This window comes from Rhizophagus irregularis, chromosome 10 (genome assembly GCF_026210795.1).
Source record: "Rhizophagus irregularis chromosome 10, complete sequence".
Taxonomy (NCBI): Eukaryota; Fungi; Glomeromycota; class Glomeromycetes; order Glomerales; family Glomeraceae; genus Rhizophagus; species Rhizophagus irregularis.
The window spans coordinates 1,346,589-1,455,668 of NC_089438.1; the positions used below are offsets into that span (position 1 = coordinate 1,346,589).

Genomic DNA, 109,080 nt, shown 5'->3' on the forward strand with positions numbered 1-109,080 from the left:
TAATTAAAGTAATTTCTAAAATGGCTAACAATGCGTTGTTCCTCCCCCCGCTCCTAGTATTGCATTGATTTGAGGCAACAACCTCTTTAAAAATGGAACAGTCCAAATTTTCCATTTCTTCACTTAGTGCATTCACAGTTCCAAGAAAGACCTCATGACTCTGAATATTGACTTTTAACTGCTTCCGAATGTTTTCTATTGAGTCTAGGACAAAGGAATTCTCTAGTTAATCAATAATCTCAATTTTATCACTCTTCAATCAATCTTTTGTCATTTTCGCGGTATGGATGGTTGCATTATCTTGCTGAGAAATTGCATCCCTTCTTGTTAACTCATGAGCTGTATGCTGAAATGAATATTAATAAGAGATGTGAATTTAAGATTTTAATTTAAATGTTTGAACTAATTATTTATTTCCTTCTTTATTTTCATCACATTAAATTAATAATTCTTTTGACCCTTCTGTAAAACATCCCCAAACTGTAACTGATTTTTATCCACTTTGAAAGGTAGGTGTCATCAACGTTAAATATCTCCCCGGTGTGTCTCCAAACTCTTATTTGTCATGACTGTTTTCCAATTTCAACACTTGATCTATCAGAGAAAATAATTTGTGCTCAATCTTTCTTTATATTCCTCACACCAACTAACACGAGCTGATACATGCTTTTTTGATATAAAGGGTTTTTTGCAGTAACATTGGAATGAATCCCATCATCATATAGTGTACAATTCAAATCCAAGTTATTAATAACTTCATGTAGAGGTTCACATCAGTTCTTTGTAGTTTTGTTTATAAGTGCATTTTATTGAGAGCAAGTAGTCTTCCTGATCATAGTAAATTTTCAGTTTTTCGTGTTTGTTAATAAATCTGCATGTTGTGAATGGATCATCTTGCTATTTGTGCAGAATTAAAAATTTCCATATATGCTAGTATGTTTCCTTTCTCTTGGGAAGATAACCCAGTATAATGTGACATTATTTTTTTTAACCGTGCAACGCGTTTGTCAGGTTATAAATTATGAGAAATCCATTCAAATATTGATTAATCGACGTGTAACGTAACACAATGCAAGAATCGGGCGTCCTTCCAACACGTGTATGTATGTACTGTTAATGTTTATTAAAATGGATAAATTATTTTATTTTTAGAATTATTATTCTTTACATTTTGTTCAGCCTACCGAAATTTTTTTTTAAAAAAAAAATTGTAAGGCTTAAAAAAAATTAATTTGACCCTTTTCATAATAAAGTTTATCAAATTAGAAAACAAATAACAATATTTCTCATTAACCTCAGTGCATAACGCAAACCCTGTACTTTGTTTTGAACCATCTCCTTGAGCCCAATGGGCTAAAGCTAAAGGGGTACAAATGCACATAACATGCAAGTCACATTCACATGCAAAATAATAAACATATATATACATATTATATTCCGATCACTTTTTAATATTTTCTTTTTCTCAAGTAACGAAAAAGAAATTAAAAAATAAATTTTTTTTTTTTTATTATTATCATTATTCTTCGTTGATTTTGTAAGATGGAAAAAGAAACTTATCAAATTATAAAAAGTCCAGGTATTGGTAATAAAGGAGAACCGATAAAAATTCGAGCAAACTTCTTTGAAGTTACTAAGATACCGAAAATGAGAATTACACATTATGATATAACGATAAGTCCTGAGGTACCCCCGCGATTAAATAGGAAAGTATTTGAACGTTTTTCGAAGGATAACCAAGATGCACTTGGGGGTGTAAAACCAGTATACGATGGTACGTATTCGATAAAAAAAACCAATATATTTCGTAACAAATAACCAAATATTGAATATAACAAAATGAATGTAATTAGTGATACCAAAATTGTATTACGTAATTCTTTTTTTAGAATTATCAATGCTATATGATGTCTAATTATATGCTTGTATTTTAAAGAGGGAAATGGATATTACTAACTAATAGCAAATGTTTGTAGGAAGATTCAATATGTTTACACACAAGCAATTGCCATTTGAAAGCAAAAGTTTTGAAGTAAATATCTTGTTTATTTTTTACTTTTTTTTGACTTGAAATTATTAAGTTTAATTATCATAATTAGGTGAAATTAGATAAAGGTAGCGCGCCCGTGTCTAAAACCCGGCCACCTGAAATATTTAAAATTGCAATAAAAAAAGCTAGAGATATTGACATGAATGACCTATTCCAATTTTTAAACGCAAAAGGCAAGATGACCAACAATTGCAAAATGGGTAAGCTTTTTCTTTTCTTTTCTTTCTTTAATAAAATGAATCTCATAATGAATTATAATCATATTTATGTAATAAGCAATAAACGCAATGGACATCATTATCAGTCACGAGGTTTCTGCAAAATATCCTACTGTACGTAATTCATTTTATACTTCACATGAGGCTGCATCCCTCCGTGGGGGTATAGAAGCTTGGCAGGGGTATTACCAATCAGCACGTCCTACAAGGGGCAAGATGATGATAAACATAGACTTAAGTTCTACCGCTTTCTATGAAGGTGGTCCACTTATTCAGATGGTTGCAAGAATATTGGGTCTTAGATCTCCCAATGATCTACGTAGAGGATTATCAGATAAGGACCATCAAAAAGTTGAGAGGAGAATAAAAAATCTTAGAATAAGTGATAATCATAGACCGGAATATAGACGAAAATTTAAGATTTTGAAATTATCTCAAAATTCAGCTTCTGACACTACGTTTGATGGAGATAACGGTAATAAGATCGATGTGAAAACCTATTTTCAAAATAAATACAAGAAGCGTTTATTATACCCATTTCTTCCTTGTGTTGTTGTAAGGAATGATAATAATCTTCCGATAGAAGTTTGTGATGTAATCCCGGTAACTATATATTCATCTAATGATATCATATAATTATAAGGAATTTTTTTACTAAAAAAATTATTATTTTGTACAACAGGAACAACGATATATGCGGAAATTGGACAAGGATCTAACAGAAGACATGATGAACTTTGCTCGTCAGAATCCGAATGTTCGGGCAAATAAGATCCATGCTGGTCTCAATATATTAAATTATAAAAACAACGCATACCTTAAACAATTCGGGATGGAAATATCAAACGAAATGACTGTGGTAAGTTTGAAATATTATTATCGCATCATAGGAATGTATCTTTAATAACGCAAGTTTATAGGTGAACGCTAGGATTCTCCCCACTCCAACAATTCAATACCATCAGTCGTCAAGGGAGAATCGTGTCCGGCCGAATGGTGGATCGTGGAATTTACGAGATAAAAAAGTAATAAATGGTGCCACTCTCAGCTCATGGTCAATTTTGTCCTTTTTAAATTCTAGATTCTTGCCTGATCAAGTTATTAGACTTTTCGTTAGAGAATTAATTATTACATGTAAAGATACGGGAATGGTAAGTTAAATGATATTAACCCTTTTTCGTATGAATCATTCAAGTTTCTAATCATCTATAACAGACTATCACAGAGCATGAACCTCCTATATGTCGCGAAAATCCTATAGGAGATACTGAGGGATCATTAAAAAAAGCTTGGGTGATGGCTAGAGATAAGGCGAGGGGAGTTAAGCCACAGCTTATTCTTTGTATTCTCCCAAGTAATGGAATAGATTTATATGCCAAAATTAAACTTGTTAGTGACACAATTATTGGTGTCGCAACACAGTGTGTCCAAAGTACACATGCGAGAAAACCGAAAAAACAATATTGTGCGAACGTTTGCCTAAAGATTAATGTTAAACTTGGAGGAGAGAATTCATTCCTCGTTCCCGAACATATTCAATTCTTGGCAGATGAGCCTACTATTTTGATGGGCGCAGATGTTACTCATCCTTCGCCTGGTAAATTGTAATTTTTTCTTTTTTTCACATAAATTATTTTTTTACTGATATATTATTCATGTTTCTCGCATCTCTTCAGGTGATACCGAAAGTCCATCTTATGCCGCTCTATGTGGTTCTTTGAATGTTAAGGCATCACGTTATGCAGCGTCACTTAGAGTTCAACGCGGCGGTACTGAAATAATAACAGATTTGGAAAATATGGTTAAGGAATTATTGAAGGCATTTTATCAAACTTGTGGTAAAAAGCCCAAAAAAATTTTATTTTACAGAGATGGAGTTTCAGAGAGTCAATTTATGGAAGTGCTAGATAGTGAACTAACCGCGATTAAAGGTAATTGAAACATATTATTCTTAGATTTATTCATGCTTTTCGTTAATCTATTTAATTATTACAGCCGCGTGTCATAGCCTTGAGGCAAATTATAAACCCACTATCACGTTTGTTGTGGTACAGAAGAGACACCACACACGTTTTTTCCCAATTCAAGGCGCCGATAGAACGGGAAATTGTTTTCCTGGTACCGTCGTGGATAGGGACATTACACATCCATTTGAATTTGATTTTTGTAAGTAATCAAATTGTTACATTGACATAAATTTTGTAGCATTTCTAAATGGCTTTAAATTCTTATCAGATTTATTAAGTCATGCTGGACTACTGGGGACGTCTCGGCCAACCCATTATCATGTTTTATATGATCAAAACGGATTTGATGCAAATAAGCAAGTTAATTTAATCTAATTTAAATAATTAATTGATATACGTAACTAATATATAATTAACAATTTAGATTACAGATGTTATCTTATAACCTTTGTTATGTATTTGCGCGTTGTACGCGTGCAGTATCTTTGGTAAGATTTTTTAAAATTACATTTGTTATTATTAAATACAGTAAATGATAAATATCGTTATTTAAACAGGTACCTCCGGTATATTACGCCCACTTAGCTGCCTTTAGGGCAAGACTTCACTCACCCCGTAGTACTGATACAGAATCATCCGAAGCATCTGAAGGCGGAAGAAGTGCCGCGACCACATTTGGAGCGGTAAGGGAAGATCTACGAAAGGTAAATTAAAGATATCTCAAATGTGAATTATTCTCAATTATCTTCATTTCATTAATAAAACTCCTCCTTTTAGGTGATGTACTTTGTGTAGCAACTTCGTAATAAAGTTATCAGGAATGAAAATTTTTTTCCTTTATAAGAATATATAAATCATATTTAATCCAATTTAGGCCAAAAAAAAATATATATATTGGAGATTGGCTTTATAGAATATAATTGCTAACTAGCAACAGTGTAATTACACCTACAAAGCTCGTGATATAAAACTATTTTTTATACTTTTTATTCTAGCCTTAATGATGGCGCTCTTTAACCACCATGTATTTAACAATAGAGAAGGAAGAGACTAAATTAAAAAGAGCGGTTCTTCAGTAACTTTTGATAGAACAAAATATATAACCTTTTTTTATTTTTTTTATTTTTTTTAAAAAATTATCTCTTTACACATAAAATAACAAATAAAATAAATAAAATATACAGAAAAAATGAAATATGAATTGTAATAAGTTTTTTTTTTTTAAAATAATTTTTTTTTTTATTTTGTAAGAAAGAAAAGATATATTAAATATATTAATATATTTTCCTTTCTTTTCGTTTCCTATAACTTTGTTTCACATAAGTGAATTTGCTACATAAAGTACATAACCTAAAAAAAGAGGAGTTTATTAGAACATGAGATACTTGGGAACAATACATATTCAATTTGAGATTGATTTATTTATTTATAATTTACCTTTTGTAGCTCTTGTTTTACCACGCCGAATGCGGACGCGGCACCACCTTCGGAAGATTCCGATTCATGCCAACGAGTATGAAATTTTGCTCTTGTTGTAACTAAATGAGCATAATATACTGGGGGTACCTATTTAAATGTAAAACAATTATTAACATTTACGAAATACAATAATAACAAGCGCAATTTAAAAATCTTACCAGAGAAACTGTACGTGTACAACGCGCATATATATGGCATAAATTATAACTTAAAGTCTGTAAGCTAAATTATTAAATAAATAAATTAGTACGTATATTAGTTATATTATTAAATTCAATTAAATTAAATTAAAATTAACTTACGAATCTGCGTTAAACCCGTTTTCGTCAAATAAAACATGGTAATGGGTTGGTCGAGACGTTCCTTGTATTCCAGCATGGCTCTGCAGATCTGATAAGGATTTAAAGTCATTTAGAAATTCCACAAAATTTATTATGTCAACGTAAATTTATTACTTACAGAAATCAAATTCGAATGGGTGTGTAATGCCCGTTTCGACAACGGTACCAGGAAGACAATTTCCTGACCTATCGGAATCACGCTTATCCAACGGGAAAAATCTTGTATGATGTCTTTTTTGCACCACAACGAACGTGATCGTGGGTCTATAAGATGCCTCAAGGGCTTGACATGCGGCTGTAGTAATTAAAAATTGGGCAAGGCAAATCAATTAAAATTAACAAAAGTATGAATAAATAAATAAAAATCCTGGAATGATAAATAATAAGTACGTACCTCTAACCGCGTTTATTTCACTTTGTAGTACATGTTTGAATTGGCCTTCCGAAACTCCGTCTCGATAAAACAAAACCCTTTCAGGCTTTCTTCCGCAAGTCTGATAAAATGTTTTTAACAAATCCTTGACCATATTTGCCAAGTCCGCAATAATTTCGAAACGACCGGTTTGAACTCTTATAGTAGCCGCATAACGTGATGCCTTAGCATCCATAGAACCACAAAGGGCAGCGATGGACGGTTTATCGTCTTCACCTTAAAGAGATGCAAGAAACAAAATATATTAAACATAAAAATAATACTATACCTATGTAAAAAATATTTCATGTAAAAAAAAAATAATAATAATTTACCAGGTCCATGATGAGTAACATCTGCGCCTATCAAAATAGTAGGCCTATCCGTTATAAACGGAATCTGAGCGGGATCAAGGAATGAATTCATTCCTCCAAGTTTTACATTTACCTTTAAGCAAACGTTCGCACAGTACTGCTTTTTCGCTTGTTGTACGTGTCTACTCTGTACACATTGTGTTGCAACGCCGATAACTGTGTCGCTAACACGTTTAATTTCGGCATATAATGGTGTTCCTTTATTTGGAAGAATGCAGACTATTAATTGTGGTTGAGCTTTCGCTGTATTACCGGCTCTTAACCATGCTTCTTTCAATGCCTCCTCTATATTTCCTATAGGATTCGCATGTAATATAGGGGGGGTCCTATTTGGAATATTCTGTTAAAAATAGAAGAATATTAGAAGCTTGAATAAATAAAAAAAAAAAGAGTTTATATCATTTAAATTACCATTCCACTATCTTGACACGTATTAACAAATTCTCTAACGAACGGATTAATAGCTTGATCTGGTAATTCGTTTTGATTTAAAAAGGCCAAAACTGACCACGAACCAAGGGTGGCACCAGTAGCTAATTTTTTATCTTTTAAACTCCAAGCTCCACCATTAGGCCGGACATCATGCTCCTTTGATGTAGGGTGATACTTTATTGTTGGAATCGGAAGAACCCTAGCGTTTACCTGTAAAATTAAGTTCGAATTATTAAAGATATAACTATAATCAAAGATAATTTATTACTATGATGTAATAATAATATTTCAAACCTACCACCATCATATCGTTCGATATCCTCATGCCGAACTCTCGAAGGAATTCATTATTTCGAAAATCTAGTATTTCGAGACCGGCTTGGATTTTATTAGCCCGTGCGTTTGGAGGTTGACAAGTAAATTTAATCATGTCAGCTGTTTGCCTTTCATCTAATTTCCGCATGTGTCGTTGCCCCTATAAAAAATAAATATGATAAGAAAAAAAAAATTCTTATGATATTGATAGATAAATTATATAATTTACCGGTATAACGTCACAAACTTCTATTGGAAGATAAACGTTTTTCCTTACGATAACACAAGGAAGATTTGGATATAATAGACGTTTATTGTATTGACGTTGAAAGTATGTTACCACATCGGTTTGGCCACCGTCTCCTAGATCAAACATTGTGCGAGAAGCTTGTGTAGGAGTTAATTTCTCGATCTTAAATTTTCTTCTATTGCCTGCCCTATGATTATCCCTGATTCTAAGATTTTTAATACTCCTCTCGACTCTTTGACGCTCCCTATCGTTCATTCCTCTATATAGATCATTGGGAGTTCTACGATCCAATAATTTTACGACCATTTGAGTAAGAGGACCGCCTTCATAGAATGCGGTCGCACTTAAGTCAACATTTATTAACATTTGTCCCCTCGTGGGGCGCGCTGATTGATAATATCCTTGCCAAACCTCTGCACCTCCATAGATAAGACGATTTCCTTGCGGAGTAAAAAAAGACCTTCCCACAGTTATATGATCTGAGGAAGGCTTGTGACGTATAATTACGTCCATCGCCATTATTGCTATATGATGATATACATTATGAGATCATTTTATTAAAAATAAGGAGAAGAAAAAAAAAAACTTACCCATTTGACAATTATTTGTCAAAGTTCCTCTTGCATGTAAAAACTGCATGAGCTCTTCCATAACAATATCTTGGCCAACTCGTCTTAATTTAATTGCAAATGTTCGTGGTGGACGTCTTCTCGCCGTGGCCGCCGCGTCGTCTTCTTCCAAATCCACCTAATTTTATTAAATAAATTTTAATATAATATATATATATGTATTTTTTTTTAAAAAAAGTAAATAAAATAAAATAAAAATATTTACGTCAAAAGTACCAGCTTGTCCAAAAGGTAACAACTTAGGTGCAAACATATTTCTACGTCCTACAAATAATTTAATTTATTAGTTAGTATCCATTTCTCTCTTTTAAATACAAGCTTATATTTAATATTCTAAAAAAAAAAGTAATATAATTTTGATTTTTATTTAAGGCTATATCGTAAAAGAGTAAAGTAACCTTTCGTTTTGTTTTGTTCAATATTTAGATATATGTAACTAAAAATATATATATATATATATATATATATATATTTTGTTATTCAATACGTACCATCGAACACCGGCCTTACATTCCCAAGAGCTCTTCCTTGGTGTTGTTCTACAAAACGATCAAATACTCTCCTATTCAAACGCTGAGGAACCTCAGGAGTTATTGTTACATCGTAATGTATAATGTTCATTTGCGGAATATCGTTAATAACAAAATAATTTGTTCTAACTCTTATGTTTCTTCCATCACGACCAGTACCTGGCCTTCTCACGAACTGAGTGATTTGAAATGCTGCCTCTTCCATATTATAAAGTCAACAATAATAATAAAAATATCTCTTGGAAGCTTGTTTGGCGTATAAAATAAAAAAGATTTTTTTTTTTTTTTTTTTAGGGTAGCTTTTAGGCATGATAATCTTTTTATATTTTTTTGTTTGGTTGTTGATCGTCATACATAAAATTATATTTTGTACGTCACGTACCGTTTATATATTTTTATTATTATTATACAAGTTTTTTGTGTGAAAAAAAAAACTAACAAACTAAATTATATTGAGTTTAGATCAAGTGCATTTGCATGAGACTTTTGCTATTGTTTTCTAATTTGGTAAAAAATTTTATACATAAATAGACAACATTTTACCGACCTAATATAAAAATATGTAATTGTGTACCCATTTTATTAATAAATTTGGTAAGATTAAATAAATTCTATGAATATAATTTTTTCAAATTTATCTATTTTTAATATAAAAATTACTACAAATAATAATAACAAATACAACAAATACAAAAGTAAGTAATATAATAAGTCATCCAATAATTTTAATAATTTGACAATAACAATAACAAAAAAAAAACCGTACCTGATTCCGGATTTCCGATAATATTTTTTTTTTTATTATGATAAATTAGGAAATTTCGGGGTATGATCACTTAATGATCATTTTCTTAATGAACCCCCTTATTTTCCTTATATGTATATGATTTTCTAATATGACCTGGATGGCAGGTTATCCCTTACTAAATGATTTACATAAAAAAAAATAAAAAAAAAAATATTCCCAACATCCCAACAATTTTTCGTAACTGTGCTAGTAGATAGTGTATATTTACCCTGCGTAACGTAATTACCTCGTACAATCGTAATATCATTTTTTAAGTGTAAGTACAAAAAAATAATAAACACAAATTAAGCTAATCCAAAGATATGAAAGAACCGATTTTCGAACTACTAGTCATGACTTGTACAGTATTTTATTGAGGAATGTTCGCGATACGCCCCTATAAATATGTTTCTATTATTAGTGGGTATTTTTAAGTCGAGTATCTTGTATAATTCCATTTATGGTTCTATCTTTTAAGAAAATAACTACCGTTGAATATTTGGCGGCTTCCTCCACCTCATTAAGTAAAAGTTAACTGATGAAAATGGCAGAAAATTCATATGAAAAAGCATTTCCGCTATCTTTTACATAATTTACTTGTGATATTTCAAAGAAAAAAATTTTATAATATTATGAAGAAATTAAACAAAGAACGGAGTCGATGACAATCCAGTATTTGTTATCTATCAGTCCGGCAACAATGCATATAATTAATGTTGGGTAAAAATCCGATTGGGTTGGTAACATACCTTTTAAAATTATTTTTTATCCGGTAATTCTACTCAGCCAAGTTTTAATTTTGATAAAAATTGGTGTAGAAAGTTTAGTAACAATAGTTTAAATTACATAATTGGGAGAGATATTACGTAAAAAAAAATTATATCAAAATACATTAGCAGATCTTCTTATCTTTTCACGTTTTTTTAATTTTAATTATATACTGTTCTCCATTTTAATAATTACGTAATTTATGTAATAAATTACGAGATAATCAAAATAAAGGATTTACCTATTATTACGTCACGTTGTTATAGTTGTTATAGTATATTTTATGTATAACATTAAACTTTGTACATGAAAAGTTTAAAAAAAATAATAAAAAATTTTTTTAGTTTGTACTCCGAAAAATACAAACTTAGATTAAGGGGAAGGGAAAGAGTTTTTAGATGCATAAAATACATATGCATTGTAACATTTGGCTGAGAAACTTTATTGTAAATTCGGGGTTGTCCTGAAATATGGTGAAAATGTGATAGCAGATAAACTGAAGCTTCACAAAAAAAGGTTTATTTAAGTAGTTTTTGTTATCAACCAAGGTCTGGAACATTTTTTGGACATTTTTAAGTAACGTTTTCGGCCTTAACAGGTGAATTTTGTGTGTATATACTATATATGTATATATGAAACATATGATACTTGAGTTAAGTACAGTGGTCCAAAATTCGCACCATTGTCACGTGATTAATGATTGACATTGCAGAACATGTCGAGCATGTCACACAAATTAAATTTAAATACAAATCCGACAAATCCTAATTTCGAAATTCAAAATTCCGACACTCATTATCCCGACACTTATTTATTATATTTATATTATATATTTTACAATATCTTTGAGAATTAAGCATGTAGAAGAGAGATATTTTTTTGAGAGAGAATTTTATGATTTTATAGTAATAGGATATTAATGTGTTCGTAAATTATATATTGAGATAATTTATTCGTGTCTGATTGAACATAATTTTATATCATTTATCTTTATTAAAATAAATCTCTCTTGATTTACAATTAAATAAATTTTGATAAACTAAACAGAGATCGGAGTACTATCTTCAGATTTACCATACTTAAAACGTGTCATTTTACTCAACTTTACATTACATGTAAAATGTCACAAATTACCTTTTTTTTTAAAACAATTTATTAAAGTATAATTGATTTAACAATAATAGAATTTCATTGAAATCTAAAGATGGAAAACCGCTATATTATAAATAGAAAATAATTTGACGTTAAAGTAACATTTTTATTGTGACCATACGAACCAATCAAAAATTGTTTAAAAATATGTTTTAAAAATTTAAATTTTTCTCATCATAATAAAAATTGGTTTAATTATTATTTCTTTATACACTTTTAATAGTCAAAATGAATAAATATTGACTTACCTATTAAAAAAAATTATTTATTTTTTTTTTTATATTTATTTATTCAATAAATTTTATTTTTTTATTTATATGTTTCATCAGCTGACTTTCTCATGAAACGTACTAAATAATTGATGAAATTGATGGGCCTGTTACTTTAGTTAAAATTTGATATCAACAAAGATGCATGATAGTATAAATTATATAAACTAACGACTATCAATGTACAGTAATATGCACTATAACGATATTGAAACCAAATTTATATTTTACAATGAAAAGACTACATTAGATAAATAAATAAATATATATATTATATATATGATAATTGTAATTATTTACAGCAATGTATCATATCAGGGAACATCCACTGTAGCCCTGAATATATTTTCATTTTATTTTGTGATGTAATGTGATTGTAGTAAATTCAAATCTAAAAAACGAAGTGTCATGTGTCCAAAATATTTCAAATACTTATTGGAGTAACATTACACATAAATTATATTATAATTAATAGTTAACTATATTAGGAATAGTAACTAAAACAAAAATTTAACTAAATGGGTTTTTATTTTCTTCGACATCCGACAAATGCAGGAGTATAATGATAAATGATAAACATGACGCATTATGATAACATACTCCGCAGTCAAACACATGATGCGTAAAAACCATTTCATATATTTTCATATTTTCATGCATTTTCACGGTATTGATTTCCTATATGATTTTCAAGCCTCAAAAGTACGCCAAATCAAATTGATGTATATATAAAAAAAAATGTATTTGGGTGATCGATCTAAATGTAAAAAAAAACAGAAAAAAGGAAAAGGGAATCTCTATTTTGTGCTCATTCATCGTTAGTAGTTGATTATTTATTTATTTATTTTAATTTTTTCATAAAAAAAAAAAAAAATTAATACTGTATTACTGTATTATATAAATTAAATTTCTGTTTAATAAATGATGGGCTTATATTCATAATTTCGAAAGTCTCTATAATTAATTATCGTTATGTTTTATCTAATTTTTAAAAAATAAATAATTTATCTGTGGATTTGTATATATATAGTCAATTCGTCAATTAAGAAGGTTGATCGGTATAATTTAAACCTTAAATTGGAATATTTCTTTTAATCCACTCACAATTATAATTTTTTTTTGTAAACTTTGTTAAGAGATATCACTTCGCATTACCAGTGCCCATCCAGTCGATGAAAACGCCGAATATCCATGTTGGAAACGTACGCAAGTTCAAAGATAAAGCTAATGCCGAATTTTTTAAATAATAATTATGAATTATCTCCATAATATATTCAACTTTGAGGATGTTTCAGAATTACCAAAAGAGGATCGATTTTGATACGAAAAATGATAAATAGCCAATTGCGTAACTCATATTACTCAATCTGTGTGATAATCGATTTCTCATATATACGCCCTATTTATGGGGAAGAATTCAAAAGTTCATTTTTGGAAGAGAGTAAGTAAAATATTATATGAATATATATTTTATATTTTGTATTAATTAATTAATTGATTATTTATTTTTTAGAAACGAGCTCACGAAATTAATGAACAGACGACATCCCTTCATATTTAAAGGAAGTAAAGCTGCTTTCAAAGTTAAAGTTGGATCTTTTCGATCTCATTGTCAGGCAGAAGAAAAGAACAACTTTGTCAGTATTGACGCTGGCACACTGTTAAGATTCAATAAAAATCCTGACTTGTAATTCTGCTTATTGACAAAAACTGACCAAAAAACACATTCACATTTTATAAAAACAGTCTATTGTCATTGGTGAGTCCTAATAAATTTATGCAACCTGGATTGATTTTCTTCCAGGATAATATCAACTATTTCATTTTAACACTTCTTATAATGTCAAACACTCTTGTAGTTAAATTACCTGATGTGACATATGCAGAAAAACTTAATCTTAAAATGAAAAGTGGAAGTGCATCGCTCTATTCACCATATAGTATAAAACTGTAAATTCCGCTTACGGTGTGGCAGATTGAAGCGTTTATAGTGTGGCTGGTACTTTCAATCCAGAGCACATTGATTCGTGCAAGCTCTAAATCTGGCGAAAGCATAGATGAAACATATTATAACTTACCTACTATTCGAGGTCCAGACTCTTCCATTGTTTTCTTAAAAAGGTTTCTCATTATAATTATTATAATTGGTTTACATGTATGTTTTTATATTTTACATATTTGCACCATTTTTAACTTTTTCATACATATCAGGTGGAATACATTAACACATTCATTAGGCGATTCTAAAGAATATTGTCACGAAAAAAGAAACAAAAAATAAAAAATAAAAATATGTTTATGAATGCAGATGTTGAAGTAAATGACTAATGTTTATTTATTGATTATATTTATTGTTGATAGTATTAATTATTATGGTTTTCAGGAGGGCATTTTAATTGACCCAATTAACTATTTCAGTTACAGAATCCATGGAAGTTGTATTGTATAGGAATTGCGAAGAAATTCATACCTTTACCTCTCAAATCCTTGACGGCCTTGATGGCGAACTTAGAGGGTATTATTTGAAAGTTAATTAGTAACATGTATTCTATATCACAGAAAATAATGTAAATTCAATTCGAAAAAAGGTTAATTTTTTGCTCTACTTTTCTCAATTCTGCTCTTAAGATCAGCTTTAGCTTTGAATCTTCACTGCAGTTGTTAAAGAAGAAAAATTCCCCTCACTCAAATTGAAAAATTTACCGGAAAGTAGGCCCTGGAATTGACAGTTCAATTATTAAAGTTCACGAAAATTCTCAGTTTATTTCTTACCCAAGTGGTACTATAGATCCTTTTCCATATTTCATGAAAAGATTTTCTTAATATAAATGTTTATTATTTTCGAAAATAAAAAATAAATAAAGACGAAAAATAATGTAAATTCAAGTTGAGAATTGAAGGTTAATTGCTTTTCTCCCAACTTTTTGATTTAACTTTTAAGCTTAGCTTTCAGTAAGTTTTTGGGTGGTGTATTTAATAGTGATTCTAAAAAAGGAAAAAAAACAAGGAGTTTTCATAATCTTGTACTGTATATAGTATAAATGAATTTATTGCATTGTTTATTAAATTATTAATAAAAAAATTTTGTATTATACAAATCAACTAACACATACACAGTTAACACTTGTTTAACATTTAGGGTTGGTTTTCTAGTCAAAGTGTCAAACAACGCTTGACATTAGTACCGTATACTTCCGATATTAAGCACCCCCGAAAATAAGCACCCTGACCAGAATTATGAAAATTTTGGCCTACGTTATGCTGTTGCTGGCCAGCATTACGGTCAAAAAAGGGGTGCTTAATTTCGGAAGTATACTGTATATCGTCTTTATCTATATTTTCAGGAGAAATAGTAGTTGATTTTACAGGTAAAATCCTTTTAATTACCGTAAAACAATTAAAATGGTAAAATGAAAATGATTAATTACTTATTTTAAATTAGCAACAAGCTTCATATCTCATGCATCAATAGTATCAGAATCTATCTTTGGAGATAGATATTCTTCATCAATTATTATTTCTAAAATTGCTTGTGTCCAATTTCATTTTTTTTATGTGTGTTCCTCTTTAGTAAAAGTTTCAGATTCGGAATCGTTCACAGAATATAATAAATCTTTATATGCTTTATCATTATATATGTGTTCCTTATAGTTTATCACATCTAGAAATTTCAATTAATATTATTACATACTGTATGTACGTTTTTGAGAAATTAATGCAAATTAATTAAAATCGGGTGTCCGCTACTTTTGTCCAAAGTGTAATAGTGATTGGAATTATGTATTAACAGTTATTCGAATAAGCTTGGTGGTTATTTAGCCAGGTTAAAATCTTTTTTAAATCCTTAAATTTGACTGAATTAAATCATAATTCCGGCCAAACTTATGTTAATTAAAAGGAAATTTATCTTACTCGAGTAATATTCGAATACAACTTTATAAATTTAAATGAAGACTCCTTTTTTAGTAGATGAGTTATTTCTGACTGTATAGCCATTATAATTAACCGCACTCTATAAATGTAGCAATGGGAAGAGTTAATAATCGGACCCTTTTATATTCACCTTATAATTGGATCGGAAATATTGAAAGATTGAAGAAATAAATAATAAAAGCTCAAAAAAAAAAAAGATATTACTCCACGGTTTTGTGATCAACTAGAAAATAAGGCGAAAGATTTAATGCTAAGTATTAGCATTTTTGTGTTTATTGTGTAATTCCCGTTATAGAAGCTGGAAAGATGGTTTTAAATAATAAGAGGAAAATCTCCAATGTGAAAGGGCTGTGTGAATGCCCAACAAAACGCAAATTTTTAAAGATCAAATAATAATAATAATATAAATAAATCATGAAATTTTTTTTTTTATTTTATACACATATGAATGAAAAAATTCTGTCACTACTATTACTAAGCCTAATTAATTACCAAAAACTTTTTATATTACTCCTAGTGTTCATCAAATACGCAAAATGCATACAACGAAATGGGTCTTGCTAAAGATCACCATAAGGATGACTGACAAGTTTCATGGTGGTCACGATATAAAAAATTACATATATAAAATTATATGGTGATAATGATCACCACTGGTGAGGTTTAGCTTTCCTAACGAAGTATTCTAATTATCGGAACTTAAGTTATTTATATAACTTCACAACTTGACAAGCAAAGGTCTTCATCTCCTGTCTCTTGTGAATTGAAATTATTTGGTTCAATACTATTGAGTTCGGAAATTACTTGGCGAATTTCTGGTCGTTCATCTGGTTCTTGTTTCCAACATACTATTTAAATATATTAAAATTATATTTTGTTTCAAAATCAATTGCGAACCGATATTCCTAAGTTATATTTACCTTTATAAAGCGCAACGAATTTATTATTTGTATTTGGAATAGGGTTTTCTCTTGTACCTTTAAGAATTTCTGACTTAATTAGACATCTTGCAAGACCATCAAAAGGTGATGAGCAGCTTGTTAATTCCCACAATATTACTCCTAAACTATATATGTCTGATTTTTCGGTTAAATCATAACTTTCGGGATTACCAAGAATTTTAGGATCCATGTAAGGTATTATTCCACGTGGACGTGGTTTAGTATAATATTCATTTCCTCGTAGACGCGAACATCCAAAATCCGCCAATTTTATTGTGTTTTGATGTATTAGTATTAAGATATTATTGGGATGCTAAAAAGAGATATGCAAATATAAAAATATAAAATTATGCTTTATGGAAGCCATTTAAAATAGTATAATTTATTATACTTACAAGATCTCCGTGAATAATTGCGTTGCCATGTAGCCATAAAATCGCGGCAGCAATTTCTTTAGCAAACTTTAATTGGCTTTCCCATTTAATTTTAGCATTGTTCCTTAAATGGTTTTTTAATGTTCCTCCGTCCGCATATTCAAGAACGAGCGAATAATGTGGTTTGTCTAAGAAAAATAGGAATGAAAAAAAAAATATGTAAACGAAATACTTTGAAGAAAATAAAAGTATCATACATTAATCATATGACTATTATTTTACCTTTAAATTTCGTAATTCCACAAAATTGAATAATAGATGGGTGCGAAGCTACTACTCTCATTATCTTAATCTTGAAAAAATAAAGAATTATATAAATATCTACTGTATATCGAAAAGAATATTATAGTTGTAAAAACAAGAACATAATGTAACGCACTTCATTAATGATATCATCTTCCTTAGAATTTTCGTTAAAGTTTTTAATCGCAAACTTTTTTATTGTATTTTTCCAATACACAACGTGAACCAAAGAGAATCCTCCAGAAGCAATATTAGTAAGATTTTCAAAATCATGAGAATTAAAAATATGAATTACTTGGGATCCCACGTCATCCAAGTAATTCTTTAGTCTTTTGGTATTAGTGGTAGTAATAGTATATGGAATAATGAAAATTTTCATCCATAGTAGTAATATAACAAATAAACTTAGTTTACTTATACTATATAATTCTAAACTTAGTTTAGAAATAACCAAACTTAGTTTACTTATACTATATAATTCTAAACTTAGTTTATCAATAACATTTCTGAATAATATATGAAGTATAGCCTCCAAAGCTATTAATTTCTCAACGTATTAGTGCCTCTTAAGGCTTTATTGTCAACAGATATTGTTGATAGTATAGATAGTGTCTTGAATTTTATCTTGTTTTTGGTATGTGAACAAACGACACGTAAGTTTTTTTTTACGCTAAAATTGTATGTCAATTTTATCGACTCATAAGTCAAAAAACTTACGGGCCATTGCAGACAATTAAAACTAAAAAGTTCAGCCCTATTTATACAAAGTTCGGAGTTTAAACTTGTGTAAAGGAATTTTATAATAAATCATCTAAAAATCTTGCGTTTTGCGTTGTAACGTTGAACAGGAGCAAGCCTGTGTAATTTCAGGTAGTTTAGTAGTATATTATGTCGTGACCTGAATCTAATTAGGTTAGGGGTATTCCACAAAATAATTAGTCTGTTTTTGTAATATCATTAACAGCCGTGTGTAACTTCATATTTATGTAAACTATATCTGATATTATTTGAATCACATAATAACTTTTGCACATGTTGTTTGTGATATGAACTTTTTTATAGAAAAGAGAATTTTAAAAAATTTTTTTGAAGAATTTTCTAAACGGAGAAAGAATGTTTCTGTGAGTATGTTCTTATTTGGTCGATCAGTAAACAATTACGAGGATTATTTATTTTGCATATGATTGATATGTCAGTGTAACCGAAATGAATGGGCCTACTTTTATACATATACAAAAAATTTTATAATTCTAATATATGCTAAATGGTATTATTCAGTCAATAATGTCAAATTTAAGCCATTTTTTATTTATATTATAAAGCGCAACAAGGTTCTTAATACATCGTAAATTAAACATTAAATCACCGCTGTGACATACAATACTGAAGCTTGAAATAAAATGAGCATTTTAATTCAACGGAATCCTGTCTTCGTGTAACAAAGATACCACAAAATCATCAAACATGGTGCCGATATGTGGGATAAAAAAATAATAATGGCGAACTGATATATCAAAAACTAATTCACTTAAACATTGACCCGAGAATACAAAATTATATTATATAAATTTATATTTTAGTAGTTTCTATATGCAACTCAAAAATCTGCATTTTTAACTTGTTTCTTGTGACTAACTAAACTAACCAAAGTTGTAGAGCTCATAAGAAACGAATCCAGTCACGTTTAATAAATTTGGAATATCTTGGCAATCATAATCTATCCAATGAATTGAATCTTTATTTAGAATATCTTTTATTTGATTGACCAATTCAATAGATTTTTGATATTCATAAATCATTTTTTTAATTTTTTATAAGGTCCGTAGTTGAAAATTTTAATAAATCCATTACACATGACGCTGGCCGAAACGTATTTTTATTACAACTTTCATTATTTGAATATGTATATTCAAATTTTAAAATTATATATGATTGACTAATTTAAATAAGCAGTATGAAAAAATTTTGCGCAAACTTTTCTTAAAAACTCTATTTTAAATCGATATTTAATCATTATTGTATTCTTATCTGAAAAAGTATTATCAGTTAATACTAAGACTTTATCCCTAATTCTAAAGTTAAAATATATATACATTTTTTTTTATTTGAAATTTAAGTTCTAGCTCTTTCTTTGAAATGGATGAATCTATTTATTATTTTATTTTAGTTAATTTTCTAATAAAATTACTAACTATCATTAATCACATTTCATAAAAAATATATGATAGATGAAATATTTTTCATTGTTAATAGTATATTGTTCATTTCATCGTGATAATTATATCATTTTAATGTGAGTTCTACAAAATTATTTTTGTTTTTTACTTTAGTTTTTAAAATGAATTTGAATTTCATGTTTTGTAAAATATGAAGTTATAGATGCGGATGAGTCGATAGTCGATACTCTAACAGACTCTCGATAATAATTAGACCAAAGTTAAATATAAGATCGATCGTTTATTTTCTATTTTTCTATGTTATTTATTTTATTGTAATTTATATTGGCAGGTACTGATAATTGGACAGAATTTGATGTTTTAGATGTTCCTAATGACGCGCAAAGAATTGCTTATTAACTGGCTAGCCTCTTCAAATAAAAGGTTAATTCTATTACAGTTACTATATTTATTCTACTACTATTTTAGGTGATGGTTCTTAACTGATCCCATACCTAAAATTCCAGAACAATCCGATCATCCAATAAATCTCTCCTAAACTTGAAGCTATAGTGCATTTTCCAATTCCATAAAATAATGAAGACCGAATCTAAAAAAATAATCTTATTAGTTACTAATAGAAAAAATTTTTTTTATATTAAAGATTTACAAGATTCACCTCAGTCGATCGATATATTCGCTCGTCTGTTCTGAAACTGAACCTAGGGTAAAAAAGTCATAAAAGTCAGATCCATGGATGGATGTCCACATAGAGATACAGATGTCCAGATCGAGTAGTAGTTTCAGGTGATATATAAGAAATCATGGATATATTCGTTCCAACTTATACAAAAATATAAAAATTAGGCATGGCAATCTGTGGCAAAATCTCAAGCTTCTGATTTCAAGCCTATCACTTATGACGCCAAACCTGATCCAGAATTAATTATCAAACCCGTCTTAGAGCATTTCACATACCTGAAATTCCGAAATAGTTTTAGGGGAATTAATAATTATAACTTTGCATTTGCTCAGCCGTGGAACTCGCCATGCCCTATTTGTGATAGAATTATGGATTACATGGAGTGAATGGTATAGAAATGGAACAGAATATTGTCTTACCTGCGACAATTCAAGCAGTAAATTCAAGTTTGCGATCGTAGCATAGGCGTCATGTCATGTGAGAAGTGGCTTATGCAAAAAATTCTACCGCAGTGTATTCAGCTATACGCAGTAAGGTTTCCAGCAATGATGATCAGCTCGGAAGAATGTGATAAAATAAGTGAGAAAGGAGAATTTTTTATCTAGCTTTATATATATATCTCATGCCCAAAAATCGGGTCAATAATACACTTTCTTATAGGCAGAATTACTTTGAGAAATGGCATATCTTTAGGAGATGGAATCACGGATGTAAAGCTTGTGAAGAATGCAAATTATGCAATCATCACTCACATTTATACTGCAAAAGGTGTAAAAAAGGAGCAGAAGGAATATATAAGCGGTGTGATCGTGTGAATGTCTTCGAGTACAATTCGTGTCAAAAAAAACGCCCTTGCGATTAGATAGTAGGTTTTATACCATTACACCACAGTAAATATTCGCATTAGGATTAGCATCAGATCTTGCAGACGTGGATAAGAAATTTACTATTCTAGAACAATATTATTAACTTCGAAATTACAGAATTCCAAAAGGTTTCATTAGCAGACTATCTTGTAAAAGGAGAATAAACTGAATAGATTAGTTTAGGATGGCGTTATCATGTACACTGTAGCAGGCTACGACCTGTATTTTATAATTTACCAGACATTACAGTATATTTTTTTCGCGTGGTGTTGGTTGAGGGATCGAGGGAATTGTGTATGCTAAAATTTCTCTAACAAGTTTTATTATAACAAAACTATTAATTTAATCCGGAGCGCAATAACGTTAGATTTTAGTATAGGCGACATCATGTATCACGGGAATAAGTAATTTATTCTCGAACTTTCCCGTATATATTCAAAGCTTTACGCATAACAAAAAAGACCTTGTTGATCTTTATATATGGGTAGCATCAAAGTTTTTTTATTATAATTTTAAGTGGATCCGTTGATCAGATTTTATCATATTAACGTAATTTCCCCCAAAAGTGTATAACAAAATTGATCCTGCGAATTATATAAAAAGGTAATGGCTCAGTTAGTGAACCCTTTCATCTGCTGTCTTGCGCAAATAAAGCAAAAATCAAACGAAAAATAAAACCTACCATTATTCACATCATCGAAATCAACAATCAAACGAACTCACATTTTCCGCAAAGTAATATAAGATAGGTTGTATTATCGTTTGATTAGCTTCTTGAAACACATCAGCACGACGTTAATCAATTTTCTGGTTCTATAGATATTCCAAAATAAACCGGACATATTACTTTCTTGTTTTATATCGGCATTTTGATCTTTGCCGAGAAAATTTTTGACAATCATCACGCGTATCATAGACGCAGTATCACAAAAATAATTCCCGTGATGGGATATTATCTTATCTAATCAAACTTCACATGCAACAAAATTTTTGATACTTGGCGCAGTATCGTAAAAAAATTAAGCGTCAAATTTTCTAAAAACGAAGTGGATTGGAATGTTATGAAAATTAGACAGCGGTAAGCATGAATCGATGACATTATATTGCTGTTTGTTTTTAACTTGCTAATCTCCTGATTTATATTGTAGATTCGAAATTATTAATCTCGTGAAAGTTCTCTTGCGGAACTTAACACTTTATATGATCTGTGTAGTGGGAGTGATATTAATAAATGTAGATATGGGTGGGACTATTTATTTCGAAAATCTAGTGTAGTTGAGACCGAGAATCTCGTAGTTAGCAATAATGATATGAAAAAAAACAATTATTATAGAAATTTATAAGCCTGAAAGAACAAAAAAATAACTTGATGCTGGGACTCGCATTAAATGGCCTAGGATCCGCGTACTCCCTAGCATCATATATTTCGCTTGCTTCTTTAGAATTTCTTTATATTTCTCTTATGTATCTGAAAAATTAATGAAATATCGCTGTACACCAAAAAATAAATCATTTTTCTTGCAGGATAAGCACATCATGTTCATTGCATCACGATTTGATCACATCGGACACGACACGATATGGCTCTATAACAAAGTTTAATCTATCCTACTAAAATCAACAACAAAAACGAAATAAATAAAAAGAACAAACCTATCCCTAACTATCCCTAAACTCTCTCTTTAAACCTAAACGCTTTATTCGGACTTTTATAAAATTTGATAATAATGAGTATAAAAAAGCTTGAATCATGATATTATATAAATATGATAGATTAAATAATTTTATAGTTATCCAATAGTATTTTATATGCAATATTAAATATGAAATTTATTTTATTATTATTTATACGTGCAATAAAATAATATTTATATACATTATCAATTTTTAAGCTAATTAATGTGGAAAATTAAAAGTGCAGTTATTATAGGAAGAAAATAGGGGATAATTGTTAGACTATTTAGACTATTGGTAAGCTATTTATAAATGATCATAGAGGCCTCTCGGATATTAAATAGAAAATATTTTTACTTATTACATTGGCTGAATAAGCCACTTCGTGGCCTATTTTCAGCCAATCATTTTTTTTTTAATTGTAACTTTATTAATATTGTAATATTTACGCTCTGTAATTTATTGCAATGTAGACGTTACTGGAACATCCGTTAAATAAAGTATCTATCTAATAAAAGAACCACCTAACGCTAAAAACATAATTGAAATATACATAAAAAGAAAAAGAAAGCCTAATTCATCCAATCATTTACCCTCCATAAGTAAAAATAATGTTATTCACTTTTTTCCATCGGATAATTATATAATTTCTGTCTTTCCTTTTTTTTCTTACTTTTATCTATCTTCTTTCAAAATGCCTAATTTTGAAATTATCGGTACACGAAAAACACTCTGGTGCATTACTAGAAAGAATAAATTTATTTTCAAAGAGTAGACAATGATATTTTCGATCTTAAAGAAATTATTGCAGAAAAAGTTCCTAACGTAAATGCTATATGTCTTGTGCTTTGGAGAACTAATCTCGAAAATAATAGAAATATTTCTCTTGATGAAAGTTTGGACGAAGAATTAAAAAACGAAACAGAAAAGGTTGGAAATGTTTTTACTGATGACGCGGGAAGCAATATTCGAATTATATTTGGATTATCAGTTAACACCGGTAAGCCTTTGCATGGTCATAACGCGTAACATGTTTTGTCCAGTAACTAACTATGTCTTTTTGGTCTCCTAGATGAATATCAAGGTAAGCCTTTTCGTCGTAATAATTGGTCAACACAAACATGACACTTGACTGACTCTTTTTTTTGTTCTTTATCAGGTACCTTTGAATTTCATTTGCATAACATTTATTGTTTCTGCACACTGATCTTAATATTCTCAATTATTTAACCTTTTTCTATGTACAAAAGTATAATGATGAAAGGAAACTTTTAGACGGATTTGAAGAATATTCGATACGTGACCAAAATGATTTTAGTTCCAGAGTGGAGGCAAGGTCGAGAATCCATTGATGCTTCTGATAAAATTCCAATGGTAATCACGTCATTAGGAGATATTAGTACCAAGAATTACTATAGAATCAATGCCTCTCACCTTACATATATTAGAAAGGGAATAACTTGGTCACAAATAGAAGATCAAGCAATGGAGAAGGAAATTTTACTAGGGTAGAAAAGGTTCTCCATGAAAATATACGGGCGCCTTCTTTAAAAATCTTCAATAAACAATTATTGTTTGATTCAAAAAAAAAATACCAATATTTGAATTTGATGGAATTATCATTTGTGATGACAAGGTATTTTTAATCGAGTGTAAACATAATATGTTAGAACTTCATTTATTTTTATAAATCTACCATGAATTTGTTGGTTGGCAAATTTAGCATTCTTAGAAACACAGAGAAAGTTTTACCAAAAAGATTAGGCGAATTTCCGGAAAAACTTATTAAGAATTTTTAAAATTATCGGGAAAATCTTACGTTGGGGTTGTTTGCGGCACAAAATTCCCTGAGGAATTGAGAGGTTTGTCAAAGACTAAGGATTTATAGTTGTATTTCCAGGTGGTGACCGTTACAAGGTAGAAATTCCTAAAGAATTATCTAAAATACGAAAATGTAGTTAAATATATTATAATCTAGTTGCTTTTTTAATGTTACTTTTCCACTTTGTTATTATTTTCAAGCCATGTAAATTCTTTCTTTAATGTTTCAAGTTGGTTCATATCAAATAATTCTCGTTGATGTAAATTTAGCATAATATAAGATTGTATATATCGGATAAATGAATGATCATTAACCCGAATAATTTTTTTTCATGAAAATTTTATTAAGGAATAATCAAGCTGTAAGGCACTTGTTTATTAGCGTATACTCGGGAAGCTATTATTGTATTAATAAAATTTTTATTTTCTTTTGTATAATCCTTATCGTGAATTTTATTCACGGTTTATTTATGCTAACAAACAAACTTTTGAATATTTAACGTGATGCTGGCTATGCCACGAGACTTAATACCTTCAAAGGAACCTGCCATAATAATTTGGCAGAATTTCATCTGAATTCAATGCCTCTATCGAAGCTTTCCGAAATGAGAGTTCACGGATTAGTATGGATAGCCGCGAATCAAAAAGAAAAAAATATTTGGTTATTAATAATAAAATATTTTTGGGGATGGATTTACCGGATTCTCCCAACGGTGTACAAATTGAAATTGGATCTAGTAGAAAGAAATCCGCAATTTATCTGCATATCTGCGGATAATCCTAAAAAAATTTTTCATACACATTCTTTTTTAAAAAAAATTTAACAATTCAAATTCAAAAGAATCTTGGTTATTATTATTAAATTTTGATAGATTAAAGAAAAAGTATTTTACAAAGTTGTATGAGAAAATATTTAATTCAAAGTTAGCACGATCATATGATGCAATAAAATTTCCAGTTTTAGTTTTTGGATTTTTAAAGTTAAAGATGTAAATCTATCAAAATAAATTATAATCATATCATAATAGTTTATTATTTATAAAAAGGAAAAACTGTTGATTTATTTATATAGGACGAGAATTTGGATAAGTAGGTGTGATGAAGTGGCGGAAATAGAGAAAGAAAAAGGTATAGATAATAAGGATAAGAGGAAAAGGAAAAAAAGAAAAGAAGATAATGACGATGGAGATGGTACTAAAAAAATAAAAAAAAATGAAAAAACAAATAAAAATAGTTTAAATGAAAAACACTGAAAAATTAATAAAATTAGTAACAAGGTTTATTAGGCGATTAAAGATAGTTGGGGAACGAGAGTTAAATTATAGTATTTAGATAGATCGGTTAGTTATAAAGGATAATATAATTTATTTATATTATTTTCTAGGTGTTTGTTATGTAATATTTTTGTCTAAAAATGTATATAACCTTAATTAATAAACGCGTCACTAATTTTTTTTTTTAAAAAAAACTGTTTATTTATTTAATTTTGATTTAATTGCTCTATATTAGGCCGGGCAAAAAAAAATTTAGATTCTCGTGACCCGACCGGGTCAGTTTGAAAAATGGAATTTTTTTTTTTTTTTTTTTATAGTTATCACGTGATTTTAAGTTTTTTGGCCGATGTGCGTATAATAATTTTACATATGAAAAAATTTTACATATATAAAAAAAAATGCCGACCGATCGGGTCATTTTTAAAATTTTATGTCACGAGAATCCAAAAATTTTTTTTGCTCGGCCTTAGACCTTTTTTTTAATAATTATTATGATATTAAGGTTTATATAGCATAACCAAGTGTTTGCATAATTATGAAAACAATGAAATCAATAGTCTTTAATAATTTTTTGATTAATTTAATTTTATTGAAGTAATAGAAAAACTGTGAAATGGTTTAAATTATTTTTTTAGAAATGATCCTGTGATTATGCAAAGATTTTTATTGACTTTACTAATTTTACCCCATAATTTTTCATTGAGGAATCATCTTTGGTAAGTCATACATGGATGATCGGCATTCCAGGAATTATTGGCTGAATTATTTTTAATTGTTTATTAAAAGCCTCCTGTTACGTCGGCGTCTCCAGCCGTCTCAATATAAATAAATATAAGAATTAATTAAAAGATCTTTAATAATTACCGGTTAAAATTTCCTTTTTTTTTCTATGCCGATCAATAGCGTAACATTCATTAATTAGAATTTTTATTTCAAATTTTTGAATGTTACACATGTTGCACAAGGGCTTATTTGTATATAAATTGTATGAACTCCGTAATTTTAAAAAATTTTTTACGCTTCATTTTATTATATAGCTAACATTATCTTTGAATTTGATAATTAAATTGTAATCTACATATTTACAATCCAAATTAATTTATTATGGAAATATCAAAAATGAACCCTAAAGAAAATAAAAGAAATTTATGGGAGATTGTTTCCACTCGTGAATATCAGGTAACATTATTGAATTTTTAATTTAAATAATAATGTTTTTTTAATCATTTATCTTTAAAAGAAACATGTTACAATTTCTACTATTGGTTCAACTCCTGAATCAGCAGAAGAGATAGATGATAAAATAGTTTATATGGAAGATTTAGAAAAAAGAAAACAAGCATATGGAATATGTGGAGAATGTAATGAACCTGGCACAGGAGAAGATTGGTGTCAACCTTGTAATGCTAAAAGATTTAAGAATAACTTTAAAAATTGGACTAGTGGAAATAAAGATATTGATGAATTTATACAACAATCACAACTTAATGCTGTGTACTATAAAAAATATCTTGAATGGATGCCTTTTGAAAATTTTAAAGATATTACATATATTACCAGAGGTGGATTTGGTAAAATCTATTCAGCTGAATGGCCTGAAGGATATATTGATTCTTGGGATATTGAAAATCAAAAATGGAAAAGGTATAGCAGAAAAGCTGCATTAAAAAGTTTGGATAATTCATCATGTATAAGTGCAGAATTTTTAAATGAGGTAATTAAAATAAGAAAGGCAATCTGTTTACTTTTATTTGTATTATTTATATATTATTAAAAATTTCACTTTCAATATTTTCATTAGATTAAAACTCATCTTCAGATTTATCTTTGGGATGTTATTCAATGTTATGGAATAACTCAAGATCCAAATACCAAAGATTATATGAAGGTTTTATTTAGAATATTGTGAAGATGGAAATTTGAGAAACTACTATCTCAATAATAAATCAGATTATAATTCATAAATTAGAAATTTAATGCAAATTGCAAGAGGACTTTTAGACATTCATAATGCTGGAAAAATTCATAAAGACTTTCATTCAGGTAATATATTACATCATGATGGTTCATATATAAGTGATTTAGGAATGTGCCAACCAGCAAATAATGAAGAGCAATCGGCTAAACAAGAAGGAATTTATGGAGTATTACCTTATATGGCACCAGAAGTTTTACGTGGATATCAATATACAAAAGCATCTGATATTTATTCATTTGGAATAATTATGAATGAATATATATCTGAAGAAACTCCTTATAATAATATTCCTCATAATGATGCTTTAGCTATTAAAATATGTGAAGGACTTAGACCAAATATTTTTAAATATACACCAAAATTACTTGCAGATTTGATTACTAAATGTTGGGATGCTAAAGTAGAAAATAGACCAATTACTAAAGAATTATATCAAGAACTTGAAAAATTGTATTATAAACAATCTAAATATCGTTCTCAAATAAATGAATATGGTGACAAAATCAAATTAAACAGAACAAGTGAAAAAAGATCTAATAACATTCAAACACATCCACAAGCAATCTATACTAGTAGACTTTTAAATTTCAAAAATCTTCCAGAACCAGTAAATTCAGGTAATTTAGTTTAACTTACACTTTGATAACCAAAAAAATGGTTACATTACTAATAACTTTATTTTTTAGTAGACGTTATTAAAACAACATTACGTAAGTAATTATTTCTATTGGCAATCAATATAATTAATAGATTTTTATATAGTTTTTAATATTATGTTAATTAATTTATAGATTCAGAATATTTAGATTGTCAATTAGACGAATTAGGTAAGATATTTATTCTTTAGTTCTTTATTTTGCTTAATATTTATTAATTTCAGTTACTTATTTTGTAGATCTTAATGAAATCAATCAAGATGAAGAAAATAATATTGAATGATTTTTTTTATAAGAATCAAAGAATTTAGTTTAATCAAAATAATATTATTAAATTATTTCTTTTATACTAGTTATTATTTATGGTTTTGTATGTAATATTTTGGTTTAATAAAAATAAATTATAAATTGGTTAGCTATTGATTGTCCATTAATTGACGTAAAAGATTTAATATACAGTACATAATGTAATGTCAGATTAAATTATCACTTTTTTAATAAATTTATTATTAGTTTTTTTTTGCTTAATTATGTTTAAACGAAAAATAATTTCGAAATTTTTACAAAAATGTTTTAAAAGATTTTAATTATTGAATTGTAAAATGGAGAATTATAATAAATTACTTGAAATACAAATTATCTTAAAAACTAATGAAAAACCCGAAAAAAAAAACATTAATGAAAGGATTATTAAATTAAACAAAGGATAACAAATGAAACAAGTCAAAACAAAAAAAAAGATAAAGGAAAATCAAGAGTGAAACAATGAATAATAAAAGAATCAAATGATAAAGTTGAATCGACAAAAAAGGAAACTAAGTGAAAATATAATTGAAAAAGATTTTCTTTGTGCAAAAATTTGTAAAAGAATTCTTTTATTAAATATATTAAATAGTCAAACAAATACTAAAATAAGAAATAATTTTAATGGAGCATAAACCTTACAGGATTTATCATCTCTCAAGAAAAAATTTAATTAGGATTTCGTTGACAATCTAAATACACAGCGAAATTCGATAAACCGGATTTGGGCTTTTTTGCTGGAACCAAATCACGTATATTATAATAATAGTTTCGATAGACTGGAGTTTACTAGTAAATACTTGATATTTGCTATAACAGATCAATTCTAACCAGCAATAGTAGAAATGATTCGATAAACCATATCACGTGATTACTAACCAATAAAATAACCTGGGTAAATTTTGAACGTATTTCGGAAGCTTCTAAGAAACGATTTTGCTAACAGTTTGTTTCTTTTTTCTATAACAGATAGATTATGACCTCTGATATATGGTTAATGATGAAAATGGTGATTGATAATGGATATCAAATTACATTACTTTTTGTATGTCGGAAAGTAAGTTTCTTTGCAAACTTACTTTTAATATTTTATTTGGAGAAACGTTAATTTTATACTAATATTTTATTCATTAATCTGTTTATAAGGGTTCTCATTGAGATATTGATCACGTGGCTTATCGCTCTGGACTCAACAACGGTTACCGTTTCCCTAGTTAATAATTCCTAAATAAGAAAAATTAAAAGTAAAAAATGTAGTTCTACTTCTCAATCTTCTACTAATTCTCATCCACCAACATTATTTTACAATATGGTTTCCAAATTTCTTTATTAATATTTAAATAAATATTATTAATAAATACAAATGAAATCTATTGATATTTTTGTTTTTAATAAAGAAATTAATATTTGTAAATAATGAAAGGAGAACTATTATCAGTATTGTGATATGTCCCCTAGTAATTTAAGGCAAATGCTATTAAAATCAAATTGTAAGTAATATCTCAGCCAATAATGACTGAATCCATATTCATGTTCTAATAGTCATTAGATTTGTTTAAGCAGAATGAATCTAATGAGCTATAAATTTTCTGTTTTTTATAAAATAGCATTAACAATATTTCAATTGATATTTAATTATAAATATAATAAAATTTTAACATTTGATTTGATTTAACCAGATGAATATAATAAGCCAAAGATCAATGAAATCGATAGTGAGATAATGTGCTTAAAATTTTTATATGTAACTGAAATAAAAATATTTAATTTCACATATAATATAACATTACATTCATATCATAATATTTAAATATCCTATTTTTTTAAAAAAAATCAATTTTTAACATTGTTACAGAAGTAGTTTTAAATAATATTTGATAAAAATAAATATTTTCATGATGCAATAAAATTATTTTCTCTATATAGACTCAATAAATAGCATTCTAAATCTACTTTTTAAGATTAAATAAAGTTATATTCCTAATAAAATTATACATAATACTAAATTTTATATATTAAACAATAAATGAATAAGTCTCACACCTTAATTCTGTGCTTAATTTTAACAATTTTAACAGTTTATCTGTGTACAACTTAAAAATGGTATTTTTTTTTTAGGATTTATAGCCTGATAAAATTACATATAATATCAAATTTATAAAGTTATACAATAAATGAATAACTGATAAATTTCATGCCCTAATTTCATACTTAATTTAATGATTTTAACAGTTCATTTGTGTATGTCTTAAAAATAGCATTCTAAATCTATTTTTAAGATTAAGTAAATTTGTAGTCCTAATAAAATTACATATAATTCTTAAATTTGAGATCTCTTTAATTAGTAGTAGTTCCAGAAATATTAAAAAAGTTTAGAAATGGAAAAAGTTTTATATTATACAAAACAAATGTTATTACTTATAGATTGATATCATAATTCATTTTTGATTTTAATATGAAAAATGGCATTTACATCACTTTTGCTTATATGTTCACTATATATTTTTGTAATAAATCATCTTATAATTTTATCATAAAAGATACAGCATAATGGAAGTTCTATTTTGACCTATTATTATTACACAAACTATTTATACAGTGTATACAACAGTATACATATATGATTTACGATTAACCACTTGAAGAACTTAACCAATTACTCTGATAAAATATGAATATAAAGTATAACTACCAGCTATCTATCCTGTTGATATAAACAACCAATTAAACATGATTTGTTGTAGAATGCTTGTTTACATATGTAGGATTACTTATCTGAAGCCACATGATCTCAAATAGCAATAGTTTTAAATAATCTCAGTTATAAGTAAATTAAATTATTTTGTAGCACAATCATTTTAAAATACATAAATACAGAATATAATTGTATTATTTAATGAAAGCACCTGCATTAGTGCAAACAGCCATATTGTGGTATAAAACTTTTTACATTAAATTTCTTTGGATTTTTGTATATAATTTATCCAATTATCCAAGAGCCCATTTTCATTTAAAAAAGAATTCCAATCATTTATGGTAATTTCATCCCAATAGCTAGGTGCAACATCGCATTCTTCCCATGACTTATCTTTAATTTGTGAAGCAATAAAAAGAAACGGGGAGTAATTACTGTTACATTATAATAATGATAAATTAAATCTTTCCTATATTGTCCTATTTTGACTAGTGTATACTTATAAACTACTACTTCCTTGGTGCTTATTTGATATTTCTTCTGCCGACTGAAGTTTTTATTTTGAAATTTTGATTTTTCTCCAGATATACTGTATTTTGCAATGTTGATGAATAATAGACAAATATTCCAAAAAATGTGTGTAGATAATAATGGGTAATTTACAATAAGACAAGAATCCTCATAAAAAAAATATTGAAGAAATCTTTATTTTGCTAATAAATAAATATTTCATCATTGTTAAAATCCATATCCAGCCAAAAAGTTTTAGGAATTCTTGTTCTTTCTTCTTTAAATAAAAGCAGGGGATCTATCTTTACTTTTTTGGCAAGTAAAATCTCTATACATTTGTTGAATCTCTGCACTATGCAGGTCATCACTAATTTTGCCATATAATAGAAACATTAGATTAAATTAAAAAAATTTCCTCTAGGAATTCTACTTAGTATTAGGTGTCTTTGTGAAGGTGTAAGGTGATGATTTATGGTCATCACCCCAGTGGTGATTATTAATCATCTTGGTAGTGTTGTATCAGTTCTTTACGCTTAAAATTATTAAGCAATTTATGTGGTTAGGTAGCAGAAGGTTTATTAGTGTATAATTAGACAATGTATTAAACAATATATCAAAATTATCCGATCAGATGTGTTGTATAGCTCTGTACGTCGGCATATACTTCCAAACATGAATAAAGGATTTCACTTGATAAAAACCTATCAATTTATAACTTTAAATAAAACTTTATTTATTCCCTTAACATTACAACAAGAAAATTGACCTATATTTATAATTAATTATACATATACTAATAAATTTAACATATTCAATATATTTACTATGTATAATATGACTAACATGTTCAATATGTTGATCATGTCCAACATGTTAGTTAGGTTCGTCATGTTAATTATGTTCGGCATATTAATTATGTTCGACATGTTAATCATGTTAAACATTTGCAACATCGATCAATTCCGGAATGGCACATGATGATCACATGACAGTAGTAATAGTGATCGGTTAGGTAACCTGATAACCTGATCTGAAAAATTCCTAATCGCTTTAATGAATTAGGCGGTGGTGTCATATTGAAAATTGAAATATATGAAAATTACAGTGTGAGGTGATGATATGTCATATGATTAGTAGTGCATGTGCTCTATCCACAACTCCTAAAAAGCTCAAAAATATATTCCAAAAATCATTTTTTAGCGGCTATCATCCCTATATGGTTCATCTTTTTTTTACATTTTCATGATTTGAAATAAAATTAATAGGAATATTCCTATGATATACTATCTTTTCTAAAATAAATTCCACTTCAATATGAAATTCTTTATTTATAGTTAAATTTATTATTTTAATAATGTAAGTTCCTTCTTGATTAAAATAATGTTTTAAAATTTCTTGAGCAATTATAGGATTTTTGATGTTTTATTAATATTAATATTAATGTTTATTGTTGATATTATTGTTAAAATTTCAGAATTTAAAATTTAAAATTTTATGAATTTTGACTATTATCACTGCTATATATCAATATTTGTAATACCAACACACTTTTTAATATTTGGATATATTGAAAGGAGCCTAGGTTAATTTGTCAACTTTGTGTTTCAATTTGGTTATTTTTTTTTGTAAATGTAACTTTTACTATTTTAAAAAGATTTTATTTAAATTGAATTACTGATTATTGAATAAATTACTAGAACAAATTGAATGCAAATCAATTTATCTTATCATTATATATATCAATATAGTAATTTTTGCAAAAGTATTTGAATTATAAAATCTTACATTATGATCAATCAATTTGAAGATAAAGGTTTTTGCATTAATCAGTAAATCCAATTATATTGTTTTCAAGAACACATCTTATATCTAAATACTGTAATTTAAACAGTATTTCAGTATAAACTTGCTGAGACTCTTTAAATATCATAGTGTGATGATTAATAGAGAAGTAGAATCATGTTTCATTAAGTAGCCAGCATCAATTTGGGTGTATATTTTTCTATCTATTGAATAGTACATCAACTACAAAAAATTTGTATACTCTTTGTTATAGATATAGTGATTGCAAAACTATGAGATATTGAGTGTTTATAAATATATATGGAAAGATCAAATCTAGTAGTTAACTCAAGATTTAATTTTTTAGCACTTCTTTATTTAGACACTACCTTAGTGGTGGTATGCTAGTATTTTTGTCTGTTTAGTCGTCCCTCTTTTGTATTATGCCAAAGTTGGTAATATGCCAATCAATCTATAGTTCTAAATTTAATAGTATTATATATAGAAAATTATTAAAAATTTTGGCTTGGATAAAGTGACTAATTTTCCTTAACTAATCATTTTTGGTCTTTTTATTTTCTTCCAATCTCTCTTCTCTGTGTTTCCTTTTTGCATTCTTCATAAATAAGATCTTCTAATATATTTTAACCTGTTATAGTTTAGGTTTTATTAATCTCAATTTTTATACTAAGTTTAATTGATGTTGTAATAGGACATTTTCTGATGTTTTGATTAATAATATGGATGTGTTTCTATACTATGAATCCTAAAGTTACTTATAAAATATAAAAAAAATTCATTCACACCAAGGCTCTTGCTTTATCATGTCCAGCAATTAATGCAATATCCTTTATAATTTAGGAGTATATTAGGGCAAGTATGGAGCTAATAATACTTCCTATTACAATAATAACAAGAAGCTCTTATAAACTAAAAAGTAAAAATTTAGGATTGAGTGTTATGAAATCTTGTAACATTCTTATTTTGAAAGCAAATTAGTGATGTTATTATTTTTATCACCTAAGTGAGCTTTGGCCTTGGGTAAGGATAGTAGTCTTCTTTTTACTGTATTATTGAAAAGATGCTTATTCTAATACCAAGCATATAGAAGATTTAATGATACTAAATTAGCAATACTAGTTGAAACTAATTTTGTATAATGAAGAGTGTAGAAAATTGTAAAAATATTTTTATAATTCATTTATGATTGATTTTCTTGTAGCTGTGTATTAATTTTAATATCTAATTATAATACTAATAGTTTATAATTATAATGATTTTAAGAATATTATTGTCTGTAATAATATATGTCCAAGTGTGGACTATTTATATGCATCCATGTGTTAATTTAATGTCAATATATTTTTTAGCAATTATGACCCTAACCTTTTCCTCTCCATGATACTTTAAAACTTTCTTGAACAAATATAACCAATTCTTCTAAACTACTAATTGGTTTAATGTATGTTGGTTAACTACTGCCAAGTTGAAAACTTTGCAATAACTATTAATACAATCGATATTTAACCCCTTCAAAAATTATTTATTTAACAGATTTTTTACTACTCAAAAGACAGCTTCACTAAGAACTATAGTAATTTATCTATATTATTTAGTGAAGCATGGACTTTGTTTTTGAAGACAAAAGAATCTTTTATAATAATATTATATATATGTGTTGTTAAGAACATCGTAACCAATTAAACCACATCTGACATCAGCAGGGGACTTTCTTGCCATGAATAAATTTCGTCAGTCTTGCACCAACGGGACCAATTAATTCTATCACCTAAACATACCAACCATTCTCTAGAAGAAGTAAGTATTAAAATTCTACTTAAAGCAATTTAACTCAAGAACTAAAAACAATTCAAATATGGATTTTCTATCTTTTACTCAAAAAGTATTCACTATGAAATTTGCCCTAATGTTTAGAAAGTATTACATTTTAATAATATTGGATGATAAATCACTTATTGAATGTGCCTGGTCCTGTGTTATCTTTGACAAATTTGCTAATGCTTTGAATGTGTCTGTGGTAAATTCGTATAAATGCTTAACTGAATAGAATACTAATCATGACAACAAGGATCTCTTCTTTTACCTATATTATTATTAAATAAAATTAAAATAATAAATTATTACTTTATATCAAAAAAAGAATAACAATTCATTATTGATATATGCTTTTTCATATATTTATAGAAGAATATTTATAAAAGGAATATTATATTTTAGCCTTTCATTTTATATTTTAGCCTTTCCTAATGAAAGATCCAGCAATTTTAGATGAAAGAATATAAAAAGCTTCAATATCAGCACTTGATTATACTGTAAATATTGGTAGAATAAAACTATTTTCTTTACACCAATTATTTGAATTTTTCATTATAATTTCTCAGATTAATAAATAAATAATTCCAATATTAAAATATGATTGAAGAATATCAAATGCTGCATAATGGTATGAAGAAGAGGGTGAGGGTAATTCTTGACTTTATGTATGTCTTTATATGCTACATTATACTCAAGGTGATAATCAGCACATATTCGCATTCAATTGGAAATCTTTTTGGTATTCCCGACTTACTCTTTCAAGTATTTTACTACTATTTACAAATAATTTCTATATCAAGTATAGTTATAAAAATTTTTCATATGCTTGTGAATATTTTTCTAGAATTAATAAGATGCTATCTAATTGTTCTTAAACTAATCTTAGAAAAATAAGAACTAAGCCAGTAATTTTGGAAAAGAGCTTCAAATCGGTACTTGATTATACTGTAAATATTGGTAAAATATGACTATTTTCTCTATACCAATTATTGAATTTTTCATTATAAATAATTTCTTGAATTAATAAATAAATAAATATTCCAATATTAAATATGATTGCAGAATATTAAATGCTGTATAATGGTGTAAAGAAGAGGTAAGAGTAACTCTTAAATTTAATTGGAAATCTTTTTGGATATTTTCAACTCTCAAAAAATAACTCCAATCCTTTTGTGGTAAAATTCTAATTGTTATCTATCCAAATGAAATTTTTAGAATTATAAGAAAATATAAGAATTAATATAATGTAACACATCCTTCATTTAGATCAATCTATTTAAACTTTATTAACAGTACTCGGCCCAAATTTTATTATGTGCTTCGACGTCAAGATTTTTATGACTTTAACACTGCTAATTTTATACTATAAGGATAAAGAAATTGCCATCTCTGAAGTCAAGTTGATTTATTTGATTTTGTTTTTCTTTCCTTATTATTTTCATGTTATTTTCAGACCTTTTTGGAGAAATATCCCAATATTAAATATGATTGCAGAATATTAAATTCTGTGTAATGAGGCAAGGGTAACTCTTAAATTTAATTGGAAATCTTTTTGTATTTTCAACTCTCGAAAAATAACCCCAACCCTTCTGTTGTGGTGAAATTTTCATATAGTAAATATAAGAATTAATATAATGCAACACAACCTTCATTTAAATCAATCTACTTATTAAACTTATTATTAACAGTACATATGTCTTTAATACTGCTTTTTTTCTATCTTCAAAAACATTGCTCACTAATATGATTCATACTTTTTATCATATTTAATTTGTTGATAGCTCATAAAAGATCAAAAGTAGATTCAATAGTTAATCCAGTGAATTAGAAACCTATTAAAATATTATTTGATAAAAAGATATTTGATAAACAATTTGTTAAAATGTTTATCATTGTCTTTCTTTGGAATGTTCAATAATATTATATGTCTAGTATTTTGAAGTTGATAAAGAATATAACAATTAGTATCACTTTCTTTTTCAAGCATTTTACTACTATAATTATAGAAAGAATATTCCTACAATATGATAGTCTTGAGATTTAAGAAGTCTTACAATTCTCAATTTGTTTTCAACTTACACTAAGATTTCTTGTTTGATAACTGTAGAAATAGAGTTTGTAAGAAACAATTCTAAGTAAAGTCTATCTATTGAAAGATAAAAATTATAACATTATGATATTTTTTTTCTTCAGATCTTTTTTTTTCAATTCAAAATTTCTTAATTACTTATGTCTTAAGTATTTTTCTCTGTAAAGTTAGTTTTTTTTTTTTTTTGTAATTCTATTTTTTTTTCTTTCCAACTTTTCTAATACTAAGTAATTATTAATTAAGTATTATTAAAGTATTATAGAAATAATATTATTAATTTTTTTTACCAGAATCATGGGTTTAATAATTTATTATAACATAATTTAACAAATTTCTTCTTTTTTCCAATTAACAATTCATTGCTTGTGATGCATTTAATATTATTTGGAAAAATATCTATAAAATATGTTTTAAATAATTTTTGAGTTCCATTACTTTCCCATTAAAAAATTATAATAAATATTTAAGTCTTATAAGTCTTATATATTTCAAGTTATGGACTTGATTTTTTAAATAATAAGCAGAGTATGAGCAGAACTTGATTATTAATTTAATAATTCATTTATCATCAACTATATATGCTTCATGGTATTTTTGCTTTATAGTATTCCTGATTTTCAAGATATTCTATCGTCTTATCTTCTAGTTGTTAAATAATGAATAAAAGATTGTGAATCTTTTGAAAATTAATTATCTTATTATTAATTAATATCCGATAGTAATATTTAGAATCAATTAATTTAAATATTATATTTAATTTATAAATTATTTATAATCTAACTTTTTACAGCTTATTGCTGTTTCGGGCTTTAAATTTCTGTGAGATATAATTAAATATAATTATTATATTTCGCCTATTTTACGAAGCAATATGATCACATAGGATCATCACTGAAATGATTTGAGCTAAGATATGCAAAAATCACTGCATACTTTCTGCATAAACAGCAAGTTGTATTAGATTTTTGTATACTTTGTGTAAGGCTTTGCCTATTACTTTTTTGAGAATATCAACAAACACTTTTTTCCTATGATTGGTATTGGGAATTTCCATTTCATTTTTCATATGAGTTTTCTTGTAAATTTTAAAAGTTTTATGAATTTTTAAAAGTTTTCTTGATATATGTTAAAGTAATAATTAAATATTAAAAAGGGATAAGGAGGAATAATTATGAATTGATTAGATATTCTTGTGCAAAAAGAATAATTTGTATGTTTTGATTGTTTCATATGATATATTAGATTCCAGATCAATTTTTCCCTTTTCAAAATATTTTTTTTTGGACCTGCGCACTACTAGAGCTTTCATTGGTGAAGAAGAAATAAGAAGCTACTAAGCCAATACCAGTTGTAGATAAAATTTTATTTCTAAAAAGAGACTATGCTATCCTGTATCAGTTTACTTTTGTGTGTAACATCATTGATAACAATGAAAAAGAAAAGAAAGAAAACTTAATTCTTTCTTACGGAATATTGAAGTCGAATTAGTGAAAAAAAAATATGATAAAAATCATATTAATGACCATAATAAACGAATTTCCCAGATTTTCGTATATTTTTACTATATTATCTATATTATTAGTATTCAATCACTGAATTGAATCCAATTACTACCTTGTTTTGATGTCATCCATAGTAGTATTCATCAATAATGGTAATAATGGTATAAATTGTTTTTAATATTAAATTGTAAGTTCTTGAATTGTCTGTTTACTTAATTATATTTAAAAAAATGTATAAATTCATAATAGTATTATTTTAAATTGATAATAAGTTGAAATTAATTCCTATTAAGCATATGTTAAGAGGAATGTTTGCTAAATCTGGTTGAAAGAATATTAAATTATTTTAATCTTTAGTGTCCTTCCATGATATTCTTTATTTTGTCTATAATACTAGTGTAATAGTAAAATACCTTTAATAAATTAAATGGTTTTAAATACTCTATTATAAGGATTGATAGTATTATAAAAATTTTTGATATGAAAAAAGTTAAAATAAAGTTCATCGAACGACATTGGCCAACAAACAAAAGTATTTAAACTGGGTAAGCAGCTCTAATGCCATTTTAGTTAACAGTTATATCTGCTATATTTCTTTTTGTAGTGTAATAATTATACTTTTACTTGGACCTCTAGTTGAATATTGTAAAGTTATTCCCTAGTTTACGAGTCCTTCCAATTTCAGTTTTATTTCTGAATTCATCCATCCATTAAATGCAGTAATATCATCAATCACAGCTTTGCATATCAATAATTGATTTGGTTAATTGATTTACTGATTTTGAAAATATTATTTACTTAATGGATTATGATATTAATGAATTACTCTAAATTTACGAATTTCTTTATGTGATGCAATAAAAACTTGCCATTCTAACCTTGGAAGTACTATTAATAGTCAATTTTTATTTTAATAAATTATTAAATATATTTTATATAAAATAAATAAAATAATAAATTTTACTATCAATTCCAAATAGTGAAGACATATTCCTATTTACTTCGGGTCTACTCAAAGTATAAACAATAATATCAAAAAGTTTAAATTATTCTATTATAAAGGGATCATTATAAATAATGTATTTATTAACACATTTTGTTGTTATATTCCTTAAAATATGTATTAATTAATAAAAATTATGGAGAGCACTTATTATAATAAATGAGAAAAGTGCACTCAAAATTGAATGAAATGCACTTCTAAAAAATGACTTGACTAAGTTTCTATTATGGCTTGAAAGAAAGGCACTTGTAAGTAGTTACTTTAACTAATAGTGCCTAAATATATTATAGTATTATAAAATTATTTGTATTAAATGTTTCTGGTAAATAATCATATAGGTATTTTGAATTTTAATTTCAGGGTAGTTACTTATTATTGTAATAGAATAATGAATTAGACTAATAATCCTACAATAAATATGAAGAATTTATCAGGAGAGCTTATGTAATTTCGTATATATCCGCGGATTTAGCAGATGCACCATTTAAATCCACAACATCCTCACTCTCCAAATTAATTATTTTATTATCATATTTGTTTGTCAATTTTTTGCTTTCCGGAAATTGCTCATTAGCCTCGCATACATTAAGCTTTCTCAGTTTTATCTCTAAGCAAGCTTTCTCTGCATAAGCACCAAGGTATAACTCATCAAAATTTATCAAAGATTTTCCCATTTTGATGACAAGATTTGTTATGAAATGCCTTATGATATAATACGAACAACTCCCATTGTTGCCAAAGCATATAATTGATACTTGAAAGATATTATCTGTAATCTCTAAATCAATGGATATTATTTCTTAATACTGTATTTTCAGACTGTACAGTAGGTCTTTGTATACGTTGATAAGAATTACGATATACAAGATTCATCAAATCCTTGATATTCAAAAAAACCATAGTGATTTTTAAAATATCATTATATATAAACAAATAAAAAGAATGGCATGTACATAAGAAATGAACCAGGGCGTTTACGTCCAACACGCTCCAGGTCTTTTATTTTTATATTTTCCAGATTGTCCATAGATTTAACAGGAATCCTCTTAATATTATAACATAAAATCTTTGTAGCAAGTTCCATATTATTTAGCACGTATTGCCTAATATTATATTTTCTATTGAGTTCAAAATTAATTCTACCAAAGATATTGTTAAAAGTTTATAGTCTTTTAGTTTTTCAAAGAATTAATTTTTAGATCAAAAGCATTTCATAAAGAGTTGTAAAATTGTATAATATAGTTTAATTCAAAATAATTATTAAACAGGTATAAATCTTTTGTTATTTGTTAATTAGAAAGGTTTAAAAAAAATCTACTAAAGTTTTTCCAAATGAATTTTCAGAAATTTGTAGATTGCAAATATAATAATAACCTTTAATTTCAACTTTAATATAGTTTCTTCAGAGAGTCTTTTGGATATTGTCTAAAGTATATTCTTGAATATAATTATTATCATTTAGTAATTGATTTTGAACTTTAGCAATTTGATATGTATGATTCACTTCTAATTATAAAGTTCATATTAATATAGTATAAATTTAATTCTAATCCAAATTGTCTGGGTAGTCGATTAAATTTTTATTCTATTATATGATTTGGTTAGGTCTTGTAAAAACATCATTATATTTAGTAAAGTTTATAATATAATATTTTGATTGGTTCATCTTTTTATTCTTCATAATGAATAATATGAATATCCGCGTCTCTTTTTGTGGTTTTTTCCAGAAATCGTATGTGATCCCACTTTGGACGTGTCAAAGGTAAAGAAAACATCTGCTGAGTATGTTGATGTTTTTCGTGGTAAGCTAGAATTTCCATATCGGGAAAAGGATCCGCGTATTAAATATTACATTGAGGATTTAATGTATTGGAAAAATGTTGTCTAATCTATTTTTAATGGTTTAATCAATGTAATTAATTGAAGTTTCATGACCCATTGGGCCAATATTTCATTTGGAATAATGTAGAATGATCAGTAATCTTTTATCATATATATAATCATAAAACTTTCCTATAACCCATACTACAGTTAAGCATTCTAACTCTGTGGCAGTGCAGCTGGTAACAATGAACTGCTTGCATAATAAGTCTAACCAATCTTTAGGTATTGGAAATTTCATTTTACTTCTATCAAGTTTTTACAAGCTCCATCACCAAAAATGGATTTGTTTTTGGCAAGTGTTAATGTTTAGACCATGTTCATAAGTCTTTATATATTTCTCTTGGAAGTATATCTACATTTTCTAATTTAGAAAAATTAATTTGATATAGGATATATGCATTAAGGAATTTAATTAATTGTTCCTTGAAGTTAACACTAAGTTATTTTGTAATTGAGAACATCAAAAGAAATAAAATAAGTAATGTACCTTAAATTATTTCATATCTGAAGAAATATAATTTAAAGTTAAGTAAATTTTTGGTAGTACGTGAAATTGATAATATTTTATATAAATTTATAAATTATTGTCAAAGATTCTTTCACTTAAAAAAGATGGGTTTAAATGAGTCTAACCAGTCCTAATAATATTATGTTGTTTTTCAATAATAATTTTCCTTTATTATTTAATACAGAAAATTTACAAGATATTGTTATACATAATTCTCTTCAAAGTATAAAATAGTTTTGGCTATATAAAATTTAATAAAAAAAATAAAAAACAGATAAAAAGGGGAAAAGGAAAAAAAAGGGTAATCAAAGATCAAAGATGAAAAGATGAACATATTTATATATATTTTAAATTATGATTATCTGAGAACTTTGCCACATATTTGTCAAAGCCTAAAACATAGCCACTAACTGTTTGACAGAAATGTGATATCATATGTCAAATCAAAAAAAAAAAAATTGGCTTATTTAAAACAATAATATAAGATAACAATAGATTTTTAAAAGAATGGGGAAAATATAAAATGTAATTATTTATAGTAAGTGTTTGTATTATAAACTTTTACTTTTTAAGTTAGAATGAATATTAACATAAACCAACAGAAATTCTGGGTTAAGATATAAAATATATTGAAATGCTACGGTAAAAAGATGATCCCAATTAATTAATAACAATTATCGCAGGAATGTTTTGAAGTTTCATTTGTACAAGTCATTATTAAAATAAATATCGTTACTATACATTATTTTTTTTTACAATGAAATGGATGAAATTGTTAAAGTAAGAGCAGGAAAAAATTTAAATCTGTGCTTCTTTAATACTAATTTATTATGAACGAAAAACAATCAAAAAGTATGGATGTGTATAATCATATTATTTAAAGTCTGATTGGTCAGTTTAAAACATCCTTCATTGTGATGATATCCGGTTTACAAATAATTTTACCTAATTGAAGGTATAAATTTTTTGCCATCTCCATAAAAATATTCGAGAGTGGTAACTCTTTTCCAATAGTATTAAATAACTTTGAATTGTTTATTTAATATCTATATTTAAAAAAGTTTTTTTTACAGTCAGTATTTCAAGCTTAAAAACAAAATAAAACAAGTGAATAAAAGTTGGATATTATTTTTGATCCTATTGATTCAATGATATTAATCAAACACATGAAGTAGTTTATTTCATAATGTTTCATGAAAAAATAATTTTGTGATAAAGTTTTTTCATTAATCACAGATGTATATATAGTAATATAGCATGAAGTTTTCATATACTTTATTATAACAATTAAAAATTTGAAATCAGGAAATTTGTGAAATCTTATAAATTCGGTAAATCAGGAATGATCAGCATTTACAGTCGACTACATGAGTAAATTTCTTTTAATTATTATCTGGGCAGTGCATCAGTGCATGGCCACAGCCTGATTTCTCATTTTATTTTTTTTATTTCAAAACAGGCATTAATTTATTTTATTTTAGAATTAAATTTCATGTCAAATCTTAATAACCTTTTTTTTTTTAATAATATATTAATTATTTCACTTAATTTTTGCCAATATCAGGTTACAGGTGGATAGTGTTAAAAATTCTCTCAAATTAAAAAACATAAAGTGGCTCTTTAGGGACAATAAGATGATGTTCAATAATAAATATTTTGTAGTATACGGCTTATACCCATGGCTTAGTTATGACCAAATTTTGATTACTCACTTTTTAAAACTGGACTTTAAAAGAACTAAAATTTTTTACACATATTATTTGTTTGCGATTTCAAGAGATAAGCTTGTGATCTTTTAGCAAATGTTATGATACGTTAAAAATAATCTGTTATTATATTGTACTAGGAAACGGATACTGTTATCAAGTCCGAAGCGCAGTTATCATTGCCACATATCACGTGCTGGACGGATAACAGAACATTTGTGAAACCGATACGAATAGTATATAGTCCTTCGTTATTATACTTCAGACAAAGGTCATCATAGGGGGGAATAATTATTAAATTTGTTTCACAAAAATGCGAATCTGTGGGCCTTTTTTTATTTGGCTATACGACCTATACGTGTACAATAGTTATTTGTTTTTTTTTAAAAAAAAAGTTTCATATCAATATAATATGAACAAACATTACCAAGGATTTCATCGTATTTAATTTGTAGAAATATTCAAGGTTTTGGTAAATGACTTTAAATTAATAGTTTTTACCAAATTTCGATGAATTAAACAATTATTATAGCTAAACATTTAATATAGTGAACGATGCAAAGCTCCAAATTACTCTGGGATTATACAATTTGACTATACAAAGCTGCTGTCACGTTATAATTGACGCTTATTATAAAATAGTTTTTTTCATAATCATATTTTTTAGATTAAACTTTTTTAAGCTTTCTATATTTGAATATTTGAAATAATAATATTATTATTTTCTTTATAATTTATATGATTGCTCAACTAAATAATATATATAACTGATAAAATTTTTAAAAAAAAAATATTATTAAAAAGAATAAAGTATAAGCGATGGACTCCAATATTCAAATATCAAAATCAATTTCATGTGTAATATATCTTATATTTTTAATTTAAAGAAATTAGTGTTATTAAGATCATACAAATTATGTAAAATTTTAATATTTTACTTACTTTTATTAATGATACATTTTTCAGAATTTATATCAATATCCAACTCAAATTGTTTCGTAATATAATCTAAATAATGAAAACAAAATAATTAAATTAAACATAAATTATTTTTATTGTAAATACGCAAAAGATTTTACCATTATTTTCATTTTCGGTTAATTTAATCTTTTTAATAATTTTGTCTAGAAATATTTTATTTAATTAGTAAATAGTGAATGATGTTTATATTAATCCCCTGTTGCACTAAGTATACTAGTTAGCTGAGTTTATTAAGAACTATATAATTTTTACGATTTTTTCCATTATTCTACCTAGTCATTTTTGGGTCATCAATCCAAATAACCTTATAAATTTTATTAAACCTCCTTCAGGAATAAACTTTACATTTGTGACCAGCTAATTTATTACCACTAATTAATGTATGTTTGATAAAATCATCAATAACTTTGTCCCCACTTGTATATATACTGATTTCGCTTTATAACAAACGCAACAAATCTGATGATTTTTATTTAAATATTTCTGCATAACGATTTTGTTTAATTGTGGTTTGTTTTGGCAGGCTTAAAGATGTGTTGCCTTATAATAAAAATCAATTGTGTGTTTATAATTTGTTAATTGTTCCATCATTAATTTTTTTTAAAAAAATATCTCTTTTGCTTGAGATAAAAACTCTAAATATATATGTTTTATTTTAAGCAAGGACGAACTTAGAAAATTCTATAATAATATAATATTCGTAGAAGTTTCTAATTATAAAGATCGGCTGGGTAGCTAATCTAGAACTGTAACATGAAAAAGATTTTTCGAATGGATTTTTAATAAGAATTCCAACAAAGAATTCTATAGAAGCGTTACATGCTGTAAGAGGATGGCTAGAATTGACCGTTATTTAATTAGAATTTTATAGAAGCGTTACAGGCTGCGAGGGATTTAATTATTAGGATTTTTGACTTCATGTCATACTCCTTTTTAAATTTTTCAAATGGGAAATGTGTAACGTCATCTATAGACTCAAAGAATTTTTATTACTTAAAACAGTTTATATGGCGTTCATATAACTTTCGTAATACAATGTTAAATTTGTTACCATTTTATTTTGATTTCTTACAAAGTGAAAAGGTAGTGAACAAATCATCAGAAATCTATCATTAGGAGTGCTGCTATTATTGTGATTTTATTTAATAAAATAACAAGTATTCTCGGACATTCGTATTAAATTCTTTATTTGAAATATAAATCGAATTCTTCTTAATATCAAATAATGGAAGTCCCTCGAATTTAATTTATTGAAAATCTATTATACTGAATTTTTAAAAAAATTTCATTCTAATAAAACTAATATACACTATAATTTAATTTTTTCATTTTAGTTTTAAGTCATAGAGGTCATTAAAATATTTTTAATTGAACATATAAGACTTCAGCCGGAATTAAGATTTTTATAATTCTGGCCAAAATTAAGATTTACCGCATCACGTTACTTAAATTTTATTGGTTAATGACCGGGATCCGGTTTATCGAATCATTTTTACTATAGCTAGTTAGAAAATTGATCCAATATCAATCTTTTACTAGTAAACTCTGGTATATCAAAACTATTTTAATAAACGTGATTTGGTTTCAGCAAAACGTCCGGTTTAGGCCCAAATCCGGTTTATCGAAGATCCGGTGTAACACCTGAGCCCATAGAGAATTACCTCAGGTATTAACAAAATGACTCTTTATTAATAATATAAATATATACAATAATATGCTTGGTTTAATAACATTAAATAACAAAATAAATAATTCATAACAAAATTCGTCTAATTTTCTCCCAAAAGGTGATCTTCACGCCCTTTTATGTTTGTTTTTGTGTAACTAAATTCATAATTTCAATTCATGGATTTAAATTATTAAAGTATTTCCATTGTTTTAAAGTATTTCCATTATCTTAATTTTGTATCCATTTGATCATCATAAACTCCTGAATTATGATTTATAATATTAACGTAGTGATCAACAAATTACTCACTTGACATCTCAGATCACTTGATTTCATTCAATTTAGTATCTTTCGGATCTTCATTTATCCTTAAATCTCGTGACTAATAGTTTAAGGTCATCACGGACCAATTACCTTAATCCATGTGATTATTAGTTTAACGACTTCTCGGTCCAATTAAAATAAAAATAAAAATAAGTTAAAATTTTATACACTAAGACTAAATGTAATACTGCGCCTCACAATTAATAAATTTACTAGATATACTACGGCATTACAACTATCCCCCGCATAAAAATTTAATGCCCACATTAAATTTATTCTAAAAATCGAACTCGTGTCTCGAAGTGGTAGGTGCGAATTATACCACTAAATCAAACATGCATTGTCACTTGACTCAGCTGCGTTTTAAATATTCCTTTTTGCTGCGTCTATATCTGCGGTTTATCATGTGTTTGTTAAGTCTACGGTTTTCCTGTACCGGATTTCACTTCGGTCTTTCTTAGGAAATTTTCATTAGTTTTTCCTATTTTCGAAAATTATTTTTATGTCATGTGATTTTATTTCACATGATTATAAATTATCTTTATTTTTCTAAGTCCATTGATGATAGTTATCATTTACTCATCGGTGTATGGTAAGTCTTTAATAATTCTCCATTTACAGGTATCTTCTTGATGACACCTTTAATATTTTTAATTCTATAAGCTCCATTCGGTAGTATTTCATGAATGTAAAATGGTCCTAACCATTTTGATTCTAATTTTCCAGATAGTTGTTGTGCTTTGGCTTTATCATAGAGTAGTATTTTATCTCCAATTCCAAAGGTGTGTTCTTTGCTTATTTTTCTGTCATGATACTCTTTTTGTTTTATTTGAGATTTCAGTATTTGTTCTTTGGCTTCATGTCGGATTTTTGGTAGTTCTTCTAATAATCCAACTATTCTATCACTTAGGTTAATTTCTTTGATATTTTCATCCATTATTGTCCGTACATTTCTTCCGTATGTTAAGTAAAATGGTCGAATTCTTGTTGAACTATGCTTTTTATTTCGGTAAGCAAATAATATGGGTGCTATCCTTTGATCCCAATCATCTTTGGTTGATAATTTTGCTAATGCTTGACCTAATGTTCGGTTGAATCTTTCAACAAGTCCGTTTGTCTCTGGATGATAACTTGTAGAAAAATTCCATTTAATTTTGAATTTTTCCATTAATTCCTTAATCATTTCATTATTGAAATGACTTCCTCTATCACTCAATATTTTCATTGGACATCCATGTCTACAAATGATGTCTTCATAAATAAATTTTGATACTTCTTTGGCAGTTGCTTCTTTTACTGCTTTGGCTTCTGGCCATTTTGTAAAATAATCCATTGCTACTATGATGTATTTATTACCATTTGTTGTTGTGTTCAATGGTCCAACAAAGTCAATCCCGATTTGATACCATGGTTCTACTACTTTAATTGGGTGTAATTCATTTTTCCCTTGTGGTTTTCCTCTTCTTTGACATTCATCACATGTCCTTACATATCTTTCAACATCATTCAGCATATTTTCCCAATAATATTTATCTTTTAAATTATCATAAGTACTTTTGATTCCCATATGTGCCGATAATTCATGACTGTGAGCTAAATATAGTGCTCCCATCTTTTCAAAGTCTTCTATTATTCTGATGTTTTTACCATTTTTCTCAATATGCTTTTTACCATCAGTTACTCTGATGTTATCCTTAATCTCAACATTTTTAACCTCTATTGGTGGTTTATCTCCATCTAATTCTATTATTTTATTATATACTCTTTCCCAATCTGTGTCATTATTTGATATTTTAATATTAGCATATTTTTCTCTTTCGTAAATATCTTGACATTCTTTAAATGATTTCACCATCTCCATATATCTTTCTTCATCTAATAATGGGTATGATGTTTTATGTCCTTGATCCTTTTTCGAATATTCTCTACCTTTGTAATTTTCCCAACATTTTTCATTTTCTAAAAATATCACTATTGATTCATCAATTATCCTTTTGTTCCTAAATACTTCCTTTTCTAATAGGTGATTCTCATATCTTGTTATGTATCCTCTGTCGAATGATGGTGTTTGTTGATAAAAGTACTCACTATAGGGACTTTTATCTAATATTAACCAATCCTCATTATCATGTTCTTCCATTCTCCTGTTGATTTGTTCGACAACTTCCTTCCTGAATTCCCATTCTATACCTTTCTTTGGTATTTTATACTTATCATTGTCCTCTCTTCTCCTTTTAAAGGTGTTAAACCTCACACTTTGTCCTACTTTTTCAAATTCTTTTATAAGTTCATTTACAATGAATGTTTTCCCAGTACCATCAACTCCACATATGATTATTATTTTAGGTCCCATTTTTATATAATTCTGATAATTTTAGCTCGTTTACCTTACTTAATATTACCTCTATTTGTAATATTTCCTCTTGAGTTTCCAATATTAATGGTCTTTCTTCACTATCTTCAAAATTTTTGGTTTTGAATTTATAGTTATAATTTATCCTGTTTAATTCCTTTGTTATACCTTCTAAATTTTTGATTATATCCTTTATTTTGTGATTTGTATTTCTTACCACTTGTTCCATTTTTATTTTTGAAAAGTAACTCTTTTACCCATCTATTTATATTATTCTTGATAAGGCATCTGCATTTTTATTTTCTTTTCCTACAATTTCCACATACTAAAAAGTCCTCTGTTAATATCAATTCTATCCTTATCCTTAGGTCCCACATTCTTCGTATATCTTTGTCGGTGAACCTTCCACCCATTTCTTCAATTTTTCTTTTTAATGATTCCACTGTCCATTCGACATTATCCTCTATTTTTATTTCATAATGTATACTACCATCACTGTCCTCTAATTCATAACTTTCAGGACTAGCACTTTCTGGGTCCTCAGGTTCCCTTGTAAATTGTTTGGTATCAATAAATCTTTGTCTTACTTTTGATACATATCTTATCCATGCATCACCTCCTTCTTGCGTGTCTGTCTCACATCTATTCTGATATTCTATCTGGAGTAATAATTCAATTACCTCTTCTTTCCTCAACAGATCTTCTGTTTCTTCATATAATAGATCCCTGAATAACTTCATTGCTAACTTCTTAACATGTATTGCTTTCATTTCATTTTCCAATATCGTGTTATACCAATCCCAAAATTTTTGAAATCTATTTTCAACATCCCAATCTTCTAAAATGTATCCATGTTTCATTATTTCTGGACATCCTATTAATCGATCAAATACTTCATTTTCCAAGTTTCCTTCAATACAATCCCTTACAATTACTACAATTATTATTCTCAATCCTTTTTCCTTCATTTTTGGTTGTTGTCTGTACCCTATTGATTCAATTATTCTATCTACTATATTCCTACATTTTCCCTTATGTATTGTATCCTCCCTTTCTCTATTGTCCATACTTAATAAATTCAATAATTCTTTATGTGTTACATTATTGTACATTAGTATTGTATCCTCGAATTTAAATAAAGCATCCCAAAATTTCTTGAATGCCGCTGATACTTCTCTTTCTATTGGGTTACATATTTCACATGCTAAACATTCCTCTGGTTCTATCACTCCTAGGTCATGTTCTTGTTTATGGTTTATATATTCAGCGTTCCAAACATGGTACCATTCCATTTTTAATAAAATTTTATTTACGGTTTATTTTATTTTGATCACTTTTTAATTTATACTTTTAAGACGATAACCTTTATTTATATTTTATCCTTTAATATTTACATGTTTCCTCATTTTACATGATTTTCAAACATATCTTTTGATAAATTATCCTTATTCTGTCATTTTACTCCATTATTTTAATTCCTAAAATGTCCGATTATCTCCTTCTTTTCTGATTCTGTAAATTTTATTATTGTTGTCACAAATGTTTCCTTTATTCTATTTATTTTGTCTTGTCCGATTTCAATAAATAATTCATATATTTTTACAGCTCCTTGCATCCTTTCCTTTAATGCTCCCCTTACTCTAAGTTTTTCTTCAGCATCTTCATCCCCTTTTACTAGTAGTCCCATCATTTCATTGTACAAATCTCTCCTGGCTGTTTGTTCTGATTTCTTCTTCCTTCCTTGATTCTTCATTTCCTCCACCTTTCGTTCAAAATCTCGTCCGAGAAAATACCATTTTTGAATTGCTCTGGAGTTTATATCTCCTAAGTCAAGATATTTTTCCACTAACTTTTCTATATCATTAATTTCCTCATTCTGATTGTCAATTCCAGTGAATTGACTTTCTAACGTCATTCCCTCATTTCCTTTAATTGGTGTGCTCACTTCTTTGATAAATTTTTCCACTTTATCTTCTTTTTTATTTTTCTTTATCTCAGCATTTTCTTCACAGACTCCACAACTTTTTCTTTTCCCTCCATTATTAGTTGTCTTTTTAGCTAGGATTTTCTTTTCAATTATGACCTCATTTTTATCATGTATTTCTATTTTAATCTGTTCTTCACCTCGTAAGTATTTTCCCAATTCTTCTTCAGTTAAATTGATTTTATGTACAATCATTTTAATTTCTTGTTATAATTATTATTATTTTATTATTATCGTTATTTTGTTATATTTTGAAATAATAAGTGGGAGATCCAAATCTCCCTCCTATATTTATATTTTTCCTTGGTCATGTGATTTTTGTCAATCTTCCTATTTTTATTACTTATTACATCATTCATCTTGATGTTAATTTCATTCCATTTTATTTTTTCAACATTCTTTTCACATCCATTTTATTTTATAAATTTCAAATTTTCCAGAGTATCCATATTAATTCGATTTCAGAAATTCATTTTGTACATTCTTAATACAAAATCCACTTTACATTTTCTGAACTTCATAAATTTTATTGTTCATCTCATCCATCATTTTTTTTTTTTTTTTTTTATGTTCAAAATTCCCTTTACTATAATAAAATTCTTCTGTAGAAATTTTCCTTTATTTTTCCTTCACGCCATTTATTCTCCACACAATTTATTTTTCCCATCTTTTCTTGGAAATCTAATTATCATTTTATCCTCTTTTAGTAATTATTACTTCTATTGGTCCATTTAATTTTAATTTATCCTTTACTCCTTATTATGGTAACTTTTAATCTTATCGGTTCTCCTTTTCTTTTATTTATTTTATTTTGTGTAATAAATTACATCATTATATAATTACACGATTAATTGATCTACATAACTTACTGTACTATTTGTATTACCTCATGTGATTTGACTTGTCTTACCTACATTTATTACACTTACTGCACCATCTTGTGTTACCTCAAAAATATACAAATAGTACCGCCTTTCCTTTTATCTCTCACCTTTTCGTATTTTCTTCAATTATTTTCTTTTGGTAAGTTTTACTGTGCCTTGTGTAATATTTATTAGTCACCTGACTTGTGTAATACATGTGATTCATATCTCTCACATGTCTTGTACTACTCACATGATCTTGTGTATTATTTTACTGCACCATTCATTTAATAAGTGGGAGATTCAAATCTCCCTCTTTCATATACTCTTACTACGCCTCAAATTCTATTATATCCTAAAATTTACTGTGCTTTGATAATCTTTAATTAATAATCTCGACACCTGTGTTGACATTTTATATAATTTTACTGCGCTACAAAATCTCTTATCATTTATATCCTTCTTTTATATTTTATTTGACCTATACTGGGCTTGCCTTTACCTCATTTGTTCATTACTGAGTATGGTAGTTTACAGGTTTGTACAAATAAATTTATATTCCATAAAATTTTCCAACCTAAGGTTGGGATGTGTTTCCATATTTGATTTATCTCTTTCCTGTAATTTTCATATTTGTCCAGCAAATATTATTTTAATTTTTGTTAACGTTAATCATGATTTTTCTTGGGTACCCTCACACAGAATTGTTTTTGAAAGTTCACACAGAACTATTCTCAATTGATCACACAGAATACCTCAATTGAGTTCACACAGAAAAAGCTCACACAGAACTATTCTCAATTGATCACACAGAAAACCTCAATTGAGTTCACACAGAATTATTCTCAATTGATCACACAGAAAACCTCAATTGAGTTCACACAGAATTACCCTACCATCGTATTTATAGTGTCAGTTTTTGGGTACACTTTTTATCCTTAACTTAACCTCAATTATTTATAAAAATTATTTTTAATCCTTAATTCATGGAACTTATTTACAATATTCTATTAAAACCCCTTCTAACTTGATTAGCCTCGCATTTCCCTTGATAATCAATTACTACCATACATATTTGGTTCATATGTATGAAAATTATTGCAATAATAATTTTTCATTGACCAAATTAATACCTTTTACATTGGTAACCATTATTTTCACGTATCCTTTAAAATATTTGACTTTATTTTATTAACATTTGTCATTAATACACCTTAAATTCTTTTTTAACCAAGACTTAGAACTTTTAATTTTATAATTCCTTAACTTCGTCGATCCTTTATTCGTAACTTCTAATGATCACGTGGGGGTGATCATTTTCTTTTCTCAGAGATCCTGTACTTATAACCTGTAGTGATCATGTGAGGATGATCACTTTTCCTTTCTCGGAGCATGCACCACTTGTAACACCTGAGCCCATAGAGAATTATGTTTGCCACCTCAGGTATTAACAAAATGACTCTTTATTAATAATATAAATATATACAATAATATGCTTGGTTTAATAACATTAAATAACAAAATAAATAATTCATAACAAAATTCGTCTAATTTTCTCCCAAAAGGTGATCTTCACGCCCTTTTATGTTTGTTTTTGTGTAACTAAATTCATAATTTCAATTCATGGATTTAAATTATTAAAGTATTTCCATTGTTTTAAAGTATTTCCATTATCTTAATTTTGTATCCATTTGATCATCATAAACTCCTGAATTATGATTTATAATATTAACGTAGTGATCAACAAATTACTCACTTGACATCTCAGATCACTTGATTTCATTCAATTTAGTATCTTTCGGATCTTCATTTATCCTTAAATCTCGTGACTAATAGTTTAAGGTCATCACGGACCAATTACCTTAATCCATGTGATTATTAGTTTAACGACTTCTCGGTCCAATTAAAATAAAAATAAAAATAAGTTAAAATTTTATACACTAAGACTAAATGTAATACTGCGCCTCACAATTAATAAATTTACTAGATATACTACGGCATTACACCGGTTTGTCGAATTTCACCGTAGTCCAAAATTAACATAAATTTCTTCCAATCTTTTCGTTTTTTGAAAATATCGATCCAAATACTTGATAATTTTCACCATTATTTAAATCTTTTTAAATCTTTCAAATCGGTAATTCCTGTCATTATCATCTTTCAATATATCTTTGTTGTTCGACTCCAAGGATCTTATAAAAAGGAATAATATTATCAGATTTAATAATTTCCAGATTATTGTCAGTGTTTCGAATCCAATTATGTAAGTCATTTTTTTCAATAATCCTTTTGACCTTCTCCCCTTTTAATAAGTAACGTGTTTCTTTATTAACAATCAAAATCTAAAATATAGATTATATGAAAATTTTGAAACACCTAAGACATTTGTCCAGACACAAATGCCAATCATTTATCTAATCTAACTATCTATCTAATGAAATCTATACTATTCTAACAACTAAAACAAAAAAATATTATATCGAAAAAAAAAGAAAAAAAGAAAGGAATTAACACTTTTTTTGCAAAAAAAAATTTACTATTATTTAGCAATAACTGAAGTCCTAGCAACAAAACTTTTTGTGCAGCGTGTCCTTCTTCATACATCATTTGCTAAACATAGACAATAGTATTAATAAAAAATTTAAAATTTACCAACTTGAAAAATTCCTACACTCTCTAATTTAGTGGAATTCTCGAAACTTGAATTATCTATTATTAGAAGATGTTTGGCCATTTGTCCACGTATCTGACATATCTAATACTCTCCCCAAATAAATATTCAAGGTCCAACTTGAAATGATCATCAGGTGATGCAGAGCATAAACTTTTTATTCAATTAATAACTTATATAATCTGCAAAATCACCTCACCTACTAACATCCCTATTGGTTCATTTCTTCTCCAAAATTTTCTTTTTTTGACCAGAAAACGGGATGAAATCTTTCTGAGCCCTCCGAAGCCGAAAAATTCCGAGAGAAACAAAAAAAAACCAAGTGCGTATTTTATAAAAATGTGAAGATTATATCTACGGGTAGGTAAAAGAGTGACAAACGAGTTGGACGTAAGAAACGTGTTAAAATGAGAACTTTATATATATACTAAAATCTTCCAAGTCTTTTTTCTCCTCGTAAAAAATTTTTGTCGAGGGATCGACAGGAGAGTTTTTTTTTTCGACCTTTCCCTTTTAGTTAATAAATATGAAATATTTAAATTATCAATATTTTATTATAATCAAAAGTTGTACTAAGTGCTGATAAAATACGATCAATAAACATTAATTATTTCTTAAAATTATAATAAATGATATTTTAATACCCTTGTTATTATTCACCCATATTATTTTATTTTTGCATAACTTTTTTTCTTTTAACTCCGTTAATTACAATATATTATCCTATTTAATTAATCATAATAATATATGATTGAAACAAGTTTTTTATAATATTTATAATATTATTCAAACAAAAAACATTTACTAATCATCACCATCACGCCATTGTGTTAAAAATCATAAGATTATTTGATTGAACAATTAGTAATTTTATTCGATTAGAGTGGCCAAAGAGCTAAGTAACAATATAAACAATACTGTAACAATAAAAAAGAATATTTTAATTTTTTTTTATTTTTGTAATTGTTGTTTTCCAAATTTAGATGAATGTTTAAAAATCTTATCAGCAATCTAGCCGATTAATGCACGTAATGCTAAATAATTTTAATTATCGACTAAGAGCTAAAAATGTTTAAGTTTGAATTTAACATCTGCAGGAGCATGTGTCGATCGTTTCATTTATTTTTAGTTTTTTTACATAGCCCACCATTCTTTTTTATAATATTTAAGTAAACCCCTTACATATTGAAAAGTATCCAAGATTGTATTTATGTAATCGGCCTAGTCGAATGGAATTTTTTTTTTTTGTCTTTCTTATGAGGCCAATGAATTTCGTGGAATACGGGTTCAAATTAAAACGAAATATGATTCCTTACATGTAATATACGTTAACAAAAATAATTTTTTTTAAAAAAAATAAAGAATAATTATGAATTATGAAAGTGATTCTTCAAGATGTAGAAAAGTTTATTATATTATATAATTAGAAAATACTAATAATTAAATTTAAAAATAATAGTAGTTTCACAAAAACAAAAGTTGCTAAATCAATTATCATTTTATTCTATCTGAATATTTTCGAACGGTACTAGAATTTCTAACTTCTATTAAATTCTTGGTTCTTGGCTGAGGCTAAATACTAAGTTTTTACTTGGCTCTAATTGCGATCTTTGTTAAATTCGGCCAAGATTTTATGATCTGCAAAACACAGATGTGCGACTTGCTTCGGAATAAATTTTTAGATCTTTTGGATTTTTGTGCGTGTAACCATATCATATATACGATTTGAAAGATTTGATATCAAATTTTCACACACACGAGCCAAGAGAGAGAATTATGTAAAAGTAAAAGATAAGGAGATAAAGAAATGAAAAAGGGGAATCGCGTTTACTTTGACGCGAAAAACAATCGCGATATGATTGAGTAATTATGAATAAACAAATCTTTCTTTCTTTATTTTATTCGTTCGCAAGCAATTAAAATTCCTTGAAAAAAAAAAATAAAAACATTACATACGCCAAGGATATATCCAGATAATTTATTGGTTATCATTGAAAGGTTTTTTTACCTTAATTTCGAATGCACTAATAATTATATATTTATTTATAATCAAAATTTCAAATTATGCAAAGGACTTTACCGATTTGTTAACATACGAGTTTTAATTATTTGGTAAATTTTATCTATTTTTAAATTAAAGATTATATTGATGAATTTTTATATAAATATGATGCTTCTTTTCTTTCAGTTTTTTTCAAGTCAGCTTAATATCTTGAAAAGAAAAAAACAAAGTTACATATAATAACTGTCTTACTATAAAACAAAAAAATAGAGATATATTATCCCAATACCCTTTAGAAATTTTCGCTCAAAACCTCGTAAAATGAAGCTCTCTTACACTCTAATTTTGGCTATAAATTTAGCCCTTTTCGCTACTAGTTCCATTGCCACACCAATTGGAAACATAGAAAATGGTGTTATTAATAAAAGAGGCGATAAGGATAAACATAAACCAAAAATTCCTCCTCCTCCTCCTGGTAAATTTCCTGATAGCCTCAAAGGTGGAGATTTTGATGGTCCAAAAGGTCCAAAGGGTGAAGATTTCGATGGTCCAAAAGGCCCAAAGGGTGAAGATTTCGATGGTCCAAAAGATCACAAGGGTAAAGATTTTGATGGCCCAAAAGGCCCAAAAGGTAAAGATTTCGATGGTCCAAAAGTTCTCAAGAGTAGAGACTTAGATGGTCCAAAAGGCCCAAAAGGTCCAAAGGGTAAATATTTCGATGGTCCAAAAGGCCCAAAGAGTGAAGATTTCGATGGTCCAAAAGATCACAAGGGTAAAGATTTCGATGGCCCAAAAGGCCCAAAAGGTAAAGATTTCGATGGTCTTAAAGATCCCAAGGGTAAAGATTTCGATGGCCCAAAAGGCCCAAAAGGTAAAGATTTCGATGGTCCAAAAGGTCTAAAGAGTAGAGACTTAGATGGTCCAAAAGGCCCAAAAGGCCCAAAGGGTAAAGATTTCGATGGCTCAAAAGGCCCAAAGGGTGAAGATTTCGATGGTCCAAAAGATCCCAAGGGTAAAGATTTCGATGGTCCAAAGGTCCCGGTCCTAAGGATGGACCAAAATTTCCCCCTAAAGCAAAATAAATAAAATTTTAATCTAAAAAGATATTATAACTTACAAGTTTATAGTACTTATGCCATTAATTAGTTTAGAGATATGATTAATTTACATTATAATTCCTTAAATTCGCTGTATCGTATTCTATTAATTTTTATTTTTTCTATGAATAAATGATAAGTAAAATCGTATATTTATTTCAAATTAAATTTTCATGATACATGGTTTTACCAACTCGTAATCAATTTACAGAGTTAGGCTAATAAGTAACTAAATGAAATTAATAATTTCTTTCAAATCGTATTAATCAATATTGCCATTAATCTAATTGCTGAAAGTAATTATCTAATTGTGAGCCATCTGTATTAATTACGTTTATTAACCAACTACTTGTTCTAATTAATAAAATCATTCCAATATAAATTTTTTCGTAATCTTCAGGATAGGAATATGAGTAAAATAATATTATATACTCCTACAATAAAAGATTGAAATCTCTCATAGAAAAATACCAATAATGTATACATAATTTTTGAAACCATTATACCAACAAATTCAAATATGTTTGAAGTTTTGAACTATCATGTACATGCTTCGAAGAGTACCAATTGCTGTAGCAAATAATGGGTCTGGATCATTTCACCGACAGTTTTGAAATCCTAAATTTCTAATCCACTTCCCCTTATCCTAACCCTAATCCTTTACCTAGCCTAATCCTAACTCTAATTTTCTTACCTAACCCTAACTTTAATCTAAATTCCCTTGTCGGTGAGATGATTGTTGACGAAACGTCTGTCGGTGAGATAATTATTTCTTGCGGCGAAGTCTTAAGTATTTCCAAGGTAATTTCGCAGTATGTGAACTGTCTATTTCGGACTGTAGTTTCAATTGAGATAACGTCTCGTAAACTTCATTTATTTACAGGCCTCCAACTTGGATAAAGTTGTAGATATTCTGAAGAACTGGTTCCATTTTTTTATATGATCTAAATCAAATGCCTTTTGCATATGTCCGCTTGATAACTCCCATAAAAGAACACTAAGCTATAAATATCAGATTTCATATTTCGCTCATAACTTGGATTGCAAAGATACCATAAACTATTTTTTCAGATGTAACCTTGTTTGAGTATTCTTAAGTACTATAATAACTAAGATGTTGCGCGTATGCTTAATGATTGAACAATAATAAATATTAACTTAGATAAATCAAAGAAAAAAAATAATTTAATTTTTTAATAATTAAAATTAATATAATTCATACCTTGCAACAAATTTTATAAATTTTCGATTCTCCCAATTAGCTTTTTAAATATTTTATCAATACTTTCTAGATTACTAAATTTATTAAATCTGAAAAATCAATGGTATCTTACCCATTAATCTTTTCATATACCCATCATTTCAAATTTTAATTATGAACAATATCTGTGATCTGTATCTGACTATCCGTATGTCAAGCCGTTCAGGTCAAAAGTCCGCCGCTATTGTAGCAGGTACCTGCTCATGCTAAAAGTTCATCATGATCATGCCCAAAGATCATGCCTAAAGTTGATCATGATCATGTTCATGCACATGCACATGATGAAACTTTTCTGTGCCTACGGCGCCTCATATCTTCCGTGAATCCAGTAGGTATCTGCTGTGAAAACTACAGGTACCTGCCACAAGCACCCGCTGTAATAGCGGCGGCCATATACTCGATTGGTCTCATTCAACATTTAAAATATTTTTTTTAGGTTAATGATCAGATATACCTAACCAACCCCAAACTTTATTTGCCGTACACAATTATTAAAAAAAAAAATTTATATCTTAATATTTTCCTACCAATAAAAAAAATATTTTCCTTTATCTCAAGTCACAAAAAAAAAATAAAAAATATTTTTTTTTATTATCATTATTCTCTTCGTTAATTTTATAATGTCAAAAGAAACTTTTCAAATTATGAAAAGACCAGGTTTCGGTAATAAAGGAGTACCGATAAAAATTCAAACAAACTTCTTTGAAGTTACTAATAAGATACCGAAAATGAAAATTACACATTATGATGTAACGATATTTCCTGAGGTCCCTCCGCGATTAAATATTAATAGGAAAGTATTTAACCATTTTTCAGAGGAAAACCAAGTAGACCTTGGGGGCGTAAAACCAGTATTCGATGGTACATATTTGAAAAAAAAAAGATATATATTTTTCGTTACAAATGTCCAAATATTGAATAATGCAAAACGAATAAAACGAATGTAATTTTATAATATAGAGAGATACCAAAATTGTGTTATGTAATTCTTTTTTTAAAATTATTAATGCTATATGATGTTTAAATATATGCTTGTATTTAAAGAAGGAAATAGATACTTACTAACTAATAACAAATGTTTGTAGGAATAAAAAATATGTTTACACACAAGCCATTGCCATTTAAAGACAGAAGTTTTTATGTAAAAAACGTAAAATATCTTGAATTTTATTTTTTACTTTTTTTTGACTTTTTAAATTATTTAAGTTTAATTATCATAATTAGGTAGAATTAGAGGAGGACAACATGCCCATGGGTAGTAAACGTCCATTTCGAAGATTTACAATTAGGATAAGAAAAACTAGAGATTTTTTCATGGAAGACCTATTCCGATTTTTACACGCAAAAGGCAAGATGACCTGGAATTGCAAAATGGGTAAGTTTTTTTTTCTTTATTTCTTTAATAAGAATGAATCTCATAATGGATTATAATAATATTTATGTTATAAGCAATAACGGCAATGGGCGTCATTATCAGTCATGAGATTTTTACAAACCATCCTACTATACGTAATTTATTTTATACTTCGCAGGGAGCTATACCCCTCTTTGGGGGTATAGAGGCTTGGCCAGGGTATTACCAATTAGTACGTCCCACAATGGGAAAAATGATGATAAACATAGATTCAAGTGCTACCACTTTCTATGAAGGTGGTCCACTTATTCAGATGATTGTAAAAATATTGGGTCTTAGATCTCCCAATGATCTACGTAAAGGATTATCAGATAGTAAGGACCGTCGAAAAGTTGAAAAGATAATAAAAAATCTTAGGATAAGTGATAATCATATACCGGAAAATAGACGAAATTTTAAGATTGAAAAATTAACTCGAAGTTCAGCTTCAGACACTACGATTAATAGAAATAAGATCGATGTGGAAACCTATTTTCAAAAAAAATACAAAAAACGTTTATTATACCCATTTCTCCCTTGTGTTGTTGTAGGAAAAAATTATTATCTTCCGATAGAAGTTTGTGACGTAATTCCGGTAATTATATTTTTATCTAGTGACATAATATAAGAATTTTTTTTTATCATATTTATTTTGTATAGGGGCAACAACACATACGGAAATTGAATGAAATACAAACAGCTGACATGATTAAATTTACTTGCCAACCTCCGAGTGCTCGGGCAAATAAGATCCTGGCTAGTCTCAATATATTAGATTATCAAAATAACGAATACCTTAAACAATTCGGGATGGAAATATCAAACGATATGACTGTGGTAAGTTTGAAATATTATTATTGCATCATAGGAATGTATCATCAATAACGCGAATTTACAGGTAAACGCTAGGATTCTTCCCACTCCAATAATTCAGTACCACCAAACATCAAAGGAGAATCGTATCGAACCGAAAGGTGGAGAATGGAATTTACGAGATAAAAGAGTAGCAACAGGTGCTACCCTTGGTTCATGGTCAGTTTTGGCCTTTTTAAATGAAAAGGAATTACCTGATAATATTATTATTGCATTCTTGAGAAAATTTTTTATTACATGTCAAGATACGGGAATGGTAAGTTAAAACCCATTTCAGTATTATTCATTCAAGTTTCTAACTAATATTATTTAATCATTTATCTTTAATAGAATATTCTAAATAGATTTCCTCCTATATGTCGCGAAAATGGAAATACTGAAGAATCATTAAGAAAAGCCTGGTTGAGGGCTGGCAATAATGCGAAAGTTAAACCTCAGCTTATTCTATGTATTCTCCCACATAGATCAGTTTTGTATGGCGAAATTAAACGTGTTAGTGACACAGTTATTGGTGTCGCAACACAGTGTGTCCTAAGTAAAAAAGCGAAAACCCTGAAAAAACAATATCTTGCAAACATTTGCCTAAAGATAAACGTTAAACTTGGAGGAGAGAATTCATTTCTTATTCCCGAACATATTCAATTTGTGGCAGATGAACCTACTATTTTGATGGGCGCAGACATTACTCATCCTTCGCTTGGTAAATTGTATATTTTTTTTTTTCGTATGAATTATTTTACTAATATATTTATGTTTCTCGCATATCTCTTCAGGTGGTTACATAAGTCCATCTTATGCTGCCTTATGTGGTTCTATGAATGCTAGGGCGTCACGTTATGTAGCATCACTTAGGGTTCAAACCGGTCATACTGAAATAATAAAAGATTTAAAAGATATGGTTAAAGAATTGTTAAAAACATTTTATCAAACTCATAGGTTAAAACCTAAAAAAATTTTATTTTACCGAAATGGAGTTTCAAAGAGTCGATATATTGATGTGCTAGGGAGTGAACTAACCGCGATTAAAGGTAATTAATACATATTATTCTTAGATTTATTCACACTTTTCGTTAATCTATTTAATTATTACAGGCGCGTGTAAAAGTCTTGAGACTAATTATGAACCCACTATCACGTTTGTTTTGGTAAAGAAGAGACGCCACACACGTTTTTTCCCAATGGAAAGTAAATATACTGATAGAACGGGAAATTGTCTTCCTGGTACCGTTGTTGAAACGGACATTACACATCCATTTGAATTTGATTTTTGTAAGTAATTAAATTTAAATTGATGTATAAATTTTGTAGCATTTCTAAATGACTTTAAATTCTTACCAGATTTATTAAGTCATGCTGGAATAACGGGGACGTCTCGGCCAACTCATTATCAAGTTTTATATGACGAAAATGGATTTGATGCAGATGGGTTAAGTAATTTAATCTAATTTAATAATTAATTGTTATACGTAACTAATATATAATTAATAATTTAGGTTACAAACGTTATCTTATAATCTCTGTCATACTTATGCGCGTTGTACGCGTGCAGTATCTTTGGTAAGATTTTAAATTGCATTTGTTATCATTGTATGCAGTAAATGATAAATATCGTATTATATTTAAATAATTTAAATAGGTACCTCCGGTATATTACGCCCACTTAGCTGCCACCAGGGCAAAATTTTACTCATCCTATGACTTCGATACGGGAGAAACCACATTTGAAGCGGTAAAGGAAGCACTACGAAAGGTAAATTAAGGATATCTCAAATGGGAATTATTCTCAATTATCTCATTTCTATAATTAACTCCACCTTTTAGGTTATGTACTTTATATAAAAACACCGTTTTCGTAAAATAAAGTTATTAGAAATGAAAATTTTTACCTTTCTTTATTTTATAAGAAGTATGGAATCGTGTATTTAAACCAAAAAAAAATCTATTTTAAATTTTAAATTTTATCAATTGAATTATTTCGGGTTAAAAATATTTGTAAATGGTATTTAAACTAAAAAAAAAAAAATTTTTGTATTTATATCGGAGATTGGCTTTATAAAATATAATTGCCAACTGTTACAATAGTGTTGTGTACTTGTGTTAATAGGGAGATTTAAACTTTGTTTTATTTCTATGCATTTCTTAAATGTGCTTTAAAGCACTAACTTAAACGGTTAACAAAGAAATGCGTGTTACCTAAAAAAAACTAATAAAGATTTAGACACACTATATACAACCCAACCTTTGTAGACTCGGAACGTATTACAAATTTTTATTTTTATTTTTATTTTTTTTTTTTAACGGTAAAAGCAATACGTACTATCTTTTTTTTTAATTTCTTTATTTGACTTTTTAGGGACTATTCAGATCTTAGAAATGTAGGCTTTCCGTACATGGGTAGATTCTTTTTGATCTTTTTATCTCTTTAACATTTGCTAATTATCCATTTTCTTTCTTTTTTAAAAAGATAAGATATATCTTTGAAGGCCGCCATGATTATGAGCACCATAAAAGACTGTGGTCCTACGTGATCCTTTTACATGGCATGTAAGAGACTGATAATCATTATCTTTAGTTATTTATACTTCCAAAAATAATATTAAAAATATTATCTAAATGAGAAAAATCTATTGTATATTGCTGTTATATGATTTAGTTGCACCTAAAAAGTATGGTGTGATAGCGTGATGCACGAGATCTATGATAAGCAAAATAATTGAAAAAAATAAAATAATAAAAAAAAAGAAAAAAAACTTTGATAGTTTTTCACATAATCCAAACTTTTAAAATCAATTAAATTTCTTCAAAATTCCTAACAAAACAAATCAGTTCGAAGTTATCCATTCCATCTATCGTAACAGCTAAACCCACTGAAAAAACAGATTGAACCAGTTAAAGGTTCTATTTGTATATAAACCGTGTAATAAAATAAAAAGGTTTACATATTATCATAGGATCTGATTGGAAATTAAAAATAATGTGTAATATTGAGAAAAATGATCAATTATCGAGTTTTTCTCAGAAAATTTTTTATAGAGTAAATTATGTAAACATTTGGTTATTCCTTCAAATGCATTGTCAAATATTGATGACAACTTAAATTTATTTATTTGTAATACAAAAATTTTAATACATTGTTCCCAAATTTCATTAGTTTACTTGTGTGGATATATTTTGCTAAAAAGAAAAATAATAGTGAAACTAAAAATTGATAATAAATAGTTAATTCGCTTGGAGTTCCATGTGTATAAAAATGTAATCACGTGATTCATGATGGAAAAAAAAAGCTCGTTATTCTATATCTTAAATCCTGACTTCATTGATAATCCGGTTACTTTGTTAAACATGCATAACCACAATCATCTATTCTTCTTTAACCATATGATAAAGTATATTAAATAGCCGTAAATAGTTGCAGCAAGAATTCAGGCGATGAGAGAGGCGACGTTGAGAGAAAGAGGAAAGAAAAGACAGAAGGCGGAAGGAAAGGAGAGAACAAAAATGAATGGGTTGCATCCTGCAGTCGAAGTCACGTGATTCACGTAAAAAATTTTCCGATAACAAATTTACGCGGGGTGCGGCGAGGCAGCAGAATGAGACAATGAGTGACCGGATTTTGGACTGACGGCCCCTCCCAAACCAACCGTACCATTAGGTCGAATTGCTTTTAGCTTAGTGTTTAACATAGGGGTTTTTGATTAGTTTAGAATTCACAAACTTACTAACTTGTTTTTTGTAGGGAACCGTGGGGAAGAGGAGGGATAAAATTGGGCGAGATGCTGTTTTTTTTAGTTTATTTTAGGTTTTTTGGGGGATTTCTTCACGTTAGGTATGAGACGAGGTTTTTATTTATTAATTGTGTGTTCGTGCAACTGCATATTTTAGTGCATATGTCTACTGTGTGCTCCTGGTAATGTATTTAGATAGGTCTTTTTGCTATAGAGCTGCCAACTATCTGGTTGGCTTCTCTAAGTATTTCTAAATATTATATATGTACTCGTACTAAATTTAATAAAGAAATGCGTTGCAAGAAAAAAAAAAAAGTCGTACATAGTTCCAAAAAAAATAATTAAAATGCGTTTATGCAATAAAGCACTACATCCACTATATCCTATAATTTATCATATATGCGGTCTTTATACATAATTTTTATTAAACTAAGGTCTAGCTATAAGCTATAGCAAGTAGCAACTATACATTAATTATATGATCTATCTCTAATAACTTATAGCGCAGCCCATACAGTAGTTTCTACATGATCAACCGTAAAATACTGCGTAAACCCTCGTATTCTCACGTGAATCCTTGTAGATCTGGACTTTTGTGTCCCACACTACGGGAACACATCCTCTGCAAGTTTATGCCATCATCAAAGCCATCAATTGCCTCATCATTCTCTTCAACCATTGGTTCTTCAAACCTCTTAAACCTTCCATTTTTAGTCACCATATGCGATAACATCTGCATGATTGTGTAATAGTTTATTTTTCTCGGAACAATTAGTATACTGAATTTAAATATAAATATGGTGAAAAATGATGCAACCCTTAAAAAAATAATTTTATCATCATGTACTATTTGTTATCCTCAACCTTAAGTAATTACATACACTGTTCTTGTTTATATATTAAAAAAGTCATGAAATATCAAAGTGAAAGAAAACTTTTTAAGGTAAATTTTGAAGTTTGTTAAATAAAGTTTATGTTTATAAAATTTTAATTTTAATTTTAATTTTTAATTTTTTTTTTAGATTGAGGAAATAATAATAAATTATAAAAGAAAAACATTTGTCCAATATTATTGGGTAAGTTTATTAGCTTGAAAAAAATTATACCTTACAACAAATTGTTTTAATGTGAATTATTTTTACTCATATTATTATCATTCCAATTAGGATTGAAGATATGGTACAACTTTCATATCTGGAGATGAATGAATGAAATTAGTTTATAAAATACGAAGAATGGATTCCATATATTCTAATGATAACTCAAAGAAAATTTATTAGAATATGAAATTTATAAATTAATTTTTGAAAATTGTAAGTTGTAAAAATGTAAAGCATTTTTATTTAAATACTTTGAAATGGTTTGGATGAAATTTACAATTTAATTTTTAAAAAATTTATAAAAATGTAAAATATTATACTTAATTTTATAACTTATGAATAGTATGTTTACCTAGTGTAATGATGTTAGAATCTTTCTTTGTATGAAATTTATAAATTAATTTTTTTAGTTATTGTGAAAATGTAAAATATTTTTATTTGTATACTTAATTTTATAACTTATAATAAAATAGTGTGTTTACCTAGTGTAATGATGTTAATGAAAAAGAAATATATCTTCAAATATTTCATGGAAACTTAATAAAAGAAAAATTTTGGGAAATTACACATCCAAAACAATTTAAAACATTTGGAATACAAGAAAAAAAAAACAAACAAACAATTCACATAATTGTAAATTACCAATAAAATATTTATTCTTTTATAACAAATCAATCAAACATGTTAATAAAGTTATCACCAACTTTGGTCAATGTATTTATTATATAACAATCATTTTTGCCATTGATAAAGATTTAAATTTTACAAAACCAATTTATTTATTCAATAAAAAAAAAAACAAAAACTAAATTCAATTAATTTATAGTACAAAAGCTTTATATAATAATAAAAAATTTTATCTTATACAATTTGAAATACTTCACTTCTTTCACAATAAATTTATTTTCAGTTGTTCTATCGATTTTTCATAGAAATTTTTTTTTTACTACAATAATAACTACAAAATTAATAGTAAGGGTCGTCCTCAATATAGTAAAATCATTGTACGAAATAATGGACCGTTAAAAATCCCATTAAATGTAGCATAATATTCATTCATTATAGGACTTAAAATATAACTCTCAATTCTATCATCGTTATTAAAAAGAGAATATAAATTTAACTACCATCAGATATCGATTATATCCCCTGAGAATTTCGCTACTATCTTTTACTTTAATAACGATATTGATTATCCCAAATTTCATGAAATTTATCGCTTGAAAATTCATTACGAGACCCGCAAATAATAATTTGAAATCATAAGAAGAAGTTAACATTTCTGTCTGTCAATCCATTTTGAGATTAATAATTTTGGAATCAACAGTTCTTAGTTATACGATGTTTTGATTTATCACAAGGGGTAATACCGTATAGCACTGCCTAAGAGACCCCCCTATCTGCGTACCCCACTATAATATACCCGGGTATGATATGTGGTTAAAAAATCTTAATTCTAGTAAGAATTCGGCTAATTCTGGCCAATTTTTCCATATTCCATACAAGATACCCCCGGGTATAATTCAATTTTTAAGTTGGTGAAATTGATATATACCCGGGGTATTTTAGGCAGTGCTATACGGTACTTTAAAAAAATATTATACGGAAATGTATAGAGGTTAAATCGTAAAATTTAATAAGGTAATAGAATTTATTTCTTTGAATAACTTGTTGTTCAGATGAATAATTCTGGATTTTGAGTAAAGTCCCATTTAATTATATGTTCTCAAACCTCGACTTCACTCATTTGAAGATTATCATTTGAATAATTGAAATTATAAGTTTTACGAAGTTGGAAAAGAAATTTGGTGATTTAAAATCCTTATTAAATCAGTACACTATTTTGAAGTTCCCATGAAAAAAAAATCAAAACCTGTTTGATAAATGAAAATGAAATTTTGTTCCATTTGTTTTTGATCAAAAGTTGATTGTAGTCATTATGATTAATTCCTGAAGATTAAGTTCTCTGGATTTTAATTATCTGAAGTATCATATTCTTTCATAAGAAAGACTCCCACTATAAATGTATCTAAAATATAAAATTATATACATTTTTTTTTTAAAAAAAAAAATTATAAAGTTATTAGAGTCCATCATTTAATATTATTTTTTTTTTATTTTTTAAAAAAAAGTTTTATCAGTTTAATATATATTAATTAATTGAACATTATGTAAACTATATATTGATATTTTAAATATAGCAAAGCTTAAAAAAAGTTCAATACAGAAATTATGATAAAAAAAAACTATCTTATAACGAGCGTCAATTATAAAGTGGTAGCAGCTTTGAAAAGTAACGCCTACGGTTAAGCAAAATGATAATTTGGATATCTCATCGTCACTCGAATATATTTTAAGTTTGGGTGATAACGATTCTATGTCTTTTCGACAACTGATGGTTAAGACTGCTTTTTTAGTAGCATTAGTAACGGCTAGCCGCCCTTCTGATATAGTTAGAAATCTTTACACTCCAGTTAGCGAGTAGATTACCTTTTTGTGAATGACCATAGGAGCAAGCGAGTGAGCGAGCAGAGCGAGTGAGCGTAGTAATCCACACCTCTAACATAAAAGTAAACTTGTCACTCTGACACATTCTCAAACACACGAGTACGTGTAAAATTGTATAATCAATCCAGCGTAATTTTAGAAGATTTGTTTAGAATTCTGTACATGCAAGTTAATATAAGACGTGATCACAAAAAATCAATGTAAATTTCACCTTACCAGAATAACTTAAAGCTTGAAGGCATCTACGTCACGTGATATTTATTAACGTTGCCTCGGGAAGCAGATTCATTTTAATAGTTAACGAACGAAAATTTGTATAATAAGACGTCAGTATGAGTGAAAAATTACGTGTATAAGCTTTTTATTTGCGGATATGTTTGTAATTTTGGTTATTCGAGTATATTAAACGAAAAAACACGTGTATGTGTGTACATGGTTATCAATATTTATAAGTTATCAACGATTAATATCACGATTATTAACCAATTATAGCAGATGATTGTAAAGATTTGGTCACGTAGTGATCAAATCTGTCCAATCAGAATGCTAGAATTGGTTAATAATAGTATATTTATCAACGCAAAGCACAATAACGATATACGATATTATCGTGCCCATTGACTTTAGCTTAATTATAGCTTAACGTTAATTATAGCTTATTTTTGATTTTTTAAAAATAACAAAATTATCGGCAATTATATTTAATTTATGGAGCACGATAATAGTATATAATATCATTATCTTTTTCTAATTCTTTATATCGATCAACCAATGAAAATTATTAAAGCGATATTGGAAATTCATTAAAAAAATTTTTTTGTGATATCTTTATTTTATTAGTTAAATGGGGGACAGGAATAATCTTGATATTTACTAATTTATATAAAGTAATTTTTCTTATACCATTTTATAGTTTTTATTTATTTTATCGTTAAGATAAGTGCTAAGATATAATATTGGAGAAAATCTTTTACTGAAATTGAATTAAACCCTTATGAATTTATCCAAATATTTGAATAATCTATTTATAACTAGGAAAACGGAAAACGTTAAAGCCCATCGCGTTTATTTACTCAGTATCTTTTTTTATTAAAACATAACAGACAAAAAAAATTGATTACGAAAAATAGCACAGGTAGGTAAATAAAACTAGGAAACGGGAACTGTTGGAGTGTCCGAAGCATTATAATTACATGATCATCAATAATTGTAATATTAAAAAAAAAATTGTAACAGTTAGTGTGCATACTCCCGAAGATGCTCCTAAACACTTAATCTATTGATATTCTAACAATGCAGTCATAATTAATATAGACTATGAAAATGTAGCTTAGATACCTGTTCCAAGGAAGATTATTTCGGTAACTTTATTTGAAGACATAAAAATGATTCAGTTTGATCAAATTTCTGATCATATTAAAAATTCTTGTAATATTCGTCTAAGATATCTCACTAAAAACTTTTGTTCTAAGCCACAATATAATCAGTTTTCACCCTTAATATAATTTTCAACAGTACTTCTTCTATCAAAATAAGTAAAAGTTTAACCCTTTCTGCTTAAAGTTTTACTCATTTATTTATTAAAGTTTTGTTGATATCACGGAGTTACGCGTTTGTATATTATTTTTTAGCTATGCAAAATCAATATCAATATAACAGCTAAATTTGTATATATGTAACACGAAATTTTATTCGTCGACCAGGCTATAGTACAGAACGACATTGCATTTGAAATGCGTAGAAGTAGAATGTCCTCATACTTCGGACAATAAGCAATTACAAAATCATCAGTTACAAGGTATAATCAAAAAAGGAAAAAGCAAGGGCTAAAATGTAAGGTGACGTCAGCGGATGGAAGGAAGGAAAATTGCATGGGTTACCACAAAATCGTCTAATGCAGTACAGTAGAATGTCCTTCGCTAACTTCGCTAACGCTCCGGACAATTAACGCGCATAGAAATCATGATAACAAAAAACAATTTTTTTTTTTTGCTTTGCTATAATGTAAACAAATATACGGGTAAAGTTACAAAGAAGAAACCTAATGCTCGCTTCATTGAGTGTAATTATGTAAATCCTAACTAACTATCCTCTTATTCTATGTTAAATTTAATAACAAAAGTATTGTTCATTTTACAATAAACAATGATACAATATATCGTCAAATTGTCAGTTTGTCTTATTTTTATGGAGGATATGTAACAGATGAATTGTTTTGTGCTTGGCCGAATATCACTACTAATCTCAATAATAATATGAGTGAAAACATTATTTCATAATTTTAGTGATCTTTTTTGTAACTCTCATACTATTCCTAATAATTTACTGTCGTGACGGCAAGCCTAAATTAATTTTCAATAATTATATGTGAAGAACCGATCATATGAAGATAATTATGGAAGTTTAGAATATAAATTGGAATTAAAACCAAAACTAGTAGAACAACTACTCAATCCAATGAAGTTCGTCTTAAAGTTTTTTTCACATATATTTTCAAGACGATGGCATGTGCCATGACTATTACATTGTATAGTTTGCGAGATTTGCTAAATTTAGAACAACAAGAATATATAAATAATTGGAGATTAATAAATTTCACAAATTTCTTTATTTTTAGAATGCAAAAACGTGATGAATATGTATTTTTTTTAATCTTTATATTAAAAGGGGTTTAGCACAAAAATATAATTTTTCTTGCATAAATTGTAGAAAAAGTTTAAAAAGACATTTTGCAAGAAAAAATATGTTTCATCTGCTGGTGTTCCATTAATTGAAAAAGTTAACAAAAGATCTGAAGAATCTGGAAGGGTTCAAATTTTGGAAACTTTATTACGAGATTATCATTTAAGTTATTATTTGAAGAAAGTTAAAGATGTTAAAACTAAACATAAAAAACTCGTTAAAAAATATGATGAAAGTAACAGGCAAGACAAAAAAAATACAGAAAATACAAAACTTAATGCTATTATAGTTTTTATAGTTTGAATAATACAATCAGCCCTCAATACAGCGAGCCCTTCAAGTTTTCACCTCAAATTCGTTATAAGATTATAATAATTTAATTGGATGTTATCACGTGTCGAGAAAATATAGTTAGTTATTATGATAATAGTATCAATACAACAGATTAGTGAAGATTTACTTAATTAAAGAATTTGATTCTTTAAATGTAAAATAATTTATTATGTTTAATGTACACTTCAATCGATTAACTTGTTCATTGTTCGGCAATAAATACTTGTTATTCCATGGGTATCAATGAATAACTGAAATATTCACCGATGCCTTGGGGCCCCCCGAAGGGAGGGGAGCATCGGTGTATATGGAGTATTTACTAGATACCCATGGAATAACAGGTTTATCTCATTGTGTATGGCGTATACACCAATGGATTTTATACTTTTTTATACTTTTTCTATACCGGTGGAATAATTTGCAAAAAAATCCATCGGTGTATACATAGTACCGATGGGATAATAATAATCATTCATTCGAGCTAATCTTTCATGAAACGACTTTATGATTCAAGAATATAGATTTCTTTAAAGAAGGATTCTCATAGGAAAGTTCTGGGATAAAAATCGTTAATTGTCTTTGTGACTTAAATGGCTAAGCGCCTAAGCCTTTTTTAGATATCTTATATGGTATTAAAAAAGATTAATTTAAAATATATAAACTTTTAAGTTCAAGATATGTGCCGTACACATATACGCATCAATACATAATTTTGCCTGTTAATATGATTTGATAAAAAGATGATGTGACAATTGCCATATCGTAAATATTATTATGATTGTTGATTCTGTTTATAATAAAGTCTGTCGTGCTTTAATTATAAAGAAATTATACATATTTTGGATAAATTCATAAGATTTTAATTTAAAATGTCATGAATTTTAAAAAAGGTTGTCTCTAATATTATATCTCTCTTTTATGATAAAATAAAACAAAAATAAAAAAAATAAAAAAATAAAAAATAAACAAATAAATAAATAATCAATTAATTCATAAATTTAACATTCTTGATATATTCTACTAATAAAATAGAAGTTTTTTTAATAAATTTCCAATATCGATTTAATTTCTCAGAAATTTTTTCATCCTTTTCTTCTTCTTCCTCGTCATCATCGTCGTCGTCATCCAGATCATTTGAGTATTCATATTCCAAGTTATTCAAGTTAGGATTAAACTTCACTAAAAAATTAAATGAACATTAAGTGATAATTATTGAAATTCAAAAATAAATGAAATAGAAAAAAATGTAACAATAATACTGTACTTACAGAGAAGTATATGATTTTTACCAAAATTTCGATGACATAAAATCATATTTATGAACGTCAATCCTATAAAAATCAATCCTAAGAATCCTGTATTAAACAATAAATAATTTAAAAATTGTTAAATTACAATGGATTCTTTAAATTAAAATTTAATAAAATAATAACTTACTGCTTATCGGAAACGCAGGCGCAAAACTGCTTCGAAGCTTTAGCCAAAAATAAAAATGAAGACATTGTACAATAAGGGCACCATAAATTAAAAAAATACTAAACTTCAATTCTTTTCTGATCTAAATTCATTAAAAATTAATAAATTTTTATATAAATAGCTTTTAAATAAATAAATAAATATACTTACAATTTTTAAGCTTAACAATAAAGTATATAATGACAAAAAATTTATTACTATAATACTTAACCTAATAGGACTTAAATAATGAATATAGTTACCACCAAACACACTCACTAGATAAGGATCATAGTAAATACTACTAATACTAATTAGATGAAATACGATAATAAAATGTAATATTATATACAATAAGAAATTATAAAATTTGTATATAATATAAGATTCTAATATTAAGAAATGTTAATATATATGAAAAAAAAATGGATTAAGAATTAGTACTAATAAACAATTTTTATAACAAATAATACCTACTTTTTATCTTATCATTTGGTATGAAGATTTTGGTACGTGAAATAAAATCCCAGTATCTAAATTTAATAATCATTAAAAAAAAATTGCTTAAAAAATTTATTAAAAAGATGAATTTCAACCTACTCATTTTTCCACGTCATAAAAATTAATATAATATATAGAATAACAAAAACTATTATTAAAACAATAGCAATAATATTTGGAATAATAAATGTTGTTCTGTATTTCTTCTCATCAAACTCATTTTTTAATCCGTTATCTTCGTAAAACTTTTTAATAACGTGAAGTTTTGTAACTTTACATGAAATTTTTTTTTTTTAATAATGTTATTAGAGAATTAACGTAAATTGATGATAATGATAATGAAGAAATATAAATTATAGTACTTGACAATAAAAGAATATCGTAATAATTATTATCTACCAAGGCATTATTGATTTCGCTCTTACGGAGTATGATCGTGTAACGATAAAGACTCGCAAAATCAATTAAAATAATACATTGTATCACATTTACCACACAAAAAGCTGATAAATAAAGTAAAGTTTTTTTAAAAAACTATTTTATAAACGAAATAGAAAATTTTTTAGTATATTAAATATAAAAGTAAAATAAGTTAGTAAAAGAAAGTAACTTACGGTATAAATTCCTGATATAAAGATTACAGAGACAAGTATAATCAAACAGTCTGATCTTATTGGTAATATAACTATGCCTATAATGTAAATTATAATTTCAGTAAGAAATATTCCTAGGAATATAATATTAAAGTAACGATTTCGTTTATTTCGCTTATGCTTTTTTTCATCGTTCGAATCGAAATCCATTTTTTTTTAAAAAAAAAAAAAAACTTCAAATAGACAGTGTAATTTTATAATAAATCATTCAGTGAACTAACTATACATGTACTGTAGATCAACTCATCTAATGAATAATTGATCGGCGTAGGTGATTGTCCCGGACCCCACACGATACCAATTATAGACTTTAATTGAAAATATAAAAAAAGTAAAGTCGTCAAATTTCGATGTTGCGCAAAGAAAAGAAACTGGTTAAATCTGTTTATAGATTTTAGTGTTGTTTGGGCAGCAACTTTACTAGACCTTGTTTCCCAATTATAGAAAGAAACAGGTAGATTCCAAAAAATATCGTATGGGCTGATTTGACGCATTGCATGTGATAATTTCATAGTAAATGGGAATTGGTTACTATTGGTATGATGCAGTCAAATCGGTCCATATGTTAGGCTTGGATCATAATAAAACCTCTTTTGCAAAAAAATAAAACTTTATTTCTACAATAAAAATGTTTTTAAGCGCAATATATAATTATCGATCAACTGAACCGGTTTGGTTTAGATTTTTTCGAGGTTTTTTTGCTATTACTCTCACCGGGATAATCATATATTATTCAGTCAATCAATATCTAAGACTTGATAAAGAAGCCTTTATTACTATAAAGCTTGAATATTCTACTGGTAGGAAAAAATTTTATAAAGAATCGAAATTAACAATAAATAAAATAAACACACATATTTTCAAAAAACAGGATATATACTTAACATGAGTATATGTACCGAAATTTCCAACGAGATTAATAACGTTAAATTTAATGTGCTCCCTGAATTTTATGGAGAACTGACGTTATCTAACGATACAATAAACCATCAGAATGTTAGCTTGTTTGATATTGGATATTCTTATTCTTGGCTAAATATTACTACTAATATCAATAATAATATTAGTGAAACCATATTTCACAATTTTAGTGATCCTTATTGTAACCCTCATACTATTCCTAATAATATATTGTCTTTAAATTTTGAATCATTTCAATATTTACTTCCTTACAAACCTGATCTAATTTTCAATACTGATAAATATAATATTATTAACAGTATTAAAAATGATGATAATGACAATATAGGGATAATAGAAACAATAACTCATTTTTCACTTTACCTAGGAAGTGCTTATATTATATCTTACAAACCGATTATTATTAACAATGAAGATACTTTTGGAAGTTTAAAATATAAATTGGAATTAAATCTACAATTAGAACAACTACCCATACAATTAGAATCCAATGAAGTTCGACTTAAAGTTTTACCAATCGAACTTTCATATTCGAGAATTGCTAGATTTGAATCAACAAAAATATTTGGTTGTAAGTATATTTTCTTATGTTTATTAATGTAAATTCAGTCAAATTAATATTTTTAATTTTATTAGATACAGATTTAATATCTAATCTTGGAGGTTTCTACGGTGCTATAGTTGGTAAGATACAAATCATGTTTTAAAAAAATTATACATATACAGTTTAATAAAATTAATGTGAATTTTATAGGAATTTTTTGTTTATTTTTTGGAATGCAAAAGCATGAACCATGGTAAGTAATATATATAATAATTAAGAAATTATTTTTTACATATTGTATATTAATTAATTTTTCTTTTTATATTAAAAAGGGGTTTGGCACAAAAATACCTTTTTTCTTGCTCGTATTGTAGAAAAAGTTTAAAGAGAAATTTTGCAAGAAAATATGTTTCATCCTCTGGTATTCCATTAGTTGAAAAAGTTAATAAAAGACCCGAGGGATCTTCTTTAGAGGAAAGGGTTCAAATTTTGGAAACTTTATTACGAGATTATTATTTAGATGATTATTATCTTAAGAAAGTTAAAGATGTTAGAACTAAACGTAAAAGTCTCCTTAAAAAATACAAAGAAATCAACAGACAAGATAATGAAAATACAGAAAATACAGAATTTAACTCTTTAGTTTAATGAAGTTCAAAATTATTAAAATAAGGTTTTTAGAACGATTTATGCTATTTACTTTATTTATTTGGTTTATCCCAGTATTTTCAATTTGATTTTAAAATCACTATCAACATCACTATTGTTTTCTTGATTGCCCTTCTCCTGTAAGAAGGATATGTTCAAAATGTCCACTTCATTGCAAAGGAAAGATTGTCATTCACTTATATATATATAGTTCGTATGTTCGTATATGAATAATATATTCAGCTCTATTAATTATTTGCATTTTTCTTATTTTATCATAATAAAGTTCAACACAAATGAACATTTTTTCTAATTTGCAAATATATGGGTGAGATATATATTGCTCATGTTCACTAAAATTAAGTCACATAATTTCTATTTTATTGTACAATTACAAATACACAGAATCATGAAAACGATTTTCTAATTAATACAAGAGTCTCTAATTTTATTTAAGAACAGAAATGATGTTTACTTGAATATGAGTTTTGATCATCCAACCCAGTCACGCACGTGATAGTTCTGCACGTGATGGTTACTTGTAAAAATGTTAACAAGTTAACGTTAAACATGACAGGGAGCTATAATTATAGTATTATTAGAACTGTAATGATTCTGACTTTTTTTAATTAAGTTGATTTATACTACCATACAGTATCATAATTATGATAAATAGTTTTTAAGAATTTCTAAATTTTAACTGGTGGAAAAATTACTGGTAGATCATGTGATTGTGTATTAAATATTCATGTGATTTATTATGACGATGCAATTTCATTTGGCTTGCTTCGCTCACCGGGGTTTTTCTAGCCAAACCATAACTTTCATTTTATTTGCAAAATTTTTTATTATATTTAACATATCTATAAAAAAAATGAGAAATTACTCTTAACTAGCTATTAACATAATTTTTTTTATTATTTGGTAAAGGATGTTTATTTTGCTTGTTAATCATTTTAAGCTTAATTATCTGATTGTTGTTTATTTTTTGTTCAGAATATATTTAAATAATAATACAGACAGATTGTTTTTTACTTGATAAAGCATTTATTTAAAATTTTATCATCCGATTGTTGATCATGACAAAAAAAATTATTCAGTTTTTCACATGATTTGCCAAAATTTTTATCCCACAATTTTTTAGTAAAAGAAATTCTATAAAAGTGTATTATGACCTTATGCGGCGCGACTGGCGCGTTAACGTTATTGACTTGAAATGACATGTCATGATAGGTTAACGTTAACATAAGATTAGTTTTTGAGTGATTTCCATTAAGATGCTGATCCCGTCTTTGGTATTGATTTGCTGATTATTGTAATGCCGTAACTTACCTAGTAAATTTATTAATTATGAGGCGCAGTATTATATTTAAAATTAGTGTAAAATTGTATTTTAATTGGTCCGCAATGACATTAAACTATGAAACAGATGATTAAGGGATTAACGTCCGAGATGACATTAAACTAGAAGATAATTGGGTCAAGTGATTAGTTGGTAAATCATAAAGAACATATATAATTAGGAATTTATGTAATCATTACTATGATCATTTTGGATATGATGACAAATACTAGGGAATGATGGTTGTGATTAACGAACGAAAGAAAATGAAGTACCAAATTCTTTTAAAAAGGAATGAAATCCGACGTCCTCAAGAAATGAGGTTAAGAATTTTGAAAATAAGTAATAATTATAATTTACTTTTAGAATAGAGGATTTCGATTCTTTTTGCCTTTTTCTTATGATGAAAAAGTGTCATATTAATTAATTTAATGGTATTATTGAAAGGGTTCTAATATGGGAAAATTATCGCAATTTGAAAATTTAGGATAAATATTTAATTGTTATTTAACATTATTAAACCAAGCATATTATTGTATCTATTTATATTATTAATAAAGTATTATTTTGTCAATATCTCAGGTGGCAACGTGACTTATCACGGGCTTAGATGTTACATTATATAATACATCATATAAATTCGAATCAAACTTTTCTATTTTAATATGATCGACAGCTAACAAATCTTTGTTTTAAATAAATAAAAAATTAGGTTGGGTTCGTCTGTCTGAGTAGTTTACTATGGTAGATAGGGGAGCCATTAGTTCTTTTTAGTTTGTATTATTTGTATCAATGGTTTTGTACTGTTTACTTTTAATTGACTTACAATCTTAGCGCAAAAAAAAAAATAATAAATTTTTTATTTATGAAAAAAATAGTTTTCCAATATCAAGTATGTAGTAGAATAACATAAAAATATCAATATTTTCAATAATATTATAACGCTAAAGTCCCCATAAGTTCTATCTCATGAAATAGAGCTTTTAGATCATCCTGCAAATTTCAAGAAAAGAACGTCTTTATGATAGACATTTTTTATTTTTTTTAAAAAAAAAATTTTCGTTGAATTATCTGGGAACTTTTGTAAAATTTTCCTGTGCCATTAAAAAATAACAAATTATGAATTATACGCATAGTTTGACCTTTTTCTTCACTTTGTTGTTCTCTTTATTAAAAAAAAATTCGCACAGTACTTTTGTTAAAAAAATTATCATTATCAAAAAAAATTGAAACGCATTTACTGTCTTACCCGTAACTTTGTTTTTTCCTGTATCATTAATAACAATCCGTTTTTCTATAATGTACAGTACTTTAAATATATTGACCTTTATTTTGTAATCGAAAAATAAGGTTTAAATTTTATACGTAACGCACCTCCTATATTATATTATATTATATGTAAAAGTCAAAATTAGTATTATAAACCCTTTTTAGTCTTATAGGTAAAGTTGTAGAGCAGGCAAAAATACGCATAGACCGTGTACTTTAAAGGTTCTATAATAAGTACATAAGGTTTGCACCGCGTTTATTCAAAAAAAAAAACGAAATTTATGATATTACGTGTCACAAATGATTGGCAAATTTACTATATAATAATTTCCAAAAGGGGGGTGCGTTGCAACGCCCCTGCGTAAAAATTATTATTTCCATAATTTAATATATGAAACATTAAACAAAGATTTTTTTTCGACATATCATAACAAATAATAATTTCCTTTCTCTGTTCTAAAATTGGAAACAATGATGAAAATCCATGAAATTGCCTATTTTGTAAACTTAATACTATTAAACGCATATTACACATTTTCCCTCCATTTGCTGTTTCAAGCACACACCACTTAGAGGAATTTGTAACATGTTTTGAAAATGCGAAAGGATTTCATTTCTTTAAAAGGGATTAAAGAAAATTAAAAAAGTTTAATTAATTGTCCGGAGTGTAAGCGAAGGGCTATTTTACCTAGTAAAACTTGTGTTAACCCTTGTTTTGTCACAGGACTCCTGAATACCAGCGTGCGTGGCGCACATATAAGCCTTCGTACTTAGTGTACATCAAAATTTTAATATGAAGTTCCTTACAGTAATTTGCAATTTGCAATTCTAACCGTTCTAAATTATAGTAGAAATCACATTATTTGTAAATTGTTCCTGAGATAACCAAACCCTTTTTTTTGATCATTTTTTCCACGATAAGTGGTATCCTTTATGGTATCATTGCACCTTTAGATCCTTTTCTCTATAAAAAATTTATTCTGTGTTTTTTTATTCCATGTTATTTCCGTAAATGTATCATATTCACGGAGTTTTTACAGAAATCACGGATAAAATTTTTTACAGGGTTTGTATTACGACCATAGCAAACGATTTATTACAATGTTCCTGAAATAATTCATAGTAGTTAGTAAATTGATTCAGGACTCATTTTTGCTTTTGCTTGTGTATTTGTAATTTCCAAAACTTTTTTTTGCTTTTTTTCACTCTTTTGCGACCACAAACTGCAAGCTAGGTGAGGTGCTCTTTATATAGAAAAGTTTTACGTATTACGTAAAATTTCGTCAATGAAATCACTTCTCAGAATCTCAGTTAGGGTAAATTTAAAAAAAAATTTTGTCACAATCGATCTTAAACATTCCCTTAAAGTCCAAGGTAAAAGAAATGATCAAATTTATGGATATGACATCATCCGGATCCTGAACTCCTGATACACCTGTATACAAAAAAAAATTGCCTACAAATACGCTTATTAGAAACTATTAGAAAATTAGCCATTAAGACAATAAATCTTTTTATTTTACAATAGTTTTTAAAAAAAAAGATTATTTCAAAGAATAAATTTTCGTTTACAACTTTTAAGGCAAAGGTTCTAACTTCAAACTTATCAAAGTTAGTGTGATTTTATTTTGTAATTATTGGAATACATAAAAATGGTAGATTACGGAATAAAGGATAAAAAAAATATGAATAGCGACTCGAATTATTAAGTAATTTGATAATTATAAATAATTATAATAATACTAATGAAAGTTGGGCACAATGTATTAAGATTTAAAAGTTGTAAACTATAGACATATCAATAAAATGGTTATTGAAGAAGTTTACAAAATTTACACAATGTTTTTAATTTCCAATCAGATTCTATGATAATATGTAAAAACTTTTATTTTATTACATTATTGTACAATTAGATTTAACAGATTTAACCGGTTTTCAGTGACTTCGGCAGTTGCGATAGATGGAATGGATAAATTAATGATAACTTCAGTCCGATTCATTTTATTAGGAAATTTAATTTTAAAAGTTTAAATTATGTGAAAAACTATCAAAGTTTTTTTTTTTTGATTGAATCTTAATTGCTTTTCTTCAATATGAAAATTTTTTTGCTTATTTATATCTTTTTCATAGATTTCAAACTTTTGGTGTGCATTATGCACATTTTTAGACTTTTAGGGGCTGAAACAAGGTACCTAAATCATGTATCAATAATATACACTAGATTTTTCATTTAGACAATATTTCAATATTTTAATATTATTTTTAACTATGATTCCGTGTTGGAAATATTTTTTAAAAGTTCAGTATGAGTATACCATTTTATTGTAATTATTGTCCGGAGGACAAACTTTATGAAAAATTGACTGTCTGTCACATAAGGATTTCCGTTTGTCCCGCTACATTGGATGAATTGATATTGTTAAGCCAGTTCTTTAACGTTTACAAACGTAAACAAAAGGAAAAGGGTAAGTAGAAGGTATATAGATATGCGTGTATAATTGATAGATAAACTATATGTATAATTACTTAATGAATAATCTAATCAGACGTGTAGTATAGCGCTTTACGTCGGCATATACTCCCAACACGAATAAAGGATTAAACAAACAAAAAACTAAATTCACTTTTAGTTAAATGCAAAATATACACACTTAAACAATGTACGTCAAACGACCAGTTTATATATTATAACCATAAAAACCTTTTTTATTAGAAAACTCTATTGAACTACATTTTACTCTAATTAATGTTAACTATATCTAACATATAATACATATATACTATGTGAACTACAGTATATAAAATATGTATACTATATTTACTATGTTTGACATATTTGACAAAACATAGATCGGCAATCCCGTGATAACCCGTATTTTTTATTTAATAGATCGGTATGGTACCGGCAATATTATCGTCGATCGATAAAATACTGGTAACAATATCAAGTATTCTTTAAATATTCTATATATATTTATCGAAAAAGTCAATAGCTTTGGAAGTGCAAATAACTAAAGATAATCATCGATCCACAGCACACGCGAAAGGATCACGTAGGACCGCAGTACTTACGGTGCTCATGATCATGGCAGCGATCAACATTATAAATACTGCTGTAATCAATCAAATCTTTTTTATTTTTTCAAATTATTCTTAAAAAAAAGATAAAGAAACAAAAAGAAGCAAAAGAAATCTACCCACGTATGAAAAGCTTACATTTCTAAAGTCCGAATAGTCCCAAAAAAGACACTAAAAAAAAGTCTAAAATAAAGAAATTAAGAAAATAGTACGTACTATACCCTTACCGTTAAAATAAAAAAAAAGAAAAATAAATATAAAAATTCATAATACGGGAACGGCTTTCTACAAAGTTTGGGTTGTATATGAGTGTCTAAATCTTTAATATAACGAACATATAAAAAAATTTTTCGTTATTAAAGTTTTGGTAAATTAATAATAACTTACTCCCTATATTATAATTTTTTAAATAAGTATCCGCGAGTCGTGTCATATCCCGGTCCTAAGTACCAATATAATCTGTTGTTATTCCTCTCTATGAAGGCATGAGCTGAAATAAATGGGTAATCCACACCTTGCTCGATTTATCATATGGTCGCTCAGAAATTATTTCCTTTCCTAAATGTATTACCAAATTTATCTGCACTATACTGTATCTTCACGTTCAATGAGACATCCAAATATTTGTTGTATCATTTGTTTCTTTTTACATTGATCATCGAAACCTAGCTGGTTGACTTATGCTAGGGGTGAAAAGGAGGAATTAAGTATTTCTACCTGTTTTACTCAAAACTAAAGGCAAATAATTAAGATATCACTAACCATATTTGAGTTAGTATAATTAGTAATAATATTTAGCAAGTTCGGTATTTTAAGTTGATGAACCATTAGCTTTTTTATGACAAAGCTTCTTCTTTTGTCATAATAGACAATGAAGCACGCTTTTGATTAAGACATGGTACATTTTTTGTTAGTATATTTATATCTTATTATTATGTGTGAAGTACGATGGTTTTGATTTACACCTACAATAACAATTTTATTATTTATAAATATGTTATTTTAATATTAAGAATAATCCGGTAGAAAATTCTTGTAATCGAACATCTATATCGGTTACTAAATTTAGATTTCGGTATTTGTAATATCGTTGAAATTTATAATCTCATAATGATAAAATTGATTATGACTCGAGAAGAAAGTTTCAATTGGTTATCGCGAATCATTTTATTGAGTTCTAATCGTAATGAGCCATGAAATTTTAAATTAAAACATATTGAATTATTTTATTTCGTAACTTACTACTTCAGTTGTTTCATTCGTTAGAAGGAAAATTTATTTTTATTAAATTTTTACGTTATTTATTAAAATAATTGGTTTTCTATTATAATTATATATTTTCTCTAAAAAAAATTGCTTAAAATCCATTTTTAAATTAGACGATGTGTGAATACTTTGGCACACTTGATTCTCTTATTACTAACTTTCTTCCGGGTTCAAATTCCGGAGGGGTTGGTTCGTATGTTACTATTTAAAGAGTTAATTAATTATTAGTAATGAGGGAAAAATTGAATAATGAGAATGAAGAATAAAATTCACATACTGTAATGTGACATATGTCTACCGAAATTTTTATGACACCTAATCGTGTTCCATGTTGATAATGCCAAAACAATCCAACATAGACACGCTATTATATAAATATATTTTTTAAAAAATGAATTATTAGTATAATTTTTATATTAATTTACTAATTTAAAACAATATAAATTATGTGAAATTATTATTACCGTATATTAAAAATGCACACATAGGCAAATTATATTGAAAGCACTGTAACGGATGATCTGCTTTTATCAATACATTAACTCGTTTACAGAAACTAGCCATATCAAAATATAATAATATGACTTGAATAATATTTCCTACATATACAATACACATCATATAATGTTTCTCGTCCCTCACCTAAATATGTTGATGTATAAAACAAAATTGTTTAATATAATAACATTATATTAAAGAGCAAAAATAATGTACTTACACCTTTGAGCATAAAGTATGAATAATAAATAAATATTATGTTGAGTGGCACTTGATAATTGATAAATACGTCTCTAACACTAATTCGTCTTTTTGTTAGTGCGATCAGGTTTATACCACTTATTCCTACCAAATAAGCAAATAACAATAATTCTATCATCATAATCTGCGCATGAAACAATGGAAATTGGACTTCATATATTGCATGCATTTCTAAGCCAAAAAAGAAAAAGAAAAACTTAGAAACTAAACAAATATATATACGCTGAAGGATTTGAATTATTTTACCTTTAATCTCATCATGTCTAGAATTTTTGAATCTATATACTAGAGGCCATATTCTAAGTTAAAAAAAAATGAAATAAAAAATGAATTTAATTTAATATTTTTTCTTTTTTTTTTAGTTACATAAAAGAGATTATCATTTACTTTTTCTTCCATATTAAGTACACATATAATGTATGTAGTAATTGAAATAATATTGAAAGTGCAATTAAAAAAGATGATCCTATTGTATAAAACTTTAAATCTGCAAAACATGAGACAGTATGGTCTCTACAATTAAAATATTGAGTATAAAAATTAGCTATTCCTCCAGCAACAGGAAACATATGTACACCAAGGAATGCTAATCCATGATAAACGGTTCTACCATAGAACTACAAATAATAAAATAAATTAATAACCGTATTAAATATTACATTAAACAATCTTCAGCATAAAACATTATATTACCATAATTATCCCTGATATTATAGGAAAAAATATTAATGGAATAATTATAAAATGAATTTCGAAATTTCCTGCTAAGATTAAGGAGCCAACGAACAGAAAACTATATGTGACCATATCTATAATGAATGTATACAAGAAAAACTTTTCTATACGCTTCAATTCTCCATAAAATTTACGAAGTATTCTATAAAGAACAACTAGTGAATTCATTTTTAGGGTAAGTTAAAACCAAGAGACCAGCTGATGGATAAAAAAGATAACAAGGAGATGAAAATTATTAAGACAATGAAGAGATGAAAATTTAAAATAACGAAGAGATAAAAGTTATTAAGATAACGAGGATATTAAAATAACGAGGATATTAAGATAACGGGGATATTAAGATAACGAAAGGATGAAAATTATTATAGAAAAAAGGAGATATCTACTATGAAGTACCTTTTTTATAATGTCAATAATTAATATGATTTATGAGCGCGTATTTATATTTTAAATACAAAGGAATATTATTCCCTTGTTCATGGTAAAACGCACTTTGTATTTAGAGCTTTATATTTACAAAGTATCTTTGATGTTTCTAAAACAATGACGATCATGCAAATTAAAATACCACAAACCCTAAAAACGTTTATAGTAAATTAAAAATTTAATTTCTTTATTTTATGAAAAAAATAATTTTCCAATATCAAGTACGTAAGTAGAATATCATAAAAATAGAAATATTTATGATGACACATTATAACGTAAAGTTTCCCATAAGTTATATCACACGAAAATAGGGCTTTCGGATCCACTTCAAGAAAAGAACGTCTATAATAGAGCCTAGACATTTTTTTGTTAATTGTAAAAAAAAAATTATTATTGCTGAATTCTCTGGGAACTTATAAAATTTTCTCCTACTATTAAAAAAACAATTTATGAATTATACGCATAATTTGACCTTTTTTTTTTGTTAAAAAAAAATCATCGCCCTATAAAAACGAAAGGTGTTAAATTTGTTTTATATCTGTGCTCATGTGTAATAAATGTCTAAAAAAGCACCATTTTATCCGATTTATGTCTTATTACAAAAAAACAAAAATTAAACAAAATGGTGCTTTTTTAGACATTTATTACACATGAGTACGAACTTTTAGCACATTTCGTTTTTATAGGGTCGTTATAAAAAAAATTGAAACGCATTTACTGAATGTATGCAACTCGGAACTTTTGTCTTTTTTCTGTATCATTACTAATAACAATCCGTTTTATCATAATGTATTTTACCTTTATTTTGTAATCGAAAATATAATCGCAGTCAAAGTATACACGTTGGCATGAGTGCGTCTACAATCATTTCTAAAAATAATAATTTAATACATGAAACATTTAAACAAAAGAATTTTTTTGACGTAACAAATAACTCTTATATTCTAAAACTGGAAACAATGTTGAAAATCTATGAAATTGCCTAATTTGTCAACTTAATACTATTAAACGCATATTACACATTTTGCTGTTTCAAATATACAAGTAATACAACACTTGGGTAAATTTGTAACATATTTTGAAAATGTGAAAGGATTAAAAGGGATTAAAGAAAATTAAAAAAGTTAATTAATTTCCCGGAATGACTTTTTACCTAGTAAAATTTGTGTTGTCCCCTGTTTTTGTTCCGTCACAAACAGGACCCTGAATAGTGAGTGAAAATTATTTAGATTGGTTGCTTTAAATTTATGAAATGAGGCGCATATATAAACAAAATTTCGTACTACATAAATTAAAAGTTATTAATAAAATAATTAAATGTAAGAATAAAGGTTATAATAATGTTTTAATAAAATAAAATCCTTAAAATTATTCATTATCATTAAAATTAATACCGAATTAATATTTTTTCTTTGCATAATTTTTCCTGCACTACTTCAAAAAATTTACACATATATATTATTTACTATTTATATTTTACATATACTATATATTATATACATCCTATCCTTATGATATGTGTGATATTACAGATCAATTAATAATTGCATACCAATATTTTTTGCAAAAAAGGAATTTGTATAACTGCACGACGAACGTTAAAAAAATTTGACGACATCATTATACTGTATATATATTCACTTCCTATTTTCTTTTTTTTTTTTTGAGTATCATCATTATATGTAACACTACCTATATTGACTCCTGAAATATTGTTATTTTTATTTTTATTATTATTTCACAAGGTTACATGACTCTTGAAATATACCAAATAATTAGACATTAGACACGTAGATCACGTAACACAATGATTACCAATAAAATTTCTGATTTCACGTGATAATCAATTTTAGTTGTATTTGATTATTTTTACGATTTTTATTGGCTCACTAAATTATGCTACCTGTTTAATAAATATTCGTATTCTGAATAAAATCTAACAAAGACAATTTCAAGTTAGTTATGTACATAATTACTTTATTGTAATATACTATTTAATACCTGAAATTGATTCTACAAGTTTCACAACATATGTATCTTTATTATTATTGTATTCAATTCTTTCTGCTTGTTCAAGTGGAATATCATCATCAGATGGCAAATCAAATTCATTTTTAATGTCAGATTCCATTTGTAAGTACTCATTAAATGATCTTGTTAATTCATGAAAAAATACTCATTGAAACAGATCCCAACCTTATAAAACATTCTTGATGGTACATGTCTACAGATGAGTACAGTACATATAAAAATATTGTTATTACTACAATAATCACAAATTGGCCTTGATTTAATGGATGAGAGGAACTATAGCCCAGGTAGCACTCCAATAGGTAATCTTTAGTAAGTGGTGGGAGTTTCAGTTTGTTTATTAATCTTGCACCATCTATTTTTATTTTGATTTTCCTTGATTTTCTCAAAAAATTGTAGGAGAAATATTACCATCTGCTTGTTATCAAATCCGATATGATCTTTTGGATGCAAAAGACGGGCCTGGCTCATTTTACTGACAATCATTTCACCGACAATTATCTAATCCTAATCCACTCACTCTAACCCAGTAATAGCAAATGACCAGGTCATTCATTGTCATTTGAGTCATTTAGATTTAATTCAGGCCAAATTTATGATACCGGCCAGAATTACAAATTTATATTATCACGTGATATAATTTTTATCCTCAAAACAATGAAATTACATAGATAATTTAGCCAGAATTATGATGTAATTTTTAAATGATTAGGTCTTGACATTGAAAATTCTTTGATCACGTGACAATTTTACAAATCATTTCCTAAATATCACTAAAAATATCATTCCTTACCTGGAAAAAAAACTCTTTCCGACGATCGTAAAATACCAAAAATTCACAGAAGAAATTTTCGTTAAAAAACGCATTTCTTTATAGACAAGTACCATTTTCTTCACCAGTTTTGGCCTCTACGTTCTCTTCGGAACATTATCATATGAGTTTTAATATTGGAAAAAAATTTTCAAAAAAATTCCTAAAAAACATAGAAAAATCTTATCGTTCGGTAACTAACGAAGAAGATATATACTATACGTACTCTTCACCAAACACAGTTAACAATATGTCTAACCGTAAACCTAATAACCTTCCTGAACCAAATATCGATAAAGTACCTACGGACTGTCCTATGGAAGAAGTTATAGCTACTTCTTTAACTCACGACCTCTCTCACAGCGAAATTGAACTCACATCACGTGACCTATCAAAAAATGATACTCACACGCAAACACCAATCAACGAAAACTTGACTAATATGGAGGAAGATCCTTCGGAACCTAATCCAGATAAAGGAAAATCACCGGAATCACAAACAGCCACACAATCAAACTTACCAAATGCGATTCCAATGATCGTGCTAACTGATATTTTTACACAAACATCACAAGCTCTTAACAAAGCACACAAAGGATTTATTCCCAGAGATAGTTTTAAATCTGATCTTTCAAACAACGAAATAATTAACTTACTAAAAACGGCATTTATCCGTGACAGTAACGCCTTCAAATTTGAATCCAACGTAACTTCCACATACAAATATTTTACTATATATTTTAGAACATGGGACTCACTTAAGCAATATATAGAAAAGAGCCCTGATAGCCTTAAACAGGTTAAAATATACGAATTAACCAATGAAGCTATCAACACCTTATTGGATCAAAAATTCGCTAACTTGGACGCAGCAGTCATAAAAATTATGGATATACCTTATAATTATGACACATCAATGCTTATTAAACACCTTGCTATCAAGACCAACAGCAATATTATAGACCATAAAGAACTCAAAAAACTGCCAAGAAAATTACCTAACCGCAACAATCGTGGACGCCCGATTTTCATCAAACCGGCATACAAACAACTAATCGTACGCTTCGATAAACAATCCGCCTACGATTATTTCATGAAAGAAAACTATTGGAGCTTAGAAATAGAAAATTTCGTAGTAAGAATTCTACCAGGCAATCAGAATGACCCTGAGTATCAAAAACGCACCAGTAAATATTTTAAAATTACTGGACTACCACTCAACACAACAGCTATGGATCTTAATCCACTTATCAAACATGTATATGGACGTACTTGTACGTTCACACAAACGACTCGATATTCAACTATGAAAAACGCTTACGTATATGTTTCACCAGAAAATTACCCTGATAACGCTACGGGAGGCGCGTCTTCACTATTCGAGAACCACAACATCTATATCATTCCAGGGCATATATCAGCCAAAACTTGCAACACTTGTGGATCCCCTTTACATATTTCTCAAAACTGTGACGATATAAACTTCAAAACAACAAGTGATAACCGTAAAATATATAACAAAAGATTTATTGATAGAAAAGAAGAAAAAATCACTATCCACGAGAACCACAAAAACAGATACAATCACATGATTTCTCTTAACGCTAATAAAAACTCAAACTCATCACAAACCAACAACAAACGTTCATCATCACAAACAGATACCCACAATATAAGATCACTACCTAATAAATCACAATACCCCCGTCAAACAAGACAACCATACAACAAAACACACAATATGAACGATATTAATAACTGGGACGAACCCTCTACATCTACTCCTCAATACCAGCATCAGCACACATCAAATGATGAAATAGACAAAAGAATCATAGAGCTAGAGAAACAAATACAAAATCTCCTAAATAATATTAAAACTTTACAAGAAGATAAAGTTAAAACGGATAAAACAATCGCTGACATCCATCACAACGCTAGCCTAATGAACACATCACTTACGAATGTGAATACAAGACTAGATAAATATGATTCAATCCTCGAACGTCTTACCACTAACATTAGTTTACTTAGTAAGAAAGAAATTTTATCCACACAAGAATGCCCTCGTAAAATATCCAAAAAAATTACACCATATGATCAAACTTCGTACAGATCCACCAAATCCAAATACAACCTTAGAAATAACAAAGACTACAACAATTCAGCTGAAGATAGTGAATTTGTCCCGGCAACAGAAGATGACACTGATGCCCCTGACGACACTGCTATGTCGGACGGTGCCATTTTCGAAGGCATAATTGATAAAACACTAGATGAACCCGTGAAAAATGACACTTTTACCGTCAAATCTTATAACCCATTGAACCTCCTCCCGAGCTTCAACGCGACACGCTAATTGTTGATCCTAAATCCTCAACATATATTTGGACTTATCTACGATTCTCCCTTTTTGATTTCAACGTTTTAATTGTTTTTTACACATCATTTTAACTAAAATATTTTTTTATTATGGAATACACCAATTTTATTAACACGGTTGGCGTCGAAAACCAACCTTCATTTCAAGTGCCTATTAATTTTTCATCTTCTTCTTCAAAAAATATAGAAAAAACACAAAAAAATACATATAATCAAAATACCAAAAACAACTATAACAATAACAACAACAATAGTCATCACAGCTCAGGCTCTACATTTCATACTTCTGATACAAACGACTTACCTAACGAAGAACACATTACTAATTTACACGTTGTTAACACTGATAATGACTATTTTATAGATTACCTTAAAATTGGAACTATCAACATCCAAGGAGGTTACAAAGCCAAATTAATTGATATTATCAATTACTTCGTCACACACAACTTTAACATTCTTGGCTTAACAGAAACACAATATTGTCACAAACATGAAAATAATAAATTAGTCGAAAGACACCCTCACCCAACTAATAAAAATTTATCTATTTATATAATTCTAGACGCTAATGGAGATAATAAGGGCTCTGGCGTCGGGATAATGCTTACCAGTACTCTATACCAACACGTACATCAAATACGTTTTTACAAAGGTCGCGTGTTAAATATTGAATTGGGCTTCAAACGTGACCACAAATTGAACATCACATGTCTATATTTACCTGCTGGAAGAGACAAACAAACCAATATTATTAAAAAAGACTGCAATCAATTCATCGACCAACTATACAGTGCACAAAACATTAATGATGATAATCACAAATACTACAATCTTATCATGGGGGACCTCAACTGCTACCCAAAAGAGAAAAATAATCTTAATCACCATATTATTCAGATGGCCAAATTGAAAGGCTTTAAAGACATGGCAAAATTCCATGCTGAAAACCATACTCCAGAAATAACTAGGCTCACACATAGAATAGACTATATATTTGGAAATACCAATATCCTTAACGCATCAATTCATACCTTTGCACAACAAATCCCACCATCACATTTCACTAGCGACCATAAAGCAGTGATTACATTATTACAAAATGACCTTTTCAAACGTTCACGACATCGTCAAGGTAACAGACGATATGAACAAAAAGAGAAACCAAATTACTCACTAATGAATGATGATTTATGGGAAAATTACAAATCTCATTCAAAAATATATTTTAAAAACCGTTTCAAACATATAGATTTAAACAACATTTCGACACAAGACGATTTGGACCATATTTGGAACATATTTGAACACAGTCTACATAACATTAAAAAATCACATATTCCTCAAAAGAAAATAACACCTCAAGAACACCATCATTTATACCCTCTACACATTCGACAACTGAACCACCACGTGATCACTTTATATAAAACAAAACAATTTCTTAATTTAAAACATATTTATATCAGGAATAAAATGAAAAAACCAACAGATAAATCCTTACTTATCTCACTTATTCCCGATTCAATGTGGACCTTATATTTCAAAAATTGGAAAGTTCATCGTGATCACATACAAAAAATAGCACGTTCAATGGATTACGACATTATATTAAATAATTTTATAACACAAGAAGATTTCTATGCACAAAAAACAGAAATTTATAAACTATATAATTATTTAAAACAAAAAAGAAATGATGAATTATCACAATGGAAAACTGAACGTATTGAACATTTTATCAATCAAAGAAATTTTGATTTATCAACTAATCAAACAAAAATGATCAACTCTATACTTCAACGAAAACCTAGAAAAATTACTTTAGACCGATTAATTATCAAAGATAACAATAATGTTAATGTATTTACTAACAACCCCCAAATTATACAAAAAGAAACTATTAAACATTATCAAAATATAGGTAAACATGATAATCAAACATCATACCATTCTATCGACGATTTACCCCTACCATGGCGCACGATATATGATCCGGTCAACCACCATTCAAATAATGATTGTTGGGACATACTTCAACAACAGATTGATATTTCTGACGTATTAGCCGTCTTGAAAAATTCTCCTCTTAACAAAGCACCTGGTCCTTCACAAATTACTTATGAAGACTTGAAACACCTACATAAAGACGTATTAATATTACTTACTCAGATGTTTAATCTATGTATCCATTTAGATACGATACCCACAAAATGGTGTGACGCTCTGCTATTCCCAATACCGAAGCCACATGATTGGGATAGTAAACTTACGAATACAAGACCTATTACCCTTTTAGAAACGACAAGAAAATTGATGGTCTCAATTTTTTCTCAAAGATTAAATCATTCATTAGCGAAACACAACATTTTACAATTCAACAACCGTGCGGGCGTTCTGGGACAATCATGTTTAGAACCACTGTTCCAAATACAACATTCAATCGAACATGCCCGCATTCATAAGAAACCACTATGGATTGCCATTCAAGATTTGTCAAAGGCTTACGATAGAGTCGATATTACATTATTACGATTAGCTCTGCAACGTATTAAAATTCCGGAAAAGATAATCACTTTTTTTATTAATTTATTTTCTAACCGGTACAACTCCATCATTTTACCAAATGGAAATTTAGCATCATATAAGGTCTTACAGGGTATAGACCAAGGCGAAGTAGTTTCACCGCTTTTATGGAACATATATTACGACCCCCTGTTCTATCACATCAATCAACTATCACATCTTGCTTATAAGTGTGATACTACGAAAATCAAAAATATTTATCACAAAGATTCCGACATCACTCACCATTTTGAATTATCTCTGGTCGGATATCTCGATGACACCACCTGGTTTAGTCCCTCTCTAGAAACACTTGAAACTAAACTAGACATTGCACATTCATTTTATGATTTAGCAAAAATTAAAGTGAATATTGATAAATACAAAATCCTTACGAATCAGCGATTAGGTAATGATAGAAAAATCGTACAACTCACCATCAATGGACAAATTACAGATGTTGATATCGTCTCAAAATATAAAGGCACAAGAATCTTAGGATTATATATCAACCCTTTAGATAGACACCAACAAACGTTAACCAAAGCACGTTCGATCATTATGAATCACGTAATCACAATGCGCCACAAAAAAATTGCACATGCTCACGCAATATATATTATTAACAAAGTTATTTTTCCAAAGTTGGAGTATCTTTTTCAGCACACGATCTTAAATTATACCCAAGTACAGAAACTGGTTGTACCTCTCAAAAAATTATTCAAAAAATTTTTTTCTTTACCACTTAATACGGCAGACAACATCATTTACAATAACATGTATCCACACATTGATAATTTGATGGACCTACTAGTCAAATCACAATTAAATGCACTATCGGCTCTATTCAATACTGATATCCTAAGACCTATAGCGATTCAAAAACTGGATATTTTAACTCATGAGCTTTGGTATCCAGGAATACCTCACGATACTAATAAATATATAGGTAAAATCTCCTCACCAAGCTATTTATCAAAGAGTTTATCTTTACTACAACAATATCAAATTCACTTGGATCCCACCATTAGCTATGGCATCATAGGGGGACATACACCAATAGTGGAATACCTTTCAAACTTATCTTCTAATGATTATAAATCTTTACGAAATAAGAGGATCATGTATATAGACCAACTAGTATCCGCAGACGGTAACTACCTTCTGACTTGGAATGAAGTAAAACGTCTAAACAATAATAATTTTAGAGGACCTAAACCAAACTGGTTTAAAGTATTAGAAAATGAATTTACCCTAAGTAATTATCGTACTTTGACTTATCCGCTTAACGACAATTACACAATTCCTGCACGCTTACAACAAATCCCTGATCAATCCCTGGGTAATCATAGAAAACGTAATGAATGGACATATCATTGGGACGCTAGATTACAAACTTGTATTATGGGAAAAACATATATACAAGATACCGATACGAATAGTTCCATTACTATCATGGAACATTATTTACCTTATAATAATTCTTTAATATCAAATAATATTACCCCTCAGATACCACATTCTTTACCCTTAATTTTAACTCCTTGTCCAGGTTGTCATCTTAATGACCATAGTTTAATTTTACAAGACGCACGTATTAAATGTTCAATCTCTACACGTACAAATCGTCTTTCAACCTTCAACACTTTTAATCACCTAAACCAAGAACACAAAAGATTTAAAAATCTTCTCCTGTCTAAATATTATGTTAGCACCAAACCTTTACATCAAATTAGACATAGTGCATATAATATTTACTTATCTCAACATAACGTTAATATAGTAACTCCCATCACCACAACATTAGAAATTCCATCGTTACATGATGAAAATCATGTTTTACGACAATTATCGTCCGTTATAGATTCTGCCCTTTTATGTGACGATAATATTAAATTAATTTTAATAGATATAGCTTCAAAATTCTTTTCTTATACTAATTTTCAATTTTATTCAGATGGTTCTGTTTCAGATATAGGTACAATTAATAGTAAATCTGGGTTCGGCTGGATTCAGACAGATCCCCTTTTACCACAACTTTCTTTTTCGGGATCTACAATTTTTTTCCCTTCTTCTTTTAAAAGCGAAAGCTTTGCTATTTTGACAATTTTATTAGTTTTACCTCCCAACGCCACATGTGAAATATTCACTGATTCACAAAATTGTATAGATACCTTTAATCAACGACTAGGTTCACCCTCAATAAGTCCCCGACGTAGGCTGAAACAAAATAATTTCTTAATATGGGATCTTATAATGTGGTTAATATCACACCATCACCTCACGATCCAACTGAGAAAAGTTAAAGGACATAGTAATGACAAGGCTAATGATCAAGCAGACGCCCTAGCTAAACAAGGCAGATATTCGCTCGATCCGATCATCATTAATCACAAATTTTTTCATCAAAGCTCCCTCGCGCTTTTCAACTACAATCATATTAGCGTAATTGATCGTAATTTACGCAAATGGAGTAACATACCCATTCAATCTAGAATTTTCAATATGGCTATGAACAACAGCTCACTATCACCCATTAACCATCAAATAACATACGGCGACATCGATTGGATTTATACCAAACAATGGATCAATTCTAATCCTTTTGACATGCCCACGTCATCTAAATTATCTAAAATTCAATCTAATAGACTCAAGAAATCTACTTTTACATATCCAACAGGCAACATTTTACAGCGCAATTACCCCAACCTTTATCCTCTAGGCCGTATCCACTGTACAGAATGCTCGATCGATGAAGATACTAATGCACACATTGGTTTATGTCCATCTCATCGTCAATCTATAACGTCGCTCCTAACCAAATTCAAAAAGAATCTAATTGATCTTCTTAGGAACGAAGGCACTAGCAATATATCCTTTGACATAGAATCAAGGGTCAATAATTCTAACATGTTCAAAGTCCTCCCAGACGTCTTAGACGTGGCTCGTCTATTGGATACTACAGATCACATACGTATCCCACGAGAACAACCTTGGATTTTATTATTACACCACCTCATCCCTCGGGATTTAGCTGTATTTTTTGATAATTATTTCAGCAAAGCGGCGGAAAGGTCGCGTTTCCTGATACAATATGTCACCAATTTTATTTCGGAACTGACAACTATTACTTGGTCATCACGTTCCCGCTCGTTTAAAAAATGGGAAAAAAGTCTAGACATTACTTTAAAGAAAAAGAAAAATTATCGAAAACACACCGGCATTACTTCTGCCAGGGCGTCTTCATCGGCCACCACCTCACCTCCTAACGTTACCCATAAGCGACGAAATCGATATACTCGTTATTATCACAACAAAGTTCTACCATATTACAAAGAAAAAGTCAATTTTGACGTGTCCGCGTGTATACGCTGGACGACCTGTAATTTTTTACATAGTGGTTCTTGGGAATCTTATAGAGATAATCTCTTATTTAATTTAGATAATTTCTCCCTGTACAATCCTTTTTAGATTCACTTAGACCACATATAACTTAGTGCTAAAGCCTTTTCTTTGGTCCATTGGGATGTGATGTCGTGTTAGGGACTCCTCCGGGTTCGTTAAAGGTACCAGAGTGGCGCTGTCCTCGGGCGGTTTGATTATAGCTTAGTATTAGATAGCGTTCGACTTTTGTTTTATCTTTTGTTCTTGTCTATCTTTCTGTAATCTTGTTCACGTGGTTTTTAAAAAATAAAAAATAAATATCATTCCTTACCTAACCCAACAGGGCGGACATGCATTATATCACAATGTCGATCACTTGCCGATCATGATATAAGTGATATCACGTTAAATTTGAAGCTTTATTCCAAGCAATAAATGTTCTGACAATTTATGTTAAATTATTTTATTTAATAGTTTAATTTATCAATAAATTAATATAAAAGTATTGTGGGAAAATAAGGTGTGTTTCCAAAGTTAGATTTTACGTCAAATTTTCAATAATTAATATATATGCTATATATATATATGCCGATCATCTGCTAACGTGACTTTGAAGCTTCGGGCGAAGCCACAGATCTTTGGGCGAAACTTGAAACTTTTACAGTATATTATTTAGGTATTCAAGAATCAATGGCTAAAATAAACCTGGATAATTTTTGATAACCCAAAAGTTATCATTAAATAAATGTTTACAATTATTGTAAAATTAATATATATCTGATATTTGACAAAATCTTTATGAATTATTTTAAGAACTAATTTATTAACAATAAATAAAATAAAGTAAATAAAATCGAAATTTTATACATTATTATGTAGAATTTGTGAAAAAACTAATTCAACAGTATTTTTTTATGTGATAATATTGGACAAGTGATCGGCAAAATGATCAGCAATATCGTGATAATATGGGGATGTCCGCCCTGTTACCTAACCCTAATTCTAACCCTAATTTTCTTACCTAACCCTAACTTTAATCATAAATTCCCTTGTAGGTGAGATGATTTTCGGCAAAATACGTCTGTCGGTGAGATAATTGTCAGTAAAATGATTGTCAGTAAAATCAATGCGACCTGGGAGGCGACTCTTTGTATATAGATGTTCTATACGCTTGTAATCTGCTGGTCTTCTTTCAGGAAGTCGTTCTTGTGTAAATTTACGTACTATGTAAAAATCATCTTCATCGTACGTATGGTTGAAGATGATTTCTTGATTCAATCTATTAATTGCGCACCAAGAGCCGCAAAAAATTCATTATTATTCCTATGATAATCCATGCCTTAACCATTCTCTAGCTACTTTTCCAGATGTATTTCTTCAGACTAAAATATGATGGAAGTTTTCAACAAACAATTGCAATTGAGATTTAAGAGTATTAATAATTGAGTGGATGTTGAATTGAAATCCAATATTGGATATCAGATATAAAAACAAGCATCACTTTGTCATAATTTTTTCGTCCAAACCTTCTTATTACTATCTATAAGCGACAGACAGACTCAGTGTATGAAATCTATTTGTGGAATTTGCGGAGCGCATCCTACTTTTAATTATACATAATTCTAGTTTGCGCATAGCGCAACTTATAATTTTAAAATTTTATATTTAAAAACTTAAGATTTTGCAGATACAGTATTAGGGTGTGCAAATTGGATTTGTTTTTGCGCAAATTGCATGTGACTTTTGTTGCGCATTGCGCAAAAAGTATTTGACTTGAATTTCATATCCAATAAATAAAATAGTTTTTGTATAAATTTATACCAAACGGGCTCATTGGCTCGAAATTAGCTCAAATTTATGTCCAAATTTAAGCCAATCTAGAGCCAATTATATACAGATGAGCTCATTCGGTACAAATTTATACAAAAACTATTTACTGGAATACACTGATAAGCGTCCTTCTAAATAATATAGAATATACATCCAATGTAACAGGAACCAAATTGTCTAACAAATCTATGAATGTGCGATACCCAAAATCTCTTGATACAGTTATATAATTTTTGTGCATTATAGCTAATTGCAAATCCGGTCATGTATTGTGAATAAAAAACACTTTAAGTAATACAGCATCAACGCCATTTGGGTTATAAATAATGGAATTGGTGCGACACTACTTGTGTTAAATGAACAGTTGCGTGATTGATAAATGTTTCATGATAAAAGAATTAAAAGTTAGTTTCGCTAAAAATAATTTTAATTTTTAAAATTAATATTTGAATGCTCATAAATTACAAAATACATACATAAGTTTTCTAGCATTCCCTATAAAAAAATTCTGGGAAAAACTCCAATAAATGATCATTTTTCTAGTTTTTATTCCAAAGAAACTCAGACATGTGATCATTTATCTGAAAAATTTTTATAGGGATTATCTGAATATATTTTTGAACTGTCTGTTCATGCGCTGCTCCTATTTATTTTCTTATTATTATATACAGTTTGATATGTCACGCTTATGCCCATACTTGAAAGAGTATTAATTCCAACTATTTGTACCAGCAGTACCGGTCATATACTACAATCAAATAGCAGCTTTATTTAGTCCACCAACTTGTTTGTTTCGCAATGCTGCCATTTGATAACAAAGCATCATGACTTTGCCTTAATTGTTGTCTTGTTTTTTATTTTTTTTCATCAGGGTTCATACTAGATCTAAATAAAATATCAACACAAAGCTCTGGGTCACGAGTTTCAATTAGATAAACAAATTCATCAGCACTTTTAATTGGTAAGTTGATGCCAGTAAAGTTATTCTTTGTCGTTCGTTCTATTTGATTTGATTGTTAAAAAATTTAGGAAAGCGTGTGGATTCTGTTATTATTTTACAATTATAATTAGAAACAAATACGTAATTATAATTGATTTTGAAAACAATTAAATTTTACATTGTCATTGTTGCTACCATTATTTTCATTATTTTGCAATTTCTTTTTCAAGTTCCTTAATTTGCAATTTGCAATTATAACCATTCTATCCATTCCCTATAAAAAAATTGGATACGTTTTTTATAAAGTTTTTATACGATTTTTTTTTCCTTAGAAATAACGTATCATAATAGGATACGGAAAAATGCACAATTCCGTATCACTAAAAATATGGTTTGGATACGGAATTTGCACGGGATTTATATGGAATTTACATGATTTGATCACTTATTTTATCACGAAATTTATACAATTTGGTCACTGAATTTACTATTTATATTACAGTTTACTATAATTGTATTTACATAAATCTAATTTCACTTTATTAAATTAAATAAAAAATAAAAATAAACAAAGTACAAATACATTATGAAAATTCCCTCCTTATTAAAACCACCTATTGCAACTAAAATTATCTATAAGTTCAGGTTCATTTGGAGTCAAACAACCTAAAAGAACAAAAAAAAAGATTGGAAACAAAACTTCCCCTCATATAGTATCTGCAATCGTCCAAGTCACCAAAGGTCAGCATTCCTACAAAAAAAGAAAGAGAACTCCAGAATGTCTGACCTACATAAAAGAAAAGAATTATGAGGCGTCTAATAAAAAAGAAACTAAAACAACAAAATAAATCTAAAACTGACCTACAAAAAAAGAAGACTCTGAAGCAACAAAACTGAAGCAACCTACAAAAAGAAAAGAATCTGAACCCAACTTACAAAAAAACAAGAAAATTTGAACTGACCTAAAAAAAGAAAAAAATCCTGAATCATCCCACAAAAAGAAAAGGACTCCCAAACTGATCTACAAAAAAGAAAAAAGAAACTGAATATTCTCACAAAAAAAATCTGCTGGCCTATGAAATTAAATATAAATAAAGAAGAAAGGGGAATAAAGAATAAACCAAAAAAAATATTTTTTTAAAAAGAGGGGTAACGAAGTTAGGAAAGTGAAAAAAAATTTTTTTTTAAAGGGAGGACGTCAAAGTTAGAAAAATAAAAATTTTTTTATAAAGAGGAAATAGAAATAGAAAGAAGAAATTTTTTTTAAAAAAAAGAAGAGTGGGAATAAAAGAAAAAAATTTTTCAAAGGAGAATGACGAAAAAAAATTTTTTTAAAGTGAAGTACGAAAAAAAAAATTATTTTTAAAAGGGGGTGACGAAGAAAGAAGAAAAATTTAGAAAAAATAACAAAAATAAGACAAGAGAAAGAGAAAGGAAAAGAAAGACAGAAAGGAAGATCGGAAGATCAAACTCATCAAAGTAAGGGTTTATATAAAAAACAAAAAACGTATCATAACAAAACAATAAACAATCATGTGATCTCGTCTTATGATACGGAATTTTTGTAAAATTATCTTCTAAAAATATTAAGTTTAAAAATTCCGTATACATTCCGCATGATTAATTTTTTCCGTATACATTTCTTATACATTAGTTTTTTTAAAAAATGTTCAAAAATGAATTGCTTATTAAATATACGGAATTTGTATATGGAATCTATAGAAACGTACATAAAATGTATACAAAACGTATCCTTTCCGTATACATATTTCTTATAGGGATTCTATTGTAATAAATTGTTCCTGAAATAAACGAACCCTTTTTCTTGATCATTTTTATATGATAAGTAGTATGTATCCTTTATGGTATCATTGTGCCTTTAGTTCCTTTTGTATTACGATTAATGTCCTTGACATAATTCATAACCAATTTGACGTTTAATGGTAGTTTTGATGTTTCGGAAATAATCTGTGTAATTTCCGAAATTTTTCTTTGCTTTTTTCACAATTTGCGACCACAAACTGCACATGGCCCTTAGAAAACCATTAGTTAGTAAGTCAACCTGAAAAAATTCGTTTAAATTGGGCTCGTGAAAGACGTTTTTTGGACTGTAGATTACTGGAAGGAAATTGTATGGAGCGATGACTTTATTCCAAAATGATGGAAAATTCATGCATGGCGTCTTCCAAAGAAAAATATGATGCTAGCAGTTAGCTGCCTTACTTCGACTGTCAAACATGGTGGTGGCGGAGTCATGATGTGGGAGTGGGTGTTTCTCCTGGTATGGGTTAGGTCCTTTGGTGAGAATTGATGGTAAGGTTAATAGTGAGATATATTCAGGAGAAACAAGATAACGCACATACCAGCGTATATAAGAACGCAAACCTTCATGGAAGATATGGGAATAATTTCACTTCTATGACCGGGACAAAGTCCGGATATTAATCCCATCGAACACAACACTTATGGGACGATCGCATTCGAGCAAAAGAAAATCATCCAAAGAATTTGGAAGCTAAGAATTAGAGGTCAAAAGCTCGTTAACAGCATGGAAACTGAATAAAAGAAGTAATAAAGCCCGCAGCAACCCTACTAAGTATTGAACAATATTTTAATTAAATTTTTAGGCACAAAATCATAAATATTTTATTAAGTTATTATTATTTTTTTTAAAAAAAAATAGCGAATTATATTAAAAACTTAAGGTATAACAATTTTTTAATTTTTGCAAAGTTTTTGAGTTTATTTTTTCTTTATTATGTTCAGTTTTGCGTAGCAAAAAACAGGGCGGACATGCATTATATCACAATGTCGATCACTTGCCGATCATGATATAAGTGATATCACGTTAAATTTGAAGCTTTATTCCAAGCAATAAATGTCCTGACAATTTATGTTAAATTATTTTATTTAATAGTTTAATTTATCAATAAATTAATATAAAAGTATTGTGGCAAAATAAGGTGTGTTTCCAAAGTTAGATTTTACGTCAAATTTTCAATAATTAATATATATGCTATATATATGCCGATCATCTGCTAACGTGACTTTGAAGCTTCGGGCGAAGCCACAGATCTTCGGGCGAAACTTGAAACTTTTACAGTATATTATTTAGGTATTCAAGAATCAATGGCTAAAATAAACCTGGATAATTTTTGATAACCCAAAAGTTATCATTAAATAAATGCTTACAATTATTGTAAAATTAATATATGTCTGATATTTGACAAAATCTTTATGAATTATTTTAAGAACTAATTTATTAACAATAAATAAAATAAAGTAAATAAAATCGAAATTTTTTACATCATTATGTAGAATTTGTGAAAAAACTAATTCAACGGTATTTTTTTATGTGATAATATTGGACAAGTGATCGGCAAAATGATCGGCAATATCGTGATAATATGGGGATGTCCGCCCTGTTTTGCGTAGCATGAATCGAATTTTTAGTAAAGATATTTTTTATATAATACAATTATAATAATTTTTTTCGATGGATTGATTAGTTTTAATTTAATTATTAACAAACCGATCAAAAAAAAATGTTACATATTAATTTTTTAATAAATTATTAAAATGTATTTATTTTAAGTTAAAAATTTGTTATTCATTTATTAAATTTATTATATAAATATATTTTATTGCTTAATAAAATATCAATTAATAAAAAAATTGTCTTTTTAATTTGCCGGGTGGTCCTCCAGAGAGTGTAAAAGTGAATAGTAAAATGATCAAATTTATTTAGGATACGGAATAAAAATATAAAATATGAATAGTGACTCGAATTATTTATTTAACAATACATTTAAATGAGGATGTTTGCATAGTTTACAAAATAATTTTAATTTCCGATCAGATCCTACGATAATATGTAAAAACTTTTGATTTTATTACATAATTGTACACTCAAAATTAGCATCTTTTTTTTGTTCTGGTTTTTCAGTGACTTCAGCAGTTGTGATAGATGGAATGGATAGTTTAATGATAACTTCAGTCTGATTCATTTTGCTAGGAAATTTAATTTTATAAGTTTGAATTATGTATTATGTGAAAAACTATCAAAGTTATTTCTTTTTTTCTTTGACTGAATCTTTTTTCTTCAATATGAAAATTATTTGCTTATTTATATCTTTCATAGATTTCAAACTTTTGGATTTAATATTGTGTGCATTATGCATGTCTCCGTGTTTGGGATACGCCAAATTTTGGATCACATTTTTGACTTTTTAGGGCTGAAACAAGGTACCTAAATCATTTAGACATTATTTCAATATTTTTAATATTATTTTCATTATGAATTCTGTGCTAACAATATTTTTTTTAAAATTCAGTATGAGTATTGTCTTAAAATACCATTTTATTGTAAATTATTGTCCATACTTTTATGAAAAATTGACTGTCGATCATTGTCACATGAGGATTTCCGTTTGTCTCGCCACATTGATCAAAACAAATGTTACACAAATGGAAATGGTTTTCTGAATATTCTATACATATTTGTCGAAAAAGTCAATAGTTTGGAAGTACAAATAATTAAAAATAGTCATCGATCCTAAAGAAAAGATTATCGGCCTCTCCGGTCGTCTTACATTCTTACAGTACATGCGAAAGAATCACGTAGGACCGCAGTATTTAAGGTGCTGGCAGCGATTTACTGTACTGAACTATCAAAATTTGTTTTAATCCCTGTTTTTGTCCCTGTCACAATCGACAATTTTATTTCCTTTTTTTGAATACGTATCACGATTTACGTAACACTACCTATTTGAATGTGCCAAATAAATAAATGACACGTAGGTCACGTAACATTTGCGTGTTATGCAAGTAAATATCATAGTCATATCTTAAAAAAAAGAATGAAAAGGAGTAATTACTAACAAATGCTACTAAAGAAACAAAAAGAAGCAAAAGAAATCTATCCACGTATGAAAAGCCTACATTTCTAAGGTCCGAATAGTCCTTAAAAAAAGACACTATATAAAAAAGTCTAAAATAAAGAAATTGAGAAAATAGTACGTACTACTCTTACCGTTAAAAATAAAAAAATAAAAATAAATATAAAAATTTGTAATACGATCCGAATCTACAAAGACTGGATTGTACAGTATATGAGTGTCTAAATCTTTAACGATCATATAAAAAATTTTATAAATAACTTACTCCCTATATTATTAGATGATTTTTTAGTTTAAATTATCTGCGAGTCGTATACAGTAAAGCTTTCTATATTGTTTTCGATTTCATCACACGATATAAAGCAACCGTTATTTGAAAAACTTACATTATTAATATACTGTATATTCAAATTTCGTTAGCATATTAATTCTATTTTGAATTTAACCACATTTTATTTTTAAAATAGATACAGTATCTTGGCAGTTAAAATCTTACATAATAAATATATCGAATATTTTATATAAAATTTTATTAAAATAAGAAATAAAAATGAGGGACTTAATATGTGCCATCCATTTAAAATAAATCAAATATAATTCTTATATCAGAATCATAGATAAATTGACATGTTAGGAATATTATCCTACATTCATTTTAAAGGGGAGAATGAAACTTATCCAATGAATCAAAAATTGCATGAGTGAATCACTGGTTGATGAGTACTATGGTACATTTTTTGTTGTTACATTCTTATTACCTGTGAAGTCGTCAAAAGACGATGGTTTTGATTTACACCTGCCTACAATAACAATTATTATGATTTATAAATTAACATATGTTATCTTAATATTAAAAATAATCCAGCAGAAAATTATTCTTCTTATAATCGAAAATCTATATCGGTTAATCACGAATAAATTTAAACTTCGTGATAAAATTGATTTTGGCTTGAGAAAGGTTTCAAGATTTCTAGCCATGAATTTCAAATTAATGTATACTGAATTATTTTATTTCGTAATTTAGTTTTAACTTACTGCCTCAGTTATTTCATTTGTTAGCATAACTTTTTTTTACAATATGCTGGGTGTGACAATTATATGTGACAGTCATTTAATTGGGGTTATATAATAATAATTTAACTGAGGAATAATAATATTGAATTTTTTATCCAATAAAAATTTGGTCTAATGTTAGAGGGAAATTATTTTTATTAAATTTTTACGTTCATTATTTATTAAAATAATTGTAACTTTCTATTATAATTGTATATTTTCTCTAAAAAAAAATAGCTCCATTTTTAAATTTTATAATATTAATTTTCACTTAGTTGTTCATTTAGACGATGTGTGAATGCTCTGGCACACTTGATTCTCTTTTTACTAATTTTCTTCCAGATTCAAATTCCGGAGGAGTTGGTTCGTATGTTACTATTTAAAGAGTTAATTAATTATTAGTAGTATTGAGGGAAAAATGAATTAATGAGAATGAAGAATAAAATTCACATACTATAATCCGACATATTTTTACCGAAATTTTTATGGCACCTAATCGTGTTCCAAGTTGATAATGCCAAAACAATCCAACATAGACACGCTATTATATATATATTAAAAAATGAATCATTAGTAAAACTTTATATTAATTTACTAATTTAAAAACAATATAAAATTATGTGAAATTGTTATTACCATACAATAAAAATGTACAAATTTCCGTATTATACTGAAAGCATTGCAACGTAGAATCTAATTTTGCCAATGATTTAAATTGTTTACAGAAACTAGCCATATCAAAATATAATAATAAGGCTTGAATAAAATTTCCTACGTATACAATAAACATTAAATAATGTTTCTCGTCCCTCACCTAAATATGTTGATATGTAAGAACAAAATTGTTTTGGTATGGTATAATAACATTATATTAAAAAACAAAAAAATAATGTACTACTTACACCTTTGAGCATAAAAAATGAATAATAAAGAAATATTATGTTGAATGGCACTTGAAAATTGATAAATATTTTCGAGAACTAATTCGTCTTTTTGTTAGTGCTACCAGGTCTATACCACATATTCCTACCAAATAAGCAACTAACAATAACCCTATCATGATGATCTGCGCATGGAAAAGTGGAAATTGGACCTCGTATATTGCATGCATTTCTAAGCCAAAAAAAGAAAAGAAAAATTTGGAAACTAAATAAATACTACACCATATACGCTGAAGGATTTGAATAAATGGATTATTTACCTTTAATCTCATCATGTCTAGAATGTTTGAATTCATATACTAGAGGCCATATTCTAAGATAAAAAAAATGAAATAAAAATAATTTAATTATTACTTTTTATTTGTTATATAATTGAAAGATATTATCATTTACCTTTTTTTCCATATTAAGTACACATATAATGTATGTAGCAATTGAAATAAAATTATAAGTGCAACTAAAAAAACAATACTTGCATAAAATGTTGGACTTGCGTCACATTTGAGAGTATGATCTCTACAATTAAAATATTGAGTATAAAAATAAGCTATTCCTCCAAAAACAGGAAACGAATGTACACCAAGGAATGCTAATCCATGATAAACGGTTTTACCATAAAACTATAAATAATAAAATAAATTAGTATTGAATAAATTAAACAACTAATCTTCAGTATAAACGATTATATTACCATAATTATCCCTGATATTATAGGAAAACCTAATATTAGAATAAATAAAAAATCAATTTCGAAATGTCCTGTTAAGATTAAAGAGCCAATGAACAGAAAACAATATGTGGCCATATCTATAATATATGTACACAAGAAAAATTTTTCAATACACTCTAATTCTCTATAAAATTTACGAAGTATTCTATAAAGAACAACCAGTGAATTCATTTTAGGGTAAGGTAAAACCAATAGACCAGCTGATGGATAAAAAAGAAAAGGAGATGAAAATTATTAAGATAATGAAGAGATGAAAATTTAAAATAACGAAAAATAACGAAGAGATAAAAGTTATTAAGACAACGAAGATATTACGAAAGGATGAAATTATTATAGAAAAGAAGATATCTATGAAGTACCTTTTTTAAAATGTTAATAATTATTGTGAGCGCGTATTTATATTTTTAAATACAAAGGAACATATTCCCTTAGTTGTTCATGTTAAAACACACTTAGTATTTAGAGATTCATATTTACAAAGAATCGTTGTCGTTTCTAATCATGCAAATTAAAATACCACAACCCCAAAAAACGTTTTATTGTAAATAAAAATTTAATTTCTTTATTTATAAAAAAATAATTTTCCAATATCAAGTACGTAAGTAGAATATCATAAAAATAGCAATAGTATTTATGACAACACATTATAACGCTATAGTTTCCTTTAAAACTTTTTTTTTGGATTCATCTTGCAAATTTCAAGAAAAGAACGTCTTATGATAGAGTCTAGTAGACATTTTTTTTGTTAATTGTAAAAAAAAAAATTTTTCGTTGAATTCTCTGGGAACTTGTGAAATTTCTCCTGCTACTAAAAAAACAATTTATCTGTTATGAATTTATACGCATAATTTACTTTTTTGTTAAAAAAATTATCGTTAACAAAAAATTGAAACGTATTTACTGAATGTATGCCACTTGGGTATACCCGTAGCTTTTGTCTTCTTTCTGTATTATATTTTTTCTATAATATATTTAAATTTATTTTGTAATCAAAAATATTATTGCAGTCAAAAGTTATACAATGTTTATCATCATGCTGGAATGGCGTCTACAATCATTTCTAAACATAATAATTTAATACATGAAACACATTTAAACAAAAAATTTTTTTTTGTCAACAAAAATAATAATTTCTTTTTCTGTTCTAAAGCTGGAAACAATGATGAAAATCTATGAAATTGCCTATTTTGTCAACTTAATACTATTAAATGCATATTACATATTTGCTGTTTCACACTTGGATAAATTTGTAACATGTTTTGAAAATGTGAAAAGATTTCATTTCTTCAAAAGGGATTAAAGAAATTAAAAAGTTTAATTAATCCAAAATGACTTTTACTAGTAAAATTTGTGTTGACCCACGTTTTTTGTCCCGTCACAATACCAGTGTGGCGCATATATAAGCCTTGTACAAATTTACTTTTGTTATTTTTTAACGTACTATGTAAATTAAAGTCAAAGCACTGTACGATAAAGTTTGTTAATAAATTAATGTAGAATTTATTTCAATAAAATAAAATCCATTTAAAATCATTCATTATCATTAGAATTAATACCGAATTAATATTTTTTTCTCACATGTGAAAATAAAGAACTGGTTTCTAAACTTGCGCCCCCTTTTGATAC

General features: G+C 27.7%; 16 protein-coding genes across 16 annotated transcripts; 10 read left to right on the plus strand and 6 right to left on the minus strand.

Moving 5' to 3' along the window:
• Positions 1-13,164: 13,164 nt before the first annotated feature.
• Positions 13,165-14,254, plus strand: OCT59_001796 (uncharacterized protein; the record flags this gene model as incomplete). The annotated part of the gene is made up of 7 exons (XM_066144086.1): positions 13,165-13,175; positions 13,388-13,414; positions 13,487-13,610; positions 13,720-13,732; positions 13,833-13,923; positions 14,008-14,094; positions 14,185-14,254. The coding sequence occupies 7 exons, from the start codon at positions 13,165-13,167 to the stop codon at positions 14,252-14,254; spliced, it is 423 nt and encodes a 140-aa protein (XP_065995285.1).
• A 2,360-nt stretch (positions 14,255-16,614) lies between these two features.
• On the minus strand, positions 16,615-18,248 carry OCT59_001797 (uncharacterized protein; the record flags this gene model as incomplete). The annotated part of the gene is made up of 6 exons (XM_066144087.1): positions 16,615-16,754; positions 16,827-17,160; positions 17,243-17,409; positions 17,504-17,573; positions 17,661-18,061; positions 18,242-18,248. The coding sequence occupies 6 exons, from the start codon at positions 18,246-18,248 to the stop codon at positions 16,615-16,617; spliced, it is 1,119 nt and encodes a 372-aa protein (XP_065995286.1).
• A 5,369-nt stretch (positions 18,249-23,617) lies between these two features.
• Positions 23,618-24,048, plus strand: OCT59_001798 (uncharacterized protein; the record flags this gene model as incomplete). Its single annotated transcript, XM_066144088.1, has 3 exons — positions 23,618-23,639; positions 23,723-23,923; positions 23,996-24,048. The coding sequence occupies 3 exons, from the start codon at positions 23,618-23,620 to the stop codon at positions 24,046-24,048; spliced, it is 276 nt and encodes a 91-aa protein (XP_065995287.1).
• Positions 24,049-24,231: 183 nt separating this feature from the next.
• OCT59_001799 (uncharacterized protein) lies at positions 24,232-24,435 on the plus strand (the record flags this gene model as incomplete). Its single annotated transcript, XM_066144089.1, has 1 exon — positions 24,232-24,435. One exon carries the CDS (start codon positions 24,232-24,234, stop codon positions 24,433-24,435), a length of 204 nt encoding a protein of 67 aa, XP_065995288.1.
• A 2,702-nt stretch (positions 24,436-27,137) lies between these two features.
• Positions 27,138-27,927, plus strand: OCT59_001800 (uncharacterized protein; the record flags this gene model as incomplete). The annotated part of the gene is made up of 3 exons (XM_066144090.1): positions 27,138-27,197; positions 27,259-27,732; positions 27,820-27,927. 3 exons carry the CDS (start codon positions 27,138-27,140, stop codon positions 27,925-27,927), a joined length of 642 nt encoding a protein of 213 aa, XP_065995289.1.
• A 316-nt stretch (positions 27,928-28,243) lies between these two features.
• Positions 28,244-28,935, plus strand: OCT59_001801 (uncharacterized protein; the record flags this gene model as incomplete). Its single annotated transcript, XM_025331468.2, has 4 exons — positions 28,244-28,613; positions 28,683-28,706; positions 28,788-28,823; positions 28,892-28,935. The coding sequence occupies 4 exons, from the start codon at positions 28,244-28,246 to the stop codon at positions 28,933-28,935; spliced, it is 474 nt and encodes a 157-aa protein (XP_025187433.2).
• An 11,877-nt stretch (positions 28,936-40,812) lies between these two features.
• On the minus strand, positions 40,813-41,046 carry OCT59_001802 (uncharacterized protein; the record flags this gene model as incomplete). Its single annotated transcript, XM_066144091.1, has 1 exon — positions 40,813-41,046. One exon carries the CDS (start codon positions 41,044-41,046, stop codon positions 40,813-40,815), a length of 234 nt encoding a protein of 77 aa, XP_065995290.1.
• A 10,222-nt stretch (positions 41,047-51,268) lies between these two features.
• Positions 51,269-51,976, minus strand: OCT59_001803 (uncharacterized protein; the record flags this gene model as incomplete). The annotated part of the gene is made up of 1 exon (XM_025330468.2): positions 51,269-51,976. The coding sequence occupies one exon, from the start codon at positions 51,974-51,976 to the stop codon at positions 51,269-51,271; it is 708 nt and encodes a 235-aa protein (XP_025175805.2).
• A 5,662-nt stretch (positions 51,977-57,638) lies between these two features.
• On the plus strand, positions 57,639-58,403 carry OCT59_001804 (uncharacterized protein; the record flags this gene model as incomplete). Its single annotated transcript, XM_066144092.1, has 1 exon — positions 57,639-58,403. One exon carries the CDS (start codon positions 57,639-57,641, stop codon positions 58,401-58,403), a length of 765 nt encoding a protein of 254 aa, XP_065995291.1.
• A 13,372-nt stretch (positions 58,404-71,775) lies between these two features.
• OCT59_001805 (uncharacterized protein) lies at positions 71,776-72,259 on the plus strand (the record flags this gene model as incomplete). The annotated part of the gene is made up of 2 exons (XM_066144093.1): positions 71,776-71,913; positions 71,984-72,259. The coding sequence occupies 2 exons, from the start codon at positions 71,776-71,778 to the stop codon at positions 72,257-72,259; spliced, it is 414 nt and encodes a 137-aa protein (XP_065995292.1).
• Positions 72,260-73,274: 1,015 nt separating this feature from the next.
• On the minus strand, positions 73,275-75,048 carry OCT59_001806 (uncharacterized protein; the record flags this gene model as incomplete). Its single annotated transcript, XM_066144094.1, has 8 exons — positions 73,275-73,468; positions 73,558-73,644; positions 73,727-73,847; positions 73,916-74,133; positions 74,222-74,277; positions 74,345-74,516; positions 74,608-74,779; positions 74,860-75,048. The coding sequence occupies 8 exons, from the start codon at positions 75,046-75,048 to the stop codon at positions 73,275-73,277; spliced, it is 1,209 nt and encodes a 402-aa protein (XP_065995293.1).
• A 478-nt stretch (positions 75,049-75,526) lies between these two features.
• On the plus strand, positions 75,527-77,240 carry OCT59_001807 (uncharacterized protein; the record flags this gene model as incomplete). The annotated part of the gene is made up of 5 exons (XM_025320034.2): positions 75,527-75,698; positions 75,770-76,390; positions 76,456-76,503; positions 76,574-76,616; positions 76,696-77,240. 5 exons carry the CDS (start codon positions 75,527-75,529, stop codon positions 77,009-77,011), a joined length of 1,200 nt encoding a protein of 399 aa, XP_025172280.2. The 3' UTR covers positions 77,012-77,240.
• A 6,835-nt stretch (positions 77,241-84,075) lies between these two features.
• OCT59_001808 (uncharacterized protein) lies at positions 84,076-85,628 on the minus strand (the record flags this gene model as incomplete). Its single annotated transcript, XM_066144095.1, has 7 exons — positions 84,076-84,167; positions 84,244-84,330; positions 84,431-84,608; positions 84,685-84,896; positions 84,972-85,024; positions 85,113-85,342; positions 85,419-85,628. The coding sequence occupies 7 exons, from the start codon at positions 85,626-85,628 to the stop codon at positions 84,076-84,078; spliced, it is 1,062 nt and encodes a 353-aa protein (XP_065995294.1).
• Positions 85,629-88,978: 3,350 nt separating this feature from the next.
• OCT59_001809 (uncharacterized protein) lies at positions 88,979-91,087 on the plus strand (the record flags this gene model as incomplete). Its single annotated transcript, XM_066144096.1, has 1 exon — positions 88,979-91,087. The coding sequence occupies one exon, from the start codon at positions 88,979-88,981 to the stop codon at positions 91,085-91,087; it is 2,109 nt and encodes a 702-aa protein (XP_065995295.1).
• A 5,093-nt stretch (positions 91,088-96,180) lies between these two features.
• OCT59_001810 (uncharacterized protein) lies at positions 96,181-97,149 on the plus strand (the record flags this gene model as incomplete). Its single annotated transcript, XM_066144097.1, has 1 exon — positions 96,181-97,149. One exon carries the CDS (start codon positions 96,181-96,183, stop codon positions 97,147-97,149), a length of 969 nt encoding a protein of 322 aa, XP_065995296.1.
• An 8,917-nt stretch (positions 97,150-106,066) lies between these two features.
• On the minus strand, positions 106,067-107,625 carry OCT59_001811 (uncharacterized protein; the record flags this gene model as incomplete). Its single annotated transcript, XM_066144098.1, has 7 exons — positions 106,067-106,158; positions 106,238-106,324; positions 106,420-106,597; positions 106,686-106,735; positions 106,985-107,037; positions 107,118-107,344; positions 107,416-107,625. The coding sequence occupies 7 exons, from the start codon at positions 107,623-107,625 to the stop codon at positions 106,067-106,069; spliced, it is 897 nt and encodes a 298-aa protein (XP_065995297.1).
• Between the last annotated feature and the right edge of the window lie 1,455 nt (positions 107,626-109,080).